Consider the following 144,179-nt stretch of genomic DNA (forward strand, 5'->3'; position numbering starts at 1 on the left):
ACGGAGCCAAAGTGCAACCCAGTTAAGCACCAGATCAAGCTTCCCTTCTTCAGTAGGGTATGGTTTGAAAACTGTGCATAGCTTCTGTTTGAAGCCAGTCCAGGAAGGAAAGTCCATGAAACTCTCATTTCCAGTTAACTGCCAAGAAAAAGCCAAAGATAGAGATGAAGCTCAAGAGAGCTAGAGAGCCATCTGAAAAGAATGGTTACACCCTGCAACATCCTCATTATCTGATCTTGAAAACAGGACTATGAGATGTAACCTGGTACTCTCTTGGTCTAATCAGACACAAGATGTGGCCGGGATAGGCTGTGGAAAAACACAGAGTACATCTTCCCCCAGCTCATCCTGTCCTGCATGCAGGGACAGCCATGTAACTAGGGCTACGGTGAGATCATCTTCACCCCTGTGCTGCCATCTGAATTGTAGACCTCTGTCCTGCATGGGGTGTCCTGATGGCTGAGCAGGTGCGCTAATCCTAGATGGAGAGCAGCCACTGACTGTGGTATCTAAGGAGAGATCTGTTCCATAGCTATCAGGCCACCCAGCATGGGAGCCATAACCACCCCTCACCCAGGTAGAGGCCAATGGTTCTCCAGGTGCTACTAACATTGCCCCACCCCTAGCTCTGGGTACACGTGGCATTCCCTCCACAAGGAGCAGGACTAAGTGAAGGATCAGGAAGCTGCCTATGGGCTTCAGATGATGGCCAGGCTGGCACTACAGATGGCCTCAATCTGTCAGCACCTTCCCCTGCCTCCATCATTCCTCCATCATGCCTCTCTACCTCCCACCCATTAACCTTGGAAACCAATGAACTGGGCTCTCATCATTCCTCTCATCTCTTCACCCACCTTGCCATGCGTCCATCCCTCTGTCACTTCCACCCCACACACATCCCACCACCAGCCACCCTGTAGCTTATGAGGATCCCAGAGGAAGCTCTTGGTGAAGGGCTTGTGACCACAAAACAGTTACTATCACCGCTCCGGCCTGATCCACCACAGAATAAGAACAGCCAAGCAGGCACACACTGCAGCAGAGTTGCTCTGCTGCCACTCTGATTTCTTCATGGCCAGGACTTGGCTCTCCTCAGCCTCTCAGCTCAGTAACCAGAACATTGTGCTTTCACAGAGCCATGGCTTCCAGTCTCCATGGACACAATGACATCAAGGTGATGCCAACTTCCCCATCTCTATATACTTCTAACTATGGGATGGGAGCTGAGGTTCTCTTCTGTGACTCCATCCGCTAAGAGGCTCATGCAGATTTCTATCCTTTGCTCATCATGGTGACTCTTTGGTTAACAAGTCACTGCTGGGCTTCCAGTTCACCACATATAGAACCTATACTCCAACACTTTTCTTAGAAGGACTGATGACTTTTAAATATTCTCTAGTTTTAAATTTCTAGTTCCTTCTCTCTTTCATTTATATATTTCCCTTCCTCACATACTTCCCTTTTTTACCTTCCTTCTTTCATTCCTGGCCTTGAACTCAAGACCTGGAGCTTTTTCTTAGCTTTTCTTTGCTCAAGGTAGCACTCTAGCTCTTGAGCCACAGCTCTACTTCAATCTTTGTTCTTGCTCTAAACTGGGAGTATGAGTCTCATGCACTTTTCCCTTTGCTGGGTTGGTTTTAAACCACAATACTAAGATCAGGATCCTGAATATGCCTCGGATTACAGGTATTATCTAATCAAAACAAATTCCTGATTTCTTTTTTAGACATAATTAGTTCTTTCAGGTGAGCCACCAGCCACTCATGCAAGAGCATTGCAGGATCCCAGCATTCATCTTGTCTCCAGTCTTATTCCATCCATCTCACAATGGTCATCTAAAACACCCTGCTGCATGCCTGAAGTCGCAAGGAACGTTCTCAACGCCATGAGAAGCCCCCTTAAGCTCTGCCTCAGACATGCCCAGCCCCCATCCCACTTCCACATGAGCATTTGTTTAGGAGAAATTTCCTGAGTACATCATCATCTTTTCCTCACCATTCAAATTTCATCTTTGGAGTCATTTCTCCCAGACAAAGAGGAACATGATCCATGGTTTGATAGCAGCTCCAGCTTCATAGTCCCAGCCACCAACACCCCCCCCATTACCCTGCCAGACACCTGAATTCAAGGACAATGTTTTCACTACCCCTGACTCTTATCAAATGTTTTAACTTATACAGTGCATTAAAATAATTTTACTAAATGGAATAAACACATGGCATCAAGCTTCAGAATCTTTGCACCTGAACTTTTAGTGAATCACAGACACACCTGCATTTCTGTAGCCAACAGAAATCTTAGCTTTGAGATTTCAGCATTCCTGGTATCTAAGTTTGGATGTGCTAACACTGCCCTTAATGGGGCACTTCAATCACACAATCCCACAACAATCACTGTCATTTGACATTCACTGGTAGGTGGTGCTAGGAAAAAGACTGATGTGCCAACTCCATGCTGGCTTGACCTATGCCATCTTCAAACCTGGAGCAAGTGGGGCTCCTCTCTCCATGACACCTTTTGTGTACTACCCCAGGAGGACCTTTACCTTGAGACAAAATTATGAAGACTATCTCTACCAGCAAAGATTCCAGTGAGATGTGCCTACATGGATAAAGCTAAAATCTCACTAAAGTGAGGTTGTTGGCAGTGCTGGAGCCTGAACTCAGGGCCTGGGCACTAAGCATTTGTACTCAAGACTAGCCCTTTACCACTTGAGCCCAAACTCCATTCCCAGCTGTTTTTATTTTTGGCAGTAAGAATCTATCAGACTTTCCTGTTCTAGGTGACTTGGAACTTCCATACTCAGATCTCAGCCTCCTGACCAGCCTGGATTAAAAGTGTGGATCAACCATGCCCCACACCTGAGGACTTCTGCCAGCACATTTTTGCCCAAAAAGTGGAAGAGGAAGATGAGGGAGGGTTGGGCTCATCCTGCCCTGCATATGAAGGAGAGCATCAGCGCCTGAACTTCATTCCCTGTTGTAGGCTGCTGGAGGAAAAGGAAGCAAATAGGCACAGGCTGGCAGCTTAAGCCACAGAACAACTTGTGACCAAGACTCCCAGAGCAGACCTCAGAATCGATGACAGAGTTGGATCTACCCAGTAACAGAGGCAGTGGTGACACCTGAAACTGCGCGTTTGAGCCTTTGCTGCTAGTAAACAGGGCCACCTATGTCTCAATGAGAAAGGTGAGATTTTGGTGGAGAAGGTGAGATTAAACATTATGTATCATGCAAGAAGACAGACTATAAGGGGTCTTTTATTATTCCAAGTGAAATTTTGGATTTCCTCTTCTGTTTCTTTAAAGAATGACATTGGGATATTGATGAATATTGCACTGAATTTGTTGATAGTCCTTATCAAGATTGCCATTTTTACAATATTACTTCTTCCAAACCAGGAGCATAGGTTTTTGCATTTCCTCAGTTCTGCGTTAATTTCCTTCTCCAGGGTTTATAGCTCCATCAAAAAGGTGCTTTACATTCTAAGTTAATTCCTAGGTATTTATTTTCTTTGATAGCAAAATGAGTTGCTATCCTGATTCTTGCCTCATTCCTCTCATTTGTTGGCATATAGGAAGGCAGTTGACATTGAGGGTTAATTTTATACCCTGCTACATTACCAAAGGTTTATATCAGCTCAAGCAGCTTTGGAGTAGAGTCTATAGGGTTCTTTAAATACAGAATCATGTCATCTGTAAGGAGAGAAAGTTTCAGTTCCTCTTTCCCTTTTCCTCCTCACTCCAGTTAGAATGGCCAGAAATCTAATAACGTATGCTGGAGGGGATGTGGCCAGGAGGGATCACTACTACACTGCTGGTGGGATTGCAAACTCGTTCAACCACTATGGAAAGCACTATGGCAGTATCCCAAAAAGACTAAACATAGAGCTCCCCTGTGATCCAGCAATTTCACTACTTGCCAATCGTCCAGATAGGACATACTAAATTCACTAGAACAATAACATTTATCACAGCACTATTTACTATAGCAAAGGTATGGAACCAACCCAGATGCCCGTCAGTTGATGAGTAGATCAAATATGGTATTTTAACACAATGGAATTCTGTGCTTCTGTCAGAAAGAATGACATAGACGAATTTGTAAGGAAATAGAAAGACTGTAAAGTTTAGAAATTAGTTTCTGTCTCCTTCTCTCTCTCCTTCTCTATCTCTGTAAAATTTAGAAGTTCCTGTTTCTCTCTCTTTCTCTCTCTTTTCTCTCTTTCTCTCTCTCTCTGTCTCTCTCTCTGTCTCTCTGTCTCTCTGTCTCTCTCTCTCTCTCTGTCTCTCTCTCTGACTCTCTCTGTCTCTGTCTCTCTGTCTCTCTCTCTCTCTCTCTCTGTCTCTCTCTCTCTCTCTCTCTCTCTCTCTCTCTCTCTCTCTCTCTCCAATCCTTAGGCTTGAACTCAGGGCCTGAGCTACTTTTGCTCAAGGTTAGCACTCTACCATTTGAACCACAGTGCTGCTTCTGGCTTGCTCTTTTCACGTAGTATTGAGGAATCTAACCCAGGCCTTCATCCTTGATAGGTTAGCACTCTACCACTAAGCCACACAGTCAGCTTTTAGAGGTTTCTGACAAAGGTTTTCCTACATGCTATTATTTCTTCTGTGAGTGCTCTTAATGCTTGCTGAAGGTTGACTTTGTTTAGAAGACTTACCCTAATGCTCCCATATACAGAGATTCTATATATAGCTAAATGTTTTTCATTACTCAGAATTTCTCTGTTGTGTATGTTCTGAAATGTACTGAAGACTGACTTCTGATTAAAAATCTTTGCACATTTGTTCTATTCATTAGTTTTCTTTTCTTCTATGGGAATCAGGTTTGTGATGAACACAGAAGTATGCCTTCCAGGTCAAACACTTTCCACATTTGTAATATTCATAAGGTTTTTCTCTCCTATGTGCATTTTATACTTAGTCATGCGTTCATGATGGATTTTTCATATTCTTATATTCATACGATTTTTATCCTGTGTCTGTGTGGTATCATGCAAACTCAACTATGAGTTCTTCAAAAAAATTTCCCTTTCATTTTATTCATAGGATTCTATCCTGTGGGTGTTTAGTGATAAATCTTGACTTGTGCCTTCTGGGGAAAAGACTGAACATTTGCTACATTCATTAAGGGTTTTATCTTGTGTTGGTTCTGTGACACAAGCTGAGTTTTCTTCCACAGACTAAAAAGTCTTTCCTATTTATTACATTGCTAAGGCTTCTCATATGTGTGAACTCTCTTACGCTGCCTGAAGGGTGAATACTGCACGAAAGACTTTCAACTTTGGTTATATTCCTAAGGTTTCTAATATGTGTGAATTCTGTTATGCCTCCTGTAATGTGACTTCCATCTGAAGGTCTTACCACATTTGATGCACTCGTACAGTTTCTCTCCTGTGTGTGTTCTCTGACGCAATTTGAGGGAAGACTTCCATTTGAAAGACATTCCACATCGGTTACATTCATAAGGTTTTTCTCCTGTTTGAATTGTCTTATGCATGTTGAGGTTTGGCTTCTGTGTGAAGGACTTTCCACATATGTTACACTCATAAGGTGTTTCTCCTGAGTATATTCTCTGATGAACATGTAGTTTTACTTTCCATTTGAAAGACTTTCCGCATTCACTACATGCATAAGTTTTCTCTCCTGTGTGTGTTCTATTATGCCCATCAAGATATGACTTCCACTTGAAGATCTTTCCACATTTGTTGCACACATAAGGTTTCTCTCCTGTGTGTGTTCTTTGATGCAATTTGAGGGAAGATTTCTGTCTGAAAGACTTTAGACATTGGTTACATTCATAAGGTTTCACTCCTGTGTGTATTCTCTGATGAACACGAAGTTTTTCCTTCCCTTGGAAAGACTTTCCACATTCATTACACTTATAAGATTTCTCTCCTGTGTGTGTTATTTGATGAACTCGAATTTGTATCTTCTGGGTGAAAGACTTTTCTCATTTGTTACATTCATAAGGTTTCTCTTCTGTGTGTCTTCTCTGGTGCAAAGTGAGGTATGATTTCAGTCTAAAAGTCTTTCCACATTTATCCCATTCATAAGATTTCTCTTCTGTGTGAGATCTCTGATGTGTGCTGAGAGCTGAAATCTGGGCAGAAATTTTATTACGTTCCTCATATTCATAAGGTTTGTCTTCTCTTGGAGATCGAGGATGGAGCGTCAGGTCTGACTTCTCAGAAATTAATTTTCACACTTGATGTACGCATCACATATCTCAGGATATTTGCTCTGAGGTATTGTAAGGCGTATTTCATTACTGAAAGATTTCTCACATTCACTACATGTATGAGGAGTCTCTCCTGTGTACATTTTCGGATGTGTAGTGATGGTCGGTGTTAAGTACAATAGTTTTCATCACACAGTACATTTAGCAGTTTTCCTCCCTCCCTGAAGAATTTCTTGGGCAGGGAGAACAGAATTATGATACTGCAGATCTTTTGGACTGTCACAATCATGAATAAAATGCTCTGAATATCCGATGGATTTTTTAAGAACAGGAGACCTATATGCAGCATGCATCTCATCAGGCTTAGGAGACAGAAGCATGTTCTGACACTTTATGAACTCCTCAGTCCTCACCCCTAAGTTGTTGCCGTTATTACTAATCAGCTCTGGATTATGTGTAGAGCTCAAATTTAAAGTTGTTGCAAATCTCCCGTTTTCCTCCACTTCGATACTACTTGCAACTGCTACTTCACATAGACATTCATGTGGACTTTCCTGGCAGGTCTTGAACACATTTTCCATTACCTGGACATCTAAAATGAGTCATAGAAAAAAGACACAAACATACCTGAAATACAAATATTCCTTACTGTAAAGGTAATGACTTTACTTTCCCATCCTAAGTGTTAGATATTTTAAAATATAAAAGTGGAAATTGATTTGTGAGAAATATATGCTTTTCTTCCTAACATATTAAGAAAATGATATTTTACAATGACCAATAATGTTTTTCTGTGTTTTAGTTCTCTTTTATATCACAGGAAATATTTATTGAAATTACCCAACTATGTATTGCTACAGTTTTAAGCTGAGTACTACCTATACTATACCTGCAGCTGTTTTTTTTTCAAATAATTTTTTGTTTATACATTAAGGAATAGCTGCCTTTCTTTTATTTTTGAGAAATAATCTAAATACTGTGCTGTTTTGCATCTTTTTAAAACTTTCTTTTCTTTTCTTTTCTTTTCTTTTCTTTTTTTGTAGTTCATAGGCCTCGGCCCTGTCCCTGAACACTTCAGCAGAAGACTATAACCCCTATCCTTGAGCTACAGCCCCACTTACTCTTTTCTAGAGTTAACTACAAATAAGAGTCTCAGGTCCTGAGTAGCAGATAGGATTACCTTACCAAGTTTCAATGCTGTTTGCTTATTAACCATTAAGTGAGGAACACGAATTTTTTCTAGATTCAGCGGCCACAAGTTTGGTTTATATGTCTGTTTGCCTTTGATCCAAGCGAGAACGATTCTTGAGAGTAAGGTCTTACACCTATATAACTTCAGTTACAACTTCTCACTAAAGTCTCAATTTAGGTATTTGTGGGAATTTTGAAATTTGTTTCTTTCCATTTGAAGTCTTATAAAAATTCCTTTTCTAACACTCCTGTCCCTCAGAACCATGGAAGACCAGAAAATCCCCAGCTCATTGTCTACTTAATTTTCTTATGTTGATTGAAACTTTGTTGTTTTTTTTCCATTCTTGGGTTTCTAACTTAGGACCTAACCACTGTCCTTGGGTTTTCTCAAGACTAGAACCCTATCAATGAATTCATTACTTCTGGCTTTTTCTATGTATGTGGTAATAAGGAATCAAACCTGTGTCTTTGTGCATGCTAGGCAAGCACTCTACCACTAGACTCAATTTCTGGTGGAAAGGTCTGGTTCTGAATACCAGTCTCTTCCTACCAGCAAAAAGATATTATCCTTATCAGAGAATAATGCCCTGACTTATTCCTTGTTTGCTCAATCATTTATAGTCTTAGTTTTAAAGAAATGAAATTTCTTTCTTTCTTTCTTTCTTTCTTTCTTTCTTTCTTTCTTTCTTTCTTTCTTTCTTTCTTCTCCTTTCCTTCCTTCCCTCTTTCTTCCCTCTTTCTTCTTTCTCTCTTTCTCTCTTTCTTTCTTTCTTTCTTTCTTTCTTTCTTTCTTTCTTTCTTTCTTTCTTTCTTTCTTTCTTATTTTGCAGTCATGGGACTTGAATTCTAGACCTGGCTGTTCTTCCTGAGCTCTTCAGCTCAAGGCTACTGCCCTATGTCTTTAGCCTCAACCCCACTTCTCATTTTCTATTGGTTCATTGGAGAGAAGAGTCTAAGGTGTTTTTGTGATAGGTCAGTCTTTGAACCTTGATCCTCAGATCTCAGCCTCCTAAGTAGCTAGGATTACAGGCATGAGCCACGGGCTCATGGCTTTCTCATTTTATTTTGTTTCACAGTGATTTCTACAGAGAAATCTAACTTTAACTCTACTGCCACATAGAATTCGTCATATCACCCTATGATTCTTGGTGCCGGGGGTTTGGGCTAGCATGCACAAAGACCTGGTTCAGTTCCTTGGTACTACATACAAAGAAAAAGCCAGAAGTGGTGCTATGACTCAAGAAGTAGAGAGCTAGCCTTGAGAAAACCCAAGGACCATGCTCAGGCCCTGAGACCAGGCATAGGATTGGGAAAAGAAAATGATTCTTGATTCATTCACAAAGAATTCCATAGGTTCCACACAGGATTTAGGGTAACTAAGAATATTATTGCTCAGTACATCACAACATGAACTTACCAATGGGGCTCAGGCTCCAACATCAATATGAAGATGCATTCACTCACCTGTGATATTCTTGTCAGAGGAATTTCCTATCCAGAGTTCTGCACAGTGCTCTAGCTTGTCAATTAATACAGGTTTGGGAACACAGGGCCCTGTAAATTAGAAACAGTAGAGAATTATTGCTTATGCTGTGTTATCATTGCTTTAAGTTCGCAGACATCCTACTCACAAGTTATCTATTAAATCTTTTTTCTCATTTCTCACTGGCTCCATGGTTGACTTTTCCCCAGCTCTGGATTCATTTTCTATGGCATAAACTTAGCTGTCTGCTCAAGGCTAGAAAAATACCAGTTTGAGTCCCAGCTCCACTTACATGCATAGGTCTTCATGCATGCTAGGCAAGCACTCAACCACAAAGTCAAACTCTTGACACTCCACTAACATTTTTGAGGGGTTACTTGGAGTTATAGAGTTTCATGGCAATTTTTATGCCATTGCTGGCTTCAAATTAGGATTCTTAGATTTCTTCCTCCTGAATATTTTAAGATTACAGGCATGAAATATTGCACCTAGTGCCAGGATTCCATTATAAACTCACTGTTTAGTGATTTGTAGATCCTATTTCCAATAATGATATATATTCTATTCTGGATTGTTTATCCACTTACAATTACTGTGTAAGTTTGGAATGTCGTCTCCATTAGAGGAAACATAATTTAGAACTGTTGTCAAAGTATCCTGAAGGTATCCTGAAGAATGAGTACAAAATTACCTTAGGTTTTCTTTAGAAAGCAATGATATTTCTCAGGGCCTGGAATCTTTCATTTAAATAGTATTGAAAGTTTGATAAACATTCACGTATCTGCAAAATAACAAGGCACTTGGCCTTGCAAGTGAATTTGACTTTTGCTCACCTAAGGACACCAGGTTGCTGTAGGTCTCCAGCATTACATCTCTGTACAGGGTCCTCTGAGCATTGTCCAGATGCTGCCACTCCTCCCAGCTGAAATCCACAGCTACATCATCAAATGACACCAGCTTCTGGAATGGCACATTTTCATCAAGTAATTAGCACTGAGTTATAAACACACCATGTCTGGAATTTTATTCTTTTTTTGTTGGAATAGTATTCCTTTACTTAAATGTTTAGACTTACATGAAATATTGACCTGAAAAGCTTAGGAATGGTGCCTAGGCCCAGAGTTCAAGTCCTAAGACCCACAAAAAAATAAAAAGGCAAGCCAGGTGTTGGTGGCTCACGCCCGTCATCCTAGCTACTCAGGAGACTGAGATCTGAGGACCATGGTTCAAAGCCAGCCTGGCACAAAATTCCATGACACTCCTTTCCAATTACCCACCATAAAATGTTTAATGGCTTGTGGCATATCATGGTAGAGCAATTGTGGTATCGACAAAAATAAATTGGGGGAGTAGATTTAGGTTATAAATGGAATTATTCCATTGAAAAGGAACTACATTATATGATGACATATGCTGGTACTGTGAGAATATTGCAAAATCTTAGGGTATCAAGTAATAATACTGTGAAGTACACCCAGAATGTTAATGTTCTATGTCTGGCATAATAATCGCTTGGGGAAGAAACTTTTTTTTCTTTTTTTTGGCTGGGGGATTTGTAAGGCTTGAACTCTGGGCCTGGGCAATCTTCCTGAGCTCTTCAACTCAAGGCTATCACCCTACCTATGAAGCCACAGTGCCATTTCCCATATTCTAGTGGTTAACTGTAGATGAGAGTCTCATAGACTTTCTAATGCCCAGGCTGGCTTTGAACCAAATCTTTAGATATCAGCCTGATATCTGAGTAGCTAGGATTACAGGTAGAAGTCACTGCACCTGCAAAGAAATTTATTTCTTACTGTTTTATACTACAAATTTACTGTATGTTTTACTTTTTCAAAAAGACTGAGGATGACCTTTGTTCTGTATATAATGGGAAGAGGGGTAGGAAGCTGTGAGCAGAAGAACTGAGGGCCAATACTCAGGGTAGGACAATAGCCTTAAACTAAAGAGCTCACGGCCCAAGGTCCAAGCCCCATGACTTTCACCACTACCCCTCAAAAAAAAGGGAAAAAAATTGGAGATTGGAGAGGATTTTCTAAAAAGAATATATAGAAATAGTAGTTCAAAATGTAGAAAGAAGTTCAATATTAACAATGAAATCATTACTTTAAATATATTAATATAAATATAGTTTTAAACAAAAATATCCACATACACACACACAAACACACACACACACACACGCATACAAAAAAACAACTTTCAAAGTCTAACTATTACTGGGAAGGTAGTGAGAAGAAGTAGAACTTTGGAATAGTTCTGCAAGGAATATAAAACAATCAAAAATTGCGTGGAGAGTGCTAAAAAAGTACTAAATATAGAATTACATAGAAATATGGTCCAACACTTCTATTTCTAGATTTGTACCTAACGGAAGAGAAAGCAGAGACTAGAACAAATATGTGGAGAATCCATTCACAACTATTAATAATAATCAAAAGGTAGAAATATGCAAAACAATGCATTGAAAAGGAAGAACATTTTACTATATTTTACAGATGAATCTTGATTACAGTAAACTAAAAATACAGCAGTCATAAAGGAAGAGCTAGGGTATGTTTTTCCTTCCAGAGCTTCCAAGGATCAACAAACCCTTAGAGCCAAAAAGCATGATGGTTCCAGAGAATGGAGTAGAGAGGAACAGGAGCTGAATGTTTAATGATTATACATGGAAGATGAAAATTGCTCTAGATGGGTAGAATGAAGAGAGAACTGTACCCTAAACAATGGTTATATAGCCACACAGGATGGGACAAACCTATACTCCCTGATCTTGGGAAACTCAAGAAGGATTTCTAGCCATCCTGGATGCATGGAAAGATCTATCATAAAAACTAATGTGGAGGGGATGGGAGTTTAGCATAGTTGTAGAGTGCTTGTATGAAGACGAAGGTTCAATTCCGCAGTACCACATACACAGAAAAAACCAGAAGTAGTGCTGTGGCTCAAGTAGAAGATCACTAGGCTTGAGGAAAGCTGAAGGACAGTGCTCAGACCGAGTTCCAGCTAAAGGGCTTGTTTAAAAAAAACCCAGAAAGCTGAGCATGATGGGGTGGTGGCTCACTTCTATAATCCTAGCTACTCAGGAGGCTGAGATTTGAGGATCAAGGTTTAAAGCCATCCTGGCACAAAAAGACCTGAGACTCTTATCTCCAATTTACTTTTAGAAAATGGGAAGTGGGGCTTGGCTCCAGGGTAATGTGGTAGCCTGGAGCTGAAAAGCTCAGGGATAGTGCCCAGGCTGAGATCAAGATCTATGACCCACCAAAAAAAACCCAAAAAACAAAAAATAATATGGAAAAATTTGGACATATAAATGTCTTTTTTGCTGTTGAAATAACAAATTGTTTGGAAATATTTTAAAAGTTTTTACCTAGAAATGTACACTAAAAATGGAATTAATAACAAACACAAAATATGCAAAAGATACAAATTATCACAATATGGGTATCCTGCTTCTGTATCTTTCACTGACTCCTGTTCAAATGAGTCACATATTCTGAATCATTTCTCCCAGTCGATATATGCCACAAGTGTTAGCTTGTACTGTACTTCCTCGGAAATCAAAAGCAAATACTAAGCAAATGTGTGTTAGATTTTGTCAACAGTGATATTTCAAATATAAATCCCTACTCATTGCATTATTTAATATCAATGCCGGAATCTAACTTACACTGGCAGAACCTTCAATCTTTTGAGAATCTTCAAAAGGGTGTGTAAATATTTAGGATCGTTATGTCTTCCTGGAGGAAAGATCCCTTTAGTAGTATGTAGTAACCTTCTTTGTCTTTTCTTACTAATTTTAGTTTGAAGTCTATTTTATCTGATATGAGGGATGTTGTTTCTTGATTTGACATTTTTCTTGAGTTTCTTGTTCTGCCCATTTGAAAATGGGAGCAGGATTACTACTAAATGCGATTATAGTTTTTCAGATATAACCAACCTAGACCTCTGTAGCTGGCAGACACTAGATGTTCACAAGTTTTGATTGGTATTATCACTCTTTCTTATTGTGCACTTACAGACCAGTCTAATACAACCACTGATAAGCAATTTATACCCAAAACAATAAGCCTCTCAATCCAATCTCTATTGTCTTTAAGTCCCTCTCAGCCTAGAGAATAATGAACCACCTACATATACAATATTGCTCAACAGCCATCAAGTGTAGATCCGTGCAGTATAAGGGTTGAAAGACGAGCAGAGGTCCAGAGATAGAATAAAAGAATGAGAGAGGTCAGGGGAGATACAAGAGGATTAACGTAGGAGTGTAAGAATATTGTAGTAATGAAGAAAAAGTATAGCAAAGGATAACTGACCTAAGTTGGTAAGTAGGTAGCATATTTGAGTACAAAGTTTGGAAAGTATTAGAATAAAACTTATGTATTGCTGCACGACTAGCTCTTAACCCAACCAGTGGCCTCACAGTGGACCATGGGATGGATCTGTTTTTCTTGTCTTCGTTGAGGGAAAGGGGTATTTCACAAGATGCAGAAGCGAAGATTTCAGAAGCAAATGCTGTGAGTGAATTAGCTCGTAAAAAGCATTTTTATTTCCTTTTATCATTCTGCCAGTCTTGGGGCTTGAATTCAGGGCCTGAGCACTGTCCTCGGGTTTTCTCAAGTCGAGCCCTCTGCCACTTGAGCCACAGTGCCACATCTAGATTTTCTATCTATGTGATACTGAGCAATCAAACCCAGATCTTCATGGATGCTAGGCAAGCACTCTACCACTATGCCAAACTGTCAAGCCTGACATAGTAATTATAAAGTCATCATCATCATATCAATATATCCTTTCTCCTACAAAGAATGAACACTTATCTATGTGTGTAATGCTTTTTTTTAATTTCACTAATTCTTCTGTGTTTTTCCCTCTTGCATTTTTTACATATGACAGCAAAGCTAATCATCACGAAAAAATTGATTAGGATACAGAAACCTAATAATATCCTAGTAGACTGACGTTAAAAATATGTGCAAGATGCCCTGTGTGTTTGACCTAGTGGTAGAGTCCTTGGCTACCACGCAAAAAGACTCAGGTTTGATTCCTCATTACCACATACATAGAAAACGCTGCAAGTGGTGCTGTGGCTTTGTGGGACAGTTAAAGCCTAAAGAAAGCCCAAGAACAATGTTCACACTCTGAGGTCAAGTCCCAAGACTAGCAAAAACAAAAAAAAATTCGACAAGGGGCAAAATGCAGGCAGAGAAGGCACTGTGAAGCAAATGTTTTGTAAAGGATGAGGGCAATATTGACCCTTAAGTTTGGATCTTACCTAAGAAAGGCTCCTTGAGCCTGAGACTAGACTGGTAGTTGGGCCTAGTGGAAGACATTGGGATTGGACAAATAAGGTGTGCTGTTTACTACATCCACATTTATATTGTGAGATTGGGGGAGAGATTCAGCCTCCAGTATGTCTATGGCGAGGTCTTCTCTGAGCAAGGATCTTTGGTCATTGGGCCCTGAAAGGTGACCCTGCCTCCCTCACAATGGAACAGAATATGGAACCCTGGTAACCAAGCCACAGTAACTAACAACCAACTCAAGCCAGCTCACTTGGCCTGTGGCTCAGGAGGAAGAAAGATGTTGCTGTGCTGTTGCCAAAGGTCAGGAAACTCGAGTCTCAGGCATTGAAGTTGGGGATGTCTTACTCGAAGATGTACATGCTAGATCATTGCCAAGCCACAAATCCAGTATAACAAGCCTTTTTCTAAGAAGAAGGCCAGGAAAATCCAGGGCAACCAGATGAGGTATATTTCTAAGAAGAAATGTATTTGACCCCATCATCCTTCCCATACATTACAACTGACTTTTTTTTTAATTTTTTTATTGTAATCAGTAAAAGGGTTACATGATATTTGCCAGATAGAAGGTGCATTAATTCACATACATTGATACCCTTTCACAAGTCTTGGTACCCATTTCCCTCCAACCATACACCCCCACCCGTCTTGGTTTTCCCCCCTTCCCTATCAAATTTCAAATATCCAAATACAAATAAATTCAATATATCAGATAACAAAGTGAGATACTACACCAATATGGGATAACCAAGTTACAGCAAAGGAAATGAGAGACAACATAGTACATTAAGGACAACAATCATTCATTATGTGGGTTTTGTTTCAATATCCTGGAGGTCCTTTCAATTAGCTTCACATTATATGGCCTTATGTATGGCCTTTTGCTCTATTGACAATCTCTGCTACTAGAGCCCAAGGTTTCTACTGATTATGACAAATGAGGGAAACCACTGAGCCAAGTTCCTTTGAGTCTGGCTTACTTCACTTAATATGATTTGTTCTAAGTCTTTCCATTTCCTACCAAATGGGGAGATGTCATTCTTTCTGACAGCAGCATAGAATTCCATTGTGTACAAATACCACAACTTGCTGATCCACTCATCAACTGAGGGACATCTGGGTTGGTTCCATATCTTTGCTATGGTGAATAGCGCTGCAATGAACATTGTTGTGCTAGTGGGTTTAGTATGCCCTTGTTTCTGGATTGTTGGGTAAATGCCAAGTAGTGGAATTTCTGGGTCATAGGGGAGTTCTATGTTTAGCCTTTTGAGGCACTGCCACACTGCTTTCCATAGTGGTTGAACGAGTTTGCACTCCCACCAACAGTGTAGTAGTGATCCCTCCTGGCCACATCCCCTCCAGCATCTGTTGTCATTCGTTTTCCTGATCCTGGTCATTCTAACTGGTTTGAGGTCGAATCTTAGACTTGTTTTGATTTGCATTTCTTTTATGACAAGAGATGTGGAGCATTTCTTCATGTGTCTATAGGCCATTTTTGTTTCTTCTTCAGAGAAGACTCTCTTTAAGGCTTTGGCCTATTTTTAATGGGATGGAGGTTACTTTGGAGGTTAGTTTTGGAGTGATTCAATTTTTTGAGTTGTTGATATATTTTAGATATGAGGCCTTCGTCCGTTGTTTGGTTGGTGAAGATCCGATGCCATACAAAAGCTCTGCAGTTTAATGCAGTCCCACGTATCCAGCCTTTCTCTGATTTGTTGTGATTCTTGGTCCTTATTAAGAAAGTTTCGACCTGTGCCAAGGAGGCCTAGTGTATCTCCTATTCCTTCCTGTAAACTTTTCAGTGTGTCAGCTTTTACCTCCACGTCTTTGATCCATTTGGAGTTAATTCTAGTGCAAGGTGACAGAGAAGGATCCAACTTTCGTTTTTTGCATGTGCTTAACCAGTTCTGCCAGCACAACTTGTTGAAGAGGCTATCTTTCTGCCATTCTATTTTTTTGACTCCCTTGTCAAAGATTAGGTGGCCATAGGTCTGTGGTTTATTATCTGGGTCCGCAGTTTTATTCCATTGCACTTCAGGCCTGTTCTTGTGCCAGTACCAAGCTGTTTTGAGAATTATAGCTCTGTAATAGAGTCTAAAGTTTGGAATTGAAATTCCTCCAGCGCTGTTCTTTCTGCTAAGAAGTGTTTTTGCTACACGGGGTCTTTTTTTATTCCATATGAAATTTTGAATTGCCTCTTCTATTTCTTTAAAGAATGACATTGGGATGTTGATGGGTATTGCATTGAATTTGTAGATAGCCCTTGGCAAGATTGTCATTTTCACAATGTTGATTCTTCCAATCCAGGAGCATGGGAGGTTTTCCATTTCCTTAGTTCTGCTTTAATTTCCTTTTTTAGGGTTTTAAAGTTTTCATCTAAACGGTCCTTTACATTCTTTGTTAAGCTAATTCCTAGGTACTTTATTTTCTTTGAGGCTATGGTGAAAGGAGTTTCTTTCCTGATTATTGCCTCGTTCCTCTCACTGTTGGCGTAAAGAAAGGCAGTTGATTTGTGAGGGTTTATTTTATGGCATGTTACCCTTCCAAAGCTTTATATCAGCTCAAGGAGCTTGGGAGTAGAGTCTATAGAATTCTTTAAGTACAGAATCATGTCATCTGCAAAGAGGGATAGTTTTATTTCCTCTTTCCCTACTTGGATCCCCTTTATGCTTGCTTCTTGCCTTATTGCACTGCCTAGGATCTAGTACTATGTTAAAAAAGAGTGGAGAGAGTGGGAATCCTTGTCTCGTTCCTGATTTTAGAGGGAATGGCTTTAGATTTTCACCATTAATTATAATACTGGCAGTGGGTTTCACATACACAGCCTTTATTACATTGAGAAATGTTCCATGGATTCCTAGTTTCTCCACATCTTTTAACATGAAGGGGTTTTGGATCTTCTCAAATGCCTTTTCCGCATCTATTAAGACAATCATATGATTTTTGTCCTTGCTCCTGTTGATGTGTTGAATTATATTAATTGATTTGTGTATGTTGAACCAGCTTTGCCTCACTCTGATGAGTCCAGTTTGATCATAGTGCAAAATTTTTTTGATGAGTGGTTGTAGACGGTTGGCCAGTATTTTGTTGAGAAGTTTTGCATCGATGTTCATCAAAGAAATGGGTCTATAGTTCTCTTTCTTTGATGAATCTCTGTCTGGTTTGGGGATGAGGGATATACTGGCTTCACAGAATGAGTTTGGTAAATAACCTTCATTTTCAATTTCGTTGAAGAGCTTGAGGAGTATTGGTGTGAGCTCTGCCTTGAAGACCTTGGAGAATTTTGCTGTGAAACCTTCTGGCCCTGGGCTCCTTTTAAGTGGAAGTTGTCTAATTTCCATTTCTATTTCAGAGCTTGAAATAGGCCTGTTGAGTTGGGTTAGCTCTTCTTGGTTCAGTGTGGGTATGTTAATATTGTCTAGGAATTCATCCATTTCTTCTAGATTCTCAAATTTGTTGGCGTAAAGGATTGAGAAGTATTCCCTCATGATATTCTGGATCTTGGTAATTTCTGTCGTGATATTACCATTTTCATCTGCGATTTTGTTTCTTTCGATATGCTCTCTTCTTTTTTTGGTAACATTTGCTGAGGGTTTGTCAATTTTGTTAATTCTTTCAAAGAACCAACTCCTTGTTTTGTTGATTCTTTCTACAGTTTTTTTTTATTCCAAATCATTTAATTCTGCTTTGATTTTAATAATTTGCTTTCTCCTAATGGGTTTAGGCTTGGTTTGTTGCTCTTTTTCCAGGAGGTCAAGGTTAGACATTAACTAGTTGGTTTGCCATTTTTCCAACTTGCTGTTGTAGGTACTCAGCGCTATAAATTTTCCTCTGAGTACTGCCTTTGTTGTGTCCCTAAGGAGTTGATATTTGTGTGCTCCTTATTGTTAAATTTCATAAACAGTTGGATATCTGTTCTGATATCTTTGATTACCCATTGTTTTTGATTCAACAATGTGTTGTTCAGTCTCCATGAGTTACAGGGTTTTCGTTGGTGGAGATGTGTGTTCAGTTCCAATTTGATGCCTTTATGGTCTGAGAGTGTGCATTGAATAATTTCAGAGTTTCTGAATCTGTCCAGGTTTGTTTGATGGCCTAAGATGTGGTGTATTTTGGAAAATGTTCCATGTGCTACTGAGAAAAATGTATATTGTGTTGTTACTGGGTGGACTATTCTGCAGATGTCTGTTAGATCTAGTTGGTCTATATAGTTGTTCAGTTCTAAAGTTTTTCTGTTGAGTTTTTGCCTTGTTGATGTGTCCATAGGTGAGAGTGGTGTGTTAAACTCACCAACAATCACTGTATTTCGATCTATGTATGGTTTCAGTGTAAGGAAAGTTTGCTTGATGAAGTTTGGAGCTCCGGGATTGGGTGTGTAAATATTTAGGATCGTTATGTCTTCCTGAAGAAAAGATCCTTTAGTAGTATGTAGTAAACTTCTTTTTCTTTTCTTACTAATTTTAGTTTGAAGTCTATTGTATCTGATAGGAGGATGGCAACTCCAGCCTGTTTATGGGGGCAGTTAGCTTGATAGAGTTATTCCAACCTCTCACTTTCAAAAGATGATTCTTTTTGGGTAAGATGTGTCTCTTGAAGACAGCAGAACGATGGCTCTTGCTTTTTGATCCAACTAGACAGCCTATGCCGTTTAATTGGAGAGTTAAGTCCATTGATATTGAGAGTTAGGATTGAGAGATATTTATTAGTTCCTACCATTTTTAAAAGCTTTTAATAGGGCCTGTGTCTTGACAGTTCTTGTGGTCCTTAGATGGTATGCTGTTTAGGTGCCATTTCTTTCCCTATATTGCATTTATTTTGGTTTTCTATGTATAGAGCATCTTTGAGAATTCTCTGTAGTGTTGGTTTTGTTTCGACATATTGTTGCAGCTTTTCCCTGGAATGGAATGTTTTTATAGTTCCCTCAGTTATGAATGAGAGCTTAGCTGGCTACAGTATTCTTGGTTGGTAGTTATTTGATTTAAGGGCATGACATATATGCTTCCAGTCACTTCGGGCTTGCATGGTCTCTGCTGAGAAATCTGGGGTTATTCTGATTGGTTTGACTTTATAGGTTACTGATCCCTTTTCCCTGGCTGCCTTTAGGATCTTTCCTTTCATTTCTATTGATCCAGTTCGGATCACAATGTGGCGGTGGGATGTTCTTTTCTGGTCAGGTCTATTTGGGGTTCTAAAAGCTTCTCGTATCTGGATGGGCCTGCCCTTCTGGATATTTGGGAAATTCTCTGAGATGATTCCTTGAAGTATATTTCCAATACCATTGACCTCTTTCTCCACGCCCTCCTCAATACCAACTAGCCTTAAATTAGGCTTCCTAATTGTATCTTGGACCTCCTGAAACGCTCTCTCATATTTCCAAGATTTGGATTGACTCATTTTCTGTTCTTTATAATACCTAAATTATCTTCAGCCCCGGAAATTCTCTCCTCTGCATTGTCTAACCTGCTATCAAAGCTATCTACTTTATTTTTCATCTCCCTTGCTTCTAATTGCTCACTTTTTATGCCTTGCGTCTCTTGTTTTAGATCATGTATGGATTTCTTTATCTCCTTGATTTCCTTTTGAGTGGTTAGCTCAGTAGCTTTATTTTCTTTGGACATTTGCTGGAGTTTGGTCACGTTTTTATTTGTGGATTCTATGAATTCATCCATCTTTCTTTGAAAAACCTTTATTATGGCCTCCTTTATGGCTTCTTCTTTTTCACTTATCACCTTGTTTTTGCTTTCCTCTTGTTCAGCTATGGCTTCCTCCATTATCTCTTTCTTTATATTTTCACATTTTCCATTAATGATGTTTATCAATTGCATTTGTGTAGCACTTGGAAGACTCTCCTCCAGGTTTGCCAGTGACTGTTCCATTGTCTATTTACATTGGGTGGGGGATGTTGATTCTTGATTTGACATTTTTCTTGAGTTTCTTGTTCTGCCCATTTGAAAATGGGAGCAAGATTACTACTAAATACGATTATAGTTTTTCAGATATAACCAACCTAGACCTCTGTAGCTGGCAGACACTAGATGTTCACAAGTTTTGATTGGTATTATCACTCTTTCTTTTTGTGCACTTACAGACCAGTCTAATACAACCACTGATAAGCGATTTATACCCAAAACAATAAGCCTCTCAATCCAATCTCTATTGTCCTTATGTCCCTCTGAGCCTAGAGAATAATTAACCACCTACATATACAATATTGCTCAACAGCCATCAAGTGTACATCCGTGCAGTACAAGGGTTGAAAGAGGAGAAGAGGTCCAGAGATAAAAAAAAAGAATGAGAGAGGTCAGGGGAGGTACAAAAGGATTAACGGAGGAGTGTAAGAATATTGTAGTAATGAAGAAAAGGTAGAGCATAAGGATAACTGACCTAAGTTGGTAAGTAGGTAGCATATTTGAGTACAAAGTTTGGAAAGTATTAGAATAAAACTTATGTGTTGCTGCACGACTAGCTCTTAGCCCAACCAGTGGCCTCACAGTGGACCATGGGATGGATCTGTTTTTCTTGTCTACGTTGAGGGAAAGGGGTATTTCACAAGATGCAGAAGCGAGGATTTCAGAAGCAAATGCTGTGAGTGAATTAGCTCGTAAAAAGCATTTTTATTTTCTTTTATCTTTCTGCCAGTCTTGGGGCTTGAATTCAGGGCCTGAGCACTGTCCTGGGGTTTTCTCAAGTCTAGCCCTCTGCCACTTGAGCCACAGTGCCACATCTAGATTTTCTATCTATGTGATACTGAGCAATCAAACCCAGATCTTCATGGATGCTAGGCAAGCACTCTACCACTATGCCAAACTCTCAAGCCTGACATAGTAATTATAAAGTCATCATAATATCAATATATCCTTTCTCCTACAAAGAATGAACACTTATCTATGTGTGTAATGCTTTGTTTTAAAATTCACTGATTCTTCTGTGTTTTTCCCTCTTGCATTTTTTACACATGACAGCAAAGCTAATCATCAGGAAAAAATTGATTAGGATACAGAAACCTAATAATATCCTAGTAGATTGACGTCAAAAATATGTGCAAGATGCCATGTGTGTTTGACCTAGTGGTAGAGTCCTTGGCTACCACGCAAAAAGACTCAGGTTTAATTCCTCATTACCACATACATAGAAAACGCTGCAAGTGGTGCTGTGGCTTGGTGAGACAGCTAAAGCCCAAAGAAAGTCCAAGAACAATGTTCACACTATGAGGTCAAGTCCCAAGACTAGCAAAAACAAAAAAAATTTCGACAAGGGGCAAAATGCAGGCAGAGAAGGCAGTGTGAAGCAAATGTTTTGTAAAGGATGAGGGCAATATTGACCTTAAGTTTGGATCTTACCTAAGAAAGGCTCCTTGAGCCTGAGACCAGACTGGTAGTTGGGCCTAGTGGAAGACATTGGGATTGGACAAATAAGGTGTGCTGTTTACTACATCCACATGTATATTGTGAGATTGGAGGAGAGATTCAGCCTCCAGTATGTCTTTGTCGAGGTCTTCTGTGAGCAAGGATCTTTGGTCATTGGGCCCTGAAAGGTGACCCTGCCTCCCTCACAATGGAACAGAATATGGAAACCTGGTAACCAAGCCACTGTAACTAACAACCAACTCAAGCCAGCTCACTTGGCCTGTGGCTCAGGAGGAAGAAAGATGTTGCTGTGCTGTTGCCAAAGGTCAGGAAACTCGAGTCTCAGGCATGGAAGTTGTGGCTGTCTTACTCGAAGATGTACATGCTAGATCATTGCCAAGCCACAAATCCAGTATAACAGGCCTTTGTCTAAGAAGAAGGCCAGGAAAATCCAGGGCAACCAGATGAGGTATATTTCTAAGAAGAAATGTATTTGACCCCATCATCCTCCCCACACACTACAACTTTATTTTTTTTAAATTCTTTTTATTGTAATTAGTAAAAGGGATACATGATATTTGCCAGATAGAAGGTGCATTAATTCACATACATTGATACCCTTTCACATGTCTTGGTACCCATTTCCCTCCAAAACCACACCCCCACTCGTCTGATTTTTGCACTGCCTAGGAATTCTAGTAGGATGTTAAAAAGGAGTGGAGAGAGTGGGCATCCTGAATGCTACCCCTTACCCCTTTCATGCAAAGCTTAGGCCTGTGGCATATAAATCACAATTCAACGCTCTCTTTTTTGCTGGTTAATTAGAGGTAAAAATCTTATGGAATTTATTGCATGGCTGATTTTGAACTGGAATCCTCAGGTCTCAGCTTATCTTGAGTAGCTATGATTACAGTACTTTTACAACCTGTATGCTCATATACATCGCTTCTGATCCAAACACTCATTGTTCAATTTAACTAACAAGATGTGAGGAAAGATGATTGACTGTAATTTTCTAGATGGGCTTACAGTGAGTGTATATTTCCACTTCCACTCTGAAGCCAGGGAAATGTTTCTTGTACATGTTTCAACTATCTCCCAAAGAGGAAATAATGTGTGAGTACGTTTGCTACTATTTCAGATAGGAGATGTACTTTGGTGTTTGGAACCTGTTGAGCAGAGTGTATCAGCTGGGGTGTGATAACAGAGATGATGTTTCAGACAGGAATATTTTCATAACAGACAGACTTAATCCAGATACTTGAATTTCAGGCCTTGAGAAGATAGAATTACAAGTGTGAGCTGCCACCATCACCTGGTTCATTTTGGAAACCTTAATTGCTTCTCATTTGTTCCTTTCCTTTTTTGGAAGATTGATCTAAGCTGGCTGATTGTGCATCACAATGAAGTGATTGGCCTCAGGAATTGCAAATATTTGTTTCATCAGCACGGAATGAATGAAAGTTGATCTAAACCCAATAGTATATTCCTTCTGATAAATAGGGAACTTACTTATATCATTTTCCTTGCCTTTGCTTTCCCAAAGTAAGCAACATGTTTCTTAAAAACTATACTTCATGAGAATATTATAATTAGAAGCTATCTTCTGCACACTTCAGAATAGTCCTTGCATTTATAAACTTATATTACAATATTAGGTAGAAGAATGGTGACTGTTAGTTTCATAACTATTTCATATTTTTTACTATTTAAGGCTCATTAACTCAAGAAGGGATTAAAGACATTTAGATAATAGTAGATTATAGCTGCTGCTGATTTGATGTGTGTGCAGATGATACACAGATTTATTAGGATTACTCAAAAGTTTTGTTCAAATTTTCAGTAGTAGACTGCTATGCTAACGGGAAGGTGATAGTAATGACGCTGAAATTCTATGAATCAGCTATGAAGCAGAATTTCAGGGGAGAGTATTTGCTAGGGACTTAATTTCTAAGACGCATATCAAGAATATTGAACTATAGCACCAAATGATGGAGGACTCAACGTCACATTTTGTTTGTTTTATGCAAGTCCTGGGACTTGAACCCAGGGCCTGGCAACTGTCCTTAAATTTTTTATTCGCTTCAGGCTAGTGTTCTACCACTTGATCCACAGCTCCACCTCCAGATTTTTGGTAATGAACTGTAAATAAGAATATCATGCAATTTGTTTGGGCTGGATTCAAACCTGATTCTCTGTAGATAGGATTCCAAGTGTGAGTGCACAGAGCCTGGCTAGTATCATTCATCATTCAAGTCATGGGACTGCAATTCTGCAACTGGGTCTTGTCACTGAGCTTTTCAGCTCAAGACTACTGCCCTATCCCTTGAGCCATAGGGCCACTTCTGGGTTTCTGGTGGTTAATTGGAGATAAGAGTCACATGGACTTCAGTGCCCAGGCTGACTTTGAACTGCTATCCTTGGATCCCAGCCTCTTGAGTAGCTACATTTACAAGTGTGAGCCACCATACCCGGCTAAATTATTTTTAAGTTAATTATTTTGTTAAGTCAATATATAGTTGGCATACGGTTACATAAGTAATGAACACATTTCTTAAGAAAATTGTTATCCCCTCCCTCCTTTTTCTCTGTTTTCCTACCCTCACCCCCCTCTCCACCCAGATTGTTCAGTTCATTTCCGTTTAGTGTCTTCCAAGTATCACTGTTCAATTGGTTCACCCTTTTTCCTTTGTTTTTTTTTTTTTTACCATTTTATTATACCCTCTCCATTCCCCAAATCACCTAAACCTATGTACAAGACACAGGGTACCCGAATTCAACACAGTGACTACAGAGAATAAAACTAAAGGGAAAAAGAAGAAAAGAGGTAAAAAGGAAAGAAAATGAAAGAACATCATACAGTACCTTAGAAGCAACAACACTGAAAAAACAAAACATAAAACCTTGGGCTGAAAATGAAGCTTGCCTAGCATGTATGAAACCCTGGATTCCATTCCTCAGCACCACATAAACAAAAAACTGGAAGTGCCACTGTGACTCAGCTGGTAGATTTCTAACGTTCAGCACTGAGTGTCTCCAAGTGACAAAAATCTGTCACATTTAAGTCAGGCTTCAAAACTTTGCTAGGAACCAGTTACGTGATTTGGAAGAAAGTCCAATTTTCAAAAAATCACTAGCCAGGCGCTGTAGGGTCATAATTGTCATTCTACTAGCCAGGGAGAAGGTGATTCAAAGCCTTTGCAAGCAAAAAAACGAAAACAAAAAAAACTGTAAGATTGTTCTCTCCACTTAGCCACCCAAAAACTAAGTGGAGTTGTGGCTAAAACTGGTACAGCATTAGCCTTGAGGAAAAAGAACTAAGAGACCTTGCCCAGGTCCAAAGTTCAAGCTCCCCACCAAGAAAGAAAAAAAAGGAGTCCAGATACCTTAGTTTAAAAAGTATATCTGGATATCTTAGTAGATTTTTCTGATCTTTCCTCATTCATCTGATGGAACCACATAATCTTGATCCTGATCTGACTAAGAGCCTGCATTGTGCTTAATAAATTCATTCCACATATTCCAATAGAATTTGGACAGCTAACAGCCACTTACCAATGATTTATTCTACGTTTAGGCCAGTATGTCTTCATACCATCTACACAGTCAGCTATATCATCTTTCCAGAAGTATCATTGAGTGTAGAACACTCAGAACTAAAATAATTGCATAAAGATGTAATAAAACCCCTTGATTCATTAAGAAAATTTCTGTACCACTTAGAGCAAGTACATTAGTGGTATTTACCTCTAGCCTCTTTTTAAAAAAATTTATTAACATTGAATTTTACATCATATTTCAAATGTCATGTTTAACCAACAAGTATTCAAGAAGGGAATCGCTATACAATCACTGGCACATAGATTTTAGAATATAGTAAAAATTAATCTGAGTCATTGTATGTCATACATACAGATTAATCTATAATAAAACACATGTCTATAGAGTGTATAGTCTATCCTAGATTTTTATGTCTATGTAGTTATGTTTATATCTCCAAAATTATGTCCAGAACTTTGGGTATCAACTATTCAATCATTGCTCTACTACTGTTTGAAACTAATATCCATATATTAAGGATACCATGTACCTTTTGTTCCTTGGTCTTGACTTATCTCACTCAACAGGATTCACTCTAATTTCATCCACTACCCCAAAAATGCCATTATTATTTTTTTCTGTGCAGATCTTCTTTTATGTATTTATTTTTATTGTAATTTATAGAAGGGTTACATTATATTCACCAGATAGAAGGTGCATTACTTCTCAAACTTTGATACCCCATGTAACGATATGGTCCCCATTTCCCTTCCCCTACCCCCACTCATGTTCATTTCCCCCCTTCCCTATCCAATTTCAAATAACCAATTAGGCACATATGAAATATATCAGAAAACAAGGTGAAATATTGTAACAATATGATATAACCAAGGGATAGCTAAAGAGATAAGAGATCACATAGTTCATTAAGGACAACAATCACTCATTATATGAGTTTTGTTTCTTTATCTTGGAGGTCCTTACATTTAGTGTCATACTATTTGTCGCGATGTCTCTAGATTTTGTTCTATTATAAATCTCTGGTAGCAGAGCCCAAGGTTTCTACTGAATTTGACAAATGTGGGAGACTCTTGGGCCTATGTTCCTTTGAGTTTGGCTTACTTCACTTAATATGATTTTTTTCCTTTTCATCCATTTCCCCGAGAATGCCATTATTTTACCTTGTCGGTTGGCTATGTATCATTACATTGTGTATGTGTGTGTGTGTGTGTGTGTGTGTGTGTGTGTGTGTGTGTGCGTGTATAACATTTTTTGTAGTAGGGCATCTGGTTGTTTCCATCATCCAGCCTCATTTTCTACAGATATTTTTATAGTCTCTTTTTTATTTTCAGGGTAATGTATAGAGGGGTTACGATTACATTTACAGGTAGTGGACTGCATTACTTCTCACACATTTATTCCACTCCACATGTTTTTTGTCCCCAGTTCCCTCTCCCCTCCCCTTCCCAATCATCTTGTTTCCCCCCTTCCCTTTCCTATTTGACATAAACAAATAAACATATATACAATATGCCAGGGAAAAATCAGATACAGTAACAATCTGACATTAACCAAAGGGCAAAATAAGAGATGAGAAATAACATAGTAGTTTAAGGACAAAAATCACACAAGATTAAGAGCAACGATGACACAAGATATAGCTCTTGTTCCCATATCCTAGAGATCCTTTCATTTAGTCTCATCCTATATGACCTTATATACCTAGGTTTTTGAGTTATTGTAATCCTCTGCTAGGAGAGTCCTAGATGTGAACTAATTGTTACAAATGAGGGAAACCATTGAGCTTATGTTTCTTTGGGTCTGGCTTGCTTCACTTAATATGAATTTTTCCATGTCTTTCCATTTCCTTAAATTTGGGGCGATGTCTTTCCTTCTGATGGCAGCATAGCATTCCATTGTGTATAAGTACCACATCTTCTTGATTCAGTCATCTACTGAGTGGCATCTGGGTTGGTTTCATAGCTTTGCTATGGTAAATAGTGCTGCAATGAGCATCATTGTGCTAGTGGCTTTAGTATGTCCTTTTTTCTGGACAATTGGGTAGATGCCAAGTAGTGGATATGCTGGATCATAGGGGAGCTCTATGTTCAGTCTTTTGAGGAACCACCACACTGCTTTCCCTAGTGGTTGAACAAGTTTACACTCACACCAACAGTGTAGGTGTGATCCCCCCTGGTCACTTCCCCACCAGTATCTCTTATTAGATTTTTTGATAATGGCCATTCTGACTGGAGTCAGGTGGAATCTCAAAGTTGTTTTGATTTTCATTTCCCTTATTGCTAGAGATATGGAGCATTTCTTCATGTGGCTAAAGCCCATTTTAATTTTTTCTTCAGAAAATACTCTTTTAAGTCTTTAGCCCACCTTTTAATAGGATGGTTGTTTCTTTGAAGATTTGTTTGGGAGAGATTCATTTTTTCAGCTATAGATATATTTTAGATAACTACATATATTTTTGTAGAAAAAAGAATGGAAGCCATCATGCTGGCTCACAACTTAATTTCAGCTACTTAGGAGGCTCAGGACTTAGGATCACAGGTCAAAGCCAACCAGGGCCCTACAGTGTGTGAGATCAAACTCTGTGAACATACAATGATTGTAAGAGGAATCTCACTGCCTGGGAATGTAGCCTAATGGTAGAGTGCTCACCTAGAATGCATGAAGACCTAGGTTCTATTCACCGGTACCGCATACTCAGAAAAAAAGCTAGAAGTGGCGCTGTGTCTCAAGAGGCCGAGCACTCACCTTGGGCAAGCGAGTCCAATGAAAATGTCTAGGCCCTGAGTCCAAGCCGTAGGACTGGCAAAAAGAAAAAAAAGAGCAATCTTACTTAAGTAACAAGGAATGTACCCTATATTTATACAGAGTGAAAAATTCATTAAGAAATTAGAAAATATGTATAAAGTGCATAATTTCTTTTGTGTGTTGGCACTGGGTCTTCAACTGAGTGCTTCAGCTCTATCCCTGACCTTTTCTCTTCAAGGCTAGCACTGTACCAATGCAGCCCCAAATCAACTATCTTCAATTGAGATATAAGCGATGAATATTTCAGGGTGCTTCATGAAAAACATTTTTATAAATTGAAACTTTCAACACAGTCTTATTTTAGTATGAATGTTGACATGGGAAGAGACAGAAAAAGTGAAATGTTTCCTGATCCCCATAGAGAAGAGACTCAGCAGAACCACTGTGGTCTGCAGGCTTCTTTGTGAGTTTTGTTTGCTTGTTTGATTTTTGTCAATTGTGGGGCTTGAACTCTGGGCCTGGGCACTGTCCCTGAGCTCTTCAGCTCAAGGCTAGTGCTTTAATCTGTGAGCCACAGTGCCACTTCTGGTTTTTCTGGCAGTTAACTGGGTACTTTGGCTGGCTTTAAACTTTGATTCTCAGATCTTAGCCTCCTGAGTAGCTAAGATTATAGGTGTGAGGTACCATCACCAGGCTGCTGCTCTGTTACTATGCAGGTTCTGGATCAAGAACTTCAAGTTCTTACTTCAATTTTTTCTTCTCTTGCCTGTTACTCTGCCATTTGAACAGCCCCATTTCCTGGTCTTTGTTGGTTAATGAGAGATATTATGATTTTCTAATATTCAGAGCAATGATTATAAAACCCAGCATTTTACTTACTTGAATAAATTAAGAGACAGGACCTAGTGAGATGGAAAACAAAATTTTTTTTCAACTTGCTATCCTGTTCTAATGCATAAGTCTGGCTATTTTGCTTACACAGAAATATGTATTTTACCAATTTCTACTCTATTTTTGCTTAGCTTAAAACCACCACTGCCATTTCATAGATTTTGTTGTTGTTGTTTGCGGTGCTTGAACTCTGTGCCTGGGCTGTTCCTCAGATCTTCAGTTCAATGCCAGTGCTCTACTACTTTTGATTCGGCCAGTCCTGGCCTTGAACTCAGGGACTGAGCACTGTCCTTATATTTTCTCAAGGCTAGGGCTCTACCACTTAAGCCTCAGCACCACTTCCAGCATTTTTCTATGTATGTGATATTGAGGAATTGAACCCAGGTCTTCGTGCATGCTAGGCAAGCACTCTACCACTAGGCCAAACTCCCAGCCCAAAATTATTCATCATTACTATTAGCTATCTTCTTTTTTTATTATTGATTCATCATGGTGCTTGGACTTTGGGCCTGGACTGTCCCTGACCTCTTCAGCTCAAGGCTAGCGCTCTTCCTCTACAGCTCCATTTTTGGTTTCTGGTAGTTAATTGGTGATGTATGTCTCAGAAACATATGTGTCCAGGCTGGCTTTGGGCTTTGAACAAAGATCCTCCAATCTCAGCCTCCATAGTAGGTAGAATTACACGCTTCAGCCAGCAGTGCCTGACTGTTTGATGTCTCTGTCTCTGTCTCTCTGTCTCTGTCGGTCTTCCTCTCTCTCTCTCTCTCTCTCTATCTGTCTCTCTCTCTCTGTCTCTCTCTCTCTCTCTGCCTCTCTCTCTGCCTCTCTCTCTGTCTCTCTGCCTCTCTCTCTCTCTCTCTCTCTTTCTCTCTCTCTCTCTCTCTCTCTCTCTCTCTCTTTCTCTCTCTCTTTTGGTTGTAAGACTTTAATTGTGCATCTGGGCAGTGTCCCTGGGCTCTTCAGCTCAAGGCTACAACCTTAAACACCTTGAGCCACAGTGTCACTTCTGGTTTTCTGGTGCTTAAGTGGAAGTAACAGTTTCATGCACTTTAATGTCTGGCCTGGCTTTGAACTGTGATCCTCAGAACCCAACCTTCTGAGATCATTTCCAGCTTTTTTTTTTTGGTGTAAGTGGTACAGAGTAATTGAACACAGGGCTTTGTGCATACTAGGCAAGCAAACTACCACTAGTGTGCACTCCAGCCTTAGATAAGGGCTTTCTTTTTCTTTTTCTTTTTTTCACTCATGGAGCTTGAACTCTGGGCCTGGATGTTTACCTTAAGCTCTTCAGCTCAAGGCAAGAGCTCTACCACTTGAGGCACATTGTCATTTTGAATTTTCTGGCTTACTTGGAAATAAGATTCTCACAGATTTTTATGCCTGGGCCGTCTTTGAACCTCGATCCTCCAGGGTAGCTAGGATTACCATGGTGAGCGACCAGTCACGGGCATTAAATTATTATTTTTTCCATGTCCTATGCCTTCAACTCATGGCCAGAGCACTGTCCTAGGGCTTGCTCAAGGATAGCACTTTACTTCAGCCAGCCAACTCCCGGTCCAAATAGGCCACTCTTGAAGCTAGAATTACCGAAATCTGCCATAATACTGGCATGTCCTTATCTAAGTATATAATTTTTCTTCTATTTTTGATGGCTTTTCCTTAGTGTACATATTTCCTACATATTTTATGGAAAACTTCCTTCCCACTGGGGCCATAAGTTAAGCCTAGTGGAAGAGTTCTTGCCGAGCATGAATGAAGACCCAAGTTCAATTCCTCAGCACCACATAGATAAAAAAAGATAAAAGTGGTGCTGTGGCACACGTGATAGAACTTGCGCCTTAAGAATAAACAAAAACAAAAACAAGGATCGTGCTCAGGTCCTGAGTCTAAGCCCAGTACTGGCAAAAAAAAATTCTGCCCAAAGTAGACATATAAACTTATTGTACTTTTCAAAAAATTTGTTGTCAAGGTGATATACAAAGAGATTGCTGTTACATATGTAATGAGTACATTTCTTGTAAACACTGTTACCCCCTCCCCCCTTTTCTCTTTCCCTTCCCCCCAAGTCAAAAATTTCACTTACAACAAATATATATTTATTTTCATTCCTGAAAAAAATAGTTTAAAATGTGTTCAAATAAATGATGTAGGTTGATATATTTATCAAAATGGATTACTTGAACTCTAAAATAAACATTCTAGGTAATTTTTCTCATAAAATTGTAGTAATGCTATAAAACTAATAAAAAAGGAATTTTAGTTATTAATTTCTTATGTTTTACCTTTAACATTATTACACTAAGCATACTGTTTATGGTATTAATACAGACAGCATGAAATATGATTATGTAAAAAAATTAAATGATTAAAAATAGTAAGGTTGGGGGCCAGTAGTTTGGCTTGGTGGCACACACCCTGGACTGGCAAAAAAGAAGTAGGTTTAGATAAAACAGATTTATTTCCAAATGTGTGGAAAATGGTATGATTTCTTGTTTGGCTAGTCCTGGGGCTTGAACTGAGGGACCAGGAACTGTCCTTGGCCACATTTGTTCAAGGGTGGCACTCTGACACCTGAGCCACAGTGCCCCATCTGCTTTTTCTGTGTATGCAGTGCCGAGGAATTGAATCAAGGTCTTCTTGTATACTAGACGAGCACTCTACAACTAGGCCACATTCAAAGCCAAAGTAGATTTTTGATGCTATTGTGGAGTTTTAATTTTCTTAAATATTTGTACAAAGACAATGGATATATAAACAGACTTGAACTCACAGAACAGAGTCCCACATAATATTACAGTTACTCTGGCACTTCTCCCGATTGACAAAACACATTTCCAGGCATCTGCTCTGTCCTTAAGCTTTGGTAGCTGACTTGTGTTTCCATGGAGGCCTGGCCTGGATTCCTGGTGATTCCATGCATTTCATAGTTCCCTGTATATCCAGTAAGGTTGTCTTCTATGGGACCAGACCTGTCTGGTTTTTGGCCCACCCAGGACCTATGTGTCTGAGGTCTCACATTATAAGTGGAAAATAAAACACAGTATAATAAGCACTGAAGAACTGCACGCCATAATATTAACAATGAGAGTTTAATAGTTAGCAAAGTAAATACAATGAATACTTGACAAGAATCATGAGAGCAAGATAAAGAGATGTCTTTTTAGGAAGGGGACAGGGAAGCTCTAAATCCAGACTGGCCTCCAAGTTGCCTTCAGACAGTTATTCTACTTCAGAGTCCACAGAAGGGCCTCCTTCCTCATGAGAAACAGAATGTCCTTCCTGAGTTAAGAGGGGGATGGATTCTGGTTTGTCGAATGGAGATTGAGTCTCTTTTAGTGAGATGGATGGGTCTGGATATTCTGTGAGGATGGATTCATTTTCCTCCCATGAATCCAGTATTGAGAGTACACTTGCTGCTTCCCATGGGGACATTTTCCATGAGCCCAGCGTGTGCCCCTTCAGCTTGCACAATAAGTGGAGTGTTACTCTGACTCAGATGGACTGACTCTGGGTGGAGTGTGAAAGGAAACGGAAGGAAATCTGGCTGCTCTTTTTCTTCCTCCATAGTATCTGCAGGTTCAACTGTGTCACACATGGGGTTCAGAGCAAAAGGTATATCCACAGGACTCTAAACCTGTTTGGTAATTTCTACAGAAGGCCCATGGTTTCTGGAGTGCAGTGATGATTCTCAGTCTCCATCAGTCACCAGCTCCATTGGTGAGTTTTTCATCCGGAGTTCAGGATAAGCTCTTCCACGATGACCCAAACCTAAGAATGGAAATAGGTACAGAGTGGACAGAGTGGACTCTGCAAGTTGAAGTGTCACTCAACTTCCATGAGGATCTAATGGAGGAACCTGTAGAACTGGAGTTTGGACTGAACACTGAGGAGGTGTAGGGTCTTTCTAATGAGTGCTTATTCCCGAGTCCTTTCAGAGGACAGACATTACCTGGCTGACACCACCCATAAAGGGCATTTTGCCAAGCTCTGTAGAAGTAAGGGCCAACCAATATCTAGACCACATGGGCTTCCTACTCACAGGTTCTGAGGCACCCACACCAGAACTTCTACTTTTTCTTGGTCTTACTGGTCGCACATTCCTCCAGCTGGTCAAAAAGTATGTGTTTCGAAGAGCAGGTCCAAAGCCGGCATGTGGATCCTCATATAGAGCTTGAGTTGTGTCAGGGTGTGGCAGTTCTTGAACTCGAAGAAATCACTGGGGTAGAAGTCCATTCACATCGTATAGATGGAACACATGATGCTGTGGGCACATTCGGTACAAGGAAAGTGAGAGCCTTCTCTCTCCATCCTGAGCCTTCTACAAAGCCCCTTTCTTGCAGGACTCTAATGCTGTGGCTGTCCTGCAGAGATGTGCACTTTTGTGCTGGAAGGGGTGTAAGAGACACTCGAGAACAGGATGACTTTTACACCCCACTTCCAGAAGCTTCTGAGACAGGCCTCTATGCATCTGTCCAAAGTAAACGCACCTTAAATTAACTAAGTAAATGCTCTAAATAAATCAATAAGTGAATGCTCTACATAAAGAACTAGATGCTCATTGCTCTAATCTTAGCCACCCAGCAGGCTGAGCTCTGAAGATCACAGTGGAAAGCCAGTCTAGTCAGTAAAAGTCTAAAGGCACTTGTCTTCAATTAGGCAGCAAAAAGCCAGAACTTGACCTATGACTCAAATGGTACAGTGCTAATTTTTGAACACCAAAGGGATGGCATTTAGACCTGGGTTCAGGTTCAAGTGGCAGCACTGGACCACACACCAAAATGTAAATGCTTTCAGGTTCTAACAGGCAAAGCTATCACAATCCCTCCCTGATGGCTCAAACGTGATTCAGCCCCCAGCTTTTCCTCTGACTTCAGTATTTCACAGGCCTCCGCCATTAGTACTGACACCTCATTTCTTACTGGGAAATGGGATTTCCTAGGATGTCACCTAGGTGAGGGCTGCAGTTGGGAGCCACTTCCTAATGCCTGAAATCCAACTTCTCAGTAAGCACACTGTTGAGACTCCAGTAGCTTGTGAGGGAAATGAAATGGCATGGTGTCCCAGTCATAATAAAGTAGTTTGTGCACTTGTGTCATGCTTAGCTCCCCTGTGAACACCCCAGTGAACCAAACAGGCTCAGAGAGGAGCCAAGTATTCCAAGACTTGGCCAGGAGGGGTGAGCAAACCAGGGTTTGGAGGGGGAACACTCACTTTTTCAAGAGAATTTCCAGCAACTACTATATTGTCCTCCACTATTTGAAATTGTGCAGGAAGTTTCCCACATAAAAGAGATCACCTTTCTGGTAGGCAGGGATCAGCTTTGTCAGCAGCATCTCCCACAGGCCTTCCTCCAGGATCCATAGGTTACAAGGCTCATTCAGAATCTGAGCTGACTTACCATCACACTATGTTGGCAAAACAGTGGATATTTCAAACGTAGGAATGGGACCACACTTCACACTGAGGAATTGGAACAGAGTAGATTGGAAATGACACACTCTAATCTCAGTAGAGTCACTTGAAAGCACACAAGAAGGTTGTAGTGTGTGGGCAGGATGATGGGTTCAAATAGGTTTCCTCTCAATATACCTCATCTGAGTTTCCCTGGAGTTTCCTGGCTTTCTTCCTAGAGAAATGCCTGATATACTGGAATTTTGTCTTGGCACTGATCCAGCATCTACTTCTTCAAGTGAGACATCCATATCTCCCATGCCTGAGATCCGAGCCTCCTGACCTTTGGCAACAGCACAGCAACATCTTTCTAGTTCCTGAGCCACAGGCCAAGGGAGCTGGCTTGAGCTGGTTGTCACATACAGTGGCTTGGTTACCAGGGTTCCATATTCTGTTCCATTGTGAGGGAGGTAGGGTCACCTTTCAAGGCCCAATGACCAAAGCTCCTTGCTCACAGAAGACCTCCCCAAAGACATACTGGAGGCTGAATCTCCCTTCCCACCTCACATATGGATGTAGTAAACAGCACACCTTTTTGTTCAAATCCCAAGTCATTAACTAGGCGTAAGTGCTACGCTGGTCTCAGGCTCAAGGAGCCTTTCTTAGGTAAGATCCAAACTTAACTGTCACTTTTGCCCTTACCCTTCACAAGACATTTTGCTTCACAGTGCCTTCTCAGCTTGCATTTTGCCTCTTGCACATTTTTTTTGCTAGTCCTGGGACTTGACCTCAGAGCCTGACCATTGTTCTTAGGCTTTCTTTAGGCTATAGCTGTCCCACCAAGCCACAGCACCACTTCCAGCGTTTTCTATGTATATGGTACTGCAGAATCAAACCGGACTCTTTTTGTGTGGTAGCCAAGCACTCTACAAATAGATGAAACACTCAGGCCATCTTGCAAATATTTTTCACTTCAATCTACTAGGACGTTGTTAGGTTTCTGTATCCTAATCTATTTTTCTTCCTGATGAATATCTGTGCTGTTATCTGTAAAAATGCAAGTGGGAAAATCACAGAAGCATTGGTGACATAAAAAAAGTCTTACAGACATAGATAAGTGTTCATTCTTTGTAGGAGAAAGGATATTTTGATATGATGATGATGACTATTTATAAATACTTAATCGGGGTTTAGAGTTTGGCCCAGTGGTAGAGTGCTTGCCTAGCATCCATGAAGATCTAGGTTTGAGTCCTTAATATCACACAGATATAAAAATCCATATGGCAATGTGGCTCAAGTGGCAGAGGGCTAGACTTGGGAAAAGCCAAGAGCAGTGCTCAGGCCCTGAGTTCAAGCCCCAGGAATGGCAGAAAAAACAAAAGAAAAGAAAAGAAAAGAAATGTGCTTTTTACAAGTTATTCACTCACAGCATTTGCCTCTGAATTCTTCGCTTCTGCATCTTGTGACTAATCCCTTTCCCTCAATGTAGACAAGAAAAAGAGATTTTATTACTTGCTATCCTGTTGTCCAATCTTTGGATATTAATTCAAAATACAATATTGCCTGAGATATTGTGTGTGTGCATGTGTGTGTGTATCTGCCAAAGTGTGCATGCACACATGTGTACAGGGTTTAGGGCTTACTCATAGGGCCTGTGTGATAACCCTCAGCATCTTTTCTTCAAAGGTATTGGTCTTTCACTTGTAGCTTATTATAGCTAATTGGAGTTGAGAGATTCACTCAATTTCTTGCCCTGTGCATTGGAACCCAGTGCTGGGTTCTCATATTGTTAATTGTAGCTATGGAGAAACCTGAGGTCTGGGATCCTCGTAAGAATCCAGCCCCTGAAAGAAAGTCACTGATAGAAATCTTTATCTTCAGTTAAGCACGAATAAATAAGGCAAAAGTGGAACTGTGGCTCAGTTCCTCTTGTAGCAGCCATGAGAAAATTAGTAATTGGCAGCACCTGGTCCCTGAGAGAAATCCTTAGCACTGGTTCAAAAAAAGAAAGAAAATAATGAAAAAAATTAAAACTTGCTGAGGAATCCATAAGGATAAACGTCCCTGTGAATAATCTTGTCATTTCAGATTCCCTCAAGAGCTTATGTCTCTCTATATTTTTTTCAAGTTTTTTTAAAGATATTTACATATTTTCTATCTTTCTTAAACAGAGATAGCCATCCACAAAACACAAACACAAACTCTCACACAGTATACCACCCACCCATAAGTGTCTGGCTATATATATATGTATACTCATATATATTGATCTGTCTCTCTATACTAATATATAAATGCATAAACATATGTATTTAGACAAACAGGAAACATACATAGATAGGTCTCAGGCATTTCCAGATTTTGTGCAAGTCTTCTGAGTGCAACTTACCATTGTATTGTTTGTGAAGATAGAGTCCCTCTAACTTTTGGCCAGCTTCTTGACCTTTGATACTTTTTTCTGCCAGTCCTGGGTTTTGAACGCTAGGCTTGGATGCTATCACTGAGCTTGAGCTTCTTGCATTCAGTAGTTTATTGCAGATAAGAGTCTCATGGAGTTTCTGTCCTGGGCTGGCTTTGAATTGTGATCCTCAGATCTCAAACTCCTGAGTAGCTAGGATGACAGACTTGAGCTATCAGTACCTGGTTCCTTTGCCTCTTTTACCCTTTTTTTTGGCCCCACCACAGCCATGGTATCTACCTTCCTATGTTCTCTCCACCTGCCCCCACACAGGGGTCTGACAGATGCTTTCCACCCACTTATTCATGTCCTCCTCTGCATAGGCTGACAGCTAAGACATGCACTCACTTGTCTGGATGCCAAACACAAAGCCATGTGATTGTTTCTCAGTCTGGAACATCCTATCAGATTTATAGCACCACAGAGGGTCAGGTTGATGCTCCTCCAGGGCTTCTTAAATTGTTCTCATATTAATCCCCAACACGTTTGTCATCACTTGTCCAGCTAATTCATGGACTAAACCAGCATTCCCCACAAACTTAGATCCCAATACCATGAGGACACTCAAGGGTGAATTAGGAGTGTGACCTGCAGGTGGATGTGAGCCTGTCTAAGTTGGAGGGGATTTCTCCACCACAGGAAATGGAATACAAATTTAGAATCTGCTTTCATGAGGTGACAATCTCTGGCAGATGTTCTTATCAAATGTGGCACTGCCTACTTCCAGCTTAAAACATGGGTTGATGACCCAGCATAACAGAGAATGTATTCACCCAGGCCCAACACATAGGCTGGGACCCTGAACTTTCAGGTAGCATTTGGCTTTGAAGGTCATGAGATCTTAGTCTACAAATGATGAGCTTCCTCCCATGAGGCATAGCAAACGGAGCCAAAGTGCAACCCAGTTAAGCACCAGATCAAGCTTCCCTTCTTCAGTAGGGTATGGTTTGACAACTGTGCATAGCTTCTGTTTGAAGCCAGTCCAGAAAGGAAAGTCCATGAAACTCTCATTTCCAGTTAACTGCCAAGAAAAAGCCAAAGATACAGATGAAGCTCAAGAGAGCTAGAGAGCCATCTGAAAAGAATGGTTACACCCTGCAACATCCTCATTATCTGATCTTGAAAACATCTCTGCGTGCATCCCAGGATGCAGCCAGCATCTGGGGGTGACAGTGACCCCTGCGCCCATTGGCAATCTGCACTGTCTCTGACATCTGTAATGTGAACCTCATTCTGTTGGGTTTGTGAAGCGGTGTCAACCCTGCAGAAGGAACCAACTGTGCCCTAACTCCCACTGTCCCCTGGGGCCCCTAGCATTCCCCCATCTGCACCCCTCCTGTGGCTTCTGATCCTAGGGAGCCCTCCTGCCCTGTCCAACACTCACATGAAGTGCATATTTCTTCTCCTGGGGCAACTTCTCCACAGAGAGTACATGACATGCCCACTCTCCAGGCACGGGGAGATCCTGTCAAAGTAGCAAATCAGTGATAAGGACATAAAGTGATGAATAGAATTTTAGATCCTGATGGTAGACAGTCTGCAAAATCCAAGGGAGAATGGAATTGGAGGGTACCAGGTATCAGGATGTGGGCATGGAGCTTCCCTGCCAAGGGGGTGGGGGAAGTCACAGGCTGGGGGATGCACAGGATGGTCAATGGGCCCTGTGCAGCTACTGGGTCACCCCCTTCTGCATCTCAGCCTTTGGCTTTGAGCTCTGTGATCGTCAAGATGTGCACAGTCTGTACTCTGGCTGGCAGAAGAAAGGACCCTGGGAAGACAATTGTAGACCCTTTGTGAGTGTAGGAAGGGGTAGGCTGGACACCCAGTCCAAGAGGAGCTAAAACTGGAGTCGAGGGGTGTGCAAGGAGTGGGCCTACCCTTCTGGATATTTGGGAAATTCGCTGAGATGATTCCCTGAAGTCTATTTCCAATACCATTGACCTCTTTCTCCACGCCCTCCTCAATACCAACTAGCCTTAAATTAGGCTTCCTAATTGTATCTTGGACCTCCTGAAGCTCTCTCTCATATATCCTAGATTTGGATTGACTCATTTTCTGTTCTTTCTCTATAATACCTAAATTATCTTCAGCCCCGGAAATTCTCTCCTCTGCATTGTCTAAACTGCTATCAAACTATCTACTTTACTTTTCATCTCCCTTGCTTCTAATTGCTCAGTTTTGATGCCTTGCATCTCTTGTTTTAGATCATGTATGGATTTCTTTATCTCCTTGATTTCCTTTTGAGTGGTTAGCTCAGTAGCTTTATTTTCTTCAGACATTTGCTGGAGTTTGCTCACGTTTTTATTTGTGGATTCTATGAATTCATCCATCTTTCTTTGAAAAACCTTTATTATGGCCTCCTTTATGGCTTCTTCTTTTTCACTTATCACCTTGTTTATGCTTTCCTCTTGTTCAGCTATGGCTTCCTCCATTATCTCTTTCTTTATATTTTCACATTTTCCATTAATTATGTTCATCAATTGCATTTGCGTAGCACTTGGAAGACTCTCCTCTAGGTTTGCCAGTGACTGTTCCATTGTCTGTTTATATTGGGTGAGGGATGTTGTTTCTTGATTTGACATTTTTTGAGTTTCTTGTTCTGCCCATTTGAAAATGCGAGCAAGATTAATACTAAATACGATTATAGTTTTTCAGATATAACCAACCTAGACCTCTGTAGCTGGCAGACACTAGATGTTCACAAGTTTTCATTGGTATTATCACTCTTTCTTTTTGTGCACTTACAGACCAGTCTAATACAACCACTGATAAGCGATTTATACCCAAAACAATAAGCCTCTCAATCCAATCTCTATTGTCTTTAAGTACCTCTGAGCCTAGAGAATAATTAACCACCTGCATATACAATATTGCTCAACAGTCATCAAGTGTAGATCCGTGCAGTATAAGGGTTGAAAGACGAGCAGAGGTCCAGAGATAGAAAAAAAGAATGAGAGAGGTCAGGGGAGGTACAAGAGGATTAACGTAGGAGTGTAAGAATATTGTAGTCATGAAGAAAAGGTATAGCATAAGGATAACTGACCTAAGTTGTTAAGTAGGTAGCATATTTGAGTACAAAGTTTGGAAAGTATTAGAATAAAACTTATGTGTTGCTGCACGACTAGCTCTTAGCCCAACCAGTGGCCTCACAGTGGACCATGGGATGGATCTGTTTTTCTTGTCTACGTTGAGGGAAAGGGGTATTTCACAAGATGCAGAAGCGAACATTTCAGAAGCAAATGCTGTGAGTGAATTAGCTCGTAAAGAATTTTTATTTTCTCTTATCTTTCTGTTAGTCTTGGGGCTTGAATTCAGGGCCTGAGCACTGTCCTCGAGTTTTCTCAAGACTAGCCCTCTGCCACTTGAGCCACAGTGCCACATCTAGATTTTCTATCTATGTGATACTGCGCAATCAAACCCAGATCTTCATGGATGCTAGGCAAGCACTCTACCACTATGCCAAACTCTCAACCCTGGCATAGTAATTTTAAAGTCATCATCATCATATCAAAACATCCTTTCTCCTACAAAGAATGAACACTTATCTATGTGTGTAATGCTTTTTTTTTAATTTCACCAATTCTTCTGTGTTTTTCCCTCTTGCATTTTTTACACATGACAGCAAAGCTAATCATCAGGAAAAAATTGATTAGGATAAAGAAACCTAATAATATCCTAATAGATTGACGTCAAAAATATGTGCAAGATGCCCTGTGTGTTTGACCTAGTGGATACCACGCAAAAAGACTCAGATTTGATTCCTCATTTCCACATACATAGAAAACGCTGCAAGTGGTGCTGTGAATCGGTGGGACAGCTAAAGCCTAAAGAAAGCCCAAGAACAATGTTCACACTCTGAGGTCAAGTCCCAAGACTAGCAAAAACAAAAACATTCAACAAGGGGCAAAATGCAGGCAGGGAAGGCACTGTGAATCAAATGTTTTGTAAAGGATGAGGGCAATATTGACCCTTAAGTTTGGATCTTACCTAAGAATGGCTCCTTGAGCCTGAGACAAGACTGGTAGTTGGGCCTAGTGGAAGACATTGGGATTGGACAAATAAGGTGTGCTGTTTACTACATCCACAGGTATATTGTGAGATTGGAGGAGAGATTCAGCCTCCAGTATGTCTTTGGTGTGGTCTTCTGTGAGCAAGGATCCTTGGTCATTGGGCCCTGAAAGGTGACCCTTCCTCCCTCACAATGGAACAGAATATGGAACCCTGGTAACCAAGCCACTGTAACTAACAATCAACTGATGCCAGCTCACTTGGCCTGTGGCTCAGGAGGAAGAAAGATTTTGCTGTGCTGTTGCCAAAGATCAGGAAACTCGAGTCTCAAGCATGGAAGTTGTGGCTGTCTTACTCGAAGATGTACATGCTAGATCATTGCCAAGCCACAAATCCAGTACAACAGGCCTTTGTCTAAGAAGAAGGCCAGGAAAATCCAGGGCAACCAGATGAGGTATATTTCTAAGAGGAAATGTATTTGACCCCATCATCCTCCCCACACATTCCAACTTTCTTTTTTTTAATTCTTTTTATTGTAATTAGTAAAAGGGTTACATGATATTTGCCCGATAGAAGGTGCATTAATTTACATACATTGATACCTTTTCACATGCCTTGGTACCCATTTTCCTCCAAACCCACACCCCCCACCCGTCTTGGTTTCCCCCCCTTCCCTATCAAATTTCAAATATCCAAATACAAATAAATTCAATATATCAGATAACAAAGTGAGATACTATACCAATATCGGATAACCGAGGGACAGCAAAGGAGATGAGAGACAACATAATACATTAAGGACAACAATCATTCATTATGTGGCTTCTGTTTCAATATCCTGGAGATCCTTTCAATTAGCTTCACATTATATGGCCTTATATATGGCCTTTTGCTCTATTGCAAATCTCTGCTAGTAGAGCCCAAGGTTTCTACTGATTATGACGAATGAGGGAAACCACTGAGCCTAGGTTCCTTTGAGTCTGGCTTACTTCACTTAATATGATTTGCTCTAAGACTTTCCATTTCCTAACAAATGGGGCGATGTCATTCTTTCTGACAACAACATAGAATTCCATTGTGTACAAATACCACAACTTGTAGATCCACTCATCTACTGAGGGACATATGGGTTGGTTTCATATCTTTGTTATGGTGAATAGTGCTGCAATGAACATTGTTGTGCTAGTGGGACTAGTATGCCCTTGTTTCTGTAAATGCCAAGTAGTGGAATTGCTGGGTCAAAGGGGAGTTCTATATTTAGCCTTTTGAGGCACTGCCACACTGCTTTCCATAGTGGTTGAACGAGTTTGCACTCCCACCAACAGTGTAGAGTGATCCCTCCTGGCCACATCCCCTCCAGCATCTGTTGTCATTCGTTTTCCTGATCCTGGCCATTCTAACTGGAGTGAGGTGGAATCTTAGAGTTGTTTTGATTTGCATTTCTTATATGACCAGAGATGTGGAGCATTTCTTCATGTGTCTATAGGCCATTTTTGTTTCGTCTTCAGAGAAGACTCTCTTTAAGTCTTTGGCCCATTTTTTAATGGGATGGGTGTTACTTTGGAGGTTAGTTTTGGAGTGATTCAATTTTTTGAGTTGTTGATATATTTTAGATATGAGGCCTTTGTCCGTTGTTTGGTTGGTGAAGATCTTCTCCCACTCTGTAGGCTTCCTGATTAGTTTACTAGCTATATCCGTTGCCATACAAAAGCTCTGCAGTTTAATGCAGTCCCACTTATCCAGCCTTTCTCTGATTTGTTTTGATTCTTGGTCCTTATTAAGAAAGTTTCAACCTGTGCCAAGGAGGCCTAGTGTATCTCCTATTCCTTCCTGTAAACTTATCAATGTGTCAGCTTTTACCTCCAAGTCTTTGATCCATTTGGAGTTAATTCTAGTGCAAAATGACAAAGAAGGATCCAATTTAGTTTTCTGCAGGTGCTTAACCAGTTCTTCCAGCACAACTTGTTGAACAGGCTATCTTTCTTCCATTCTATTTTTTTGGCTCCCTTGTCAAAGATTAGGTGGCCAAAGGTCTGTGGTTTAATATCTGGGTCCGCAGTTCTATTCCATTGGACTTCAGACCTGTTCTTGTGCCAGTACCAAGCTGTTTTGAGAATTATAGCTCTGTAATAGAGTCTAAAGTTTGGAATTGAAATTCCTCCAGCGCTGTTCTTTCTGCTAAGAAGTGTTTTTGCTATACGGGGTCTTTTATTATTCCATATGAAATTTTGAATTACCTCTTCTATTTCTTTAAAGAATGACATTGGGATGTTGATGGGTATTGCATTCAATTGGTAGATAGCCCTTGGCAAGATTGTCATTTTCACAATGTTCATTCTTCCAATCCAGGAGCATGGGAGGTTTTTCCATTTCCTTAGTTCTGCTTTAATTTCCTTTTTTAGGGTTTTAAAGTTTTCATCTAAATGGTCCTTTACATTCTTAGTTAAGCTAATTCCTAGGTACTTTATTTTCTTTGAGGCTATTGTGAAAGGAGTTTCTTTCCTGATTATTGCCTCGTTCCTCTCACTGTTGGAGTAAAGGAAGGCAGTTGATTTATGAGGGTTGATTTGATGGCTGCTACACTTCCAAAGCTTTGAATCAGCTCAAGGAGCTTGGGAGTAGAGTCAATAGGATTCTTTAAATACAGAATCATGTCATCTGCAAAGAGGGATAGTTTTATTTCCTCTTTCCCTACTTGGATCCCCTTTATGCTTGCTTCTTGCCTTATTGCACTGCCTAGGAATTCTAGTACTATGTTAAAAAGGAGTGGAGAGAGTGGGCATCCTTGTCTCATTCCTGATTTTAGAGTGAATGGCTTTAGATTTTCCCCATTAAGTATAATACTAGCAATGGGTTTCTCATACACAGCCTTTATTACATTGAGAAAAGTTCCATGGATTCCTAGTTTCTCCACATCTTTTAACATAAAGGGGTTTTGGATCTTGTCAAATGCCTTTTCCGCATCTATTGAGACAATCATGTGATTTTTGTCCTTGCTCCTGTTGATGTGTCGAATTATATTAATTGATTTGTGTATGTTGAACCACCTTTGCCACCCTGTGATGAATCCAGTTTGATCATAATGTATAATTTTTTTGATGAGTTGTTGTAGACGGTTGGCCAGTATTTTGTTGAGAAGTTTTGCATCGATGTTCATCAAAGAAATGGGTCTATAGTTCTCTTTCTTTGATGAATCTCTGTCTGGTTTGGGGACGAGGGATATACTGGCTTCACAGAATGAGTTTGGTAAAGAACCTTCATTTTCAATTTCGTTGAAGAGCTTGAGGAGTATTGGTGTGAGCTCTGCTTTGAAGACCTTATAGAATTCAGCTGTAAATCCATCTGGCCCTGGGCTCTATTTAAGTGGAAGTTGTCTAATTTCCATTTCTATTTCAGAGCTTGAAATAGGCCTGTTGAGTTGGGTTACCTCTTCTTGATTCGGTGTGGGTATGTTAATGTTGTCTAGGAATTCATCCATTTCTTCTATATTCTCAAATTTGTTGGCGATTTTGTTTATTTCGATATGCTCTCTTCTTTTTTTGGTAAGATTTGCTAAGGGCTTGTCAATTTTGTTAATTCTTTCAAAGAACCAACTCCTTGTTTAGTTGATTCTTTCTATAGATTTTTTTTATTCCAAATCATTTAATTCTGCTTTGATTTTAATAATTTGCTTTCTCCTAATGGGTTTAGGGTTGGTTTGTTGCTCTTTTTCAGGAGGTTAAGGTGAGACATTAACTAGTTGGTTTGTCATTTTTCCAACTTGCTGTTGTTGGCACTCAGCGCTATAAATTTTCCTCTGAGGACTGCCTTTGTTTTGTCCCTAAGGAGTTGATATTTGTGTGCTCCTTATTGTTAAATTTCATAAACAGTTGGATATCTCTTCTGATCTCTTCGATTACCCATTGTTTTTGATTCAACAATGTGTTGTTCAGTCTCCATGAGTTACAGGGTTTTCGTTGGTGGAGATGTGTGTTCAGTTCCAATTTGATGCCTTTATCGTCTGAGAGTGTGCATGGAATAATTTCAGTGTTTCTGAATCTGTCCAGGTTTGTTTTATGTCCTAAGATGTGGTCTATTTTGGAAAATGTTCCATGTGCTGCTGAGGAAAACGTATATTGTGTTGTTACTGGGTTGAATATTCTGCAGATGTCTGTTAGATCTAGTTGGTCTATATAGTTCTTCAGTTCTAAGGTTTCTCAGTTGAGTTTTTGCCTTGTTGATCTGTCCATAGGTGAGAGTGGTGTGTTAAACTCACCAACAATCACTGTGTTTCGATCTATATATGTATGGTTTCAGTGTAAGTAAATTTTGCTTGATGAAGTTTGGAGCTCCGGGATTGGGTGTGTAAATATTTAGGATCGTTATGTCTTCCTGGAGGAAAGATCCCTTTAGTAGTATGTAGTAACCTTCTTTGTCTTTTCTTACTAATTTTAGTTTGAAGTCTATTGTGTCTGATATGAGGATGGCAACTCCAGCCTGTTTATGGGGGCAGTTAGCTTGACAGAGTTTATTCCAACCTCTCACTTTCAAAGATGATTGTTTTTGGGTAAGATGTGTCTCTTGAAGACAGCAAAACGATGGCTCTTGCTTTTTGATCCAACTAGACAGCCTATGCCGTTTAATTGGAGAGTTAAGTCCATTGATATTGAGAGTTAGGATTGAGAGATATTTATTAGTTCCTACCATTTTTAAAAGCTTTTAGTAGGGCCTGTGTCTTGACAGTTCTTGTGGTCCTTAGATGGTATGCTGTTTAGGTGCCTTTTCTTTCCCTATATTGCATTTATTTTGGTTTTCTATGTATAGAGCATCTTTGAGAATTCTCTGTAGTGTTGGTTTTGTTTCGATATATTGTTGCAGTTTTTCCCTGGAATGGAATGTTTTTATTGTTCCCTCAGTTATGAATGAGAGCTTAGCTGGCTACAGTATTCTTGGTTGGTAGTTATTTGATTTAAGGGCATGACATATATGCTTCCAGTCACTTCGTGCTTGCATGGTCTCTGCTGAGAAATCTGGGGTTATTCTGATTGGTTTGCTTTTATAGGTTACTGATCCCTTTTCCCTGGCTGCCTTTAGGATCTTTCCTTTCATTTCTATTGATCCAGTTCGGATCACAATGTGGCGGTGGGATGTTCTTTTCTGGTCAGGTCTGTTTGGGGTTCTAAAAGCTTCTCGTATGTGGATGGGCCTGCCCTTCTGGATATTTGGGAAATTCTCTGAGATGATTCCCTGAAGTATATTTCCAATACCATTGACCTCTTTCTCCACGCCCTCCTCAATACCAACTAGCCTTAAATTAGGCTTCCTAATTGTATCTTGGACCTCCTGAAGCGCTCTCTCATATTTCCTAGATTTGGATTGACTCATTTTCTGTACTTTCTAATACCTAAATTATCTTCAGCCACGGAAATTCTCTCCTCTGCATTGTCTAACCTGCTATCAAAGCTATCTACTTTATTTTTCATCTCCCTTGCTTCTAATTGCTCACTTTTGATGCCTTGCATCTCTTGTTTTAGATCATGTATGGATTTCTTTATCTCCACGATTTCCTTTTGAGTCGTTAGCTCAGTAGCTTTATTTTCTTTGGACATTTGCTGGAGTTTGGTCACGTTTTTATTTGTGGAATCTATGAATTCATCCATCTTTCTTTGAAAAACCTTTATTATGGCCTCATTTATGGCTTCTTCTTTTTCACTTATCACCTTGTTTTTGCTTTCCTCTTGTTCAGGTATGGCTTCCTCCATTATCTCTTTCTTTATATTTTCACATTTTTCATTAATGATGTTTATCAATTGCATTTGTGTAGCACTTGGAAGACTCTCCCCTAGGTTTGCCAGTGACTCTTCCATTGTCTGTTTATATTGGGTGGGGGATGTTGTTTCTTGATTTGACACTTTTCTTGAGTTTCTTGTTCTGCCCATTTGAAAATGGGAGCAAGATTACTACTAAATACGATTATAGTTTTTCAGATATAACCAACCTAGACCTCTGTAGCTGGCAGACACTAGATGTTCACAAGTTTTGATTGGTATTATCACTCTTTCTTTTTGTGCACTTACAGACCAGTCTAATACAACCACTGATAAGCGATTTATACCCAAAACAATAAGCCTCTCAATCCAATCTCTATTGTCCTTAAGTCCCTCTGAGCCTAGAGAATAATTAACCACCTACATATACAATATTGCTCAACAGCCATCAAGTGTAGATCCGTGCAGTATAAGGGTTGAAAGACGAGCAGAGGTCCAGAGATACAAAAAAAGAATGAGAGAGGTCAGGGGAGGTGCAAGAGGATTAACGTAGGAGTGTAAGAATATTGTAGTAATGAAGAAAAGGTATAGCATAAGGATAACTGACCTAAGTTGGTAAGTAGGTAGCATATTTGAGTACAAAGTTTGGAAAGTATTAGAATAAAACTTATGTGTTGCTGCACGACTAGCTCTTAGCCCAACCAGTGGCCTCACAGTGGACCATGGGATGGATCTGTTTTTCTTGTCTACGTTGAGGGAAAGGGGTATTTCACAAGATGCAGAAGCGAAGATTTCAGAAGCAAATGCTGTGAGTGAATTAGATCGTAAAAAGCATTTTTATTTTCTTTTATCTTTCTGCCAGTCTTGCGGCTTGAATTCAGGGCCTGAGCACTATCCTCGGGTTTTCTCAAGTCTAGCCCTCTGCCACTTGAGCCACAGTGCCACATCTAGATTTTCTATCTATGTGATACTGAGCAATCAAACCTAGATCTTCATGGATGCTAGGCAAGCACTCTACCACTATGCCAAACTCTCAACCCTGATATAGTAATTATAAAGTCATCATCATCATCATCATATCCAAATATCCTTTCTCCTACAAAGAATGAACACATAACTGTGTCTAATGCTTTTTTTTTAATTTCACTAATTCTTCTGTGTTTTTCCCTCTTGCATTTTTTACACTGGACAGCAAAGCTAATCATCAGGAAAAAATTGATTAGGATACAGAAACCTAATAATATCCTAGGAGATTGACGTCAAAATATGTGCAAGATGCCCTGTGTGTTTGACCTAGTGGTAGTGTACTTGGCTACCAAGCAATAAGCCTCAGGTTTGATTCCTCATTACCACATACATAGAAAACGCTGCAAGTGGTGCTGTGGATCGGTGGGACAGCTAAAGCCTAAAGAAAGCCCAAGAACAATGTTCACACTCTGAGGTCAAGTACCAAGACTACCAAAAACAAAAAAAAATCGACAAGGGGCAAATGCAGGCAGAGAAGACACTGTGAAGCAAATGTTTGGTAAAGGATGAGGGCAATATTGACCCTTAAGTCTGGATCTTACCTAAGAAAGGCTCCTTGAGCCTGAGACCAGACTGGTAGTTGGGCCTAGTGGAAGACATTGGGATTGGACAAATAAGGTGTGCTGTATACTACATCCACATGTATATTGTGAGATTGGGGGAGAGATTCAGCCTCCAGTATGTCTTTGGTGAGGTCTTCTGTGAGCAAGGATCTTTGGTCATTGGGCCCTGACACGTGACCCTGCCTCCCTCACAATGGAACAGAATATGGAACCCTGGTAACCAAGCCACTGTAACTAACAACCAGCTCAAGCCAGCTCACTTGGCCTGTGGCTCAGGAGGAAGAAAGATGTTGCTGTGCTGTTGCCAAAGGTCAGGAAACTCGAGTCTCAGGCATGGAAGTTGCTGTACGGGGTCTTTTATTATTCCATATGAAATTTTGAATTGCCTCTTCTATTTCTTTAAAGAATGACATTGGGGTGTTGATGGGTATTGCATTGAATTTGTAGATAGCCCTTGGCAAGATTGTCATTTTCACAATGTTGATTCTTCCAATCCAGGAGCATGGGAGGTTTTCCATTTCCTTAGTTCTGCTTTAATTTCCTTTTTTAAGGTTTTAAAGTTTTCATCTAAACGGTCCTTTACATTCTTAGTTAAGCTAATTCCTAGGTCCTTTATTTTCTTTCAGGCTATTGTGAAAGGAGTTTCTTTCCTGATTATTGCCTCGTTCCTCTCACTGTTGGCGTAAAGGACGGCAGTTGATTTGTGAGGGTTGATTTTATGGCCTGCTACCCTTCCAAAACTATGAATCAGATCAAGGAGCTTGGGAGTAGAGCCTATAGGATTCTTTAAATACAGAATCATGTCATCTGCAAAGAGGGATAGTTTTATTTCCTCTTTCCCTACTTGGATCCCCTTTATGCTTGCTTCTTGCCTTATTGCACTGCCTAGGAATTCTAGTACTATGTTAAAAAGGAGTGGAGAGGGTGGGCATCCTTGTCTCGTTCCTGATTTTAGAGGGAATGGCTTTAGATTTTCACCATTAAGTATAATACTAGCAGTGGGTTTCTCATACACAGCCTTTATTACATTGAGAAATGTTCCATGGATTCCTAGTTTCTCCACATCTTTTAACATAAAGGGGTTTTGGATCTTGTCAAATGCTTTTCCACATCTATTGAAACAATCATGTGAGTTTTGTCCTTGCTCCTGTTGATGTGTCGAATTATATTAATTGATTTGTGTATGTTGAACCAGCTTTGCCTCCCTGTGATGAATCCAGTTTGATCATAGTGTATAATTTTTTGATGAGTTGTTGTAGACGATTGGCCAGTATTTTGTTGAGAAGTTTTGCATCGATGTTCATCAAAGAAATGGGTCTATAGTTCTCTTTCTTTGATGAATCTCTGTCTGGTTTGGGGATGAGGGATATACTGGCTTCACAGAATCAGTTTAGTAAAGAACCTTCATTTTCAATTTCGTTGAAGAGCTTGAGGAGTATTGGTGTGAGCTCTGCTTTGAAGACCTTATACAATTCAGCTGTGAATCCATCTGGCCCTGGGCTCTTTTTAAGTGGAAGTTGTCTAATTTCCATTTCTATTTCAGTGCTTGAAATAGGCCTTTTGAATTGGGTTACCTCTTCTTGATTCAGTGTGGGTATGTTAATATTGTCTAGTAATTCATCCATTTCTTCTAGATTCTCAAATTTTTTGGCGTAAAGGTTTGAGAAGTATTCCGACATTATATTCTGGATCTTGATAATTTCTGTCGTGATATTACCATTTTCATCTGCGATTTTGTTTATTTCGATATGCTCTCTTCTTTTTTTGGTAAGATTTGCTAAGGGCTTGTCAATTTTGTTAATTCTTTCAAAGAACCAACTCCTTGTTTTGTTTTTTCTTTCTATAGTTTTTTTTGTTCCAAATCATTTATTTCTGCTTTGATTTTAATAATTTGCTTTCTCCTAATGGGTTTAGGGTTGGTTTGTTGCTCTTTTTCCAGGAGGTTAAGGTGAGACATTAACTAGTTGGTTTGCCATTTTTCCAACTTGCTGTTGTAGGCACTCAGCGCCATAAATTTTCCTCTGAGTACTGCCTTTGTTGTGTCCCTAAGGAGTTGATATTTGTGTGCTCCTTATTGTTAAATTTCATAAACAGTTGGATATCTGTTCTGATCTCTTCGATTACCCATTGGTTTTGATTCAACAATGTGTTGTTCAGTCTCCATGAGTTACAGGGTTTTCGTTGGTGGAGATGTGTGTTCAGTTCCAATTTGATGCCTTTATGGTCTGAGAGTGTGCGTGGAATAATTTCAGTGTTTCTGAATCTGTCCAGGTTTGTTTTATGTCCTAAGATGTGGTCTATTTTGGAAAATGTTCCATGTGCTGCTGAGGAAAACATATATTGTGTTGTTACTGGGTGGAATATTCTGCAGATGTCTGTTAGATCTAGTTGGTCTATATAGTTCTTCAGTTCTAAGGTTTCTCAGTTGAGTTTTTGCCTTGTTGATCTGTCCATAGCTGAGAGTTGTGTGTTAAACTCACCAACAATCACTGTATTTCGATCTATATATGTATGGTTTCAGTGTAAGTAAATTTTGCTTGATGATGTTTGGAGCTCCGGGATGGGTATGTAAATATTTAGGATCGTTATGTCTTCCTGGAGGAAAGATCCCTTTAGTAGTATGTAGTAACCTTCTTTGTCTTTTCTTACTAATTTTAGTTTGAAGTCTATTGTGTCTGATATGAGGATGGCAACTCCAGCCTGTTTATGGGGGCAGTTAGCTTGACAGAGTTTATTCCAACCTCTCACTTTCAAAGATGATTGTTTTTGGGTAAGATGTGTCTCTTGAAGACAGCAAAACGATGGCTCTTGCTTTTTGATCCAACTAGACAGCCTATGCCGTTTAATTGGAGAGTTAAGTCCATTGATATTGAGAGTTAGGATTGAGACATATTTATTAGTTCCTACCATTTTTAAAAGCTTTTAGTAGGGCCTGTGCCTTGACAGTTCTTGTGGTCCTTAGATGGTATGCTGTTTAGGTGCCATTTCTTTCCCTATATTGCATTTATTTTGGTTTTCTATGTATAGAGCATCTTTGAGAATTCTCTGTAGTGTTGGTTTTGTTTCGACATATTGTTGCAGCTTTTCCCTGGAATGGAATGTTTTTATTGTTCCCTCAGTTATAAATGAGAGCTTAGCTGGCTACAGTATTCTTGGTTGGTAGTTATTTGATTTAAAGGCCTGACATATATGCTTCCAGTAACTTTGTGCTTGCATGGTCTCTGCTGAGAAATCTGGGGTTATTCTGATTGGTTTGCTTTTATAGGTTACTGATCCTTTTTCCCTGGCTGCCTTTAGGATCTTTTCTTTCGTTTCTATTGATCCAGTTCGGATCACAATGTGGCGGTGGGATGTTCTTTTCTGTTCAGGTCTGTTTGGGGTTCTAAAACCTTCTAGTATGTGGATGGGCCTGCCTTCTGGATATTTGGGAAATTCTCTGAGATGATTCCCTGAAGTATATTTCCAATACCATTGACCTCTTTCTCCACGCCCTCCTCAATACCAACTAGCCTTAAATTAGGCTTCCTAATTGTATCTTGGACCTCCTGAAGCGCTCTCCTATATTTCCTAGATTTGGATTGACTCATTTTCTGTTCTTTCCCTATAATAACTAAATTATCTTCAGCCCCGGAAATTCTGTCCTGTGCATTGTCTAAACTGCTATCAAACTATCTACTTTACTTTTCATCTCCCTTGCTTCTAATTGCTCATTTTTGATGCCTTGAATCCCTTGTTTGAGATCATGTATGGATTTCTTTATCTCCATGATTTCCTTTCGAGTTTTTAGCTCAGTAGCTTTATTTACTTTGGACATTTGCTGGAGTTTGGTCACGTTTTTATTTGTGGATTCTATGAATTCATCCTTATTTCTTTGAAAAACCTTTATTATGGCCTCCTTTATGGCTTCTTCTTTTTCACTTATCACCTTGTTTATGCTTTCCTCTTGTTCAAGTATGGCTTCCTCCATTATCTCTTTCTTTATATTTTCACATTTTCCATTAAGGATGTTTATCAATTGCATTTGTGTAGCACTTGCAAGACTCTCCTCTAGGTTTGCCAGTGACTGTTCCATTGTCTGTTTATATTGGGTGGGGGATGTTGTTTCTTGATTTGACATTTTTCTTGAGATTCTTGTTCTGCCCATTTGAAATGGGAGCAAGATTACTACCAAATACGATTATAGTTTTTCAGATATAACCAACCTAGACCTCTGTAGCTGGCAGACACTAGATGTTCACAAGTTTTGATTGGTATTATCACTCTTTCTTTTTGTGCACTTACAGACCAGTCTAATACAACCACTGATAAGCGATTTATACCCAAAACAATAAGCCTCTCAATCCAATCTCTATTGTCCTTAAGTCCCTCTGAGCCTAGAGAATAATTAACCACCAACATATACAATATTGCTCAACAGCCATCAAGTGTAGATCCGTGCAGTATAAGGGTTGAAAGACGAGCAGAGGTCCAGAGATAGAATAAAAGAATGAGAATGGTCAGGGGAGGTACAAGAGGATTAACATAGGAGTGTAAGAATATTGTAGTAATGAAGAAAAGGTATAGCATAAGGATAACTGACCTAAGTTGTTAAGTAGGTAGCATATTTGAGTACAAAGTTTGGAAAGTATTAGAATAAAACTTATGTGTTGCTGCACGACTAGCTCTTAGCCCAACCAGTGGCCTCACAGTGGACCATGGGATGGATCTGTTTTTCTTGTCTACATGGAGGGAAAGGGGTATTTCACAAGATGCAGAAGCGAAGATTTCAGAAGCAAATGCTGTGAGTGAATTCTCGTTAAAAGCATTTTTATTTTCTTTTATCTTTCTGCCAGTCTTGGGGCTTGAATTCAGGGCCTGAGCACTGTCCTCGGGTTTTCTCAAGTCGAGCCCTCTGCCACTTGAGCCACAGTGCCACTTCTAGATTTTCTATCTATGTGATACTGAGCAATCAAACCCAGATCTTCATGGATGCTAGGCAAGCACTCTACCACTATGCCAAACTCTCAACCCTGACATAGTAATTATAAAGTCATCATCATCATATCAAAATATCCTTTCTCCTACCAAGAATGAACACTTATCTATGTGTGTAATGCTTTTTTTTTAATTTCACTAATTCTTCTGTGTTTTTCCCTCTTGCATTTTTTACACATGACAGCAAAGCCAATCATCAGGAAAAAAGTGATTAGGATACAGAAACCTAATAATATCCTAGTAGATTGACGTCAAAAATATGTGCAAGATGCCCTGTGTGTTTGACCTAGTGGTAGAGTCCTTGGCTACCACGCAAAAAGACTCACGTGTGATTCCTCATTACCACATACATAGTAAACGCTGCAAGTGGTGCCATGGCTTGGTGGGACAGCTAAAGCCCAAGGAAAGCCCAAGAACAATGTTCCCACTCTGAGGTCATGTCCCAACACTAGCAAAAACAAAAAATAATTCGACAAGGGGCAAAAATGCAGGCAGAGAAGGCACTGTGAAGCAAATGTTTTGTAAAGGATGAGGGCAATATTGACCCTTAAGTTTGGATCTTAACTAAGAAAGTCTCCTTGAGCCTGAGACCAGACTGGTAGTTGGGCCTAGTGGAAGACATTGGGATTGGACAAATAAGGTGTGCTGTATACTACATCCACATGTATATTGTGAGATTGGAGGAGAGATTCAGCCTCCAGTATGTCTTTGGTGAGGTCTTCTGTGAGCAAGGATTTTGGTCATTGGGCCCTGAAAGGTGACCCTGCCTATCTCACAATGGAACAGAATATGGAACCCTGGTAACCAAGCCACTGTAACTAACAACCAACTCAAGCCAGCTCACTTGGCCTGTGGCTCAGGAAGAAGAAAGGTGTTTCTGTGCTGTTGCCAAGGTCAGGAAACTCAAGTCTCAGGCATGGAAGTTGTGGAAGTCTTCCTCGAAGATGTACATGCTAGATCATTGCCAAGCCACAAATCCAGTATAACAGGCCTTTCTCTAAGAAGAAGGCCAGGAAAATCCAGGGCAACCAGATGAGGTATATTTCTAAGAAGAAATGTATTTGACCTCATCATCCTCCCACAGAATACAACTTTCTTTTTTTTAATTTTTTTATTGTAATTAGTAAAAGGGTTAGATGATATTTGCCAGATAGAAGGTGCATTAATTCACATACATTGATACCCTTTCACATGTCTTGGTACCCATTTCCCTCCAAACCCACACCCCCCACCCGTCTTGGTTTTCCCCCCTTCCCTATCAAATTTCAAATATCCAAATACAAATAAATTCAATATATCAGATAACAAAGTGAGATACTATACCAATATGGGAGAACCAAGGGACAGCAAAGGAAATGAGAGACAACATAGTACATTAAGGACAACAATAATTCATTATATGGCTTTTGTTTCAATATCCTGGAGGTCCTTTCAATTAGCTTCACATTATATGGCCTTATATATGGCCTTTTGCTCTATTGACAATCTCTGCTAGTAGAGCCCAAGGTTTCTACTGATTATGACGAATGACGGAAACCACTGAGCCTAAGTTCCTTAGAGTCTGGCTTACTTCACTTAATATGATTTGTTCTAAGTCTTTCCATTTCCTAACAAATGGGGCGATGTCATTCTTTCTGACAGCAGCATAGAATTCCATTGTGTACAAATACAACAACTTGTTGATCCACTCAGCAGCTGAGGGACATCTGGGTTGGTTCCATATCTTTCATATGGTGAATAGTGCTGCAATGAACATTGTTGTGCTAGTGGGTTTAGTATGCCCTTGTTTCTGGTTTGTTGGGTAAATGCCAAGTAGTGGAATTGCTGGGTGATAGGGGAGTTCTATGTTTAGCCTTTTGAGGCACTGCCACACTGCTTTCCATAGTGGTTGAACGAGTTTGCACTCCCACCAACAGTGTAGTAGTGACCCCTCCTGACCACATCCCCTCCAGCATCTGTTGTCATTCGTTTTCCTGATCCTGGCCATTCTAACTGGAGTAAGGTGGAATCTTAGAGTTGTTTTGATTTGCATTTCTTTTATGACCAGAGATGTGGAGCATTTCTTCATGTGTCTATAGGCCATTTTTGTTTCTTCTTCAGAGAAGACTCTCTTTAAGTCTTTGGCCCATTTTTTAATGGGATGGGTGTTACTTTGGAGGTTAGTTTTGGAGTGATTCAATTTTTTGAGTTGTTGATATATTTTAGATATGAGGCCTTTGCCCGTTGTTTGGTTGGTGAAGATCTTCTCCCACTCTGTAGGCTTCCTGATTAGTTTACTAGCTATATCCGTTGCCATACAAAAGCTCTGCAGTTTAATGCAGTCCCACTTATCCAGCCTTTCTCTGATTTGTTGTGATTCTTGGTCCTTATTAAGAAAGTTTCGACCTGTGCCAAGGAGGCCTAGTGTATCTTCTATTCCTTCCTGTACACTTTTCAGTGTGTCAGCTTTTACCTCCAGGTCTTTGATCCATTTGGAGTTAATTCTAGTGCAAGGTGACAAAGAAGGATCCAACATTAGTTTTCTGCAGGTGCTTAAACAGTTCTGCCAGCACAACTTGTTGAAGAGGCTATCTTTCTTCCATTCTATTTTTTTGGCTCCCTTGTCAAACATTAGGTGGCCATAGGTCTGTGGTTTATTATCTGGGTCCGCAGTTCTATTCCATTGGACTTCAGGACTGTTCTTGTACCCGTACAAGAATTATAGCTCTGTAGTAGAGTTTTAAGTTTGGAATTGAAATTCCTCCAGCGCTGTTCTTTCTGCTAAGAAGTGTTTTTGCTATACGGGGTCTTTTATTAGTCCATATGAAATTTTATATTGCCTCTTCTATTTCTTTAAAGAATGACATTGGGGTGTTGATGGGTATTGCATTGAATTTGTAGATAGCCCTTCGCAAGATTGTCATTTTCACAATGTTGATTCTTCCAATCCAGGAGCATGGGAGGTTTTCCATTTCCTTAGTTCTGCTTTAATTTCCGTTTTTCGGGTTTTAAAGTTTTCATCTAAACGGTCCTTTACATTCTTAGTTAAGCTAATTGCTAGGTACTTTATTTTCTTTGAGGCTATTGTGAAAGGAGTTTCTTTCCTGATTATTGCCTCGTTCCTCTCACTGTTGGCGTAAAGGACGGCAGTTGATTTGTGAGGGTTGATTTTATGGCCTGCTACCCCTCCAAAGCTATGAATCAGATAAAGGAGCTTGGGAGTAGAGCCTATAGGATTCTTTAAATACAGAATCATGTCATCTGCAAAGAGGGATAGTTTTATTTCCTCTTTCCCTACTTGGATCCCCTTTATGCTTGCTTCTTGCCTTATTGCACTGCCTAGGAATTCCAGTACTATGTTAAAAAGGAGTGGAGAGAGTGGGCATCCTTGTCTCATTCCTGATTTTAGAGGGAATGGCTTTAGATTTTCACCATTAAGTTTAATACTAGCAGTGGGTTTCTCATACACAGCCTTTATTACATTTAGAAATGTTCCATGAATTCCTAGTTTCTCCACATCTTTTAACATAAATGGGTTTTGGATCTTGTCAAATGCTTTTCCGCATCCATTGAGACAATCATGTGAGTTTTGTCCTTGCTCCTGTTGATGTGTCGAATTATATTAATTGATTTGTGTCTGTTGAACCAGCTTTGCCTCCCTGTGATGAATCCAGTTTGATCATAGTGTATAATTTTTTTGATGAGTTCTTGTAGACGATTGGCCAGTATTTTGTTGAGAAGTTTCGCATCGATGTTCATCAAAGAAATGGGTCTATAGTTCTCTTTCTTTGATAAATCCCTGTCTGGTTTGGGGATGAGGGATATACTGGCTTCACAGAATGAGTTTGGTAAAGAACTTTCATTTTCAATTTCGTTGAAGAGCTTGAGGAGTATTGGTGTGAGCTCTGCTTTGAAGACCTTATACAATTCAGCTGTGAATCCACCTGGCCCTGGGCTCTTTTTAAGTGGAAGTTGTCTAATTTCCATTTCTATTTCAGAGCTTGAAATAGGCCTGTTGAGTTGGGTTACCTCTTCTTGATTCAGTGTGGGTATGTTAATATTGTCTAGGAATTCATCCATTTCTTCTAGATTCTCAAATTTGTTGGCGTAAAGGTTTGAGAAGTATTCCCTCATGATATTCTGGATCTTGGTAATTTCTGTCGTGATATTACCATTTTCATCTGCGATTTTGTTCATTTCCATATGCTCTCTTCTTTTTTTGGTAAGATTTGCTAAGGGCTTGTCAATTTTGTTAATTCTTTCAAAGAACCAACTCCTTGTTTTGTTGATTCTTTCTATAGTTTTTTTTATTCCAAATCATTTAATTCTGCTTTGATTTTAATAATTTGCTTTCTCCTAATGGGTTTAGGGTTGGTTTGTTGCTCTTTTTCCAGGAGGTTAAGGTGAGACCTTAACTAGGTGGTTTGCCATTTTTCCAACTTGCTGTTGTAGGCACTCTGCGCTATAAATTTTCCTCTGAGTACTGCCTTTGTTGTGTCCCTAAGGAGTTGATATTTGTGTGCTCCTTATTGTTAAATTTCATAAACAGTTGGATATCTGTTCTGATCTCTTCGATTACCCATTGTTTTTGATTCAACAATGTGTTGTTCACTCTCCATGAGTTACAGGGTTTTCGTTGGTGGAGATGTGTGTTCAGTTCCAATTTGATGCCTTTATGGTCTGAGAGTGTGCATGGAATAATTTCAGTGTTTCTGAATCTGTCCAGGTTTGTTTTATGTCCTAAGATGTGGTCTATTATGGAAAATGTTCCATGTGCTGCTGAGAAAAACGTATATTGTGTTGTTACTGGGTGGAATATTCTGCAGATGTCTGTTAGATCTAGTTGGTCTATATAATTGTTCAGTTCTAAGGTTTCTCTGTTGAGTTTTTGCCTTGTTGATCTGTCCTTAGGTGAGAGTGGTGTGTTAAACTCACCAACAATCACTGTATTTCGATCTATGCATGTATGATTTCAGTGTAAGTAAATTTTGCTTGATGAAGTTTGGAGCTCTGGGATTGGGTGTGTAAATATTTAGGATGGTTATGTCTTCCTGGAGGAAAGATCCTTTTAGTAGTATGTAGTAACCTTCTTTGTCTTTTCTTACTAATTTTAGTTTGAAGTCTATTGTGTCTGATATGAGGATGGCAACTCCAGCCAGTTTATGGGGGCAGTTAGCTTGACAGAGTTTATTCCAACCTCTCACTTTCAAAGATGATTGTTTTTGGGTAAGATGTGTCTCTTGAAGACAGCAAAACGATGGCTCTTGCTTTTTGATCCAACTAGACAGCCTATGCCGTTTAATTGGAGAGTTAAGTCCATTGATATTGAGAGTTAGGATTGAGAGATATTTATTAGTTCCTACCATTTTTAAAAGCTTTTAGTAGGGCCTGTGTCTTGACAGTTCTTGTGGTCCTTAGATGGTATGCTGTTTAGGTGCCATTTCTTTCCCCATGTTGCATTTATTTTGGTTTTCTATGTATAGAGCATCTTTGAGAATTCTCTGTAGTGTTGGATTTCTTTCGACATATTGTTGCAGCTTTTCCCTGGAATGGAATGTTTTTATTGTTCCCTCAGTTATAAATGAGAGCTTAGCTGGCTACTGTATTCTTGGTTGGTAGTTATTTGATTTAAGGGCATGACATATATGCTTCCAGTCACTTCGTGCTTGCATGGTCTCTGCTGAGAAATCTGGGGTTATTCTGATTGGTTTGCTTTTATAGGTTACTGATCCTTTTTCCCTGGCTGCCTTTAGGATCTTTTCTTTCGTTTCTATTGATCCAGTTCGGATCACAATGTGGCGGTGGGATGTTCTTTTCTGTTCAGGTCTGTTTGGGGTTCTAAAAGCTTCTCGTATGTGGATGGGCCTGCCCTTCTGGATATTAGGGAAATTCTCTGAGATGATTCCCTGAAGTATATTTCCAATACCATTGACCTCTTTCTCCACGCCCTCATCAATACCAACTAGCCTTAAATTAGGCTTCCTAATTGTATCTTGGACCTCCTGAAGCGCTCTCTCATATTTCCTAGATTTGGATTGACTCATTTTCTGTTCTTTATAATACCTAAATTATCTTCAGCCCTGGAAATTCTCTCCTCTGCATTGTCTAACCTGCTATCAAAGCTATCTACTTTATTTTTCATCTCCCTTGCTTCTAATTGCTCACTTTTTATGCCTTGTGTCTCTTGTTTTAGATCATGTATGGATTTCTTTATCTCCTTGATTTCCTTTTGAGTGGTTAGCTCAGTAGCTTTATTTTCTTTGGATATTTGCTGGAGTTTGGTCACGTTTTTTTTGTGGATTCTCTGAATTCATCCATCTTTCTTTGAAAAACCTTTATTATGGCCTCCTTTATGGCTTCTTCTTTTTCACTTATCACCTTGTTTTTGCTTTCCTCTTGTTCAGGTATGGCTTCCTCCATTATCTCTTTCTTTATATTTTCACATTTTCCATTAATGATGTTTATCAATTGCATTTGTGTAGCACTTGGAAGACTCTCCTCCAGGTTTGCCAGTGACAGTTCCATTGTCTATTTACATTGGGTGGGGGATGTTGTTTCTTGATTTGACATTTTTCTTGAGTTTCTTGTTCTGCCCATTTGAAATGGGAGCAAGATTACTACTAAATACGATTATAGTTTTTCAGATATAACCAACCTAGACCTCTGTAGCTGGCAGACACTAGATGTTCACAAGTTTTGATTGGTATTATCACTCTTTCTCTTTGTGCACTTACAGACCAGTCTAATACAACCACTGATAAGCGATTTATACCCAAAACAATAAGCCTCTCAATCCAATCTCTATTGTCTTTAAGTCCTTCTGAGCCTAGAGAATAATTAACCACCTACATATACAATATTGCTCAACAGCCATCAAGTGTAGATCCGTGCAGTATAAGGGTTGAAAGATGAGCAGAGGTCCAGAGATAGAAAAAAAGAATGAGAGGTCAGGGGAGGTACAAAAGGATTAACGTAGGAGTGTAAGAATATTGTAGTCATGAGGAAAAGGTATAGCATAAGGATAACTGACCTAAGTTGGTAAGTAGGTAGCATATTTGAGTACAAAGTTTGGAAATTATTAGAATAAAACTTATGTGTTGCTGCACGACTAGCTCTTAGCCCAACCAGTGGCCTCACAGTGGAGCATGGGATGGATCTGTTTTTCTTGTCTACGTTGAGGGAAAGGGCTATTTCACAAGATGCAGAAGCGAAGATTTCAGAAGCAAATGCTGTGAGTGAATTACCTCATAAAATGCATTTTTATTTTCTTTTATTTTTCTGCCAGTCTTGGGGCTTGAATTTAGGGCCTGAGCATTGTCCTCGGGTTTTCTCAAGTCTAGCCCTCTGCCACTTGAGCCACAGTGCCACATCTAGATGTTCTATTTATGTGATACTGAGCAATCAAACCCAGATCTTCATGGATGCTAGGCAAGCACTCTACCACTACGCCAAACTCTCAACAGAGACATAGTAAGTATAAAGTCATCATCATCATCATCATCATCATCATCATCATCATATCCAAATATCTTTTCTCCTACAAAGAATGAACACTTAACTGTGTCTAATGCTTTTTTTTTAATTTCACTAATTCTTCTGTGTTTTTCCCTCTTGCATTTTTTACATTTGACAGCAAAGCTAATCATCAGGAAAAAATTGATTAGGATAAAGAAACCTAATAATATCCTAGTAGATTGACGTCAAAAATATGTGCAAGATGCCCTGTGTGTTTGACCTAGTGGTAGAGTACTTGGCTACCAAGCAAAAAGACTCAGGTGTGATTCCTCATTACCACATACATAGAAAACGCTGCAAGTGGTGCTGTGGCTCGGTGGGACAGCTAAAGCCTAAAGAAAGCCCAAGAACAATGTTCACACTCTGAGGTCAAGTCCCAACACTAGCAAAAACAAAAAAAATTCGACAAGGGGCAAAATGCAGGCGGAGAAGGCACCGTGAAGCAAATGTTTTGTAAAGGATGAGGGCAATATTGACCCTTAAGTCTGGATCTTACCTAAGAAAGGCTCCTTGAGCCTGAGACCAGACTGGTAGTTGGGCCTAGTGGAAGACATTGGGATTGGACAAATAAGGTGTGCTGTTTACTACATCCACATGTATATTGTGACATTGGAGGAGAGATTCAGCCTCCAGTATGTCTTTGGTGAGGTCTTTTGTGAGCAAGGATCTATGGTCATTGGGCCCTGAAAGGTGACCCTGCCTCCCTCACAATGGAACAGAATATGGAACCCTGGTAACCAAGCCACTGTAACTAACAACCAGCTCAAGCCAGCTCACTTGGCCTGTGGCTCAGGAGGAAGAAAGATGTTGCTGTGCTGTTGCCAAAGGTTAGGAAACTCGAGTCTCAGGCATGGAAGTTGTGGATGTCTTACTCGAAGATGTACATGCTAGATCATTGCCAAGCCACAAATCCAGTATAACAGAACTTTCTCTAAGAAGAAGGCCAGGAAAATCCAGGGCAACCAGATGAGGTAAATTTCTAAGAAGAAATGTATTTGACCCCATCATCCTCCCTACACACTACAACTTTGTTTTTTTTAATTTTTTTATTGTAATTAGTAAAAGGGTTAGATGATATTTGCCAGATAGAAGGTGCATTAATTCACATACATTGATACCCTTTCACATGTCTTGGTACCCATTTCCCTCCAACCCCACACCCCCCACCCGTCTTGGTTTTCCCCCCTTCCCTATCAAATTTCAAATATCCAAATACAAATAAATTCAATATATAAGATAAAGTGAGATACTATACCAATATGGGATAACCAAGGGACAGCAAACGAGATGAGAGACAACATAGTACATTAAGGACAACAATCATTCATTATATGGCTTTTGTGTCCATATCCTGGAGGTCCTTTCAATTAGCTTCACATTATATGGCCTTATATATGGCCTCTTGCTCTATTGACACTCTCTGCTAGTAGAGCCCACGGTTTCTACTGATTATGACGAATGAGGGGAACCACTGAGCCTAAGTTCCTTAGAGTCTGGCTTACTTCACTTAATATGATTTGTTCTAAGTCTTTCCATTTCCTAACAAATGGGGAGATGTCATTCTTTCTGACAGCAGCATAGAATTCCATTGTGTACAAATACCACAACTTGTTGATGCACTCATCAACTGAGGGACATCTGGGTTGGTTCCATATCTTTGCTATGGTGAAGAGTGCTGCAATGAACATTGTTGTGCTAGTGGGTTTAGTATGCCCTTGTTTCTGGATTGTTGGGTAAATGCCAAGTAGTGGAATTGCGGGGTCATAGGGGAGTTCTATGTTTAGCCTTTTGAGGCACTGCCAAACTGCTTTCCATAGTGGTTGAACGAGTTTGCACTCCCACCAACAGTGTAGTAGTGATCCCTCCTGGCCACAACTCTCCAGCATCTGTTGTCATTCGTTTTCCTGATCCTGGCCATTCTAGCTGGAGGGAGGTGGAATCTTAGAGTTGTTTTGATTTGCATTTCTTTTATGACCAGAGATGTGGAGCATTTCTTCATGTGTCTACAGGCCATTTTTGTTTCTTCTTCAGAGAAGACTCTCTTTAAGTCTTTGGCCCATTTTTTAATGGGATGGGTGTTACTTTGGAGGTTAGTTTTGGAGTGATTCAATTTTTTGAGTTGTTGATATATTTTAGATATGAGGCCTTTGTCCGTTGTTTGGTTGGTGAAGATCTTCTCCCACTCTGTAGGCTTCCTGATTAGTTTACTAGCTATATCCGTTGCCATACAAAAGCTCTGCAGTTTAATGGAGTCCCACTTATCCAGCCTTTCTCTGATTTGTTGTGATTCTTGGTCCTTATTAAGAAAGTTTCGACCTGTGCCAAGGAGGCCTAGTGTATCTCCTATTCCTTCCTGTAAACTTTTCAGTGTGTCAGCTTTTACCTCCAGGTCTTTGATCCATTTGGAGTTAATTTTAGTGCAAGGTGACAAAGAAGGATCCAACTTTAGTTTTCTGCAGGTGTTTAACCAGTTCTGCCAGCACAACTTGTTGAAGAGGCTATCTTTCTTCCATTCTATTTTTTTGGCTCCCTTGTCAAAGATTAGGTGGCCATAGGTCTGTGGTTTAATATCTGGGTCCGCAGTTCTACTCCATTGGACTTCAGGCCTGTTCTTGTGCCAGTACCAAGCTGTTTTGAGAATTATAGCTCTGTAATAGAGTCTTAAGTTTGGAATTGAAATTCCTCCAGCGCTGTTCTTTCTGCTAAGAAGTGTTTTTGCTATACGGGGTCTTTTATTATTCCATATGAAATTTTGAATTGCCTCTTCTATTTCTTTGAAGAATGACATTGGGATGTTGATTGGTATTGCATTGAATTTGTAGATAGCCCTTGGCAAGATTGTCATTTTCACAATTTTGATTCTTCCAATCAAGGAGCATGGGAGGTTTTTCCATTTCCTTAGTTCTGCTTTAATTTCCTTTTTTATGGTTTTAAAGTTTTCATCTAAACGCTCCTATACATTCTTAGTTAAGCTAATTGCTAGGTACTTTATTTTCTTTGAGGCTATTTGAAAGGAGTTTCTTTCCTGATTATTGCCTCGTTCCTCTCAGTGTTGGCCTAAAGTAAGGCAGTTGATTTGTGAGGATTGATTTTATGGCCTGCTCCCCTTCCAAAGCTTTGATTCAGCTCAAGGATCTTGGGAGTAGAGTCTATAGGATACTTTAAATACAGAATCATGTCATCTGCAAAGAGGGATAGTTTTATTTCCTCTTTCCCTACTTGGATCCCCTTTATGCTTGCTTCTTGCCTTATTGCACTGCCTAGGAATTCTAGTACTATGTTAAAAAGGAGTGGAGAGAGTGGGCATCCTTGTCTCGTTCCTGATTTTAGAGGGAATGGCTTTACATTTTCACCATTAAGTATAATACTAGCAGTGGGTTTCTCATACACAGCCTTTATTACATTGAGAAATGTTCCATGGATTCCTAGTTTCTCTACATCTTTTAACATAAAGGGGTTTTGGATCTTGTCAAATGCCTTTTTTCCATCTATTGAGACAATCATGTGATTTTATCCCTGCTCCTGTTGATGTGTTGAATTATATTAATTGATTTGTGTATGTTGAACCAGCTTTGCCTCCCTGTGATGAGTCCAGTTTGATCATAGTGTATAATTTTTTGATGAGTTGTTCATCAAAGAAATGGGTCTATAGTTCTCTTTCGTTGATGAATCTCTGTCTGGTTTGGGGATGAGGGATATGCTGGCTTCACAGAATGAGTTTGGTAAAGAACCTTCATTTTCAATTTCGTTGAAGAGCTTGAGGAGTATTGGTGTGAGCTCTGCTTTGAAGACCTTATAGAATTCAGCTGTGAATCCATCTGGCCCTGGGCTCTTTTTAAGTGGAAGTTGTCTAATTTCCATTTCTATTTCAGAGCTTGAAATAGGCCTGTTGAGTTGGGTTAGCACTTCTTGGTTCAGTGTGGGTATGTTAATATTTTCTAGGAATTCATCCATTTCTTCTAGATTCTCAAATTTGTTGGCGTAAAGGTTTGAGAAGTATTCCCTCATGATATTCTGCATCTTGGTAATTTCTGTCGTGATATTACCATTTTCATCTGTGATTTTGTTCATTTCCATATGCTCTCTTCTTTTTTTGGTAAGATTTGCTAAGGGCTTGTCAATTTTGTTAATTCTTTCAAAGAACCAACTCCTTGTTTTGTTGATTCTTTCTATAGTTTTTTTATTCCAAATCATTTAATTCTGCTTTGATTTTAATAATTTGCTTTCTCCTAATGGGTTTAGGGTTGGTTTGTTGCTCTTTTTCCAGGAGGTTAAGGTGAGACATTAACTAGTTGGTTTGCCATTTTTCTAAATTGCTGTTGTAGGCACTCCGCGCTATAAATTTTCCTCTGAGTACTGCCTTTGTTGTGTCCCTAAGGAGTTGATATTTGTGTGCTCCTTATTGTTAAATTTCATAAACAGTTGGATATCTGTTCTGATCTCTTCGATTACCCATTGTTTTGGATTCAACAATGTGTTGTTCAGTCTCCATGAGTTACAGGGATTTCGTTTGTGGAGATGTGTGTTCAGCTCCAATTTGATGCCTTTAAGGTCTGAGAGTGTGCATGGAATAATTTCAGTGTTTCTGAATCTGTCCAGGTTTGTTTTATGGCCTAAGATGTGGTCTATTTTGGAAAATGTTCCATGTGCTGCTGAGAAAAACGTATATTGTGTTGTTACTGGGTGGAATATTCTGCAGATGTCTGTTAGATCTAGTTGGTCTTTATAGTTGTTCAGTTCCAAGGTTTCTCTGTTGAGTTTTTGCCTTGTTGATCTGTCCATAGGTGAGAGTGGTGTGTTGAACTCACCAACAATGACTGTATTTCGATCTATGTATGGTTTCAGTGTAAGTAAATTTGTTTGTGGAAGTTTGGAGCTCCGGGATTGGGTGTGTAAATGTTTAGGATCGTTATGTCTTCCTGGAGGAAAGATCCCTTTAGTAGTATGTAGTAACCTTCTTTGTCTTTTCTTACTAATTTCAGTTTGAAGTCTATTGTATCTGATATGAGGATGGCAACTCCACCCTGTTTATGGGGGCAATTAACTTGATAGAGTTTATTCCAACCTCTCACTTTCAAAAGATGATTGTTTTGGGGTAAGATGTGTCTCTTGAAGACAGCAGAACGATGGCTCTTGCTTTTTGATCCAACTAGACAGCCTATGCCGTTTAATTGGAGAGTTAATTCCATTGATATTGAGAGTTAGGATTGAGAGATATTTATTAGTTCCTACCATTTTTAAAAGCTTTTATTAGGGCCTGTGTCTTGACAGTTCTTGTGGTCCTTAGATGGTATGCTGTTTAGGTGCCATTTCTTTCCCTATCTTGCATTTATTTTGGTTTTGTATGTATAGAGCATCGTTGAGAATTCTCTTTAGTGTTGGTTTTGTTTCGACATATTGTTGCAGCTTTTCCCTGGAATGGAATGTTTTTATTGTTCCCTCAGTTATGAATGAGAGCTTAGCTGGCTACAGTATTGTTGGTTGGTTGTTATTTGATTTTAGTGCATGACATATATGCTTTTAGGCACTTCGTGCTTGCATGATCTCTCTAAGAAATCTGGGGTTATTCTGATTGGTTTGCCTTTATAGGTTACTGATCCCTTTTCCCTGGTTGCATTTAGTATCTTTTCTTTCGTTTCTATTGATCCAGTTCGGATCACAATGTGACGGTGGGATGGTATTTTCTGGTTAGGTCTGTTTGCGGTTCTAAAAGCTTCTCGTATCTGCATGGTCCTGCCCTTCTGGATATTTGGGAAATTCTTTGAGATGATTCCCTGAAGTATATTTCCAATACCATTGACCTCTTTCTCCACGCCCTCCTCAATACCAACTAGCCTTAAATTAGGCTTCCTAATTGTATCTTGGACCTCCTGAAGCGCTCTCTCATATTTCCTAGATTTGGATTGACTCATTTTCTGTTCTTTCTCTATAATACCTAAATTATCTTCAGCCCCGGAAATTCTCTCCTCTGCATTGTCTAACCTGCTATCAAAGCTATCTATTTTATTTTTCATCTCCCTTGCTTCTCATCGCTCACTTTTGATGCATTGCATCTCTTGTTTTAGAACATGTATGGATTTCTTTATCTCCATGATTTCCTTTTGAGTGGTTAGCTCAGTAGCTTTATTTTCTTTGGACATTTGCTGGAGTTTGGTCATGTTTTTATTTGTGGATTCTATGAATTCATCCATCTTTCTTTGAAAAACCTTTATTATGGCCTCCTTTATGGCTTCTTCTTTTTCACTTATCACCTTGTTTTTGCTTTCCTCTTGTTGAGCTATGGCTTCCTCCATTATCTCTTTCTTTATATTTTCACATTTTTCATTAATGATGTTTATCAATTGCATTTGTGTAGCACTTGGAAGACTCTCCTCTAGGTTTGCCAGGGACTGTTCCATTGTCTGTTTACATTGGGTGAGGGATGTTGTTTCTTGATTTGACATTTTTCTTGAGTTTCTTGTTCTGCCCATTTGAAATGGGAGCAAGATTACTACTAAATACGATTATAGTTTTTCAGATATAACCAACCTGGACCTCTGTAGCTGGCAGACACTAGATGTTCACAAGTTTTGATTGGTATTATCACTCTTTCTTTTTGTGCACTTACAGACCAGTCTAATACAACCACTGATAAGCGATTTATACCCAAAACAATAAGCCCCTCAATCCAATCTCTATTGTCTTTAAGTCCCTCTGAGCCTAGAGAATAATTAACCACCTACATATACAATATTGCTCAACAGCCATCAAGTGTAGATCCGTGCAGTATAAGGGTTGAAAGACGAGCAGAGGTCCAGAGATAGAAAAATAGAATGAGAGAGGTCAGGGAGGTACAAGAGGATTAACGTAGGAGTGTAAGAATATTGTAGTAATAAAGAAAAGGTATAGCATAAGGATAACTGACCTAAGTTGGTAAGTAGGTAGCATATTTGAGTACAAAATTTGGAAAGTATTAGAATAAAACTTATGTGTTTCTGCACGACTAGCTCTTAGCCCAAACAGTGGCCTCACAGTGGACCATGGGATGGATCTGTTTTTCTTGTCTACGTTGAGGGAAAGGGGTATTTCACAAGATGCAGAAGCGAAGATTTCAGAAGCAAATGCTGTGAGTGAATTAGCTCATAAAATGCATTTTTATTTTCTTTTATCTTTCTGCCAGTCTTGGGGGTTGAATTCAGGGCCTGAGCAATGTCCTCGGGTTTTCTCAAGTCTAGCCCTCTGCCACTTGAGCCAAGTGCCACATCTAGATTTTCTATCTATGTGATACTGAGCAATCAAACCCAGATCTTCATGGATGCTAGGCAAGCACTCTTCCACTATGCCAAACTCTCAACCCTGACATTTATAAAGTCATCATCATCATATCAAAATATCCTTTCTCCTACCAAGCATGAACACTTATCTATGTGTGTAATGCTTTTTTTTAAATTTCAATAATTCTTCCGTGTTTTTCCCTCTTGAATTTTTACACATGACAGCAAAGCTTATCATCAGGAAAAAATTGATTAGGATACAGAAACCTAATAATATCCTAGTAGATTGACGTCAAAAATATGTGCAAGATGCCCTGTGTGTTTGACCTAGTTGTAGAGTCCTTGGCTACCACGCAAAAAGACTCAGGTTTGATACCTCATTAACACATACATAGAAAACGCTGCAAGTGTTGCTGTGGCCTGGTGGGAGAGCTAAAGCCTAAAGAAAGCCCAAGGACCATGTTCACACTCTGAGGTCAGTCCCAAGACTAGGAAAAACAAAAAAAAAATTCGACAAGGGGCAAAATGCAGGCAGAGAAGGCACTGTGAAGCAAATGTTTTGTAAAGGATGAGGGCAATATCGACCCTTAAGTTTGGATCTTACCTAAGAAAGGCTCCTTGAGCCTGAGACCAGACTGGTAGTTGGGCCTAGTGGAAGACATTGGGATTGGGCAAATAAGGTGTGCTGTTTACTACATCCACATGTATATTTTGAGATTGGAGGAGAGATTCAGCCTCCAGTATGTCTTTGGTGAGGTCTTCTGCGAGCAAGGATCTTTGGTCATTGGGCCCTGAAAGGTGACCCTGCCTCCCTCACAATGGAACAGAATATGGAACCCTGGTAACCAAGCCACTGTAACTAACAACCAACTCAAACCAGCTCACTTGGCCTGTGGCTCAGGAGGAAGAAAGATGTTGCTGTGCTGTTGCCAAAGGTCGGGAAACTCGAGTCTCAGGCATGGAAGTTGTGGCTGTCTCACTCGAAGATGTACATGCTAGATCATTGCCAAGCCACAAACCCAGTATAACAGGCCTTTCTCTAAGAAGAAGGCCAGGAAAATCCAGGGCAACCAGATGAGGTATATTTCTAAGAAGAAATGTATTTGACCCCATCATCCTCCCCACACACTACAACTTCCTTTTTTTCAATTTTTTTCATTGTAATTAGTAAAAGTGTTACATGATATTTTCCAGATAGAAGGCTCATGAATTCACATACATTGATACCCTTTCACATGTCTTGGTACCCATTTCCCTCCAACCCTACACCCCCCACCCGTCTTGGTTTTCCCCCTTCCCTATCAAATTTCAAATATCCAAATACAAATAAATTCAATATATCAGATAACAAAGTGAGATACTATACCAATATGGGAGAACCAAGGGACAGCAAAGGAGATGAGAGACAACATAGTACATTAAGGACAACAATCATTCATTACGTGGCTTTTGTTTCAATATCCTGGAGGTCCTTTCAATTAGCTTCACATTATATGGCCTTATATATGGTCTTTTGCTCTATTGCAAATCTCTGCTAGTAGAGCCCAAGGTTTTTACTGATTATGACGAATGAGGGAACCCACTGAGCCTAAGTTCCTTTCAGTCTGGCTTACTTAACTTAATATGATTTGTTCTAAGTCTTTCCATTTCCTAACAAATGGGGCGATGTCATTCTTTCTGACAGCAGCATAGAATTCCTTTGTGTACAAATACCACAACTTGTTGAACCACTCATCAACTGAGGGAAATCTGGGTTGGTTCCATATCTTTGCTATGGTGAATAGTGCTGCAATGAACATTGTTGTGCTAGTGGGTTTAGTATGCCCTTGTTTCTGGATTGTTGGGTAAATGCCAAGTAGTGGAATTGCTGGGTCATAGGGGAGTTCTATGTTTAGCCTTTTGAGGCAATGACACACTGCTTTCCATAGTGGTTGATCGAGTTTGCACTCCCACCAACAGTGTAGTAGTGATCCCTCCTGGCCACATCCCCTCCAGCATCTGTTGTCATTCGTTTTCCTGATCCTGGCCATTCTAACTGGAGGGAGGTGGAATCTTAGAGTTGTTTTGATGTGCATTTCTTTTATGATCAGAGATGTGGAGCATTTCTTCATGTTTCTATAGGCCATTTTTTTTCTTCTTCAGAGAAGACTCTCTTTAAGTCTTTGGGACAATTTTTAATGGGATGGGTGTTACTTTGGAGGTTAATTTGGAGTGATTTAATTTTTTGAGTTGTTGATATATTTTAGATATGAGGCCTTTGTCCGTTGTTTGGTTGGTGAAGATCTTCTCCCACTCTGTAGGCTTCCTGATTAGTTTACTAGCTATATCCGTTGCCATACAGAAGCTCTGCAGTTTAATGCAGTCCCACTTATCTAGCCTTTCTCTGATTTGTTGTGATTCTTGGTCCTTCTTTAGAAAGTTTCGACCTGTGCCAAGGAGGCCTAGTGTATCTCCTATTCCTTCCTGTAAACTTTTCAGTGTGTCAGCTTTTACCTCCACGTCTTTGATCCATTTGGAGTTAATTCTAGTGCAAGGTGACAAAGAAGGATCCAACTTTAGTTTTCTGCAGGTGCTTAACCAGTTCTGCCAGCACAACTTGTTAAAGAGGCTATCTTTCTGCCATTCTATTTTTTTGGCTCCCTTGTCAAAGATTAGGTGGCCATAGGTCTGTTGTTTAATATCTGGGTCCGCAGTTCTATTCCATTGGACTTCAGGCCTGTTCTTGTGCCAGTACCAAGCTGTTTTGAGAATTATTGCTCTGTAATAGTCTAAAGTTTGGAATTGAAATTCCTCCAGCGCTGTTCTTCCTGCTAAGAAGTCTTTTTGCTATATGGTTCTTTTCTTAATCCATATGAAATTTTGAATTGCCTCTTCTATTTCTTTAAAAAATGACATTGGGATGTTGATGGGTATTGCATTGAATTTGTAGATAGCCCTTGGCAAGATTGTCATTTTTACAATATTGATTCTTCCAATACAAGAGCATGGGAGGTTTTTCCATTTCCTTAGTTCTGCTTTAATTTCCTCTTTTAGGGTTTTAAAATTTTCATCTAAACGGTCCTTTACATTCTTAGTTAAGCTAATTGCTAGGTACTTTATTTTCTTTGAGGCTATTGTGAAAGGAGTTTCTTTCCTGATTATTGCCTTGTTCCTCTCACTGTTAGCGTAAAGGAAGGCAGTTGATTTGTGAGGGTTGATTTTATGGCCTGCTACCCTTCCAAAGCTTTGAATCAGCTCAAGGAGCTTGGGAGTAGAGTCTATAGGATTCTTTAAATACAGAATCATGTCATCTGCAAAGAGGGATAGTTTTATTTCCTCTTTCCCTACTTGGATCCCCTTTATGCTTGCTTCTTGCCTCATTGCATTGCCTAGGAATTCTAGTAGGATGTTAAAAAGGAGTGGAGAGAGTGGGCATCCTGATTGCTACCCTTTACCCCTTTTATGCAAAGCTTAGGCCTGTGGCATTTTAAGCACAATTCAACGCTCAGTTTTTTGCTGGTTAATTAGAGGTAAAAATCTTATGGAATTTATTGCATGGCTGATTTTGAACTGGAATCCTCAGGTCTCAGCTTATCTTGAGTAGCTATGATTACAGTACTTTTACAACCTGTATGCTCATATACATCGCTTCTGATCCAAACACTCATTGTTCAATTTAACTAACAAGATGTGAGGAAAGATGATTGACTGTAATTTTCTAGATGGGCTTACAGTGAGTGTATATTTCCACTTCCACTCTGAAGCCAGGGAAATGTTTCTGGTACATGTTTCAACTATCTCCCAAAGAGGAAATAATGTGTGAGTACGTTTGCTAGTATTTCAGACAGGAGATGTACTTTGGTGTTTGGAACCTGTTGAGCAGAGTGTATCAGCTGGGCTGTTATAACAGAGATGATGTTTCAGACAGGAATATTTTCATAACAGACAGACTTAATCCAGATCCTTAGATTTCAGGCCTTGAGAAGATAGAATTACAAGTGTGAGCTGCCACCATCACCTGGTTCATTTTGGAAACCTTAATTGCTTCTCATTTGTTCCTTTCCTTTTTTGGAAGATTGATCTAAGCTGGCTGATTGTGCATCACAATGAAGTGATTGGCCTCAGGAATTGCAAATATTTGTTTCATCAGCACGGAATGAATGAAAGTTGATCTAAACCCAATAGTATTTTCCTTCTGATAAATAGGGAACTTACTTATGTCATTTTTCCTTGCCTTTGCTTTCTCAAAGCAAGCAACATGTTTCTTAAAAACTATACTTCATGAGAATATTATAATTAAAAGTTATCTTCTGCACACTTCAGAATAGTCCTTGCATTTATAAACTTATATTACAATATTAGGTAGAAGAATGGTGACTGTTAGTTTCATAACTATTTCATATGTTTTACTCTTTAAGGCTCATTAACTCAAGAAGGGATTAAAGACATTTAGATAATAGTAGATCATAGCTGCTGCTGATTTGATGTGTGTGCAGATGATACACAGATTTATTAGGATTACTCAAAAGTTTTGTTCAAATTTTCAGTAGTAGACTGCTATGCTAACTGGAAGGTGATAGTAATGATGCTGAAATTCTATGAATCAGCTATGAAGCAGAATTTCAGGGGAGAGTATTTGCTAGGGTCTTAATTTCTAAGACGCATATCAAGAATATTGAACTATAACACCAAATGATGGAGGACTCAGCGTCACATTTTGTTTGTTTTATGCAAGTCCTGGGACTTGAACCTAGGGCCTTGGAACTGTCCTTAAATGTTTTTTTTTGCTTCAGGCTAGTGTTCTACCACTTGATCCACAGCTCCACCTCCAGATTTTTGGTAATGAACTGTAAATAAGAATATCATGCAATTTGTTTGGGCTGGATTCAAACCTGATTCTCTGTAGATAGGATTCCAAGTGTGAGCGCACAGAGCCTGGCTAGTATCATTCATCATTCAAGTCATGGGACTGCAATTCTGCACCTGGGTCTTGTCACTGAGCTTTTCAGCTCAAGACTACTGCCCTATCCCTTGAGCCATAGGGCCACTTCTGGGTTTCTGGTGGTTAATTGGAGATAAGAGTCACATGGACTTCAGTGCCCAGGCTGACTTTGAACTGCTATCCTTGGATCCCAGCCTCTTGAGTAGCTACATTTACAAGTGTGAGCCACCATACACGGCTAAATTATTTTTTAAGTTAATTTTTTTTGTTAAGTCAATATATAGTTGGCATACGGTTACATAAGTAATGAACACATTTCTTAAGAAAATTGTTATCCCCTCCCTCCTTTTTCTCTGTTTTCCTACCCTCAGCCCCCTCTCCACCCAGATTGTTCAGTTCATTTCCGTTTAGTGTCTTCCAAGTATCACTGTTCAATTGGTTCACCGTTTTTCCTTTGTTTTTTTTACCATTTAATTATACCCTCTCCATTCCCCAAATCACCTAAACCTATGTACAAGACACAGGGTACCCGAATTCAACACAGTGACTACAGAGAATAAAACTAAAGGGAAAAAGAAGAAAAGAGGTAAAAAGCAAAGAAAATGAAAGAACATCATACAGTACCTTAGAAGCAACAACACTGAAAAAACAAAACATAAAACCTTGGGCTGAAAATGAAGCTTGCCTAGCATGTATGAAACCCTGGATTCCATTCCTCAGCACCACATAAACAAAAACTGGAAGTGCCACTGTGATTCAGCTGGTAGATTTCTAACGTTCAGCACAGAGTGTCTCCAAGTGACAAAAATCTGTCACATTTAAGTCAGGCTTCAAAACTTTGCTAGGAACCAGTTACGTGATTTGGAAGAAAGTCCAATTTTCAAAAAATCACTAGCCAGGCGCTGGAGGGTCATAATTGTCATTCTACTAGCCAGGGAGAAGGTGACTCAAAGCCTTTGCAAGCAAAAAAACGAAAACAAAAAAAAACTGTAAGATTCTTCTCTCCACTAATCCACCCAAAAACTAAGTGGAGTTGTGGCTAAAACTGGTACAGCATTAGCCTTGAGGAAAAAGAACTAAGAGACCTTGCCCAGGTCCAAAGTTCAAGCTCCCCACCAAGAAAGAAAAAAAAAGGAGTACAGATACCTTAGTTTCAAAAGTATATCTGGATATCTTAGTAGATTTTTCTGATCTTTCCTCATTCATCTGATGGAACCACATAATCTTGATCCTGATCTGACTAAGAGCCTGCATTGTGCTTAATAAGTTCATTCAACATATTCCAGTAGAATTTGGACAGCTAACAGCCACTTAACAATGCTTTATTCTATGTTTAGGCCAGTATGTCTTCATACCATCTACACAGTCAGCTATATCATCTTTCCAGAAGTATCATTGAGTGTAGAACACTCAGAACTAAAATAATTGCACAAAGATGTAATAAAACCCCTTGATTCATTAAGAAAATTTCTGTACCAATTATATCAAGGACATTAGTGGTATTTACCTCTAGCCTCTTTTTTAAAAAAATTATTAACATTGAATTTTACATCATATTTCAAATGTCATGTTTAACCAACAAGTATTCAAGAAGGGAATCGCTATACAATCACTGGCACATAGATTTTAGAATATAGTAAAAATTAAGCTGAGTCTTTGTATGTCATGGATACAGATTAATCTATAATAAAACACATGTCTATAGAGTGTATAGTCTATCCTAGATTTTTATGTCTATGTAGTTATGTTTATATCTCCAAAATTATGTCCAGAACTTTGGGTATCAACTATTCAATCATCGCTCTACTACTGTTTGAAACTAATATCCATATATTAAGGATACCATGTACCTTTTGTTCCTTGGTCTTGACTTATCTCACTCAACAGGATTCACTCTAATTTCATCCACTACCCCAAAAATGCCATTATTATTTTTTTCTGTGCAGATCTTCTTTTTATGTATTTATTTTTATTGTAATTTATAGAAGGGTTACATTATATTCACCAGATAGAAGGTGCATTACTTCTCAAACTTTGATACCCCATGCAATGATATGGTCCCCATTTCCCTTCCCCTACCCCCACTCATGTTCATTTCCCCCCTTCCCTATCCAATTTCAAATAACCAATTAGGCACATATGAAATATATCAGAAAACAAGGTGAAATATTGTAACAATATGATATAACCAAGGGATAGCAAAAGAGATAAGAGATCACATAGTTCATTAAGGACAACAATCACTCATTATATGAGTTTTGTTTCTTTATCTTGGAGGTCCTTACATTGAGTGTCATACTATTTGTCACGATGTCTCTAGATTTTGTTCTATTGTAAATCTCTGGTATCAGAGCCCAAGGTTTCTACTGAATTTGACAAATGAGGGAGACTCTTGGGCCTATGTTCCTTTGAGTTTGGCTTACTTCACTTAATATGATTTTTTTTTCCTTTTCATCCACTTCCCCGAGAATGCCATTCTTTTATCTTGTCGGTTGGCTATGTATCATTCCATTGTGTGTGTGTGCGTTTGTGTGTGTGTGTGTGTGTGTGTGTGTGTGTGTGTGTGTGTGTGTGTGCGTGTATCACATTTTTTGTAGTAGGGCATCTGGTTGTTTCCATCATCCAGCCTCATTTTCTACAGATACTTTTATAGTCTCTTTTTTATTTTCAGGGTAATGTATAGAGGGGTTACGATTACATTTACAGGCAGTGGACTGCATTACTTCTCACACATTTATTCCACTCCACATGTTTTTGTCCCCAGTTCCCTCTCCCCTCCCCTTCCCAATCATCTTGTTTCCCCCTTCCCTTTCCTATTTGACATAAACAAATAAACATATATACAATATGCCAGGGAAAAAATCAGATACAGTAACAATCTGACATTAACCAAACGGCAAAATAAGAGATGAGAAATAACATAGTAGATTAAGGACAAAAATCACACAAGATTAAGAGCAACGATGACACAAGATATAGCTCTTGTTCCCATATCCTAGAGATCCTTTCATTTAGTCTCATCCTATATGACCTTATATACCTAGGTTTTTGAGTTATTGTAATCTTCTGCTATGAGAGTCCTAGATGTGAACTAATTATTGCAAATGAGGGAAACCATTGAGCTTATGTTTCTTTGGGTCTGGCTTGCTTCACTTAATATGAATTTTTCCAAGTCTTTCCATTTTCTTACAAATGGGGCGATGTCATTCCTTCTGATGGCAGCATAGCATTCCATTGTGTATAAGTACCACATCTTCTTGATTCAGTCATCTACTGAGTGGCATCTGGGTTGGTTTCATAGCTTTGCTATGATAAATAGTGCTGCAATGAGCATCATTGTGCTAGTGGCTTTAGAATGTCCTTTTTTCTGGACAATTGGGTAGATGCTAAGTAGTGGATTTTCTGGATCATAGGGGAGCTCAATGTTCAGTCTTTTGAGGAACCACCACACTGCTTTCCCTGGTGGTTGAACGAGTTTACACTCACACCAACAGTGTAGGTGTGATCCGCCCTGGTCACTTCCCCACCAGTATCTCTTATTAGATTTTTTGATAATGGCCATTCTGACTGGAGTCAGGTGGAATCTCAAAGTTGTTTTGATTTTCATTTCCCTTATTGCTAGAGTTATGGAGCATTTCTTCATGTGTCTAAAGCCCATTTTAATTTTTTCTTCAGAGAATACTCTTTTAAGTCTTTAGCCCACCTTTTAATAGGATGGTTGTTTCTTTGAAGATTTGTTTGGGAGAGATTCATTTTTTTCAGCTATAGATATATTTTAGATAACTACATATATTTTTGTAGAAAAAAGAATGGAAGCCAATATGCTGGCTCACAACTTAATTTCAGCTACTTAGGAGGCTCAGGGCTTAGGATCACAGGTCAAAGCCAACTAGGGCCCTACAGTGTGTGAGATCAAACTCTGTGAACATACAATGACTGTAAGAGGAATCTCCCTGCCTGGGAATGTAGCCTAATGGTAGAGTGCTCACCTAGAATGCATGAAGACCTAGGTTCTATTCACCGGTACCGCATACTCAGAAAAAAGATAGAAGTGGCGCTGTGTCTCAAGAGGCAGAGCACTCACCTTGGGCAAGCAAGTCCAATGAAAATGTCTAGGCCCTGAGTCCAAGCCGTAGGACTGGCAAAAAGAAAAAAAAAGAGCAATCTTACTTAAGTAACAAGGAATGTACCCTATATTTATACAGACTGAAAAATTCATTAAGAAATTAGAAAATATGTATAAAGTGCATAATTTCTTTTGTGTGTTGGCACTGGGTCTTCAACTGAGTGCTTCAGCTCTATCCCTGACCTTTTCTGCTCAAGGCTAGCACTCTACCAATGCAGCCTCAAATCAACTATCTTCAATTAAGATATAAGCGGTGAATATTTCAGGGTGCTTCATGAAAAACATTTTTATAAATTGAAACTTTCAACACAGTCTTATTTTAGTATGAATGTTGAGATGGGAAGAGACAGAAAAAGTGAAATGTTTCCTGATCCCCATAGAGAAGAGACTCAGCAGAACCACTGTGGTCTGCAGGCTTCTTTGTGAGTTTTGATTGCTTGTTTGATTTTTGTCAATTGTGGGGCTTGAACTCTGGGCCTGGGCACTGTCCCTGAGCTCTTCAGCTCAAGGCTAGTGCTTTAATCTGTGAGCCCCACTGCCACTTCTGGTTTTTCTGGCAGTTAACTGGGTACTTTGGCTGGCTTTAAACTTTGATTCTCAGATTCTAGCTTCCTGAGTAGCTAAGATTATAGGTGTGAGGTACCATCACCAGGCTGCTGCTCTGTTACTATGCAGGTTCTGGATCAAGAACTTCAAGTTCTTACTTCAATTTTTTCTTCTCTTGCCTGATACTCTGCCATTTGAACGAAGCCCCAGTTCCTGGTCTTTGTTGGTTAATGAGAGATATTATGATTTTCTAATATTCAGAGCAATGATTATAAAACCCAGCATTTTAATTACTTGAATAAATTAAGAGACAGGACCTAGTGAGATGGAAAACAAATTTTTTTTTCAAGTTGCTATCCTGTTCTAATGCATAAGTCTGGCTATTTTGCTTACACACAAATATGTATTTTACCAGTTTCTACTCTATTTTTGCTTAGCTTAAAACCACCACTGCCATTTCATAGATTTTGTTGTTGCTGTTTGCGGTGCTTGAACTCTGTGCCTGGGCTGTTCCTCAGATCTTCAGTTCAATGCCAGTGCTCTACTACTTTTGATTTGGCCAGTCCTGGGCTTGAACTCAGGGACTGAGCACTGTCCTTATATTTTCTCAAGGCTAGGGCTCTACCACTTCAGCCTCAGCACCACTTCCAGCATTTTTCTATGTATGTGGTATTGAGGAATTGAACCCAGGTCTTCGTGAACGCTAGGCAAGCACTCTACCACTAGGCCAAACTCCCAGCCCAAAAATATTCATCATTACTATTAGCTATCTTCTTTTTTTTATTATTGATTAGTGATGTTGCTTGGACTTTGGGCCTGGACTGTCCCTGACCTCTTCAGCTCAAGGCTAGCGCTCTTCCTCTACAGCTCCATTTTTGGTTTCTGGTAGTTAATTGGTGATGTAAGTCTCACAAACATATTTGTGCAGGCTGGCTTTGGGCTTTGAAGCAAGATCCTCCAATCTCAGCCTCCATAGTAGGTAGAATTACACGCTTCAGCCAGCAGTGCCTGACTGTTTGATGTCTCTGTCTCTGTCTCTTTGTCTCTGTCTGTCTCTGTCTGTCTGCCTGTTTCTCTCTCTCTCTTTCTCTGTCTCTCTCTCTGTCTCTCTCTGTCTCTCTGTCTCTCTGTCTCTCTGTCTCTCTCTCTGTCTTTCTGTTTCTCTCTCTCTCTCTCTCTCTCTCTCTCTCTCTCTCTCTCTCTCTCTCTCTCTCTCTCTCTCTCTCTCTCTCTGTCTCTCTCTCTCTTTTGGTTGTAAGACTTTAATTGTGCACCTGGGCAGTGTCCCTGGGCTCTTCAGCTCAAGGCTACAACCTTAAACACCTTGAGCCACAGTGTCACTTCTGGTTTTCTGGTGCTTAAGTGGAAGTAACATTTTCATGGACTTTAGTGTCTGGCCTGGCTTTGAACTGTGATCCTCAGAACCCAACCTTATGAGATGATTTCCAGCTTTTTTTTGGTGTAAGTGGTACAGAGTAATTGAACACAGGGCTTTGTGCATACTAGGCAAGCAAACTACCACTAGTGTGCACTCCAGCCTTAGATAAGGGCTTTCTTTTTCTTTTTCTTTTTTTCACTCATGGGGCTTGAACTCTGGGCCTGGATGTTTAACTTAAGCTCTTCAGCTCAAGGCAAGAGCTCTACCACTTGAGGCACATTGTCATTTTGAATTTTCTGGCTTATTTGGAAATAAGATTCTCACAGATTTTTATGCCTGGGCCGTCTTTGAACCTCGATCCTCCAGGGTAGCTAGGATTACCAGGGTGAGCCACCAGTCACGGGCATTAAATTATTATTTTTTGCATGTCCTATGGCTTCAACTCATGGCCAGAGCACTGTCCTAGGGCTTGCTCAAGGATAGCACTTTACTTCAGCCAGCCAACTCCCGGTCCAAATAGGCCACTCCTGAAGCTAGAATTACAGAGATCTGCCATAATACTGGCATGTCGTTATCTAAGTATATAATTTTTCTTCTATTTTTGATGGCTTTTCCTTAGTGTACATATTTCCTACATATTTTATGGAAAACTTCCTTCCCACTGGGGCCATAAGTTAAGCCTAGTGGAAGAGTTCTTGCTGATCATGAATGAAGACCCAGGTTCAATTCCTCAGCACAAAATAGATAAAAAAAATAAAAGTGGTGCTGTGGCACATGTGATAGAACTTGCACCTTAAGAATAAACAAAAACAAAACAAGGATCGTGCTCAGGTCCTGAGTCTAAGCCCAGTACTGGCAAAAAAAAATCTGCCCAAAGTAGACATTTAAACTTATTGTACTTTTCAAAAAATGTGTTGTCAAGGTGATATACAAAGAGATTGCTGTTACATATGTAATGAGTACATTTCTTGTAAACACTGTTACCCCCTCCCCCCTTTTCTCTTTCCCTTCCCCCAGTCATAAATTTCATTTACAACAAATATATATATATTTTCATTCCTGAAAAAAAAATAGTTTAAAATGTGTTCAAATAAATGATGTAGGTTTATATATTTATCAAAATGGATTACTTGAACTCTAAAATAAACATTCTAGGTAATTTTTCTCATAAAATTGTAGTAATGCTATAAAACTAATAAAAAAGGAATTTTAGTTATTAATTTCTTATGTTTTACCTTTAACATTATTACACTAAGCATAGTGTTTATGGTATTAATACAGACAGCATGAAATATGATTATGTAAAAAAATTAAATGATTAAAATAGTAAGGTTGGGGGCCAGTAGTTTGGCTTGGTGGCACACAGCCTGGACTGGCAAAAAAGAAGTAGGGTTAGATAAAACAGTTTTATTTCCAAATGTGTGGAAAATGGTATGATTTCTTGTTTGGCTAGTCCTGTGGCTTGAACTGAGGGACCAGGAACTGTCCATGGCCACATTTGTTCAAGGGTGGCACTCTGACACCTGAGCCACAGTGCCCCATCTGCTTTTTCTGTGTATGCAGTGCCGAGGAATTGAATCAAGGTCTTCTTGTATACTAGGCGAGCACTCTACAACTAGGCCACATTCAAAGCCAAAGTAGATTTTTGGTGCTATTGTGGAGTTTTAATTTTCTTAAATATTTGTACAAAGCACAATGGATATATAAACAGACTTGAACTCACAGAACAGAGTCCCACATAATATTACAGTTACTCTGGCACTTCTCCCAATTGACAAAACACATTTCCAGGCATCTGCTCTGTCCTTAAGCTTTGGTAGCTGACTTGTCTTTCCATGGAGGCCTGGCCTGGATTCCTGGTGATTCCATGCATTTCATAGTTCCCTGTATATCCAGTAAGGTTGTCTTCTGTGGGACCAGACCTGTCTGGTTTTTGGCCAACCAAGGACCTATGTGTCTGAGGTCTCACATTATAAGTGGAAAATAAAACACAGTATAATAAGCACTGAAGAACTGCACACCATAATATTAACAATGAGAGTTTAATAGTTAGCAAAGTAAATACAATGAATACTTGACAAGAATCATGAGAGCAAGATAAAGAGATGTCATTTTAGGAAGGGGACAGGGAAGCTCTAAATCCAGACTGGCCTCCAAGTTGCCTTCAGACAGTAATTCTCCTTCAGAGTCCTCAGAAAGGTCACCTTCCTCATGAGAAACAGAATGTCCTTCCTGAGTTAAGAGGGGGATGGATTCTGGTTTGTCGAATGGAGATTGAGTCTCTTTTAGTGAGATGGATGGGTCTGGATATTCTGTGAGGATGGATTCATTTTCCTCCAATGAATCCAGTATTGAGAGTACACTTGCTGTTTCCCATGGGGACATTTTCCATGAGCCCAGCGTGTGCCCCTTCAGCTTGCACAATAAGTGGAGTGTTACTCTGACTCAGATGGACTGACTCTGGGTGGAGTGTGAAAGGAAACGGAAGGAAATCTGGCTGCTCTTTTTCTTCCTCCATAGTATCTGCAGGTTCAACTGTGTCACAGATGGGGTTCAGAGCAGAGCAAAAGGTATATCCACAGGACTCTATACCTGTTTGGTAATTTCTACAGAAGGCCCATGCTTTCTGGAGTGCAGTGATGATTCTCAGTCTCCATCAGTCACCAGCTCCATTGGTGGGTTTTTCATCCGGAGTTCAGGATAAGCTCTTCCACGATGACCCAAACCTAAGAATGGAAATAGGTACAGAGTGGACAGAGTGGACTCTGCAAGTTGAAGTGTCACTCAACTTCCATGAGGATCTAATGGAGGAACCTGTAGAACTGGAGTTTGGACTGAACACTGAGGAGGTATGGGGTCTTTCTAATGAGTGCTTATTCCCGAGTCCTTTCAGAGGACAGACATTACCTGGCTGACACCACCCATAAAGGGCATTTTGCCAAGCTCTGTAGAAGTAAGGGCCAACCAATATCTAGACCACATGGGCTTCCTACTCACAGGCTCTGAGGCACCCACACCAGGACTTCTACTTTTTCTTGGTCTTACTGGTCGCACATTCCTCCAGCTGGTCAAAAAGTATGTGTTTAGAAGAGCAGGTCCAAAGCCGGCATGTGTTGCCCCATATAGAGCTTGAGTTGTGTCAGGGTGTGGCAGTTCTTGAACTCGTAGAAATCACTGGGGTAGATGTCCATTCACATCGTATAGATGGAACACATGAGGCTGTGGGCACATTCGGTACAAGGAAAGTGAGAGCCTTCTCTCTCCATCCTGAGCCTTCTACCAAAGCCCCTTTCTTGCAGGACTCTAATGCTGTGGCTGTCCTGCAGAGATGTGCACTTATGTGCTGGGAGGGGGGTAAGAGACACTCGAGAACAGCATGACTTTTACACCCCACTTCCAGAAGCTTCTGGAGAGAGGCCTCTATGCATCTGTCCAAAGTAAACGCACCTTAAATTAACTAAGTAAATGCTCTAAATAAATCAATAAGTGAATGCTCTAAATAAAGAACTAAATGCTCATTCCTCTAATCTTAGCCACCCAGCAGGCTGAGCTCTGAAGATCACAGTGGAAAGCCAGTCTAGTCAGTAAAATCTAAAGGCACTTGTCTTCAATTAGGCAGCAAAAAGCCAGAACTTGACCTATGACTCAAATGGTACAGTGCTAATTTTTGAACACCAAAGGAATGGCATTTAGACCTGGGTTCAGGTTCAAGTGGCAGCACTGGACCACACACCAAAATGTAAATGCATTCAGGTTCTAACAGGCAAAGCTATCACAATCCCTCCCTGATGGCTCAAAAGTGATTCACCCCCAGCTTTTCCTCTGACTCCAGTATTTCACAGGCCTCCGCCATTAGTACTGACACCTCATTTCTTACTGGGAAATGGGATTTCCTAGGATGTCACCTAGGTGAGGGCTGCAGTTGGGAGCCACTTACTCATGCCTGAAATCCAACTTCTCAGTAAGCACACTGTTGAGACTCCAGTAGCTTGTGAGGGAAATGAAATGGCATGGTGTCCCAGTCATAATAAAGTAGTTTGTGCACTTGTATCATGCTTAGCTCCCCTGTGAACACCCCAGTGAACCAAACAGGCTCAGAGAGGAGCCAAGTATTCCAAGACTTGGCCAGGAGGGGTGAGCAAACCTGGGTTTGGAGGGGGAACACTCACTTTTTCAAGAGAATTTCCAACAACTACTACATTGTCCTCCACTATTTGAAATTGTGCAGGAAGTTTCCCACATAAAAGAGATCACCTTTCTGGTAGGCAGGGATCAGCTTTGTCAGCAGCATCTCCAACAGGCCTTCCTCCATGATCCATAGGTTACAAGGCTCATTCAGAGTCTGAGCTGACTTACCATCACACTATGTTGGCAAAACAGTGTATATTTCAAACGTAGGAATGGGACCACACTTCACACTGAGGAACTGGAATAGAGTAGATTGGAAATGACACACTCTAATCTCAGTAGAGTCACTTGAAAGCACACAAGAAGGTTGTAGTGTGTGGGCAGGATGATGGGTTCAAATAGGTTTCCTCTCAATATACCTCATCTGAGTTGCCCTGGAGTTTCCTGGCTTTCTTCCTAGAGAAATGCCTGATATACTGGAATTTTGGCTTGGCACTGATCCAGCATCTACTTCTTCAAGTGAGACATCCATATCTCTCATGCCTGAGATCCGAGCCTCCTGACCTTTGGCAACAGCACAGCAACATCTTTCTGGTTCATGAGCCACAGGCCAAGGGAGCTGGCTTGAGCTGGTTGTCACATACAGTTTGTTGGTTACCAGGGTTCCATATTCTGTTCCATTGTGAGGGAGGTAGGGTCACCTTTCAAGGCCCAATGACCAAAGCTCCTAGCTCACAGAAGACCTCCCCAAAGACATACTGGAGGCTGAATCTCCCTTCCCACCTCACATATGGATGTAGTAAACAGCACACCTTTTTGTTCAAATCCCAAGTCATTAACTAGGCGTAAGTGCTAGCCTGGTCTCAGACTCAAGGAGCCTTTCTTAGGTAAGATCCAAACTTAACTGTCACTATTCCCCTTACCCTTCACAAGACATTTTGCTTCACAGTGCCTACTCAGCTTGCACATTTTTTTGCTAGTCCTGGGACTTGATCTCAGAGCCTGACCATTGTTCTTAGGCTTTCTTTAGGCTGTAGCTGTCCCACCAAGCCACAGCACCACTTCCAGCGTTTTCTATGTATATGGTACTGCAGAATCAAACCGGAGTCTTTTTGTGTGGTAGCCCAGCACTCTACAAATAGATGAAACACCCAGGCCATCTTGCACATATTTTTCACCTCAATCTACTAGGACGTTGTTAGGTTTCTGTATCCTAATCTATTTTTCTTCCTGATGAATATCTGTGCTGTCATCTGTAAAAATGCAAGTGGGAAAATCACAGAAGCATTGGTGACATAAAAAAAGTCTTACAGACATAGATAAGTGTTCATTCTTTGTAGGAGAAAGGATATTTTGATATGATGATGATGACTATTTATAAATACTTTATCGGGGTTTAGAGTTTGGCCCAGTGGTAGAGTGCTTGCCTAGCATCCATGAAGATCTAGGTTTGAGTCCTTAATATCACACAGATATAAAAATCCATATGGCAATGTGGCTCAAGTGGCAGAGGGCTAGACTTGGGAAAAGCCAAGAGCAGTGCTCAGGCCCTGAGTTCAAGCCCCAGGAATGGCAGAAAAACAAAAGAAAAGAAAAGAAAAGAAAAGAAATGTGCTTTTTACAAGTTATTCACTCGCAGCATTTGCCTCTGAATTCTTCGCTTCTGCATCTTGTGACTTATCCCTTTCCCTCAATGTAGACAAGAAAAACAGATTTTATTACTTGCTATCCTGTTGTCCAATCTTTGGATATTAATTCAAAATACAATATTGCCTGAGATATTGTGTGTGTGCATGTGTGTGTGTATCTGCCAATGTGTGCATGCACACATGTGTACAGGGTTTAGGGCTTACTCATAGAGCCTGTGTGATAACCCTCAGCATCTTTTCCTCAAAGGTATTGGTCTTTCACTTGTAGCTTATTGTAGCTAATTGGAGTTGAGAGATTCACTCAATTTCTTGCCCTGTGCATTGGAACCCAGTGCTGGGTTCTCATATTGTTAATTTTAGCTATAGAGAAGCCTGAGGTCTGGGGATCCTCGTTAGAATCCAGCCCCTGAAAGAAAGTCACTGATAGAAATCTTTATCTTCAGTTAAGCAAGAATAAATAAGGCAAAAGTGGAACTGTGGCTCAGTTCCTCTTGTAGCAGCCATGAGAAAATTAGTAATTGGCAGCACCTGGTCCCTGAGAGAAATCCTTAGCACTGGTTCAAAAAAAGAAAGAAAATAATGAAAAAAATTAAAACTTGCTGAGGAATCCATAAGGATAAACGTGCCTGTGAATAATCTTGTCATTTCAGATTCCCTCAAGAGCTTATGTCTCTCTATATTTTATCAAGTTTTTTTAAAGATATTTACATATTTTCTATCTTTCTTAAACAGAGATAGCCATCCACAAAACACAAACACAAACTCTCACACAGTATACCACCCACCCATAAGTGTCTGGCTATGTATATATGTATAGTCATATGTATTGATCTGTCTCTGTATACTAATATATAAATGCATAAACATATGTATTTAGACAAACAGGAAACATACATAGATAGGTCTCAGGCATTTCCAGATTTTGTGCAAGTCTTCTGAGTGCAACTTACCATTGTATTGTTTGTCAAGATAGAGTCCCTCTAACTTTTGGCCAGCTTCTTGTCCTTTGATACTTTTTTCTGCCAGTCCTGGGTTTTGAATGCTAGGCCTGGATGCTGTCACTGAGCTTGAGCTTCTTGCATTCAGTAGTTTATTGCAGATAAGAGTCTCATGGAGTTTCTGTCCTGGGCTGGCTTTGAATTGTGATCCTCAGATCTCAAACTCCTGAGTAGCTAGGATGACAGTCTTGAGCTACCAGTACCTGGTTCCTTTGCCTCTTTTACCCTTTTTTTGCCCCACTACAGCCATGGTATCTACCTTCCTATGTTCTCTCCACCTGCCCACAGACAGGGGTCTGACAGATGCTTTCCACCCACTTATTCATGTCCTCCTCTGTATTGGCTGACAGCTAAGACATGCACTCACTTGTCTGGATGCCAAACAAAAAGCCATGTGATTGTTTCTCAGTCTGGAACATCCTATCAGATTTATAGCACCACAGAGGGTCAGGTTGATGCTCCTCCAGGGCTTCTTAAATTGTTCTCATATTAATCCACAACACGTTTGTCATCACTTGTCCAGCTAATTCATGGACTAAAGCAGCATTCCCTACAAACTTAGATCCCAATACCATGAGGACACTCAAGGGTGCATTAGGAGTGTGACCTGCAGGTGGATGTGAGCCTGTCTAACTTGGAGGGGATTTCTCCACCACAGGAAATGGAATACAAATTTAGAATCTGCTTTCATGAGGTGACAATCTCTGGCAGATGTTCTTATCAAATGTGGCACTGCCTACTTCCAGCTTAAAACATGGGCTGATGACCCAGCATAACAGAGAATGTATTCACGCCGGCCCAACACATAGGCTGGGACCCTGAACTTTCAGGTAGCATTTGGCTTTGAAGGTCATGAGATCTTAGTCTACAAATGATGAGCCCCCTCCCGTGAGGCATAGCAAACGGAGCCAAAGTGCAACCCAGTTAAGCACCAGATCAAGCTTCCCTTCTTCACTAGGGTATGGTTTGAAAACTGTGCATAGCTTCTGTTTGAAGCCAGTCCAGAAAGGAAAGTCCATGAAACTCTCATTTCCAGTTAACTGCCAAGAAAAAGCCAAAGATAGAGATGAAGCTCAAGAGAGCTAGAGAGCCATCTGAAAAGAATGGTTACACCCTGCAACATCCCCATTACCTGATCTTGAAAACATCTCTACGTGCATCCCAGCATGCAGCCAGCATCTGGGGGTGACAGTGACCCCTGCGCCCATTGGCAATCTGCACTGTCTCTGACATCTGTAATGTGAACCTCATTCTGTTGGGTTTGTGAAGCGGTGTCAACCCTGCAGAAGGAAACAACTGTGCCCTAACTCCCACTGTCTCCTGGGGCCCCTAGCACTCCCCCATCTGCACCCCTCCTGTGGCTTCTGATCCTAGGGAGCCCTCCTGCCCTGTCCAACACTCACATGAAGTGCATATTTCTTCTCCTGGGGCAACTTCTCCACAGAGAGTACATGACATGCCCACTCTCCAGGCACGGGGAGATCCTGCCAAAGTAGCAAATCAGTGATATGGACATAAAGTGATGAATAGAATTTTAGATCCTGATGGTAGACAGTCTGCAAAATCCAAGGGAGAATGGAATTGGAGGGGACCAGGGATCAGGATGTGGGCATGGAGCTTCCCTGCCAAGGGGGTGGGGGAAGTCACAGGCTGGGGGATGCACAGGATGATCCATGGGCCCTGTGCAGCTACTGGGTCACCCCCTTCTGCATCTCAGCCTTTGGCTTTGAGATCTGTGATCGTCAAGATGTGCACAGTCTGTACTCTGGCTGGCAGAAGAAAGGACCCTGGGAAGACAATTGTAGACCCTTTGTGAGTGTAGGAAGGGGTAGGCTGGACACCCAGTCCAAGAGGAGCTAAAACTGGAGTCGAGGGGTGTGCAAGGAGTGGGTGTGAGGGTTGTGGGCAGTCACAGTCACGGCAGAGGTGGGTCTGTCTGTGGGGTGAGTGCCTCCCTGCAGGCACAGCACTGGACATATCAGAGATCCACATGAAAAGGAAAAGCTGGAAATGGCACTATGGTTCAAATGGTAGAGCATCAACCTTGAGCAAAAGAGCTCAGGGACAGTACCCAGGACCTGAGTTCAAGCCTCATGACTGTAAAAGAAAAAGAACCAGGACTATGAGAGGGAACCTGGTACTCTCTTGGTCTAATCAGACACAAGAAAAGGCCGGTATATGTTGTGGAAAAACACAGAGATCATCTTCCCCCAGCTCATCCTGTCCTGCATGCAGGGACAGCCATATAACTAGGGCTACGGTGAGATCATCTTCACCCCTGTGCTGCCATCTGAATTGTAGGCCTCTGTCCTGCATGGGGTGTCCTGATGGCTGAGCAGGTGCCCTAACCCTAGATGGAGAGCAGCCACTGACTGTGGTAGCTAAGGAGAGATCTGTTCCATAGCTATCAGGCCACCGAGCATGGGAGCCATAACCACCCCTCACCCAGGTAGAGGCCAATGGTTCTCCAGGTGCTACTAATATTGCCCCACCCCTAGCTCTGGGTACACGTGACATTCCCTCCACAAGGAGCAGGACTATGTGAAGGATCAGGAAGCTGCCTATGGGCTTCAGATGATGGCCAGGCTGGCACTACAGATGGCCTCACTCTGTCACCACCTTCCCCTGCCTCCATCATTCCTCCATCATGCCTCTGTACCTCCCACCCATTAACCTTGGAAACCAATGAACTGGGCTCTCATCATACCTCTCATCTCTTCACCCACCTTGCCATGCGTCCATCCCTCTGTCACTTCCACCCCACACACATCCCACCACCAGCCACCCTGTAGCTTATGAGGATCCCAGAGGAAGCTCTTGGTGAAGGGCTTGTGACCACAAAACAGTTACTATCACCCGCTCCGGCCTGATCCACCACAGAATAAGAACAGCCAAGCAGGCACACACTGCAGCAGAGTTGCTCTGCTGCCACCCTGATTTCTTCATGGCCAGGACTTGGCTCTCCTCAGCCTCCCAGCTCAGTAACTAGAACATTGTGCTTTCACAGAGCCATGGCCTCCAGTCTCCATGGACACAATGACATCAAGGTGATGCCAACTTCCCCATCTCTATATACTTCTAATTATGGGATGGGAGCTGAGGTTCTCTTCTGTCACTCCATCCGCTAAGAGGCTCATGCAGATTTCTATCCTTTGCTCATCATGGTGACTCTTTGGTTAACAAGTCACTGCTGGGCTTTCAGTTCACCACATATAGAACCCATACTTCAACACTTTTCTTAGAAGGACTGATGACTTTTAAATATTCTCTAGTTTTAAATTTCTAGTTCCTTCTCTCTTTCATTTATATATTTCCCTTCCTCACATACTTCCCTTTTTTTAACTTCCTTCTTTCATTCCTGGCCTTGAACTCAAGACCTGGAGCTTTTTCTTAGCTTTTCTTTGCTCAAGGTAGCACTCTAGCTCTTGAGCCACAGCTCTACTTCAATCTTTGTTCTTGCTCTAAACTGGGAGTAAGAGTCTCATGCATTTTTCCCTTTGCTGGGTTGGTTTTAAACCACAATACTAAGATCAGGATTCTGAATATGCCTCGGATTACAGGTATTATCTAATCAAAACAAATTCCTGATTTCTTTTTTAGACATAATTAGTTCTTTCAGGTGAGCCACCAGCCACTCATGCAAGAGCATTGCAGGATCCCAGCATTCATCTTGTCTCCAGTCTTATTCCATCCATCTCACAATGGTCATCTAAAACACCCTGCTGCATGCCTGAAGTCGCAAGGAACGTTCTCAACTCCATGAGAAGCCCCATTAAGCTCTGCCTCAGATATGCCCAGCCCCCATCCCACTTCCACATGAGCATTTGTTCAGGAGAAATTTCCTGAGTACATCATCATCTTTTCCTCACCATTCAAATTTCATCTTTGGAGTCATTTCTCCCAGACAAAGAGGAACATGATCCATGGTTTGATAGCAGCTCCAGCTTCATAGTCCCAGCCACCAACACCCCCCATTACCCTGCCAGACACCTGAATTCAAGAACAATGTTTTCACTACCCCTGACTCTTATCAAATGTTTTAACTTATACAGTGCATTAAAATAATTTTACTAAATGGAATAAACACATGGCTTTAAGCTTCAGAATCTTTGCACCTGAACTTTTAGTGAATCACAGACACACCAGCATTTCTGTAGCCAACAGAAATCTTAGCTTTGAGATTTCAGCATCAATGGTATCCAAGTTTGGATGTACTAACACTGCCCTTAATGGGGCACTTCAATCACACAATCCCACAACGATCAATGTCATTTGTCATTCACTGGTAGGTGGTGCTAGGAAAAAGACTGATGTGCCAACTCCATGCTGGCTTGACCTATGCCGTCTTCAAACCTGGAGCAAGTGGGGCTGCTCTCTCCATGACACCTTTTGTGTACTACCCCAGGAGGACCTTTACCTTGAGACAAAATTATGAAGACTATCTCTACCAGCAAAGATTCCAGTGAGATGTGCCTACATGGATAAAGCTAAAATCTCACTAAAGTGAGGTTGTTGGCAGTGCTGGAGCCTGAACTCAGGGCCTGGCCACTAAGCATTTGTACTCAAGACTAGCCCTTTACCACTTGAGCCCAAACTCCATTCCCAGCTGTTTTTATTTTTGGTAGTAAGAATCTATCAGACTTTCCTGTTCTAGGTGACTTGGAACTTCCATACTCAGATCTCAGCCTCCTGACCAGCCTGGATTAAAAGTGTGGATCAGCCATGCGCCACACCTGAGGACTTCTGCCAGAACATTTTTTTCCAAAAATTGGAAGAGGAAGATGAGGGAGGGTTGGGCTCATCCTGCCCTGCATATGAAGGAGAGCATCAGCGCCTGAACTTCATTCCCTGTTGTAGGCTGCTGGAGGAAAAGGAAGCAAATAGGCACAGGCTGGCAGCTTAAGCCACAGAACAACTTGTGACCAAGACTCCCAGAGCAGACGTCAGAATCGATGACAGAGTTGGATCTACCCAGTAACAGAGGCAGTGGTGACACCTGAAACTGCGCGTTTGAGCCTTTGCTGCTAGTAAACAGGGCCACCTATGTCTCAATGAGAAAGTTGAGATTTTGGTGGAGAAGGTGAGATTAAACATTATGTATCATGCAAGAAGACAGACTATAAGGGGTCTTTTATTATTCCAAGTGAAATTTTGGATTTCCTCTTCTGTTTCTTTAAAGAATGACATTGGGATCTTGATGAATCTTGCACTGAATTTGTAGATAGTCCTTATCAAGATTGCCATTTTTACAATATTACTTCTTCCAAACCAGGAGCATAGGTTTTTGCATTTCCTCAGTTCTGCATTAATTTCCTTCTCCAGAGTTTATAGTTCCATCAAAAATGTGCTTTACATTCTAAGTTAATTCCTAGGTATTTATTTTCTTTGATAGCAAAATGAGTTGCTATCCTGATTCTTGCCTCATTCCTCTCATTTGTTGGCATATAGGAAGGCAGTTGACATTGAGGGTTAATTTTATACCCTGCTACCTTAATAAGGTTTATATCAGCTCAAGCAGTTTTGGAGTAGAGTCTATAGGGTTCTTTAAATACAGAATCATGTCATCTGTAAGGAGAGAAAGTTTCAGTTCCTCTTTCCCTTTTCCTCCTCACTCCAGTTAGAATGGCCAAGATCCAGAAATCTAATAACGTATGCTGGAGGAGATGTGGCCAGGAGGGTCACTACTACACTGCTGGTGGGATTGCAAACTCGTTCAACCACTATGGAAAGCACTATGGCAGTATCCCAAAAAGACTAAACATAGAGGTCCCCTGTGATCCAGCAATTTCACTACTTGCCAATCGTCCAGATAGGACATACTAAATTCACTAGAACAATAACATTTATCACAGCACTATTTACTATAACAAAGGTATGGAACCAACCCAGATGCCCGTCAGTTGATGATTAGATCAAATATGTTATTTTTACACAATGGAATTCTGTGCTTCTGTCAGAAAGAATGACATAGACGAATTTGTAAGGAAATAGAAAGACTGCAAAGTTTAGAAATTAGTTTCTGTCTCCTTCTCTCTCTCCTTCTCTATCTGTAAAATTTAGAAGTTCCTGTTTCTCTCTGTTTCTCTCTCTTTTCTCTCTTTCTCTCTCTCTTTCTGTCTCTCTCTTTCTGTCTCTCTCTTTCTGTCTCTCTCTCTCTGTCTCTCTCTCTCTCTCTCTCTCTCTATCTCTCTCTCTCTCTCTCTCATCCTTAGGCTTGAACTCAGGGCCTGAGCTACTTTTGCTCAAGGTTAGCACTCTACCATTTGGACCACAGTGCTCCTTCTGGCTTGCTCTTTTCACTTAGTATTTAGGAATCTAACCCAGGCCTTCATCCTTGATAGGTTAGCACTCTACCACTAAGCCACACAGTCAGCTTTTAGAGGTTTCTGACAAAGGTTTTCCTACATGCAATTATTTCTTCTGTGAGTGCTCTTAATGCTTGCTGACGGTTGACTTTGTTTAGAAGACTTACCCTAATGCTCCCATATACAGAGATTCTGTATATAGCTCAATGTTTTTCATTACTCAGTATTTCTCTATTGTGTATGTTCTGAAATGTACTGAAGACTGACTTCTGATTAAAAGTCATTGCACATTTGTTCTATTCATTAGTTTTCTTTTCTTCTATGGGAATCAGGTTTGTGATGAACACAGAAGTATGCCTTCCAGGTCAAACACTTTCCACATTTGTAATATTCATAAGGTTTTTCTCTCCTATGTGCATTTTATACTTAGTCATGCATTCATGATGGATTTTTCATATTCTTATATTCATACGATTTTTATCCTGTGTCTGTGTGGTATCATGCAAACTCAACTATGAATTCTTCAAAAAAATTTCCCTTTCATTTTATTCATAGGATTCTATCCTGTGGGTGTTTAGTGATAAATCTTGACTTGTGCCTTCTGGGGAAAAGACTGAACATTTGCTACATTCATTAAGGGTTTTATCTTGTGTTGGTTCTGTGACACAAGCTGAGTTTTCTTCCACAGACTAAAAAGTCTTTCCTATTTATTACATTGCTAAGGCTTCTCATATGTGTGAACTCTCTTACGCTGCCTGAAGGGTGAATACTGCACGAAAGACTTTCAACTTTGGTTATATTCCTAAGGTTTCTAATATGTGTGAATTCTGTTATGCCTCCTGTAATGTGACTTCCATCTGAAGGTCTTACCACATTTGATGCACTCGTACAGTTTCTCTCCTGTGTGTGTTCTCTGATGCAATTTGAGGGAAGACTTCCATTTGAAAGACATTCCACATCAGTTCCATTCATAAGTTTTTTCTCCTGTTTGAATTGTCTTATGCATGTTGAGGTTTGGCTTCTGTGTGAAGGACTTTCCACATATGTTACACTCATAAGGTGTTTCTCCTGAGTATATTCTCTGATGAACATGGAGTTTTACCTTCCATTTGAAAGAATTTCCGCATTCACTACATGCATAAGTTTTCTCTCCTGTGTGTGTTCTATTATGCCCATCAAGATATGACTTCCACTTGAAGGTCTTTCCACATTTGTTGCACACATAAGGTTTCTCTCCTGTGTGTGTTCTTTGATGCAATTTGAGGGAAGATTTCAGTCTGAAAGACTTTACACATTGGTTACATTCATAAGGTTTCACTCCTGTGTGTATTCTCTGATGAACACGAAGTTTTCCCTTCCCTTGGAAAGACTTTGCACATTCATTACACTTATAAGATTTCTCTCCTGTGTGTGTTATTTGATGAACTCGAAGGTGTATCTTCTGGGTGAAAGACTTTTCTCATTTGTTACATTCATAAGGTTTCTCTTCTGTGTGTCTTCTCTGGTGCAAAGTGAGGTATAATTTCAGTCTAAAAGTCTTCCCACATTTATCCCATTCATAAGATTTCTCTTCTGTGTGAGATCTCTGATGTGTGCTGAGAGCTGAATTCTGGGCAGAAATTTTATTACGTTCCTCATATTCATAAGGTTTGTCTTCTCTTGGAGATCGAGGTTGGAGCATCAGGTCTGACTTCTCAGAAATTAATTTTCACACTTGATGTACGCATCACATATCTCAGGATATTTGCTCTGAGGTATTGTAAGGCGTATTTCATTACTGAAAGATTTCTCACATTCACTACATGTATGAGGAGTCTCTCCTGTGTACATTTTCGGATGTGTAGTGATGGTCGGTGTTAAGTACAATATTTTTCATCACACAGTACATTTAGCAGTTTTCCTCCCTCCCTGAAGAATTTCTTGGGCAGGGAGAACAGAATTATGATACTGCAGATCTTTTGGACTGTCACAATCATGAATAAAATGCTCTGAATATCCGATGGATTTTTTAAGAACAGGAGACATACGAGATCTATATGCAGCATGCATCTCATCAGGCTTAGGAGACAGAAGCATGTTCTGACACTTAATGAACTCCTTAGTCCTCACCCCTAAGTTGTTACCGTTATTACTAATCAGCTCTGGATTATGTGTAGAGCTCAAATTTAAAGTTGTTGCTAATCTCACGTTTTCCTCCACTTTGATACTACTTGCAACTGCTACTTCACAAAGACATTCATGTGGACTTTCCTGGCAGGTCTTGAATACATTTTCCATTACCTGGACATCTAAAATGAGTCCTAGAAAAAAAGACACAAACATACATGAGATACAAATATTCCTTACTGTAAAGGTAATGACTTTACTTTCCCATCCTAAGTGTTAGATATTTTAAAATATAAAAGTGGAAATTGATTTGTGAGAAATATATGCTTTTCTCCCTAACATATTAAGAAAATGATATTTTACAATGACCAATAATGTTTTTCTGTGTTTTAGTTCTCTTTTTTTTGTATTTTTTATTGTAATTAGTAAAAGGGTTACATGATATTGGCCAGATAGAAGGTGCATTAATTCACATACATTGATACCCTTTCACATGTCTTGGTACCTGTATCCCTCCCCCCCACACCCCCCACCCGTCTTGATTTTACCCCCTTCCCTATCAAATTTCAAATATCCAAATACAAATAAATTCAATAAATCAGATGACAAAGTGAGATACTATACCAATATGAGATAACCAAGGGAGAGCAAAGGAGTGCTCCAGTGGCGCAATCGGTTAGCGCGCGGTACTTATATAATAGATCTACTTTTATATCACAGGAAATATTTATTGAAATTACCCATCTATGTATTGTTACAGTTTTAAGCTGAGTACTACCTATAGTATACCTACAGCTCTTTTTTTTCAAATACTGTTTTGTTTATACATTGAGGAATAGCTGCCTTTCTTTTATTTTTGAGAATAATCTAAATATTGTGCTGTTTTGCATCTTTTTAAAACTTTCTTTTCTTTTCTTTTCTTTTTTTTTGTAGTTCATAGGCCTCGGCCCTGTCCCTGAACACTTCAGAAGAAGACTATAACCCCTATCCTTGAGCTACAGCATCACTTCCTGTTTTCTAGAGTTAACTACAGATAAGAGTCTCAGGTCCTGAGTAGCAGATAGGATTACCTTACCCAGTTTCAATGCTGTTTGCTTATTAACCATTAAGTGAGGAACACGAATTTTTTCTAGATTCAGCGACCACAAGTTTGGTTTATATGTCTGTTTGCCTTGATCCAAGCAAGAACGATTCTTGAGAGTAAGGACTTACACCTATATCCCTTCAGTTACAACTTCTCACTAAAGTCTCAATTTAGATATTTGTGGGAATTTTGAAATTTGTTTCTTTCCATTTGAAGTCTTATAAAAATTCCTTTTCTAACACTCCTGTCCCTCAGAACCATGGAAGACCAGAAAATCCCCAGCTCATTGTCTACTTAATTTTCTTATGTTGATTGAAACTTTGTTGTTTTTTTTTCCTTCCATTCCTGGGTTTGAACTTAGGACCTAACCACTGTCCTTGGGTTTTCTCAAGACTAGAACCCTACCAATGAATTCATTACTTCTGGCTTTTTCTATGTATGTGGTAATAAGGAATCAAACATGTGTCTTTGTGCATGCTAGGCAAGCACTCTACCACTAGGCTCAATTTCTGGTGGAAAGGTCTGGTTCTGAATACCAGTCTCTTCCTACCAGCAAAAAGATATTATCCTTATCAGAGAATAATGCCCTGACTTATTCCTTGTTTGCTCAATCATTTATAGTCTTAGTGCTAAAGAAATGAAATATCATTCTTTCTTTCTTTCTTTCTTTCTTTCTTCCTTTCTTTCTTTCTTTCTTTCTTTCTTTCTTTCTTTCTTTCTTTCTTTCTTTCTTTCTTGTTTTGCGGTCATGAGACTTGAATTCTAGACCTGACTGTTCTTCCTGAGCTCTTCAGCTCAAGGCTACTGCCCTATGTCTTTAGCCTCAACCCCACTTCTCATTTTCTATTGGTTCATTGGAGAGAAGAGTCTAAGGTGTTTTTGTGATAGGTCAGTCTTTGAACCTTGATCCTCAGATCTCAGCCTCCTAAGTAGCTAGGATTACAGGCATGAGCCACGGGCTCATGGCTTTCTCATTTTATTTTGTTTCACAGTGATTTCTACAGAGAAATCTAACTTTAACTCTACTGCCACATAGAATTCATTATATCACCCTATGATTCTTGGTGCCGGGGGTTTTGGCTAGCATGCACAAAAACCTGGTTCAGTTCCTTGGTACTACATACAAAGAAAAAGCCAGAAGTGGTGCTATGACTCAAGAAGTAGAGAGCTAGCCTTGAGAAAACCCAAGGACCATGCTCAGTCCCTGAGACCAAGCATAGGATTGGGAAAATAAAATGATTCTTGATTCATTCACAAAGAATTCCATAGGTTCCACACAGGATTTAGGGTAACTAAGAATATTATTGCTCAGTACATCACAACATGAACTTACCAATGGGGCTCAGGCTCCAACATCAATATGAAGATGCATTCATTCACCTGTGATATTCTTGTCAGAGGAATTTCCTATCCAGTGTTCTGCACAGTGCTCTAGCTTGTCAATTAATACAGGTTTGGGAACACAGGGCCCTGTAAATTAGAAACAGTAGAGAATTATTGCTTATGCTGTGTCATCATTGCTTTAAGTTCGCAGACATCCTACTCACAAGTTATCTATTAAATCTTTTTTCTCATTTCTCACTGGCTCCATGGTTGACTTTTCCCCACCTCTGGATTCATTTTGTATGGCATAAACTTAGCTGTCTTGCTCAAGGCTAGAAAAATACCAGTTTGAGTCTCAGCTCCACTTACATGCATATGTCTCCATGCATGCTAGACAAGCACTCAACCACAAAGTCAAACTCTTGACACTCCACTAACATTTTTGAGGGGTTACTTGGAGTTATAGAGTTTCATGGCAATTTTTAAGCCATTGCTGGCTTCAAATTAGAATTCTTAGATTTCTTCCTCCTGAATATTTTAAGATTACAGGCATGAAACATTGCACCTAGTGCCAGGTTTCCATTATAAACTCACTGTTTAGTGATTTGTAGATCCTATTTCCAATAATGATATATATTCTATTCTGGATTGTTTATCCACTTACAATTACTGTGTAAGTTTGGAATGACGTCTCCATTAGAGGAAACATAATTTAGAACTGTTGTCAAAGTATCCTGAAGGTATCCTGAAGAATGAGTACAAAATTACCTTAGGTTATCTTTAGAAAGTAATGATACTTCTCAGGGCCTGGAACTTTCATTTAAATAGTATTGAAAGTTTGATAAACATTCACGTATCTGCAAAATAACAAGGCACTTGGCCTTGCAAGTGAATTTGACTTTTGCTCACCTAAGGACACCAGGTTGCTGTAGGTCTCCAGCATTACATCTCTGTACAGGGTCCTCTGAGCATTGTCCAGATGCTGCCACTCCTCCCAGCTGAAATCCACAGCTACATCATCAAATGACACCAGCTTCTGGAATGGCACATTTTCATCAACTAATTAGCACTGAGTTATAAACACACCATGTCTGGAATTTTATTCTTTTTTTGTTGGAATTGTATTCCTTTACTTAAATCTTTAGACTTACATGAAATATTGACCTGAAAAGCTTAGGGATGGTGCCTAGGCCCAGAGTTCAAGTCCCAAGACCCACAAAAAATAAAAAGGCAAGCCAGGTGTTGGTGGCTCACGCCTGTCATCCTAGCTACTCAGGAGACTGAGATCTGAGGACCATGGTTCAAAGCCAGCCTGGCACAAAATTCCATGAGACTCCTTTCCAATTACCCACCATAAAATGTTTAATGGCTTGTGGCATATCATGGTAGAGCAATTGTGGTATCGACAAAAATAAGTCGGGGGAGTAGATTTAGGTTATAAATGGAATTATTCCATTGAAAAGGAACTACATTATATGATGACACATGCTGGTACTGTGAGAATATTGCAAAATCTTAGGGTATCAAGTAATAATACTGTGAAGTACACCCAGAATGTTAATGTTCTATGTCTGGCATAATAATCACTTGGGGAAGAAACTTTTTTTTCTTTTTTTTTGGCTGGGGGATTTGTAAGGCTTGAACTGTGGGCCTGCGCACTGTTCCTGAGCTCTTCAACTCAAGGCTATCACTCTACCTATGAAGCCACAGTGCCATTTCCCATATTCTAGTGGTTAACTGTAGATGAGAGTCTCATAGACTTTCTAATGCCCAGGCTGGCTTTGAACCAAATCTTTAGATATCAGCCTGATATCTGAGTAGATATGATTACAGATAGAAGTCACTGCACCTGGCAAGAAATTTATTTCTTGCTGTTTCATACTACAAATTTACTGTATGTTTTACTTTTTCAAAAAGACTGAGGATGACCTTTGTTCTGTATATAATGGGAAGAGGGGTAGGAAGCTGTGAGCAGAAGAACTGAGGGGCAATACTCAGGGTAGGACAATAGCCTTAAACTAAAGAGCTCATGGCCCAAGGTCCAAGCCCCATGACTTTCCCCACTACCCCACAAAAAAGGGAAAAAATTGGAGATTGGAGAGGATTTTCTAAAAAGAATATATAGAAATAGTAGTTCAAAATGTAGAAAGAAGTTCAATATTAACAGTTATGAGAAAAATTAAAATTAGAATGAAATCATTACTTTAAATATGTTAATATAAATATAGTTTTAAACAAAAAGATCCACATACACACACAGAAACACACACACACACACGCATACAAAAAAACAACTTTCAAAGTCTAACTATTACTGGGAAGGTAGTGAGAAGAAGTAGAACTTTGGAATAGTTCTGCAAGGAATATAAAACAATCAAAAATTGCGTGGAGAGTGCTAAAAATGTACTAAATATAGAATTACATAGAAATATGGTCCAACACTTCTATTTCTAGATTTGTACCTAACAGAAGAGAAAGCAGAGACTAGAACAAATATGAGGAGAATCCATTCACAACTATTAATAATAATCAAAAGATAGAAATATGCAAAACAATGCATTGAAAAGGAAGAACATTTTACTATATTTTACAGATGAATCTTGATTACAGTAAACTAAAAATACAGCAGTCATAAAGGAAGAGCTAGTGTATGTTTTCCCTTCCAGAGCTTCCAAGGATCAACAGACCCTTAGAGCCAAAAAGCAGGATGGTTCCAGAGAATGGAGTAGAGAGGAACAGGAGCTGAATGTTTAATGATTATACATGGAAGATGAAAATTGCTCTAGATGGGTAGAATGAAGAGAGAACTGTACCCTAAACAATGGTTATGTAGGCACACAGGATGGGACACACCAATACTCCCTGATCTTGGGAAACTCAAGAAGGATTTCTAGCCATCCTAGATGCATGGAAAGATGTATCATAAAAACTAATGTGGAGGGGCTGGGAGTTTAGCATAGTTGTAGAGTGCTTGTATGAAGACGAAGGTTCAATTCCGCAGTACCACATACACAGAAAAAAACAGAAGTAGTGCTGTGGCTCAAGTAGAAGATCACTAGGCTTGAGGAAAGCTGAAGGACAGTGCTAAGACCGAGTTCCAGTCAAAGGGCTTGTTTAAAAAAAACCCAGAAAGCTGAGCAAGATGGGGTGGTGGCTCCCTTCTATAATCCTAGCTACTCAGGAGGCTGAGATCTGAGGATCAAGGTTTAAAGCCATCCTGGCACAAAAACACCTGAGACTCTTATCTCCAATTTACCTTTAGAAAATGGGAAGTGGGGCTTGGTTCCAGGGTAAGGTGGTAGCCTGGAGCTGAAGAGCTCAGGGATAGTGCCCAGGCTGAGTTCAAGATCTATGACCCACCAAAAAAAAAAACAAAAAACAAAAAATAATATGGAAAAATTTGGATTCTGTGAATTTTATCAGGCATATAAATGTCTTTTTTTGCCATTGAAATAACAAATTGTTTGGAAACATTTTAAAAGTTTTTACCGAGAAATGCCCGGGGTTGGCTCAGAACTGCAATTTTCAAATCAGTGAGTCCTACAAAAGGCCACGTTACTCCAATTAAAGCAACAAGGTGCTCAACACAGAAATAGTCTCTAAGCATGAGCTTACCTAGAACTTGGTAAAAGCCAAAGTTACATCTGAATAAGGATTGCTGTTCTTCTCCACGGGCAGCTGGAAGTTACTTTGTTAGTCCTGATTTTCCTTTTTTCTTTTTCTTAAAACATTTAAGACAACTTCACTTTCAAATATTATTCAGAAACCCATTTCTAATGTTCTTTAAAATGTTTACACTTTTTAACTTAAACACTTAACATTTTAGTCTTCATTTGCATTTGAAAAACCTTTAAGGGCTCAAGGCACTCCCTTTTCTCCAGGTCTCCTTAGGCTCAAGGAACGCCCTTTGCCTTCAGGCCTCCTTTTAGAAGAGGCATTTTTTTTGCAGTTTAGATTACTGTCTAAAACTCCAACAACAGTTTAAACTCAAATAACAGTTTTTCCCTAACGCAAGAACTAGACATCAGTGCACCAAAAGTCTAAGTCTGGACTTAGTTTCCTTCCTTTTTTAAAATATACCCAATTGCATGGAGATAAAGCTTTAAACATTTCTTTAAAATACTAATCACATTATCCACATTTTACCATCATATTTCTAGTATCAGTTTGCAAGAAAAGACAGACAAGCAAAGTTTCTGACATTAATGAACAATTTTACATTTAAATCTAATACATATTTCCAAACTTTAACTTAAAGTAATAAATCCCAAATTCCCTAACACCTCTGTGCTAAACAGGATACAATGTTTACAATGTAAACAGCTGTATGCCTTGCAATAAAATGCAGATTTCAGGATCTAGAAAAATATTTACCAGTTTTTCTCTAAGACAGCACAATAATTCTTTGAGACATTGTAAAACATTCAAACCTAATATTTTTGTTGAAGTTTTAAGCTTAGATTTACCCAATTGTCTTTGTGTTTAAGTATAAATTTATCCATTGTTTTATACAGCATGCTGACAATTTAACCTTGAACATGTTCACTCACTCATTCACACACATTCATACTCAAAGATCATAAAGCGCGCAAAATTAATATCGGCCGTTCAACTTCCGGAAGTTTGTGTCAAGAGAGTTTTGCCAATTTTACTCTTACAGGTGAGAACCAGGTTCAAAACAAAACTTTTTGCAAGGCAACTTAGCTGGAATTTATTTTTCCAGGGCTTGTTACAACTGCAGACATGGGGGAGCGGCCATGCTAGGCCCAGAAATGTTCAAAAAAATAACAAGGATGTGTGCTTGAGTACGCACAGAAAAACCATAAGGATCCATACTTAGAAATGGTACCAATTTTAAAGACAAAACTGGACAAGGAAAAATATGTAACACGAACAAGACAGAGAAACGGAGACTTTTAAATAATCAGACATTGACATATAACAAGAAAATTGGACTCAATCAGATACACTTAACAGAAAAAAAATGAGCTCAAATGAATGTTTTCACCAAACAGCTATTTTTAGATTTAGACATGTCTTGCTTGTGGGACTCTCAGGTATGCCTTGTTATCGACAAGAAACTCAGAAGGGGAGGGGGGGTCAAGGCGTCCCTTGACCACCCAGGCCTCTGTTTTAGGCCCACAGTGCAACTTTTCAAACAAACAAACAAACAAAAATAAAATAAAATAAAATAAAATAAAACGCAGACATACAGGGGGGTCGGCCGACTTCTACTTACCTCTGGAGGCCTTTGCTTTTCACCTGGGCATCTTTTACAAAAAAGGTTATTAAGAAGAGGGATGGTAAAGACAAAATAATGTCACATATTAAATTGTGTAGAGTCAATGAATATGTTAAAAGGTCCCTACATAATAGTAAAAGGAGGAGAAACACAGCTCATATGAATGTGTGGAACAAGTGGATCAGTAGCAGTCCCAATTGACATGCACAAATAACTCAGGTACTTCCCACATCACAGGATGCACCACTGGAGGGTTGGGGGTGTAGGCCCAGTGAGTCGCTGCTTGGATGGCCACTGTCACTCTCCACGATCCGAATGCAGCGTTCAGGCAGCCAGCGAGCATCATTTTCTCCTTGTGAAAAAACACATACATGCCCTCGACCCCAGGTTAGAACAGGATCGGGTCCATGCCAAGCACCAGTTAGGGGATCCTTCCACTCTACTAAGGCAAAAGCACGCTGCTCTCTTTTCTCCCAGAATCGCTGAGCAGCAGATAAATTATTTGAATCCAAATTCAAAAAATTTAAAACAAATAAAGCATGATTAAGTATATTCACAGGGGTAGCTGGATACGACTCTCCTTTCTGTATTTTAGCAATTTGATGTTTTAATAATCCATTAGCTCTCTCCACGATGCCTTGACCTTGAGGATTGTAAGGAATGCCTGTAATATGAGTGATATTATAAGAATGGCAGAAGGATTGAAATGCTTGGCCTACATAGCCAGGGCCATTATCTGTTTTTATTTGCGAGGGAATCCCCATCATAGCAAAGCATCGAATGCAGTGAGAAATACAATGTTAATGGCTTCCCCAGCAAGGGGGGTGGCCAAGATAAAATTAGAATAAGTATCTACAGTAACATGAACATATTTTAATCGGCCAAATGATGGAACATGTGTGACATCCATCTGCCAAATGTGATTAGAAAGCAGTCCTCGTGGATTTATACCTAAATGGGGGGCTGGTGAAAAAGGGACACAGTTGGAGCAAGTCTTAACTATTTGTCGTGCTGCTTCTCTAGATAATTTAAACTGTCGGCACAGGGCTCGACTGTTTTGATGGTGGATGGCATGTGATTGCTTAGCAAGTTCAACCTGAGTTAAGTAAACTCTGGTGGCGGAGTCAGTAACCGCATTGCCCTCACTTAAAGGGCCAGGAAGATTAGTGTGAGCTCGAACAAAGCCAAAAAAACAAGGGTGGTTGCGAGAACAAAGCAAAGTTTGTATTTGGCGAAATTGGGTCTGGATATTGGAGTTAGTAGTTCCAATAAAGGGAACAGTTTCTATGACTTGAAGAGCACGAATTACATATTGACTGTCCGAGTATAAGTTAAAGGGCTCGTCTTGTAACAGGACGAGTGCTTGTAAAACAGCCTCTAATTCCACCTCTTGGGCGGAGGAAAAACCTGTAACCCAAGATTGAATTTTCCCATTAATGGTCAAAGCAGCCGTTCCATTAGAGGATCCATCTGTAAATACCAAAGTGGCAGAAGATAAAGGCGAGGCCTGTACTATGGAAGGAAATAGAAACGTATGACATGCTGCAAATTGGAGAAGTTTCTTAGACGGGTAGTGATGCAAAATTTTTCCCGTATAATTGGCCCAAGCAATGGCCCAAGGATCGCAATGGGCGAATAGTCAATCTTGTTGTTGTAGATTATATGGGACACAGATAAAATGAGGTTCCTGACCTAAATATTTACGGGAATCCACTCAGCACATATGTATCAGATTAGCTACCAATTCGTAGTAGGGGGTCAGCACTTTGCCGGGTGTTGACGGTAGATAAAGCCATAAAAGTGGGCCATCCTGCCACAATACAGCAGTTGGGGAGTGAGAAGTAGCTAAAATGTAAACTCCCCATGGTTTAGAATAGTCACAATAGGTCACTTGTTGCTGGGAAATTGCCTTTTCTACAATTTGGATGGCCCTCCTGGCGTCAGGGTTTAATTCGCGCAAGGATGTAGGGTTGGTATCTCCTTTTAAGAGATCAAAGAGGGGTTTTAACTCTCCTGTGGAGAGCTTTAGATAAGGCCGAAGCCAATTTATATCTCCTAAGAATTGCTGAAAATCATGAAGAGTTCTTAAGTGTGAAGTTTTTAATTGTATTTTTTGGCTTTTAAAATAGTGTGGGACTAATATATGGCCTAGATATGTAAAAGGGGGGTGTTCCTGAACCTTTTCAGCTGCTATTATAAGGCCAAAGAGGCTCAGATCTTGCTTTAGTTGTCCAAAGGCTTGTCGTACGACAATAGGGGCAGAACAAGCCAACAAGATGTCATCCATATAATGAACAATATAAACAGAAGAAAATTTTTCACGAGTGGAAGAAATGGCTCTAGCTACAAAACTTTGACATAAAGTTGGGCTATTTGCCATGCCCTGTGGAAGCACAAGCCAGTGATATCGCTTTATGGGTTCTTTAAAATTAACAGAGGGGACGCTGAAGGCAAAGCGCTTACAGTCTTGAGGCGCCAGGGGTATAGTATAGGAACAATCCTTCAAATCTATAATAATCTTATAAGTATCCTTTGGGATTGCCATGGGTGATGGCAAGCCAGGCTGTAGGGCCCCCATCAGTTCCATTGACGCGTTCACTTTCCTCAAATCCTGTAACAGCCTCCATTTACCTGACTTCTTCTTTATAACAAAAATTGGAGAATTCCATGGAGAGTTAGAAGGGGCCACATGTCCCAAGTCCACCTGTTCCTGTACCAGCTGCTGTACTGCAATGATCTTTTCTAGTGAAAGAGGCCACTGTTCGACCCATACCGGTTCTTCAGAGAGCCAATTTATGGGATCAGCATGAGGGGCAGGACAAACTGCAGCCCCCGTTAAAGAATACCCTAATCCTTGTCTCGTAGGGTGAGACTGGGGTTGGAGTGGCTCTAGCTCCCCCTGTGCTGCTCGGCCTAGTCCCCTAAAGGGGGGGAGGCCTTGATCAAGTAACTGCTTAGTGACCGTAGCACTAGGACTAAACATATACACTCCGATTTTTTCCACGATATCACGACCCCATAAATTAATTGGCAGATGATCCAGGACAAATGGCTGAAAATGACCAGAGTGCCCTTCCTCATCTCTCCAAACAAGGATCGCACTGCTCTGCTGTGGGTCAGTTGCTTGCCCAACCCCCTGTAGGGAAGTCATAGAGGTTGTCAGGGGCCATTGGGCTGGCCAATGTTTTTTAGATATCACAGACACATCTGCTCCAGTGTCTAATATTCTTTAAAGGGCTTTTCTTGTATAAATATAGTCATCTCAGGCCTCTCTTGTTTTATGCTTTGTACCCAATAGATATCAGAAGATCTAAATCCTCTCTGTCCACATGGGGAATTAGCAGTCTCCCCGGGAGGTAAAGGCACAAGTATTAGTTGTGCTAATTTTTGACCGGCTGGGATCGATACCACGTGTTTCTGGGCAGAGGCCATAACTTTGATTTCTCCAGTAAAATCCTGGTCAATTTTGCCAGGTGTAATCTGTATCCCTTTAAGGGCTGAGCTACTTCGCCCTAACAGCAATCCAGCCACTCCCGAAGGAAGGGGGCCGAAGACCCCCGTGGGGAGAGCTTGTGTCCCCATCTCTGGGGTCAATACTGAGCAGGTGGAGGAACAGAGGTCCAATCCTGCACTGCCTGGGGTGGCATGGAGGAGGCTGGAGACCGATCTTGGGGGGTTGTGGCCGAGAAGAGGGAGGGACTGCCCCATGGTTTTGCGGGGCCAGGGGCTGGCCCCTTCTCCAGTTTCCCAAAAACGGGCAGCCATTGCGATTTGTTGCTGACTTGCAATCTTTAGCCCAGTGCTTCCCTTTACCACAGCGTGGACATGTGCCAGGTGATTTTTCTCTCTTTAACCTGGCTTGGCGTGGGCATTGCGTCACCCAATGTCCTATTTGTCCACAAGAAAAGCAACGCCCTGGGGGTCTAGCATCCCAAGAATGCCGCTGACCTCTGTATTTTAGAAATTCAGTAACAGTCTTTTCTTGAGGAGCGGCGGCTAAAGTAAGGCCTTGTACATGGGAGGGTCCAATATCAGCACACAGTGAAATAAAGTCCGTGATTCCTCCCTTATTCCTATGGGGTCTGATAGCCGCCTGACAGGCGGCTTTGGCATTTTCATAGGCTATGTGTCTAACTATAATCTTCCTTGCATTCTCATCTTGTACTAGGCGGTCTGCAGTCTCCATTAATCGAGACAAAAATTCTAGATAAGGTTCATTCAGTCCCTGTTTAACTTCTACTAGATTTTTTGTACAATTGGAATTGCGTAACCTTTTCCAAGCCTCTCTCGCCGCAGCATTTATTTGCAAATAGGCCTCCTTTGCATAACCCAATTGATCTTCGGTGTTTTTATAGGTTCCCTCTCCTAACAACTGATCAACAGTGTAAGGCAGGTTCTTAGACCTATTTGTTTCAATTTTAGCCCGACACTGTGCAGTGAACTCTGTCTCCCATAATAAGTACTCTCCTGCACTAAGGCATGCTCTGGCAAGCCGCTTCCAGTCATTTGGGCATGCAATACCAGCACACGCGGCCTCCAATATTACTTGAGTAAAAGGGGCAGTTGGCCCATATTGGGAGCAGGCACTCTTTAAATCCTGTAACAGTTTAACAGGAACAGGTTGATGGTATACTTGTTCATCATGATCATCTAAACTAGGGAAGCATCGAGGCCCTGAAATATCTTCCCTCTCTCTAGCAGCCTGAGTCAGGTTTAATTGCGATGCACTGTGCCTGGTTGTAGTGCCTGTTAAAAGGGACTTGTTGCTAGGGCCTTTAGGCTTGCCTAAAGGATGAAAAAGGGATTGAGGCCGTAAGGCTACAGCCGGTGGCGATGGGTGTGAGGGGTAAGGTTTAGAATCAGACACCATAGTGGCCTGAGGATCATCTTTCTTTCCTACTTCTGGGGGGGCTCTCTGCTCCATCCCCATTTTCGATAGAAAATGTAGCATTTCTTCTAACTTCTTCTCCATCGTAGCCACCCGGCCCTCCATTGACTCATCATAACTTTCCTCCTTGATATTAAAACCTGAATTCTGATACTCAATATCTACTGGTTGTTGTTCCCTTTTCAAGATCTCACTTAGACTCTCTTGGGCTGCGGCATATGGCTCAGCCTCAGGGTTTTCAGAAGGGTCCTTTAACTCATAAATTTCCCTTAATTCAAGATTAAGTTCAGCATTCTCAGGTTGAGGATCTATGAATTCACTTACTAAATTCCATACATCAATAGCCTCTACTGGGGTCTTTTCGGGGCCATATACATTATAATATTCTTGAATTCTTTTTCCTATTGGCTGCCAGGTTTTTTGGAATTCCTCCTCTATAAACCTCGGGCATGCCTCCTCGACAAACTGTAGGAAGCTCTGAGGCACCCCTTTTTCCACCCACGTTCCGTGGGCTTCAAGTAGGCCTGTTAAGATCGGTACATATGACCTATGGCTATTAACTTGACCCATAATATTTACTCCTGACTATACACTCTCTTAAGATCCTCTCTTAATAGTCCTACGATGTGTTACTCACCACAGGGAGGGGTCCTTCACCTTCGTCCCAGATTTTCAGGGTCCCTGTTCGGGCGCCAGTTGCCGGGGCCAACCGGCAGCAAACCAGGGTTCGCAGATTGGGATTCCTGAAATAGGGGGCAAGGACTAGGACAAAATAGAAGAGAGACAAACAGATGGGGTTCAGGAGGGCTACAGCCCAGATCAGGAGCCACAGCTTAAGAAGCCTGTAGCCCAAGACCGTAGCCCAGTTTATTTCCAGTTCTCAATCTTAAATACACTTCTTTAAACTAGGGAACTGCCAGGGGCTACATTCGTACAAACAGTATCAAGTCTGAAATAGGTTGAATGAGAAGCTATCAAGTCCCAAACAGGTTAAATGAGAAGCTATTGACACAGCCCAAAATCATGATAAGAGCTTACTTCCTTATGTACTCAATTGTGCGGGTCCAAGGTCACTGACCCCACAGTCACGGTCACTGACCCCACAGTCAGTCCCCAACACCTCTGAGCCTAGAGAATAATTAACCACCTACATATACAATATTGCTCAACAGCCATCAAGTGTAGATCCGTTCAGTATAAGGGTTGAAAGACCAGCAGAGGTCCAGAGATAGAAAAAAAAGAATGAGAGAGTTCAGGGGAGGTACAAGAGGGTTAACGTAGGAGTGTAAGAATATTGTAGTCATGAAGAAAAGGTATAGCATAAGGATAACTCACCTAAGTTGGTAAGTAGGTAGCACATTTGAGTAGAAAATTTGGAAAGTATTAGAATAAAATTTATGTGTTGCTGCACGACTAGCTCTTAGCCCAACCAGTGGCCTCACAGTGGACCATGGGATGGATCTGTTTTTCTTGTCTACGTTGAGGGAAAGGGGTATTTCACATGATGCAGAAGCGAAGATTTCAGAAGCAAATGCTGTGAGTGAATTAGCTCATAAAAACCATTTTTATTTTCTTTTAACTTTCTGCCAGTCTTGGGGTTTGAATTCAGGGCCTGAGCATAGATGGTATGCTGTTTAGGTGCCATTTCTTTCCCTATATTGCATTTATTTTGGTTTTCTATGTATAGAGCATCGTTGAGAATTCTCTGTATTGTTGGTTTTGTTTCGACATATTGTTGCAGCTTTTCCCTGGAATGGAATGTTTTTATTGTTCGCTCAGTTATGAATGAGAGCTTAGCTGGCTAAAGTAGTCTTGGTTGTTAGTTATTTGATTTAAGGGCTTGACATATATGCTTCTAGGTACTTCGTGCTTGCATGATCTCTCTAAGAAATCTGGGGTTATTCTGATTGGTTTGCCTTTATAGGTTACTGATCCCTTTTCCCTGGTTGCCTTTAGGATCTTTTCTTTTGTTTCTATTGATCCAGTTCGGATCACAATGTGACGGTGTGATGTTATTTTCTGGTTAGGTCTGTTTGGGGTTCGAAAAGCTTCTCGTATCTGCATGGTCCGGCCCTTCTGGATATTTGGGAAATTCTTTGAGATGATTCCCTGAAGTATATTTCCAATACCATTGACCTCTTTCTCCACGCCCTCCTCAATACCAACTAGCCTTAAATTAGGCTTCCTAATTGTATCTTGGACCTCCTGAAGCGCTCTCTCATATTTCCTAGATTTGGATTGACTCATTTTCTGTTCTTTCTCTATAATACCTAAATTATCTTCAGCCCCGGAAATTCTCTCCTCTGCATTGTCTAACCTGCTATCAAAGCTATCTACTTTATTTTTCATCTCCCTTGCTTCTAATTGCTCACTTTTGATGCATTGCATCTCTTGTTTTAGACCATGTATGGATTTCTTTATCTCCTTGATTTCCTTTTGAGTGGTTAGCTCAGTAGCTTTATTTTCTTTGGACATTTGCTGGATTGGTCATGTTTTTATTTGTGGATTCTATGAATTCATCCATCTTTCTTTGAAAAACCGTTATTATGGCCTCCTTTATGGCTTCTTCTTTTTCACTTATCAACTTGTTTTTGCTTTCCTCTTGTTCAGCTATGGCTTCCTCCATTATCTCTTTCTTTATATTTTCACATTTTTCATTAATGATGTTTATCAGTTGCATTTGTGTAGCACTTGCAAGACTCTCCTCTAGGTTTGCCAGTGACTGTTCCATTGTCTGTTTATATTGGGTGGGGGATGTTGTTTCTTGATTTGACATTTTTCTTGAGTTTCTTGTTCTGCCCATTTGAAAATGGGAGCAAGGTTACTACTAAATACGATTATAGTTTTTCAGATATAACCAACCTTGACCTCTGTAGCTGGCAGACACTAGATGTTCACAAGTTTTGATTGGTATTATCACTCTTCCTTTTTGTGCACTTACAGACCAGCCTAACACAACCACTGATAAGCGATTTATACCCAAAACAATAAGCCTCTCAATCCAATCTCTATTGTCTTTAAGTCCCTCTGAGCCTAGAGATTAATTAACCACCTACATATACAATATTGCTCAACAGCCATCAAGTGTAGATCCGTGCAGTATAAGGGTTGAAAGACCAGCAGAGGTCCAGAGATAGAAAAAAAGAATGAGAGAGGTCAGGGGAGGTGCAAGAGGATTAACGTAGGAGTGTAAGAATATTGTAGTAATGAAGAAAAGGTATAGCATAAGGATAACTGACCTAAGTTGTTAAGTAGGTAGCATATTTGAGTACAAAGTTTGGAAAGTATTGGAATAAAACTGATGTGTTGCTGCACGACTAGCTCTTAGCCCAACCAGTGGCCTCACAGTGGACCATGGGATGGATCTGTTTTTCTTGTCTACGTTGAGGGAAAGGGGTATTTCACAAGATGCAGAAGCGAAGATTTCAGAACCAAATTCTGTGAGTGAATTAGCTCGTAAAAAGCATTTTTATTTTCTTTTATCTTTCTGCCAGTCTTGGGGCTTGAATTCAGGGCCTGAGCACTGTCCTCGGGTTTTCTCAAGTCGAGCCCTCTGCCACTTGAGCCACAGTGCCACATCTAGATTTTTCTATCTATGTGATACTGAGCAATCAAACCCAGATCTTCATGGATGCTAGGCAAGCACTCTACCACTATGCCAAACTCTCAACCCTGACATAGTAATTATAAAGTCATCATCATCATATCAAAATATCCTTTCTCCTACAAAGAATGAACACTTATCTATGAGTGTAATGCTTTTTTTAAAATTTCACTAATTCTTCTGAGTTTTTCCCTCTTGCATTTTTTACACATGACAGCAAAGCTAATCATCAGGAAAAAATTGATTAGGATACAGAACCCTAATAATATCCTAGTAGATTGACGTCAAAAATATGTGCAAGATGCCCTGTGTGTTTGACCTAGTGGTAAAGTACTTGGCTACCAATCAATAAGCCTCAGGTTTGATTCCTCATTACCACATACATAGAAAACGCTGCAAGTGGTGCTGTGAATCGGTGGGACACCTAAAGCCTAAAGAAAGCCCAAGAACAATGTTCACACTCTGAGGTCCAGTCCCAAGACTACCAAAAACAAAAAAAAATTCGACAAGGGGAAAAATGCAGGCAGAGAAGGCACTGTGAAGCAAATGTTTTGTAAAGGATGAGGGCAATATTGACCCTTAAGTCTGGATCTTACCTAAGAAAGGCTCCTTGAGCCTGATACCAGACTCATAGTTGGGCCTAGTGGAAGACATTGGGATTGGACAAATAAGGTGTGCTGTTTACTACATCCACATGTATATTGTGACATTGGAGGAGAGATTCAGCCTCCAGTATGTCTTTGGTGAGGGCTTCTGTGAGCAAGGATCTATGGTCATTGGGCCCTGAAAGGTGACCCTGCCCCCTCACAATGGAACAGAATATGGAACCCTGGTAACCAAGCCACTGAAACTAACAACCAGCTCAAGCCAGCTCACTTGGCCTGTGGCTCAGGAGGAAGAAAGATGTTGCTGTGCTGTTGCCAAAGGTCAGGAAACTCGAGTCTCAGGCATGGAAGTTGTGGATGTCTTACTCGAAGATGTACATGCTAGATCATTGCCAAGCCACAAATCCAGTATAACAGAACTTTCTCTAAGTAGAAGGCCAGGAAAATCCAGGGCAACCAGATGAGGTAAATTTCTAAGAAGAAATGTATTTGACCCCATCATCCTCCCCACACACTACAACTTCTTTTTTTTTTCATTTTTTTATTGTAATTAGTAAAAGGGTTAGATGATATTTGCCGGATAGAAGGTGCATTAATTCACATACATTGATACCCTTTCACATGTCTTGGTACCCATTTCCCTCCAACCCCACACCCCCACCCGTCTTATTTTTCCCCCCTTCCCTATCAAATTTGAAATATCCAAATACAAATAAATTCAATATATCAGATAACAAAGTGAGATACTATACCAATATGGGATAACCAAGGGACAGCAAACGAGATGAGAGACAACATAGTACATTAAGGACAGCAATCATTCATTATGTGGCTTTTGTTTCAATATCCTGGAGGTCCTTTCAATTAGCTTCACATTATATGGCCTTATATATGGCCTTTTGCTCTATTGCCAAGCTCTGCTAGTAGAGCCCAAGGTTTCTACTGATTATGACGAATGAGGGAAACCATTGAGACTAAGTTCCTTTGAGTCTGGCTTACTTCACTTAATATGATTTGTTCTAAGTCTTTCCATTTCCTAACAAATTGGGCGATGTCATTCTTTCTGGCAGCAGCATAGAATTCCATTGTGTACAAATACCACAACTTGTTGATCCACTCATCAACTGAGGGACATCTGGGTTGGTTCCATATCTTTGCTATGGTGAATAGTGCTGCAATGAACATTGTTGTGCTAGTGGGTTTAGTATGCCCTTGTTTCTGGATTGTTGGGTAAATGCCAAGTAGTGGAACTGCTGGGTCATAGGGGAGTTGTATGTTTAGCCTTTGAAGCACTGCCGCACTGCTTTCCATAGTGGTTGAACGAGTTTGCACTCCCACCATCAGTGTAGTAGTGATCCCTTCTGGCCACATCCCCTGCAGCATCTGTTGTCATTCGTTTTCCTGATCCTGGCCATTCTAACTGGAGTTAGGTGGAATCTTAGACTTGTTTTGATTTGCATTTCTTTTATGACCAGAGATGTTGAGCATTTCTTCATGTGTCTATAGGCCATTTTTGTTTCTTCTTGAGAGAAGACTCTCTTTAAGTCTTTGGCCCATTTTTAATGGGATGGGTGTTACTTTGGAGGTTAGTTTTGGAGTGATTCAATTTTTTGAGTTGTTGATATATTTTAGATATGAGGCCTTTGTCCGTTGTTTGGTTGGTGAAGATCTTCTCCCACTCTGTAGGCTTCCTGATTAGTTTACTAGCTATATCCGTTGCCATACAAAAGCTCTGCAGTTTAATGCAGTCCCAGTTATCCAGCCTTTCTCTGATTTGTTGTGATTCTTGGTCCTTATTAAGAAAGTTTCGACCTGTGCCAAGGAGGCCTAGTGTATCTCCTATTCCTTCCTGTAAACTTTTCAGTGTGTCAGCTTTTACCTCCACGTCTTTGATCCATTTGGAATTAATTCTAGTGCAAGGTGACAAAGAAGGATCCAACTTTAGTTTTCTGCAGGTGTTTAACCAGTTCTGCCAGCACAATTTGTTGAAGAGGCTATCTTTCTGCCATTCTATTTTTTTGGCTCCCTGGTCAAAGATTAGGTGGCCATAGGTCTGTGGTTTAATATCTGGGTCCGCAGTTCTACTCCATTGGACTTCAGGCCTGTTCTTGTGCCAGTACCAAGCTGTTCTGAGAATTATAGCTCTGTAATAGAGTCTTAAGTTTGGAATTGAAATTCCTTCAGCGCTGTTCTTTCTGCGAAGAAGTGTTTTTGCTATACGGGGTCTTTTATTATTCCATATGAAATTTTGAATTGCCTTTCTATGTCTTTAAAGAATGACATTGGGATGTTGATGGGTATTACATTGAATTTGTAGATAGCCCTTGGCAAGATTGTCATTTTCACAATGTTGATTCTTCCAATCCAGGAGCATGGGAGGTTTTTCCATTTCCTTAGTTCTGCTTTAATTTCCTTTGTTAAGGTTTTAAAGTTTTCATCTAAACGGTCCTTTACATTCTTAGTTAAGCTAATTGCTAGGTACTTTATTTTCTTTGAGGCTATTGTGAAAGTATTTTCTTTCCTGATTATTGCCTCGTTCCTCTCAGTGTTGGCGTAAAGTAAGGCAGCTGATTTGTGAGGGTTGATTTTATGGCCTGCTACCCTTCCAAAGCTTTGAATCAGCTCAAGGAGCTTGGGAGTAGAGTCTATAGGATTCTTTAAATACAGAATCTTGTCTTCTGCAAAGAGGGATAGTGTTATTTCCTCTTTCCCTACTTGGATCCACTTTATGTTTGCTTCTTGCCTTATTGCACTGTCTAGGAATTGTAGTACTATGTTAAAAAGGAGTGGAGAGAGTGGGCATCCTTGTCCCATTCCTGATTTTAGAGGGAATGGCTTTAGATTTTCACCATTAAGTATATTACTAGCAGTGGGTTTCTCATACACAGCCTTTATTACATTGAGAAATGTTCCATGGATTCCTAGTTTCTCCACATCTTTTAATATAAAGGGGTTTTGGATCTTCTCAAATGCCTTTTCCGCATCTATTGAGACAATCATGTGATTTTATCCCTGCTCCTGTTGATGTGTTGAATTATATTAATTGATTTGTGTATGTTGAACCAGCTTTGCCTCCCTGTGATGAATCCAGTTTGATCATAGTGTATAATTGTTTTGATGAGTTGTTGTAGACGGTTGGCCAGTATTTTGTTGAGAAGTTTTGCATCGATGTTCATCAAAGAAATGGGTCTATAGTCCTCTTTCTTTGATGAATCTCTGTCTGGTTTGGGGATGAGGGGTATGCTGGCTTCACAGAATGAGTTTGGTAAAGGACCTTCATTTTCAATTTCGTTGAAGAGCTTGAGGAGTATTGGTGTGAGCTCTGCTTTGAAGACCTTATAGAATTCAGCTGTGATTCCATCTGGCCCTGGGCTCTTTTTAAGTGGAAGTTGTCTAATTTCCATTTCTATTTCAGAGCTTGAAATAGGTCTGTTGATTTGGGTTAGCTCTTCTTGGTTCAGTCCTTGCATTTATAAACTTATATTACAATATTAGGTAGAAGAATGGTGACTGTTAGTTTCACAACTATTTCATATGTTTTACTCTTTAAGGCTCATTAACTCAAGAAGGAATTAAATACATTTAGATAATAGTAGAACATTGCTGCTGCTGATTTGATGTGTGTGCAGATGATACACAGATTTATTAGGATTACTCAAAAGTTTTCTTGAAATTTTCAGTAGTAGACTGCTATGCTAACTGGAAGGTGATAGTAATGATGCTGAAATTCTATGAATCAGCTATGAAGCAGAATTTCAGGGGAGAGTATTTGCTAGGGACTTAATTTCTAAGACGCATATCAAGAATATTGAACTATAACAGCAAATGATGGAGGACTCAGCGTCACATTTTGTTTGTTTTATGCAAGTCCTGGGACTTGAACCCAGGGCCTGGGAACTGTCCTTAAATGTTTTTTTTTTGCTTCAGGCTGGTGTTCTACCACTTGATCCACAGCTCCACTTCCAGATTTTTGGTAATGAACTGTAAATCAGAATATCATGCAATTTGTTTGGGCTGGATTCAAACCTGATTCTGTGTAGATAGGATTCCAAGTGTGAGCGCACAGAGCCTGGCTAGTATCATTCATCATTCAAGTCATGGGACTGCAATTCTGCACCTGGGTCTTGTCACTGAGCTTTTCAGCTCAAGACTACTGCCCTATCCCTTGAGCCATAGGACCACTTCTGAGTTTCTGGTGGTTAATTGGAGATAAGAGTCACATGGACTTCAGTGCCCAGGCTGACTTTGAACTGCTATCCTTGGATCCCAGCCTCTTGAGTAGCTACATTTACAAGTGTGAGCCACCATACCCGGCTAAATTATTTTTTAAGTTAATTTTTTTTGTTAAGTCAATATATAGTGGCATACGGTTACATAAGTAATGAACACATTTCTTAAGAAAACTGTTATCCCCTCCCTCCTTTTTCTCTGTTTTCCTACCCTCAGCCCCCTCTCCACCCAGATTGTTCAGTTCATTTCCGTTTAGTGTCTTCCAAGTATCACTGTTCAATTGGTTCACCCCTTTTCCTTTGTTTTTTTTTTACCATTTTATTATACCCTCTCCATTCCCCAAATCACATAAACCTATGTACAAGACACAGGGTACCCGAATTCAACACAGTGACTACAGAGAATAAAACTAAAGAGAAAAAGAAGAAAAGAGGTAAAAAGCAAAGAAAATGAAAGAACATCATACAGTACCTTAGAAGCAACAACTCTGAAAAACAAAACAGAAAACCTTGGGCTGAAAATGTAGCTTGCCTAGCATGTATGAAACCCTGGATTCCATTCCTCAGCACCACATAAACAAAAACTGGAAGTGCCACTGTGACTCAGCTGGTAGATTTCTAACGTTCAGCACAGAGTGTCTCCAAGTGACAAAAATCTGTCACATTTAAGTCAGGCTTCAAAACTTTGCTAGGAACCAGTTACGTGATTTGGAAGAAAGTCCAATTTTCAAAAAATCACTAGCCAGGCGCTGGAGGGTCATAATTGTCATTCTACTAGCCAGGGAGAAGGTGATTCAAAGCCTTTGCAAGCAAAAAAACGAAAACAAAAAAAACTGTAAGATTCTTCTCTCCACTTATCCACCCAAAAACTAAGTGGAGTTGTGGCTAAAACTGGTACAGCATTAGCGTTGAGGAAAAAGAACTAAGAGACCTTGCCCAGGTCCAAAGTTCAAGCTCCCCACCAAGAAACAAAAAAAAAGGAGTCCAGATACCTTAGTTTCAAACGTATATCTGGATATCTTAGTAGATTTTTCTGATCTTTCCTCATTCATCTCATGGAACCACATAACCTTGATCCTGATCTGACTAAGAGCCTGCATTGTGCTTAATAAGTTCATTCAACATATTCCAGTAGAATTTGGACAGCTAACAGCCACTTACCAATGCTTTATTCTACGTTTAGGCTAGTATGTCTTCATACCATCTACACAGTCAGCTATATCATCTTACCAGAAGTGTCATTGAGTGTAGAACACTCAGAACTAAAATAATTGCATAAAGATGTAATAAAACCCCTTGATTCATTAAGAAAATTTCTGTACCACTTAGAGCAAGTACATTAGTGGTATTTACCTCTAGCCTCTTTTTAAAAAAAATTTATTAACATTGAATTTTACATCATATTTCAAATGTCATGTTTAACCAACAAGTATTCAAGAAGGGAATCGCTATACAATCACTGGCACATAAATTTTAGAATACAGTAAAAATTAAGCTGAGTCTTTGTATGTCATAGATACAGATTAATCTATAATAAAACACATGTCTATAGAGTGTATAGTCTATCCTAGATTTTTATGTCTATGTAGTTATGTTTATATCTCCAAAATTATGTCCAGAACTTTGGGTATCAACTATTCAATCATCGCTCTACTACTGTTTGAAACTAATATCCATATATTAAGGATACCATGTACCTTTTATTCCTTGGTCTTGACTTATCTCACTCAACAGGATTCACTCTAATTTCATCCACTGACCCAAAAATGCCATTATTATTTTTTTCTGTGCAGATCTTCTTTTTATGTATTTATTTTTATTGCAATTTATAGAAGGGTTACATTATATTCACCAGATAGAAGGTGCATTACTTCTCAAACTTTGATACCCCATGTAACGATATGGTCCCCATTTCCCTTCCCCTACCCCCACTCATGTTCATTTCCCCCCTTCCCTATCCAATTTCAAATAACCAATTAGGCACATATGAAATATATTAGAAAACAAGGTGAAATATTGTAACAATATGATATAACCAAGGGATAGCAAAAGAGATAAGAGATCACATAGTTCATTAAGGACAACAATCACTCATTATATGAGTTTTGTTTCTTTATCTTGGAGGTCCTTACATTTAGTGTCATACTATTTGTCGCGATGTCTCTAGATTTTGTTCTATTGTAAATCTCTGGTAGCAGAGCCCAAAGTTTCTACTGAATTTGACAAATGAGGGAGACTCTTGGGCCTATGTTCCTTTGAGTTTGGCTTACTTCACTTAATATGATTTTTTTCCTTTTCATCCACTTCCCCGAGAATGCCATTATTTTATCTTGTCGGTTGGCTATGTATCATTCCATTCTCTGTGTGTGTGTGTGTGTGTGTGTGTGTGTGTGTGTGTGTGTGTGTGTGCGTGTATCACATTTTTTGTAGTAGGGCATCTGGTTGTTTCCATCATCCAGCCTCATTTTCTACAGATATTTTTATAGTCTCTTTTTTATTTTCAGGGTAATGTATAGAGGGGTTACGATTACATTTTCAGGTAGTGGACTGCATTACTTCTCACACATTTATTCCACTCCACATGTTTTTGTCCCCAGTTCCCTCTCCCCTCCCCTTCCCAATCATCTTGTTTCCCCCCTTCCCTTTCCTATTTGACATAAACAAATAAACATATATACAATATGCCAGGGAAAACATCAGATACAGTAACAATCTGACATTAACCAAAGGGCAAAATAAGAGATGAGAAATAACATAGTAGATTAAGGACAAAAATCACACAAGATTAGAGCAACGATGACACAAGATATAGCTCTTGTTCCCATATCCTAGAGATCCTTTCATTTAGTCTCATCCTATATGACCTTATATACCTAGGTTTTTGAGTTATTGTAATCCTCTGCTAGGAGAGTCCTAGATGTGAACTAATTGTTACAAGTGAGGGAAACCATTGAGCTTATGTTTCTTTGGGTCTGGCTTGCTTCACTTAATATGAATTTTTCCAAGTCTTTCCATTTCCTTACAAATGGGGCGATGTCTTTCCTTCTGATGTAAGCATAGCATTCCATTGTGTATAAGTACCACATCTTCTTGATTCAGTCATCTACTGAGTGGCATCTGGGTTGGTTTCATAGCTTTGCTATGGTAAATAGTGCTGCAATGAGCATCATTGTGCTAGTGGCTTTAGTATGTCCTTTTTTCTGGACAATTGGGTAGATGCCAAGTAGTGGATTTGCTGGATCATAGGGGAGCTCTATGTTCAGTCTTTTGAGGAACCACCACACTGCTTTCCCTAGTGGTTGAACGAGTTTACACTCACACCAACAGTGTAGGTGTGATCCCCCCTGGTCACTTCCCCACCAGTATCTCTTATTAGTTTTTTTGATAATGACCATTCTGACTGGAGTCAGGTGGAATCTCAAAGTTGTTTTGATTTTCATTTCCCTTATTGCTAGAGATATGGAGCATTTCTTCATGTGTCTAAAGCCCATTTTAATTTTTTCTTCAGAGAATACTCTTTTAAGTCTTTAGCCCACCTTTTAATAGGATGGTTGTTTCTTTGAAGATTTGTTTGGGAGAGATTCATTTTTTTCAGCTATAGATATATTTTAGATAACTACATATATTTTTGTAGAAAAAAGAATGGAAGCCATCATGCTGGCTCACAACTTAATTTCAGCTACTTAGGAGGCTCAGGGCTTAGGATCACAGGTCAAAGCCAACCAGGGCCCTACAGTTTGTGAGATCAAACTCTGTGAACATACAATGACTGTAAGAGGAATCTCCCTGCCTGGGAATGTAGCCTAATGGTAGAGTGCTCACCTAGAATGCATGAAGACCTAGGTTCTATTCACCGGTACCGCATACTCAGAAAAAAGCTAGAAGTGGCGCTGTGTCTCAAGAGGCAGAGCACTCACCTTGGGCAAGCGAGTCCAATGAAAATGTCTAGGCCCTGAGTCCAAGCTGTAGGACTGGCAAAAAGAAAAAAAAGAGCAATCTTACTTAAGTAACAAGGAATGTACCCTATATTTATACAGACTGAAAAATTCATTAAGAAATTAGAAAATATGTATAAAGTGCATAATTTCTTTTGTGTGTTGGCACTGGGTCTTCAACTGAGTGCTTCATCTCTATCCCTGACCTTTTCTGCTCAAGGCTAGCAATGGAGCCCCAAATCAACTATCTTCAATTGAGATATAAACGATGAATATTTCAGGGTGATTCATGAAAAACATTTTTATAAATTGAAACTTTCAACAGTCTTATTTTAGTATGAATGTTGAGATGGGAAGAGACAGAATAAGTGAAATGTTTCCTGATCCCCATAGAGAAGAGACTCAGCAGAACCACTGTGGTCTGCAGGCTTCTTTGTGAGTTTTGTTTGCTTGTTTGATTTTTGTCAATTGTGGGGCTTGAACTCTGGGCCTGGGCACTGTCCCTGAGCTCTTCAGCTCAAGGCTAGTGCTTTAATCTGTGAGCCCCACTGCCACTTCTGGTTTTTCTGGCCGTTAACTGGGTACTTTGCTGGCTTTAAACTTTGATTCTCAGATCTTAGCCTCCTGAGTAGCTAAGATTATAGGTGTGAGGTACCATCACCAGGCTGCTGCTCTGTTACTATGCAGGTTCTGGATCAAGAACTTCAAGTTCTTACTTCAATTTTTTCTTCTCTTGCCTGATACTCTGCCATTTGAACGAAGCCCCAGTTCCTGGTCTTTGTTGGTTAATGAGAGATATTATGATTTTCTAATATTCAGAGCAACGATTATTAAACCCAGCATTTTACTTACTTGAATACATTAAGAGACAGGACCTAGTGAGATGGAAAACAAAATTTTTTTTCAAGTTGCTATCCTGTTCTAACGCATAAGTCTGGCTATTTTGCTTACACACAAATATGTATTTTACCAGTTTCTACTCTATTTTTGCTTAGCTTAAAACCACCACTGCCATTTCATAGATTTTGTTGTTGTTGTTTGCGGTGCTTGAACTCTGTGCCTGGGCTGTTCCTCAGATCTTCAGTTCAATGCCAGTGCTCTACTACTTTTGATTTGGCCAGTCCTGGGCTTGAACTCAGGGACTGAGCACTGTCCTTATATTTTCTCAAGGCTAGGGCTCTACCACTTCAGCCTCAGCACCACTTCCAGCATTTTTCTATGCATGTGGTATTGAGGAATTGAACCCAGGTCTTCGTGCATGCTAGGCAAGCACTCTGCCAATAGGCCAAACTCCCAGCCCAAAATTATTCATCATTACTATTAGCTTTCTTCTTCTTTTATTATTGATTCATCATGGTGCTTGGACTTTGGGCCTGGACACTGTCCCTGAGCTCTTCAGCTCAAGGCTAGCGCTCTTCCTCTAGAGCTCCATTTTTGGTTTCTGGTAGTTAATTGGTGATGTAAGTCTCACAAACCTATGTGTCCAGGCTGGCTTTGGGCTTTGAACCAAGATCCTCCAATCTCAGCCTCCATAGTAGCTAGAATTACACGCTTCAGCCAACAGTGCTTGACTGTTTGATGTCTCTGTCTCTGTCTCTCTGTCTCTGTCTGTCTCTGTCTGTCTGCCTGTCTGTCTGTCTCTCTCTCTCTGTCTCTGTGTCTCTCTGTCTCTCTGTCTCTCTGTCTCTCTCTCTGTCTCTCTCTGTCTCTCTCTGTCTCTCTCTGTCTCTCTCTCTCTCTCTCTCTCTCTCTCTCTCTCTCTCTCTCTCTCTCTCTCTCTGTCTTTCTCTCTCTCTCTCTCTCTTTTGGTTGTAAGACTTTAATTGTGCACCTGGGCAGTGTCCCTGGGCTCTTCAGCTCAAGGCTACAACCTTAAACACCTTGACCCACAGTGTCACTTCTGGTTTTCTGGTGCTTAAGTGGAAGTAACAGTTTCATGGACTTTAGTGTCTGGTTTGAACTGTGATCCTCAGAACCCAACCTTCTGAGATCATTTCCAGCTTTTTTTTGGTGTAAATGGTACAGAGTAATTGAACACAGGGCTTTGTGCATACTAGGCAAGCAAACTACCACTAGTGTGCACTCCAGCCTTAGATAAGGGCTTTCTTTTTCTTTTTCTTTTTTTCACTCATGGGGCTTGAACTCTGGGCCTGGATGTTTACCTTAAGCACTTCAGCTCAAGGCAAGAGCTCTACCACTTGAGGCACATTGTCATTTTGAATTTTCTATATTATTTGGAAATAAGATTCTCACAGATTTTTATGCCTGGGCCATCTTTGAACCTCGATCCTCCAGGGTAGCTAGGATTACCAGGGTGAGCCACCAGTCACGGGCATTAAATTATTATTTTTTGCATGTCCTATGGCTTCAACTCATGGCCACAGCACTGTCCTAGGGCTTGCTCAAGGATAGCACTTTACTTCAGCCAGCCAACTCCCGGTCCAAATAGACCACTCTTGAAGCTAGAATTACAGAGATCTGCCATAATACTGGCATGTCGTTATCTAAGTATATAATTTTTCTTCTATTTTTGATGGCTTTTCCTTAGTGTACATATTTCCTACATATTTTATGGAAAACTACCTTCCCACTGGGGTCATAAGTTAAGCCTAGTGGAAGAGTTCTTGCCGAGCATGAATGAAGACCCAAGTTCAATTCCTCAGCAGGACATAGATAAAAAAAGATAAAGTGGTGCTGTGGCACATGTGATAGAACTTGCGCCTTAAGAATAAACAAAAACAAAAACAAGGATCGTGCTCAGGTCCTGAGTCTAAGCCCAGTACTGGCAAAAAAAAATTCTGCCCAAAGTAGACATTTAAACTTATTGTACTTTTCAAAAAAACTGTTGTCAAGGTGATATACAAAGAGATTGCTGTTACATATGTAATGAGTACATTTCTTGTAAACACTGTTACCCCCTCCCCCCTTTTCTCTTTCCCTTCCCCCAAGTCATAAATTTCATTTACAACAAATATATATATATTTTCATTCCTGAAAAAAATAGTTTAAAATGTGTTCAAATAAATGATGTAGGTTGATATATTTATCAAAATGGATTACTTGAACTCTAAAATAAACATTCTAGGTAATTTTTCTCATAAAATTGTAGTAATGCTATAAAACTAAAAAAAAGGAATTTTAGTTATTAATTTCTTATGTTTTACCTTTAACATTATTACACTAAGCATACTGTTTATGGTATTAATACAGACAGCATGAAATATGATTATGTAAAAAAATTAAATGATTAAAATAGTAAGGTTGGGGGCCAGTAGTTTGGCATGGTGGCACACAGCCTGGACTGGCAAAAAAGAAGTAGGGTTAGATAAAACAGATTTATTTCCAAATGTGTGGAAAATGGTATGATTTCTTGTTTGGCTAGTCCTGGGGCTTGAACTGAGGGACCGGGAATTGTCCTTGGCCACATTTGTTCAAGGGTGGCACTCTGACACCTGAGCCACAGTGCCCCATCTGCTGTTTCTGTGTATGCAGTGTCGAGGAATTGAATCAAGGTCTTCTTGTATACTAGGCGAGCACTCTACAACTAGGCAACATTCAAAGCCAAAGTAGATTTTTGATGCTATTGTGGAGTTTTAATTTTCTTAAATATTTGTACAAAGCACAATGGATATATAAACAGACTTGAACTCACAGAACAGAGTCCCACATAATATTACAGTTACTCTGGCACTTCTCCCAATTGACAAAACACATTTCCAGGCATCTGCTCTGTCCTTAAGCTTTGGTAGCTGACTTGTGTTTCCATGGAGGCCTGGCCTGGATTCCTGGTGATTCCATGCATTTCATAGTTCCCTGTATATCCAGTAAGGTTGTCTTCTATGGGACCAGACCTGTCTGGTTTTTGGCCCACCCAGGACCTATGTGTCTGAGGTCTCACATTATAAGTGGAAAATAAAACACAGTATAATAAGCACTGAAGAACTGCACACCATAATATTAACAATGAGAGTTTAATAGTTAGCAAAGTAAATACAATGAATACTTGACAAGAATCATGAGAGCAAGGTAAAGAGATGTCTTTTTAGGAAGGGGACAGGGAAGCTCTAAATCCAGACTGGCCTCCAAGTTGCCTTCAGACAGTAATTCTCCTTCAGAGTCCTAAGAAGGGTCTCCTTCCTCATGAGAAACAGAATGTCCTTCCTGAGTTAAGAGGGGGATGGATTCTGGTTTTTCGAATGGAGATTGAGTCCCTTTTAGCGAGATGGATGGGTCTGGATATTCTGTGAGGATGGATTCATTTTCCTCCAATGAATCCAGTATTGAGAGTACACTTGCTGCTTCCCATGGGGACATTTTCCATGAGCCCAGCGTGTGCCCCTTCAGCTTGCACAATAAGTGGAGTGTTACTCTGACTCAGATGGACTGACTCTGGGACGAGTGTGAAAGGAAATGGAAGGAAATCTGGCTGCTCTTTTTCTTCCTCCATAGTATCTGCAGGTTCAACTGTGTCACACATGGGGTTCAGAGCAAAAGGTTTATCCACAGGACTCTAAACCTGTTTGGTAATTTCTACAGAAGGCCCATGGTTTCTGGAGTGCAGTGATGATTCTCAGTCTCCATCAGTCACCAGCTCCATTGGTGGGTTTTTCATCCGGAGTTCAGGATAAGCTCTTCCACGATGACCCAAACCTAAGAATGGAAATAGGTACAGAGTGGACAGAGTGGACTCTGCAAGTTGAAGTGTCACTCAACTTCCATGAGGATCTAATGGAGGAACCTGTAGAACTGGAGTTTGGACTGAACACTGAGGAGGTGTAGGGTCTTTCTAATGAGTGCTTATTCCCGAGTCCTTTCAGAGGACAGACATTACCTGGCTGACACCACCCATAAAGGGCATTTTGCCAAGCTCTGTAGAAGTAAGGGCCAACCAATATCTAGACCACATGGGCTTCCTACTCACAGGCTCTGAGGCACCCACACCAGGACTTCTACTTTTTCTTGGTCTTACTGGTCGCACATTCCTCCAGCTGGTCAAAAAGTATGTGTTTAGAAGAGCAGGTCCAAAGCCGGCATGTGGAGCCTCATATAGAGCTTGGGTTGTGTCAGGGTGTGGCAGTTCTTGAACTCATAGAAATCACTGGGGTAGAAGTCCATTCACATCGTATAGATGGAACACATGAGGCTGTGGGCACATTCGGTACAAGGAAAGTGAGAGCCTTCTCTCTCCATCCTGAGCCTTCTACCAAAGCCCCTTTCTTGCAGGACTCTAATGCTGTGGCTGTCCTGCAGAGATGTGCACTTATGTGCTGGGAGGGGGGTAAGAGACACTCGAGAACAGCATGACTTTTACACCCCACTTCCAGAAGCTTCTGAGAGAGGCCTCTATGCATCTGTCCAAAGTAAACGCACCTTAAATTAACTAAGTAAATGCTCTAAATAAATCAATAAGTGAATGCTCTAAATAAAGAACTAAATGCTCATTCCTCTAATCTTAGCCACCCAGCAGGCTGAGCTCTGAAGATCACAGTGGAAAGCCAGTCTAGTCAGTAAAATCTAAAGGCACTTGTCTTCAATTAGGCAGCAAAAAGCCAGAACTTGACCTATGACTCAAATGGTACAGTGCTAATTTTTGAACACCAAAGGGATGGCATTTAGACCTGGGTTCAGGTTCAAGTGGCAGCACTGGACCACACACCAAAATGTAAATGCTTTCAGGTTCTAACAGGCAAAGCTATCACAATCCCTCCCTGATGGCTCAGAAGTGATTCAACCCCCAGCTTTTCCTCTGACTCCAGTATTTCACAGGCCTCCGCCATTAGTACTGACACCTCATTTCTTACTGGGAAATGGGATTTCCTAGGATGTCACCTAGGTGAGGGCTGCAGTTGGGAGCCACTTACTCATGCCTGAAATCCAACTTCTCAGTAAGCACACTGTTGAGACTCCAGTAGCTTGTGAGGGAAATGAAATGGCATGGTGTCCCAGTCATAATAAAGTAGTTTGTGCACTTGTATCATGCTTAGCTCCCCTGTGAACACCCCAGTGAACCAAACAGGCTCAGAGAGGAGCCAAGTATTCCAAGACTTGGCCAGGAGGGGTGAGCAAACCTGGGTTTGGAGGGGGAACACTCACTTTTTCAAGAGAATTTCCAGCAACTACTACATTGTCCTCCACTATTTGAAATTGTGCAGGAAGTTTCCCACATAAAAGAGATCACCTTTCTGGTAGGCAGGGATCAGCTTTTTCAGCAGCATCTCCAACAGGCCTTCCTCCAGGATCCATAGGTTACAAGGCTCATTCAGAGTCTGAGCTGACTTACCATCACACTATGTTGGCAAAACAGTGGATATTTCAAACGTTAGAATGGGACCACACTTTACACTGAGGAATTGGAATAGAGTAGATTGGAAATGACACACTCTAATCTCAGTAGATTCACTTGAAAGCACACAAGAAGGTTGTAGTGTGTGGGCAGGATGATGGGTTCAAATAAGTTTCCTCTCAATATACCTCATCTGAGTTGCCCTGGAGTTTCCTGGCTTTCTTCCTAGAGAAATGCCTGATATACTGGAATTTTGGCTTGGCACTGATCCAGCATCTACTTCTTCAAGTGAGACATCCATATCTCTCATGCCTGAGATGCGAGCCTCCTGACCTTTGGCAACAGCACAGCAACACCTTTCTGGTTCCTGAGCCACAGGCCAAGGGAGTTGGCTTGAGCTGGTTGTCACATACAGTGGCTTGGTTACCAGGGTTCCATATTCTGTTCCATTGTGAGGGAGGTAGGGTCACCTTTCAAGGCCCAATGACCAAAGCTCCTTGCTCACAGAAGACCTCCCCAAAGACATGCTGGAGGGTGAATCTCCCTTCCCACCTCACATATGGATGTAGTAAACAGCACACCTTTTTGTTCAAATCCCAAGTCATTAACTAGGCGTAAGTGCTAGCCTGGTATCAGACTCAAGGAGCCTTTTTAGGTAAGATCCAAACTTAAATGTCACTATTGCCCTTACCCTTCACAAGAGATTTTGCTTCACAGTGCCTTCTCAGCTTGCATTTTGCCTCTTGTACATTTTTTTGCTAGTCCTAGGACTTGACCTCAGAGCCTGACCATTGTTCTTAGGCTTTCTTTAGGCTATAGCTGTCCCACCAAGCCACAGCACCACTTCCAGCGTTTTCTATGTATATGGTACTGCAGAATCAAACCGGAGTCTTTTTGTGTGGTAGCCAAGCACTCTACAAATAGATGAAACACCCAGGCCATCTTGCACATATTTTTCACTTCAATCTACTAGGACGTTGTTAGGTTTCTGTATCCTAATCTATTTTTCTTCCTGATGAATATCTGTGCTGTCATCTGTAAAAATGCAAGTGGGAAAATCACAGAAGCATTGGTGACATAAAAAAAGTCTTACAGACATAGATAAGTGTTCATTCTTTATAGGAGAAAGGATAATTTGATATGATGATGATGACTATTTATAAATACTTTATCGGGGTTTAGATTTTGGCCCAGTGGTAGAGTGCTTGCCTAGCATCCATGAAGATCTAGGTTTGAGTCCTTAATATCACACAGATATAAAAATCCATATGGCAATGTGGCTCAAGTGGCAGAGGGCTAGACTTGGGAAAAGCCAAGAGCAGTGCTCAGGCCCTGAGTTCAAGCCCCAGGAATGGCAGAAAAAACAAAAGAAAAGAAAAGAAAAGAAAAGAAATGTGCTTTTTACAAGTTATTCACTCACAGCATTTGCCTCTGAATTCTTCGCTTCTGCATCTTGTGACTTATCCCTTTCCCTCAATGTAGGCAAGAAAAACAGATTTTATTACTTGCTATCCTGTTGTCCAATCTTTGGATATTAATTCAAAATACAATATTGCCTGAGATATTGTGTGTGTGCATGTGTGTGTGTATCTGCCAATGTGTGCATGCACACATGTGTACAGGGTTTAGGGCTTACTCATAGGGCCTGTGTGATAACCCTCAGCATCTTTTCCTCAAAGGTATTGGTCTTTCACTTGTAGCTTATTATAGCTAATTGGAGGTGAGAGATTCACTCAATTTCTTGCCCTGTGCATTGGAACCCAGTGCTGGGTTCTCATATTGTTAATTGTAGCTATAGAGAAGGCTGAGGTCTGGGGATCCTCGTTAGAATCCAGCCCCTGAAAGAAAGTCACCGATAGAAATCTTTATCTTCAGTTAAGCACGAATAAATAAGGCAAAAGTGGAACTGTGGCTCAGTTCCTCTTGTAGCAGCCATGAGAAAATTAGTAATTGGCAGCACCTGGTCCCTGAGAGAAATCCTTAGCACTGGTTCAAAAAAAGAAAGAAAATAATGAAAAAAATTAAAACTTGCTGAGGAATCCATAAGGATAAACGTGCCTGTGAATAATCTTGTCATTTCAGATTCCCTCAAGAGCTTATGTCTCTCTATATTTTTTTCAAGTTTTTTAAAGATATTTACATATTTTCTATCTTTCTTAAACAGAGATAGCCATCCACAAAACACAAACACAAACTCTCACACAGTATACCACCCACCCATAAGTGTCTGGCTATGTATATATGTATAGTCATATGTATTGATCTGTCTCTCTATACTAATATATAAATACATAAACATATATATTTAGACAAACAGGAAACATACATAGATAGGTCTCAGGCATTTCCAGATTTTGTGCAAGTCTTCTGAGTGCAACTTACCATTGTATTGTTTGTCAAGATAGAGTCCCTCTAACTTTTGGCCAGCTTCTTGTCCTTTGATACTTTTTTCTGCCAGTCCTGGGTTTTGAACGCTAGGCCTGGATGCTGTCACTGAGCTTGAGCTTCTTGCATTCAGTAGTTTATTGCAGATAAGATTCTCATGGATTTTCTGTCCTGGGTTGGATTTGAATTGTGATCCTCAGATCTCAAACTCCTGAGTAGCTAGGATGACAGTCTTGAGCTACCAGTACCTGGTTCCTTTGCCTCTTTTACCCTTTTTTTGGCCCCATCAAAGCCATGGTATCTACCTTCCTATGTTCTCTCCACCTGTCCACAGACAGGGGTCTGACAGATGCTTTCCACCCACTTATTCATGTCCTCCTCTGTATTGGCTGACAGCTAAGACATGCACTCACATTTCTGGATGCCAAACACAAAGCCATGTGATTGTTTCTCAATCTGGAACATCCTATCAGATTTATAGCACCACAGAGGGTCAGGTTGATGCTCCTCCAGGGCTTCTTAAATTGTTCTCATATTAATCCACAACACGTTTGTCATCACTTGTCCAGCTAATTCATGGACTAAAGCAGCATTCCCTACAAACTTAGATCCCAATACCATGAGGACACTCAAGGGTGCATTAGGAGTGTGACCTGCAGGTGGATGTGAGCCTGTCTAAGTTGGAGGGGATTTCTCCACCACAGGAAATGGAATACAAATTTAGAATCTGCTTTCATGAGGTGACAATCTCTGGCAGATGTTCTTATCAAATGTGGCACTGCCTACTTCCAGCTTAAAACATGGGTTGATGACCCAGCATAACAGAGAATGTATTCACCCCGGCCCAATATATAGGCTGGGACCCTGAACTTTCAGGTAGCATTTGGCTTTGAAGGTCATGAGATCTTAGTCTACAAATGATGAGCCCCCTCCCGTGAGGCATACCAAACGGAGCCAAAGTGCAACCCAGTTAAGCACCAGATCAAGCTTCCCTTCTTCAGTAGGGTATGGTTTGACAACTGTGCATAGCTTCTGTTTGAAGCCAGTCCAGAAAGGAAAGTCCATGAAACTCTCATTTCCAGTTAACTGCCAAGAAAAAGCCAAAGATAGAGATGAAGCTCAAGAGAGTTAGAGAGCCATCTGAAAAGAATGGTTACACCCTGCAACATCCTCATTATCTGATCTTGAAAACATCTCTGCGTGCATCCCAGCATGCAGCCAGCATCTGATGGTGACAATGACCCCTGCGCCCATTGGCAATCTGCACTGTCTCTGACATCTGTAATGTGAACCTCATTCTGTTGGGTTTGTGAAGCGGTGTCAACCCTGCAGAAGGAACCAACTGTGCCCTAACTCCCACTGTCCTCTGGGGCCCCTAGCATTCCCCCATATGCACCCCTCCTGTGGCTTCTGATCCTAGGGAGCCCTCCTGCCCTGTCCAACACTCACATGAAGTGCATATTTCTTCTCCTGGGGCAACTTCTCCACAGAGAGTACATGACATGCCCACTCTCCAGGCACGGGGTGATCCTGTCAAAGTCGCAAATCAGTGATAAGGACATAAAGTGATGAATAGAATTTTAGATCCTGATGGTAGACAGTCTGCAAAATCCAAGGGAGAATGGAATTGGAGCGGTCCAGGGATCAGGATGTGGGCATGGAGCTTCCCTGCCAAGGGGGTGGGGGAAGTCACAGGCTGGGGGATGCACAGGATGATCCATGGGCCCTGTGCAGCTACTGGGTCACCCCCTTCTGCATCTCAGCCTTTGGCTTTGAGCTCTGTGATCGTCAAGATGTGCATAGTCTGTACTCTGGCTGGCAGAAGAAAGGACCCTGGCATGACAAATGTAGACCCTTTGTGAGTGTAGGAAGGGGTAGGCTGGACACCCAGTCCAAGAGGAGCTAAAACTGGAGTCGAGGGGTGTGCAAGGAGTGGGTGTGAGGGTTGTGGGCAGTCACAGTCACAGCCGAGGTGGCTCTGTCTGTGGGGTGAGTGCCTCCCTGCAGGCACAGCACTGGAGATATCAGAGATCCACATGAAAAGGAAAAGCTGGAAATGGCACTATGGTTCAAATGGTAGAGCATCAACCTTGAGCAAAAGAGCTCAGGGACAGTACCCAGGACCTGAGTTCAAGCCTCATGACTGTAAAAGAAAAAGAACCAGGAGTATGAGAGGGAACCGGGTACTCTCTTGGTCTAATCAGACACAAGAAGAGGCCGGGATAGGCTGTGGAAAAACACAGAGAACATCTTCCCCCAGCTCATCCTGTCCTGCATGCAGGGACAGCCATGTAACTAGGGCTACAGTGAGATCATCTTCACCCCTGTGCTGCCATCTGAATTGGAGGCCTCTGTCCTGGCATGGGGTGTCCTGATGGCTGAGCAGGTGCCCTAACCCTAGTGGGAGAGCAGCCACTGACTGTGGTAGCTAAGGAGAGATCTGTTCCACAGCTATCAGGCCACCCAGCATGGGAGCCATAACCACCCCTCACCCAGGTAGAGGCCAATGGTTCTCCAGGTGCTACTAACATTGCCCCACCCCTAGCTCTGGGTACACGTGACATTCCCTCCACAAGGAGCAGGACTATGTGAAGGATCAGGAAGCTGCCTATGGGCTTCAGATGATGGCCAGGCTGGCACTACAGATGGCCTCACTCTGTCACCACCTTCCCCTGCCTCCATCATTCCTCCATCATGCCTCTCTACCTCCCACTCATTAACCTTGGAAACCAATGAACTGGGCTCTCATCATTCCTCTCATCTCTTCACCCACCTTGCCATGCGTCCATCCCTCTGTCACTTCCACCCCACACACATCCCACCACCAGCCACCCTGTAGCTTATGAGGATCCCAGAGGAAGCTCTTGGTGAAGGGCTTGTGACCACAAAACAGTTACTATCACCCCCTCCGGCCTGATCCACCACAGAATAAGAACAGCCAAGCAGGCACACACTGCAGCAGAGTTGCTCTGCTGCCACCCTGATTTCTTCATGGCCAGGACTTGGCTCTCCTCAGCCTCCCAGCTCAGTAACCAGAACATTGTGCTTTCACAGAGCCATGGCTTCCAGTCTCCATGGACACAATGACATCAAGGTGATGCCAACTTTCCCATCTCTATATACTTCTAACTATGGGATGGGAGCTGAGGTTCTCTTCTGTCACTCCATCCGCTAAGAGGCTCATGCAGATTTCTATCCTTTGCTCATCATGGTGACTCTTTGGTTAACAAGTCACTGCTGGGCTTCCAGTTCACCACATATAGAACCCATACTCCAACACTTTTCTTAGAAGGACTGATGACTTTTAAATATTCTCTAGTTTTAAATTTCTAGTTCCTTCTCTCTTTCATTTATATATTTCCCTTCCTCACATACTTCCTTGTTTTCACCTTCCTTCTTTCATTCCTGGCCTTGAACTCAAGACCTGGAGCTTTTTCTTAGCATTTCTTTGCTCAAGGTAGCACTCTAGCTCTTGAGCCACAGCTGTACTTCAATCTTTCTTCTTGCTCTAAACTGGGAGTATGAGTCTCATGCATTTTTCCCTTTGCTGGGTTGGTTTTAAACCACAATACTAAGATCAGGATCCTGAATATGCCTCAGATTACAGGTATTATCTAATCAAAACAAATTCCTAATTTCTTTTTTAGACATAATTAGTTCTTTCAGGTGAGCCACCAGCCACTCATGCAAGAGCATTGCAGGATCCCAGCATTCATCTTGTCTCCAGTCTTATTCCATCCATCTCACAATGGTCATCTAAAACACCCTGCTGCATGCCTGAAGTCGCAAGGAAGGTTCTAAACGCCATGAGAGGCCCCCTTAAGCTCTGCCTCAGACATGCCCAGCCCCCATCCCACTTCCACATGAGCATTTGTTTAGGAGAAATTTCCTGAGTACATCATCATCTTTTCCTCACCATTCAAATTTCATCTTTGGAGTCATTTCTCCCAGACAAAGAGGAACATGATCCATGGTTTGATAGCAGCTCCAGCTTCATAGTCCCAGCCACCAACACCCCCCCCATTACCCTGCCAGACACCTGAATTCAAGAACAATGTTTTCACTACCCCTGACGCTTATCAAATGTTTTAACTTATACAGTGCATTAAAATAATTTTACTAAATGGAATAAACACATGGCTTCAAGCTTCAGAATCTTTGCACCTGAACTTTTAGTGAATCACAGACACACCAGCATTTCTGTAGCCAACAGAAATCTTAGCTTTGAGATTTCAGCATTTCTGGTATCCAAGTTTGGATGTGCTAACACTGCCCTTAATGGGGCACTTCAATCACACAATCCCACAACAATCAATGTCATTTGACATTCACTGGTAGGTGGTGCTAGGAAAAAGACTGATGTGCCAACTCCATGCTGGCTTGACCTATGCCATCTTCAAACCTGGAGCAAGTGGGGCTCCTCTCTCCATGACACCTTTTGTGTACTACCCCAGGAGGACCTTTACCTTGAGACAAAATTATGAAGACTATCTCTACCAGCAAAGATTCCAGTGAGATGTGCCTACATGGATAAAGCTAAAATCTCACTAAAGTGAGGTTGTTGGCAGTGCTGGAGCCTGAACTCAGGGCCTGGCCACTAAGCATTTGTACTCAAGACTAGCCCTTTACCACTTGAGCCCAAACTCCATTCCCAGCTGTTTTTATTTTTGGTAGTAAGAATCTATCAGACTTTCCTGTTCTAGGTGACTTGGAACTTCCATACTCAGATCTCAGCCTCTTGACCAGCCTGAATTAAACGTGTGGATCAGCCATGCACCACACCTGAGGACTTCTGCCAGCACATTTTTTCCCAAAAATTGGAAGAGGAAGATGAGGGAGGGTTGGGCTCATCCTGCCCTGCATATGAAGGTGAGCATCAGCGCCTGAACTTCATTCCCTGTTGTAGGCTGCTGGAGGAAAAGGAAGCAAATAGGCACAGGCTGGCAGCAGATGCCACAGACAACTTGTGACCAAGACTCCCAGAGCAGACCTCAGAATCGATGACAGAGTTGGATCTACCCAGTAACAGAGGCAGTGGTGACACCTGAAACTGCGCGTTTGTGCCTTTGCTGCTAGTAAACAGGGCCACCTATGTCTCAATGAGAAAGTTGAGATTTTGGTGGAGAAGGTGAGATTAAACATTATGTATCATGCAAGAAGACAGACTATAAGGGGTCTTTTATTATTCCAAGTGAAATTTTGGATTTCCTCTTCTGTTTCTTTAAAGAATGACATTGGGATCTTGATGAATCTTGCACTGAATTTGTAGATAGTCCTTATCAAGATTGCCATTTTTACAATATTACTTCTTCCAAACCAGGAGCATAGGTTTTTGCATTTCCTCAGTTCTGCGTTAATTTCCTTCTCCAGGGTTTATAGTTCCATCAAAAAGGTGCTTTACATTCTAAGTTAATTCCTAGGTATTTATTTTCTTTGATAGCAAAATGAGTTGCTATCCTGATTCTTGCCTCATTCGTCTCATTTGTTGGCATATAGGAAGGCAGTTGACTTGAGGTTTAATTTTATACCCTGCTACCTTACCAAAGTTTTATATCAGCTCAAGCAGCTTCTGAGTAGAGTCTATAGGGTTCTTTAAATACAGAATCATGTCATCTGTAAGGAGAGAAAGTTTCAGTTCCTCTTTCCCTTTTCCTCCTCACTCCAGTTAGAATGGCCAAGATCCAGAAATCTAATAACGTATGCTGGAGGGGATGTGGCCAGGAGGGATCACTACTACACTGCTGGTGGGATTGCAAACTCGTTCAACCACTATGGAAAGCACTATGGCAGTATCCCAAAAAGACTAAACATAGAGCTCCCCTGTGATCCAGCAATTTCACTACTTGCCAATCGTCCAGATAGGACATACTAAATTCACTAGAACAATAACATTTATCACAGCACTATTTACTATAGCAAAGGTATGGAACCAACCCAGATGCCCGTCAGTTGATGAGTAGATCAAATATGGTATTTTTACACAATGGAATTCTGTGCTTCTGTCAGAAAGAATGACATAGACGAATTTGTTAGGAAATAGAAAGACTGTAAAGTTTAGAAATTAGTTTCTGTCTCCTTCTCTCTCTCCTTCTCTATCTCTGTAAAATTTAGAAGTTCCTGTTTCTCTCTCTTTTCTCTTTCTCTCTCTCTTTCTGTCTCTCTGTCTCTCTGTCTCTCTGTCTCTCTGTCTCTCTGTCTCTCTGTCTCTCTCTCTCTCTCTCTCTCTCTCTCTCTATCTCTATCTCTCTCTCTCTCCAATCCTTAGGCTTGAACTCAGGGCCTGAGCTACTTTTGCTCAAGGTTAGCACTCTACCATTTGAACCACAGTGCTGCTTCTGGCTTGCTCTTTTCATGTAGTATTGAGGAATCTAACCCAGGCCTTCATCCTTGATAGGTTAGCACTCTACCACTAAGCCACACAGTCAGCTTTTAGAGGTTTCTGACAAAGGTTTTCCTACATGCTATTATTTCTTCTGTGAGTGCTCTTAATGCTTGCTGACGGTTGACTTTGTTTAGAAGACTTACCCTAATGCTCCCATATACAGAGATTCTGTATATAGCTCAATGTTTTTCATTACTCAGTATTTCTCTATTGTGTATGTTCTGAAATGTACTGAAGACTGACTTCTGATTAAAAGTCATTGCACATTTGTTCTATTCATTAGTTTTCTTTTCTTCTATGGGAATCAGGTTTGTGATGAACACAGAAGTATGCCTTCCAGGACAAACACTTTCCACATTTGTAATATTCATAAGGTTTTTCTCTCCTATGTGCATTTTATACTTAGTCATGCGTTCATGATGGATTTTTCATATTCTTATATTCATACGATTTTTATCCTGTGTCTGTGTGGTATCATGCAAACTCAACTATGAGTTCTTCAAAAAAATTTCCCTTTCATTTTATTCATAGGATTCTATCCTGTGGGTGTTTAGTGATAAATCTTGACTTGTGCCTTCTGGGAAAAGACTGAACATTTGCTACATTCATTAAGGGTTTTATCTTGTGTTGGTTCTGTGACACAAGCTGAGTTTTCTTCCACAGACTAAAAAGTCTTTCCTATTTATTACATTGCTAAGGCTTCTCATATGTGTGAACTCTCTTACGCTTCCTGAAGGGTGAATACTGCACGAAAGACTTTCAACTTTGGTTATATTCCTAAGGTTTCTAATATGTGTGAATTCTGTTATGCCTCCTGTAATGTGACTTCCATCTGAAGGTCTTACCACATTTGATGCACTCGTACAGTTTCTCTCCTGTGTGTGTTCTCTGATGCAATTTGAGGGAAGACTTCCATTTGAAAGACATTCCACATCGGTTACATTCATAAGGTTTTTCTCCTGTTTGAATTGTCTTATGCATGTTGAGGTTTGGCTTCTGTGTGAAGGACTTTCCACATATGTTACACTCATAAGGTGTTTCTCCTGAGTATATTCTCTGATGAATATGGAGTTTTACCTTCCATGTGAAAGACTTTCCGCATTCACTACATGCATAAGTTTTCTCTCCTGTGTGTGTTCTATTATGCCCATCAAGATATGACTTCCACTTGAAGGTCTTTCCACATTTGTTGCACACATAAGGTTTCTCTCCTGTGTGTGTTCTTTGATGCAATTTGAGGGAAGATTTCTGTCGGAAAGACTTTACACATTGGTTGCATTCATAAGGTTTCACTCCTGTGTGTATTCTCTGATGAACACGAAGTTTTCCCTTCCCTTGGAAAGACTTTCCACATTCATTACACTTATAAGATTTCTCTCCTGTGTGTGTTATTTGATGAACTCGAAGGTGTATCTTCTGGGTGAAAGACTTTTCTCATTTGTTACATTCATAAAGTTTCTCTTCTGTGTGTCTTCTCTGGTGCAAAGTGAGGTATGATTTCAGTCTAAAAGCCTTCCCACATTTATCCCATTCATAAGATTTCTCTTCTGTGTGAGATCTCTGATGTGTGCTGAGAGCTGAATTCTGGGCAGAAATTTTATTACGTTCCTCATATTCATAAGGTTTGTCTTCTCTTGGAGATCGAGGTTGGAGCGTCAGGTCTGACTTCTCAGAAATTAATTTTCACACTTGATGTACGCATCACATATCTCAGGATATTTGCTCTGAGGTATTGTAAGGCGTATTTCATTACTGAAAGATTTCTCACATTCACTACATGTATGAGGAGTCTCTCCTGTGTACATTTTCGGATGTGTAGTGATGGTCGGTGTTAAGTACAATATTTTTCATCACACAGTACATTTAGCAGTTTTCCTCCCTCCCTGAAGAATTTCTTGGGCAGGGAGAACAGAATTATGATACTGCAGATCTTTTGGACTGTCACAATCATGAAGAAAATGCTCTGAATATCCGATGGATTTTTTAAGAACAGGAGACATACGAGATGTATATGCAGCATGCATCTCATCAGGCTTAGGAGACAGAAGCATGTTCTGACACTTAATGAACTCCTCAGTCCTCACCCCTAAGTTGTTACCATTATTACTATTCAGCTCTGGATTATGTGTAGAGCTCAAATTTAAAGTTGTTGCTAATCTCACGTTTTCCTCCACTTTGATACTACTTGCAACTGCTACTTCACAAAGACATTCATGTGGACTTTCCTGGCTGGGCTTGAACACATTTTCCATTACCTGGACATCTAAAATGAGTCCTAGAAAAAAAGACACAAACATACATGAGATACAAATATTCCTTACTGTAAAGGTAATGACTTTACTTTCCCATCCTAAGTGTTAGATATTTTAAAATATAAAAGTGGAAATTGATTTGTGAGAAATATATGCTTTCCTCCGTAACATATTAAGAAAATGATATTTTACAATGACCAATAATGTTTTTCTGTGTTTTAGTTCTCTTTTTATATCACAGGAAATATTTATTGAAATTACCCAACTATGTATTGCTACAGTTTTAAGGTGAGTACTACCTATAGTATACCTGCAGCTGTTTTTTTTTCAAATACTGTTTTGTTTATACATTGAGGAATAGCTGCCTTTCTTTCATTTTTGAGAAATAATCTAAATACTGTGCTGTTTTGCATCTTTTTAAAACTTTCTTTTCTTTTCTTTTCTTTTTTTTTTGTAGTTCATAGGCCTCGGCCCTGTCCTTGAACACTTCAGCAGAAGACTATGACCCCTATCCTTGAGCTACAGAACCCACTTCCTCTTTTCTAGAGTTAACTACAGATAAGAGTCTCAGGTCCTGAGTAGCAGATAGGATTACCTTACCCAGTTTCAATGCTGTTTGCTTATTAACCATTAAGTGAGGAACACGAATTTTTTCTAGATTCAGCGGCCACAAGTTTGGTTTATATGTCTGTTTGCCTTTGATCCAAGCAAGAACGATTCTTGAGAGTAAGGACTTACACCTATATCACTTCAGTTACAACTTCTCACTAAAGTTTCAATTTAGGTATTTGTGGGAATTTTGAAATTTGTTTCTTTCCATTTGAAGTCTTATAAAAATTCCTTTTCTAACAATCCTGTCCCTCAGAACCATGGAAGACCAGAAAATCCCCAGCTCATTGTCTAGTTAATTTTCTTATGTTGATTGAAACTTTGTTGTTTTTTTTTCCTTCCATTCCTGGGTTTGAACTTAGGACCTAACCACTGTCCTTGGGTTTTCTCAAGACTAGAACCCTACCAATGAAGTCATTACTTCTGGCTTTTTCTAGGTATGTGGTAATAAGGAATCAAACCTGTGTCTTTGTGCATGCTAGGCAAGCACTCTACCACTAGGCTCAATTTCTGGTGGAAAGGTCTGGTTCTGAATACCAGTCTCTTCCTACCAGCATAAAGATATTATCCTTATAAGAGAATAATGCCCTGACTTATTCCTTGTTTGCTCAATCATTTATAGTCTTAGTTTTGAAGAAATGAAATATCATTCTTTCTTTCTTTCTTTCTTTCTTTCTTTCTTTCTTTCTTTCTTTCTTTCTTTTCTCTTCCTTTCCTTCCTTCCCTCTTTCTTCCCTCTTTCTTCTTTCTTTCTTTCTTTCTTTCTTTCTTTCTTTCTTTCTTTCTTTCTTTCTTTCTTTCTTTCTTTCTTTCTTTCTTTCTTTCTTGTTTTGCAGTCATGGGACTTGAATTCTAGACCTGGCTGTTCTTCCTGAGCTCTTCAGCTCAAGGCTACTGCCCTATGTCTTTAGCCTCAACCCCACTTCTCATTTTCTATTGGTTCATTGGAGAGAAGAGTCTAAGGTGTTTTTGTGATAGGTCAGTCTTTGAACCTTGATCCTCAGATCTCAGCCTCCTAAGTAGCTAGGATTACAGGCATGAGCCACGGGCTCATGGCTTTCTCATTTTATTTTGTTTCACAGTGATTTCTACAGAGAAATCTAACTTTAACTCTACTGCCACATAGAATTCATCATATCACCCTATGATTCTTGGTGCCGGGGGTTTGGGCTAGCATGCACAAAGACCTGGTTCAGTTCCTTGGTACTACATACAAAGAAAAAGCCAGAAGTGGTGCTATGACTCAAGAAGTAGAGAGCTAGCCTTGAGAAAACCCAAGGACCATGCTCAGTCCCTGAGACCAGGCATAGGATTGGGAAAAGAAAATGATTCTTGATTAATTTACAAAGAATTCCATAGGTTCCACACAGGATTTAGGGTAACTAAGAATATTATTGCTCAGTACATCACAACATGAACTTACCAATGGGGCTCAGGCTCCAACATCAATATGAAGATGCATTCATTCACCTGTGATATTCTTGTCAGAGGAATTTCCTATCGAGAGTTCTGCACAGTGCTCTAGCTTGTCAATTAATACAGGTTTGGGAACACAGGGCCCTGTAAATTAGAAACAGTAGAGAATTATTGCTTATGCTGTGTCATCATTGCTTTAAGTTCGCAGACATCCTATTCACAAGTTATCTATTAAATCTTTTTTCTCATTTCTCACTGGCTCCATGGTTGACTTTTCCCCAGCTCTGGATTCATTTTGTATGGCATAAACTTAGCTGTCTTGCTAGAAAAATACCAGTTTGAGTCCCAGCTCCACTTACATGCATAGATCTTCGTGCATGCTAGGCAAGCACTCAACCACAAAGTCAAACTATTGACACTCCACTAAAATTTTTGAGGAGTTACTTGGAGTTATAGAGTTTCATGGCAATTTTTATGCCATTGCTGGCTTCAAATTAGAATTCTTAGATTTCTTCCTCCTGAATATTTTAAGATTACAGGCATGAAACATTGCACCTAGTGCCAGGTTTCCATTATAAACTCACTGTTTAGTGATTTGTAGATCCTATTTCCAATAATGCTATATAGTCTATTCTGGATGGTTTATCCACTTACAATTACTGTGTAAGTTTGGAATGTCGTCTCCATTAGAGGAAACATAATTTAGAACTGTTGTCAAAGTATCCTGAAGGTATCCTGAAGAATGAGTACAAAATTACCTTAGGTTTTCTTTAGAAAGTGATGATACTTCTCAGGGCCTGGAATCTTTCATTTAAATAGTATTGAAAGTTTGATAAACATTCACGTATCTGCAAAATAACAAGGCACTTGGCCTTGCAAGTGAATTTGACTTTTGCTCACCAAAGGACACCAGGTTGCTGTAGGTCTCCAGCATTACATCTCTGTACAGGGTCCTCTGAGCATTGTCCAGATGCTGGCACTCCTCCCAGCTGAAATCCACAGCTACATCATCAAATGACACCACCTTCTGGAATGGCACATTTTCATCAAGTAATTAGCACTGAGTTATAAACACACCATGTCTGGAATTTCATTCTTTTTTTGTTGGAATTGTATTCCTTTACTTAAATGTTTATACTTACATGAAATATTGACCTGAAAAGCTTAGGGATGGTGCCTAGGCCCAGAGTTCAAGTCCCAAGACCCACAAAAAATAAAAAGGCAAGCCAGGTGTTGGTGGCTCACGCCTGTCATCCTAGCTACTCAGGAGACTGAGATCTGAGGACCATGGTTCAAAGCCAGGCTAGCACAAAATTCCATGAGACTCCTTTCCAATTACCCACCATAAAATGTTTAATGGCTTGTGGCATATCATGGTAGAGCAATTGTGGTATCGACAAAAATAAGTCGGGGGAGTAGATTTAGGTTATAAATGGAATTATTCCATTGAAAAGGAACTACATTATATGATGACATATGCTGGTACTGTGAGAATATTGCAAAATCTTAGGGTATCAAGTAATAATACTGTGAAGTACACCCAGAATGTTAATGTTCTATGTCTGGCATAATAGTCACTTGGGGAAGAAACTTTTTTTTCTTTTTTTTGGCTGGGGGATTTGTAAGGCTTGAACTCTGGGCTTGGGCACTGTTCCTGAGCTCTTCAACTCAAGGCTATCACCCTACCTATGAAGCCACAGTGCCATTTCCCATATTCTAGTGGTTAACTGTAGATGAGAGTCTCATAGACTTTCTAATGCCCAGGCTGGCTTTGAACCAAATCTTTAGGTATCAGCCTGATATCTGAGTAGATATGATTACAGATAGAAGTCAGTGCACCTGGCAAGAAATTTATTTCTTGCTGTTTCATACTACAAATTTACTGTATGTTTTACTTTCTCAAAAAGACTGAGGATGACCTTTGTTCTGTATATAATGGGAAGAGGGGTAGGGAGCTGTGAGCAGAAGAACTGAGGGGCAATACTCAGGGTAGGACAATAGCCTTAAACTAAAGAGCTCACGGCCCAAGGTCCAAGCCCCATGACTTTCCCCACTACCCCACAAAAAATGGAAAAAAATTGGAGATTGGAGAGAATTTTCTAAAAAGAATATCTAGAAATAGTAGTTCAAAATGTAGAAAGAAGTTCAATATTAACAGTCATGAGAAAAATTAAAATTACAATGAAATCATTACTATAAATATATTAATATAAATATAGTTTTAAACAAAAAGATCCACATACACACACACAAACACACACACACACACGCATACAAAAAACAACTTTCAAAGTCTAACTATTACTGGGAAGGTAGTGAGAAGAAGTAGAACTTTGGAATAGTTCTGCAAGGAATATAAAACACTCAAAAATTGCGTGGAGAGTGCTAAAAAAGTACTAAATATAGAATTACATAGAAATATGGTCCAACACTTCTATTTCTAGATTTGTACCTAATGGAAGAGAAAGCAGAGACTAGAACAAATATGTGGAGAATCCATTCACAACTATTAATAATAATCAAAAGATAGAAATATGCAAAACAATGCATTGAAAAGGAAGAACATTTTACTATATTTTACAGATGAATCTTGATTACAGTAAACTAAAAATACAGCAGTCATAAAGGAAGAGGTAGGGTATGTTTTCCCTTCCAGAGCTTCCAAGGATCAACAAACCCTTAGAGCCAAAAAGCACGATGGTTCCAGAGAATGGAGTAGAGAGGAACAGGAGCTGAATGTTTAATGATTATACATGGAAGATGAAAATTGCTCTAGATGGGTAGAATGAGAGAGAACTGTACCCTAAACAATGGTTATGTAGCAACACAGGATGGGACACACCTATACTCCCTGATCTTGGGAAACTCAAGAAGGATTTCAAGCCATCCTGGATGCATGGAAAGATCTATCATAAAAACTAATGTGGAGGGGCTGGGAGTTTGGCATAGTTGTAGAGTGCTTGTATGAAGACGAAGGTTCAATTCCGCAGTACCACATACACAGAAAAAACCAGAAGTAGTGCTGTGGCTGAAGTAGAAGATCACTAGGCTTGAGGAAAGCTGAAGGACAGTGCTCAGACCGAGTTCCAGCCAAAGGGCTTGTTTTAAAAAAACCAGAAACCTGAGCATGATGGGGTGGTGGCTCACTTCTATAATCCTAGTTACTCAGGAGGCTGAGATCTGAGGATCAAGGTTTAAAGCCATCCTGGCACAAAAAGACCTGAGACTCTTATCTCCAATTTACTTTTAGAAAATGGGAAGTGGGGCTTGGCTCCAGGGTAAGGTGGTAGCCTGGAGCTGAAGAGCTTAGGGATAGTGCCCAGGCTGAGATCAAGATCTATGACCCACCAAAACAAAAACCAAAAAACAAAAAATAATATGGAAAAATTTGGATTCTGTGAATTTTATCAGGCATATAAATGTCTTTTTTTGCTGTTGAAATAACAAATTGTTTGGAAATATTTTAAAAGTTTTTACCTAGAAATGTACACTACAAATGGAATTAATAACAAACACAAAATATGAAAAAGATACAAATTATCACAATATGGGTATCCTGCTTCTGTATCTTTCACTGACTCCTGTTCAAATGAGTCACATGTTCTGAATCATTTCTCCCAGTCGATATATGCCACAAGTGTTAGTTGTACTTCTTGGGAAATCAAAAGCAAATACTAAGCAAATGTGTGTTAGATTTTGTCAACAGTGATATTTCAAATATAAATCCCTACTCATTGCATTATTTAATATCAATGCCGGAATCTAACTTCTACTGCCAGAATCTTCAATCTTTTGAGAATCTTCAAAAGGGTGTGTAAATATTTAGGATCGTTATGTCTTCCTGGAGGAAAGATCCCTTTAGTAGTATGTAGTAACCTTCTTTGTCTTTTCTTACTAATTTTAGTTTGAAGTCTATTTTATCTGTTATGAGGATGGCAACTCCAGCCTCTTTATGGAGGCAGTTAGCTTGATAGAGTTTATTCCAACCTCTCACTTTCAAAAGATGATTGTTTGGGGGTAAGATGTGTCTCTTGAAGACAGCAGAACGATGGCTCTTGCTTTTTGATCCAACTAGACAGCCTATGCCGTTTAATTGGAGAGTTAAGTCCATTGATATTGAGAGATAGGATTGAGAGATATTTATTAGTTCCTACCTTTTTTAAAAGCTTTTAGTAGGGCCTGTGTGTCTTGACAGTTCTTGTGGTCCTTAGATGGTATGCTGTTTTGGTGCCATTTCTTTCCCTATATTGCATTCATTTTGGTTTTCTATGTATAGAGCATCTTTGAGAATTCTCTGTAGTGTTGGTTTGTTGGGGACTGACTGTGGGGTTAGTGACCGTGACTGTGGGGTCTGTGAACTTGGACCCGCACAATTGAGTACATAAGGAAGTAAGCTCTTATCATGATTTTGGGCTGTGTCAATAGCTTCTCATTTAACCTGTTTGGGACTTGATAGCTTCTCATTCAACCTATTTCAGACTTGATACTGTTTATACGAATGTAGCCCCTGGCAGTTCCCTAGTTTAAAGAAGTGTATTTAAGATTGAGAACTGGAAATAAACTTGGCTACGGTCTTGGGCTACAGGCTTCTTAAGCTGTGGCTCCTGATCTGGGCTGTAGCCCTCCTGAACCCCATCTGTTTGTCTCTCTTCTATTTTGTCCTAGTCCTTGCCCCCTATTTCAGGAATCCCAATCTGCGAACCCTGGTTTGCTGCCGGTTGGCCCCGGCATCTGGCGCCTGAACAGGGACCCTGAACATCTGGGAAGAAGGTGAAGGACCCCTCCCTGTGGTGAGTAACACATCGTAGGACTATTAAGAGAGGATCTTAAGAGAGTGTATAGTCAGGAGTAAAAATTATGGGTCAAGTTAATAGCCATAGGTTTTTTCTACCGATCTTAACAGGCCTACTTGAAGCCCACGGAACGTGGGTGGAAAAAGGGGTGCTTCAGAGATTCCTACAGTTTGTCGAGGAGGCATGCCCGAGGGTTATAGAGGAGGAATTCCAAAAAACCTGGCAGCGGATAGGAAAAAGAATTCAAGATTATTATAATGTATATGGCCCCGAAAAGACCCCAGTAGAGGCTATTGATGTATGGAATTTAGTAAGTGAATGCATAGATCCTCAACATGAGAATGCTGAACTTAATCTTGAATTAAGGGAACTTTATGAATTAAAGGACCCTTCTGAAAACCCTGCGGCTGAGCCATATGCCGCAGCCCAAGAGAGTCTAAGTGAGATCTTGAAAAGGGAACAACAACCAGTAGATATTGAGTATCAGAATTCAGGTTTGAATATCAAGGAGGAAAGTTATGATGAGTCAATGGAGGGCCGGGTGGCTACGATAGAGAAGAAGTTAGAAGAAATGCTACATTTTCTATCAAAAATGGGGATGGAGCAGAGAGCCCCCCCAGAAGTAGGAAAGAAAGATGACCCTCAGGCCACTATGGTGTCTGATTCTAAACCTTACCCCTCACACCCACCGCCACCAGCTGCAGCATTACGGCCTCAATCCCTTTTTCAACCTTTAGGCAAGCCTAAAGGCCCTAGCAACAAGTCCCTTTTAACAGGCACTACAACCAGGCACAGTGCATTGCAATTAAACCTGACTCAGGCTGCTAGAGAGAGGGAAGATATTTCAGGGCCTCGATGCTTCCCTAGTTTAGTTGATCATGATGAACAAGTATACCATCAACCTGTTCCTGTTAAACTGTTACAGGATTTAAAGAGTGCCTGCTCCCAATATGGGCCAACTGCCCCTTTTACTCAAGTAATATTGGAGGCCGCGTGTGCTGGTATTGCATGCCCAAATGACTGGAGGCGGCTTGCCAGAGCATGCCTTAGTGCAGGAGAATACTTATTATGGGAGACAGAGTTCACTGCACAGTGTCGGGCTAAAATTGAAACAAATTGGTCTAAGAACCTGCCTTACACTGTTGATCAGTTGTTAGGAGAGGGAACCTATAAAAACACCGAAGATCAATTGGGTTATGCAAAGGAGGCCTATTTGCAAATAAATGCTGCAGCAAGAGAGGCTTGGAAAAGGTTACGCAATTCCAATCCTACAAAAAATCTAGTAGAAGTTAAACAGGGACCGAATGAACCTTATCTAGAATTTTTGTCTCGATTAATGGAGACTGCAGACTGCCTAGTACAATATGAGAATGCAA

Source organism: Megascapheus bottae, unplaced genomic scaffold (genome assembly GCF_031878675.1).
Source record: "Megascapheus bottae isolate mThoBot1 unplaced genomic scaffold, mThoBot2.hap1 HAP1_SCAFFOLD_37, whole genome shotgun sequence".
In the NCBI taxonomy this organism is placed as follows: Eukaryota; Metazoa; Chordata; class Mammalia; order Rodentia; family Geomyidae; genus Megascapheus; species Megascapheus bottae.